This window comes from Mirounga angustirostris, unplaced genomic scaffold (genome assembly GCF_029215605.1).
Source record: "Mirounga angustirostris isolate CCGP_5_RB_7025 unplaced genomic scaffold, mMirAng1.0.hap1 SCAF_11, whole genome shotgun sequence".
NCBI classification, from domain to species: Eukaryota; Metazoa; Chordata; class Mammalia; order Carnivora; family Phocidae; genus Mirounga; species Mirounga angustirostris.
The window spans coordinates 65,838,664-65,982,842 of record NW_026991719.1 but is presented as its reverse complement, the minus strand read 5'-3'; the positions used below and the strand labels follow the sequence as shown (position 1 = coordinate 65,982,842).

The 144,179-nt window shown below is 36.9% G+C and overlaps 1 protein-coding gene across 2 annotated transcripts; it reads right to left on the bottom strand.

The window, feature by feature from the left end:
• Positions 1 to 29,825: 29,825 nt before the first annotated feature.
• On the bottom strand, positions 29,826 to 123,410 carry SH3BGRL (SH3 domain binding glutamate rich protein like). 2 transcript variants are annotated; one of them, XM_045879904.3, is made up of 4 exons: positions 123,138 to 123,405; positions 48,378 to 48,563; positions 43,352 to 43,432; positions 29,826 to 31,463 (listed from the first exon to the last, which is right to left on the bottom strand). In XM_045879904.3, the coding sequence occupies exons 1-4, from the start codon at positions 123,180 to 123,182 to the stop codon at positions 31,431 to 31,433; spliced, it is 345 nt and encodes a 114-aa protein (XP_045735860.1). In that variant the 5' UTR covers positions 123,183 to 123,405; the 3' UTR covers positions 29,826 to 31,430. The 2 variants fall into 2 exon arrangements, with proteins under 2 accessions (XP_045735860.1, XP_045735868.1); XM_045879912.3 differs by lacking the exon at positions 29,826 to 31,463 and adding an exon at positions 40,254 to 40,565 and having other exon boundaries at positions 123,138 to 123,410.
• Positions 123,411 to 144,179: the final 20,769 nt, after the last annotated feature.

The window sequence follows — 144,179 nt, the reverse complement described above, 5'->3', positions numbered from 1 at the left end:
CATCCCGGGGATAAATCCCACTTGGTCGTGGTGGATGATCCTTTTATTGTATTGTTGGATGCTATTTGCTAGGATTTTGTTGAGGATTTTGGAATCCATATTCATCAGGGATATTGGTCTGGAATTCTTTTTGATGGGGTCTTTGCCTGGTTTGGGGATTAAGGTAATGCTGGCCTCATAGAATGTGTTTGGAACTTTCCCTTCTGTTTCTATTTTTTGAAAAAGCTTCAGGAGAATAGGTATTATTTCTTCTGTGAATGTTTGGTAGAATTCCCCAGGGAATCCATCAGGCCCTGGACTCTTGTTTTTTGGGAGGTTTTTGATCAGTGCTTCAATCTCGTTACTGGTTATTGGCCTATTCAGGTTGTCAATTTCTTCCTCTTTCAGTCTTGGCAGCTTATAGGTTTCCAGGAAAGCTTCCATTTCATCCAGATTGCTCAGTTTATTGGCATATAGTTGCTGATAATAATTTCTAATAATTGTTTCTATTTCCTTGGTGTTAGTCATGATCTCACCCCTTTCATTCATAATTTTATTAATTTGGGTCCTTTCTCTTTTCTTTTGGTTAAGTCTGGCCAGTGGTTTATCGATTTTATTAATTCTTTCAAAGAACCAACTTCTAGTTTCGTTGATCTGATCTACTGTGCTTCTGGTTTCTAATTCATTCATCTCTGCTCTAATCTTAATATTTCTCTTCTAATGTGTGGCTTAGGCATCGTTTGCTGCTTTTTCTCTAGTTCTTTAAGGTGTAGAGTTAGTTGGTGAATTTGGGATTTTTCTATTTTTCTGAGTGAGGCATGGATGGCTATGTATTTCCCCCTTAGGACCGCCTTTGCAGTATCCCATAGGTTTTGGACCGATGTGTTTTTGTTCTCTTTGATTTCCATGAATTTTTTAAGTCCTTCTTTGATTTCCTGGTTGACCCAAACATTCTAGAGCAGAATGGTCTTTAGCTTCCAGGTGTTTGAATTTCTGTCAATTTTTTTCTTGTGATTGAGTTCCAATTTTAAAGCATTGTGGTCTGAGAATATGCAGGGAATAATCTCAATCTTCTGGTATCAGTTGAGACGTGATTTGTGACCTAGTATGTGGTCTATTCTGGAGAGAGTTCCATGTGCGCTCGAGAAGAATGGGTAGTCTCTTGTTTTAGGGTAGAATGTTCTGTATATATCTATAAGGTCCTTCTGGTCCAGTGTATCATTCAAAGCTCTTGTTTCCTTGTTGATTTTCTGATCTGTCCATTGTTGAGAGTGGAGTATTGAGGTCTCCTACAATTAATGTACTGTTATCAACATGACTCTTTATTTTGGTTAACAGTTGGCTTATGTAGATGGTTGCTCCCATGCTGGCGGCATAGATATTTACAATTGTTAGATCTTCTTGTTGGAAAGACCCTTTAAGAATGATATAGTGTTCTGCTGTGTCTCTAACTACAGACTTTAGTTTAAAATCTATTTTTTCTGATATAAGAATTGCTACCCCAGCTTTCTTTTGAGGTCTGCTGGCATGGAAGATGGATCTCTATTCCTTCACTTTCAGTCTGGATGTATCTTTAGGCTCAAAATGATTCTCTTGTAGACAGCATATGGATGGGTCCTGTCTTTTTATCCAATCTGCAACCCTGTGCTCTTTTATGGGAGCATTCAGGCCATTCACGGTGAGAGTGATTATTGAAAGATACGAATTAATTTTCATCATGTTGCCTGTGAAGACATTGTTTTTATAGATTGTCCCTGTAAATTTCTGTTCTATATCACTCTTACGGTCTTTCCCCTTTTATATGGCCCCCTCTTAGTATTTCTTGCAGGGCAGGCTTAGTGGTCACATATTCTTTCAGTTTCTTTCAGTCTTGGAAGCTCTGCATCTCTCCATCCATTCTAAATGACAGCCTTGCCAGATAAAGTATTCTTGGCTGCATATTCTTCTCTTTTAGGACCCTGAATATGTCTTGCCAGGACTTTCTGGCTTGCCAGGTCTCTGTGGATAGGTCTGACGTTATTCTGATGTTCCTCCCTCTGTATATAAGGAATCTCTTCCCCCTAACTGCCCTTAAGATGGTTTCCTTGGTTCTAAGATTTGCAAGTTTTACTATTACATGCTGGGGTGTTGGCCTGTTTTCCTTGATCTTGGGATGGGTCCTCTTTGCCTCTAGGACATAAATGTTTGTTTCATTCAAACATGAGAAGTTCTGGGGCGCCTGGGTGGCTCAGTTGGTTGGGCGACTGCCTTCGGCTCAGGTCATGATCCTGGAGTCCCAGGATCGAGTCCCGCATCGGGCTCCCTGCTCGGTGGGGAGCCTGCTTCTGGCTCTGACCCTCTCCCCTCTCATGTGCTCTCTCCCTCTCATTCTCTCTGTCTCATATAAATAAATAAAATCTTAAAAAAAAATCATCAAACATGAGAAGTTCTCATGTTATGATTAGAGAAGTTCCAGATTAGAGACGTTCTCAGTTACGATTTGCTCAAATAAATCTTCTAGTCCTCTCTTTCTCTCCACTCCCTCCAGGATTTCAATAATGCTGACATTGGAACACTTCATGCTGTTACTTATTTCTCTGATTCTATTTTCATGGATTCTGAGTTGTTTTTCCCTGGCCTCTTCTTTTCCCTTTTTATATATTAAATTGTCTTCCAGGTCACTTTTTCATTCTTCTGTCTGTTAGATTATCTAGCTGTTAGATTATCTAGATTAGATTGGATCTCATTGATAGCATTTTTAAGTTCTGCCAATTCAGCTTTCATTTCTGCCCTTAGAGACTCTATGTTGCCATTAATTAATTTCTCTATTTTAGCTATTGTCTTCACAATTGCTAGCCTGAATTCCATCTCCGACATCTCAGTTATATCTGCATCCATTTGTAGATCTGCTGCATAAGTCATAATCTCTGAGTTTTCTATTTTGGGGGCTCCTCCTCCTAGTCATTCTGTTGATGGGTGTTTGAGGGAATGTATAGAGTCCAAATTATTGACCAGAACCCAAGCAAGATGCACCTGTTTTCTAGGGACCTTAGGATTGCTGGCCTCTTATTTTCCCAGCCTGTCTTCTGGGAGAGGGGTCTGCTGTGCTGTTCCTCAGGCAACCGTATTTGGGCAAAGTTGCCCTGCCCCCTGTGGTGGGGGATGGGCTCAGTGAGAACCAGTTTTTGGGGGCTTTTGTTTTCTGGCAGCTTTCCCTGGCAGCTTTCCGTGTCTCTTCCGAGAGTCAGAGCAGAAGAGACTGTTTCCAACTCTGCCTCAGAGCAGAGAGATTGCAGTCTGTTCTTCATTGAGCTCTCCAGACCACACTATCTCCATTTCTGTCTGTGCTGCTATAAAGTTCAGCATCCTGGGTTGTGTACCCCTCTGCAGTGCTCCCAGTCCTGCCTCCAGTTCGGGGCATGTCTCTGCCCTTTGTGCTTCTATAACTGTCAGCTGCTCTCATTTCACACATGCGACCCTGGCCCTCTGGGTTTCCATTCCAGGGGCTGCCCTAATGTCCTTTCCCCGCCACTACCAGTCTGTGATTCTGTTCCCCATCCCCAGTGCGCTTAGCTGTCTCTCACCTGTGGTGTAGGAACCCCACGGCCAGGCTCCCTTCCACTGCCATTTATTCTCTGATATCTGCCCATGGAATCATGGCTCCCTGCTTCATACCTCCAAATCAACCACCCATGATATTTTGTTTGTAGTGATCCAGATCTATTTTCTTACATCTCAGGCTGATTTCATGGGTACTCAGAGTGGTCTGGTAGATATCCAGCTCAATTTTGGGGACCAGTTGGAATAGGGTCCCCTACTCCTCCGCCATCTTTTCTCTTCATGCTAACTTTTAAGGTGAAGAAATGAGAAGCATAAATACAGATTTTGGAGTTACTAGGACTAAGGAAACTGCTATTTCTCAGTTGTGTGTCCCTGGGCAAGTTATATAACTTCATTTTTTTTCCATGAAAAATATGGAGATAATAATACCTATTGCAATAATTAGGGTTCTCAGAGAAACAATACCAATAATACCAACAATATATATATATATATGTATATATATATACCAACAATATATGTATATATATGTATATATATATACATCTCTTATTGGTATATATATATATATATAGAGAGAGAGAGAGAGAGAGAGAGAGAGAGAGAATTGGTTTAAGTGATAGTGCAGGTTGGGAAGTCTGAAATTTGCAGAGCAGGTTAGCAGGCTGGAAATTCCAGTAACAATTGATTTTGCAGTCTTGAGTCCTGAGGCACTCTGGAGGCAGAATTCCTTCTTCCTCAAGGGACCTAGGTCTTTTTCTCTTAAGGCCTTTACTGATTGGATGAGGTCTCCCCACATTATGGAGAGTGTTCTGCTTTACTCAAAGTCTACTGAATTAAATGTTAATCATATCTAAAAAATACCTCCACGAGAATATCTAAACTGGTTCTTGAACAAACATCTAGGCATTAGAGCCTAGCCAAGCTGACACATAAATTTAACCATTACACCTACTTCTCACGGCTGTTGTGAAGATTAACTGAAATTATGTGGGCAGGGGACCTACAGAGTGCTGAGAGTATGTGCACAGCCTCCACCATGCCTAGTCACAATCTAATAATTGAGATTTGAATGAAGAAAAAGAGTGAAGAAAGAAAGGTGCTCTATATGCTCTGGAGTTATTTTTGCTGTACCTAAAAGTGGGGGAATGGAAGTAAAGTTACTAAAAAAGATGCTCATTACTGTCTCTCTGCTTCTTCCCCTACATTAACCCAGTACTAATGCAAATTAATTATTCCAATGGTAATGTAAATTAATAACTCAAGGTCTTTAAGATTCTCAGTCAGTTAAATGGTTTGACCAATTTCTGAAATTGAGGCCTTTTCTTAATCCTTGCATTTTTAATTTGGGTCATTAGGTTAACCTTCCCAAAATGTGGACATTTTAAGAAACCTGGGAGGATCACCTACTTTTAAGGTTATGCTATTTTGATGAAGTTTTGGGGAAATCTATTTTTTCCCATAAATACCATAGTATGATAGGTTGGAAGAATTAAAGGCTTTGTCCTTAGGGCATACAGCTATACTGGAATGAGAAATGTCACCAGATGGTAACTTAATTCCATAGGAAGAGGTTAAGAGAACCAAAATGGTAAATAAGTTAATATGCACATAAAAGTCCTCTATATTTGTGCTGTTCTCCTTTCTCAGACTCTTTTAAAGACATAAGATTAAATAAAGTAATAATTAAAACAATATATTGGTGAATTTGTATATTATAAAATATACAATAAAATATAGTAAAATAAGCATAATAATAACAGCACAAAAGGGGAAGAGAGAATAGAATTATATAGGAGTAAATTTTCTATATCTCACTGGAATTAGGTCAGTATGAATCTGAGGATGATTTTGACTAAAATGCATATTGTGGGCTCTAGACAAACATTAAAAAGTGAAAATATATTTCAGAAATTATCAAAGAAATTAAAAGATTATAAGAAAATAATTCAAAAGAAGGCAACATGAAAGGAAGAGAGGAACAAAAAAGACATGAGGCATAGAAAACAAAAAGCAAGATGACAGATGTCAATCCATCTAAGTCAATAATAACACATGCAAATGGATTACAAAATCTGATCTAAAAGTAGAGTATATCATATTGGATTAAAAAAGTAAGTTCTAACATTAAATTGCCTGTGGGGTACACACTTTGGATGCAAAGACAATAACTGGGTGAAACGAAAATATAAGCAAAAGATATAGTATGAAAACAACCACCAAAAGAGAGATAAATTGATAATACTAATATACAAAATAGAACTTCAAACGACAAAAATGTCATTAGAGAAAAAGAGAGACATTTTATAATGATTTAAAAAATCAATCCATGAAGAAAATAAAACAATTCTGAAACTACATACACCTAATAAAAGATCTCTAAAATAAAGAAAGCAAAAACTTGCAGAATTGAAGTGAAAAGTAGCCAACTGAGCAAAAATAGTTGGAGAGCTTAAATACCCTGCTTTCAATAATGGATAGAATAATTAGGCAGAAAATCAACAAAAAAATTAAAGAAAAATATAAACCAATAAGTCCTAATAATCATCTTTAGAACACCCCAGTGAACAACATTAGAATACTTGCCCTTCTAAAGTATACATAAAATATTCTCCAGAGATCATATGTTAAGCAATAAAACAAGGCTTAATAAATTTAAAAGGATTGGAATATATGAAGTATGTTATCTAAACACAATAAACTTAAATTAGAAATTAATAACAGGAGGAAATTTGGGAAACTCACAAAAGGTAGAAATTAACAACAACAACAACAACACTCCTAAGTAACCAATGAGTCAAAGAAGAAATCACCAAAAAATTAGAAAATACCCTGATACACTTACTTGGTAAAAGAGATACCATAATCAAGAAAATGCCTTGATATAAGTTAAAACAAAATCATAACATCCCAAAACTTATGGGATACAGCTAAAGAAATCCTTAGAGGAAAATTTATAACTAATATTTTAAAATAAGAAATATCTCAAATCAATACATTAACCTTCAGCTTTAAAAAGCTAAAATAAGATAAGCAAGCTAAACTCAAGAAAGCTGAAGATTAGTATAGGAATTAGTAAAAAGGGAATAAAAAATAAAGTAAAAAAGAAATCCACAAAAGTTGGTTCCTTGAACGATCAACAAAATTTACAATTATTTAGCTAGACTGACCAACAACAAAGAGCATGGACTCAGGAAAGAAAAAAAAGGACATCACTATCAACTACACAGAAATAAATAGGATTATATGAGAACAGAATGAACAACTGTATGTCAACAAATAAGGTAATAGATAAAAATGGACAATTTCCTAGAAATTAAAAATATATATATATATATAACTAAGAAGTAGAATATCAGAACAGATTTGTAACAAGTGAAGATATTTAATTAATAATACAAAGAATGTCCATATAAAAAGGCCTTGGATCAGGTGGTTTTACTGGTAATTTCTGCAAAACATTTAAAGAAAAATTAGCACCAATCCTTGCAAAAAAAATTGAAGAGGAAGATGAACTTCACAATTAATGACTTCACTATGAAGCCAGTATTACTGTGATACTGAAAGTAGACAAAGTCATCACAAGGAAAAAAAAAAGGCAGAACAATATTCCTTATGAATATAGATGCAACATGGCTCAAAAAACACTAGCAAACCCAATCCAGAAATATCTAAAAGAGATTATGCATCATGGACAAGAGGACTTATCCCAGGAATTCAGTCGGTACAACATATTAAAATCAACTAATATCCAGAGCTAATATCACCCTCAGTGGGAGAAAAACAGAACTTTCCCTCTATGGTCAAGAACAAGACAAGGATTCTACTACCCAAAGCAATCTACACAATTAATGCAATCCCTATCAAATACCCATAGCATTTTTCACAGAGCTAGAACACACAATCCTAAAATTTGTATGGAAATACAAAAGACTCTGAATGGGAGTGCATACATAGCTCAGTTGGTTAGCAGCTGACTCTTGATTTTGGCTCAGGTCATGGTCTCAGGATCATGGGATTAAGCCCTGCATCAGGCTCCTCACTCAGCAAGCAGTCTGCTGGAGAGTCTCTCTCTCTCCCTCTGCCTCTTCCCTCTGCTCTCTCTCTCAAATAAATAAATAAATCTTAAAAAAAGACTCTGAACAGTGAAAGCAACCATGAAAAAGAAATGCAAAACTGCAGGCATCACAATTCTGGATTTCAAGTTATATTACAAAGGTGTAGTGACCAAGACAGTATAGTACTGGCACAAAATGGACACATAAACCAATAGAATAGAAAAACCAGAAATGAACCCACAAACATGTGGTCAATTAATCTTTGACAAAGCAGGAAAGAATATTCAATGGGAAGAAGACAGTCTTTTCAACAAATGGTGTTGGGAAAACTGGATAGCTACATGCAAATGAAGGAAACTTGACCACTTTCTTACATCATATGCAAAAGTAAATTCAAAATGGGTGAAAGACCTAAATGTGAGACAGGAAACCATCAAATGCTAGAGGAGAACACAGGCAGTAACCTCTTTGGCACTGGCCATCACAACTTCTTACTAGATATGTCTCTTGAGGCAAGGGAAAGAAAAGCAAAAAGAAGCTATTAGACTTCATTAAAAAAAGCTTCTGCACAATGAAGAAATAATCAACAAAACTGAAAGGCAATCTATGGAATGGGAGGAGATATTTGCAAATGACATATCTGATAAAGGGTTAATATCCAAAATTTATAAAGAACTTATCAAGATCAACCCCCAAAATGAATGATCCAATTAAAAAATGGGTAGAAGACAGGAATAGACATTTTTCCAAAGAAGACATACAAAGAGCTAACAGACACATGAAAAGATGCCCAACATCACTCATCATCAGATATACAAATCAAAACTACAATGAGACATCACCTCATACCAGTCAGAATGGCTAAAATCAGCAACACAAGAAACAACAAGTGTTAGTGAGGATGTGTAGAAAGGGGGAACCCTCTTACAATGGTGGTGGGAATGCAAACTGGTGGAGCCATTCTGGAAAACACTATGGATGTTCCTCAAAAAGTTAAAAGTAGAATGATCCTATGACCAGCAACTGAACTAGTAGGTATTCACCCAAGGAATTAAAAAAAATATGAATTCAAAGGGATGCATGCAACCCAATGTTTATAGCAGCATTATCTACAATAGCCAAATCATGGAAACAACCCAAAGTCTATTGATAAATGAATGGATAAAGAAGATGTCATATATATATATACACATGCAATATTACTTAGCCATCAAAAAGAATGAAATTTCACCATTTACAGTGACATGGTTGGAGCTACTAAGTATAACGCTGAGTGAAATAGTCAGACAAAGACAAATATCCACTCATATGTGGAATTTTGCCAACAAAACAAACAAGCAAAGGGAGAGAAAAGAGAGAGAGTCAAACCAAGAAACAGACTTTTAACTATAAAGAACAAATTGATGGTTACCAGAGGGGAGGTGAGTGGGGGGGTGGGTAGGTTAAATAGGTAATGGGGATTAAGAGGTGCACTTGTGATGAGCACCAGGTATTGTATGGAAGTGTGGAATCACTATATTTTACACCTGAAACAAATATTACACTATATGTTAACTAACTGGAATTTAAATAAATACTTAAAATCAATTAATGTAATATAACATATTAATAAAAGGAAATTAACAAGTTAATAAAGGGAAAAACATTATTATCTCAATAAATACAGAAAAAGAATTTAACAAAATTCAAGACTCTTGCATAATAAATACACTACAAACTATAAATAGAAGGGAACTTACTCAACCTGATAAAGAGCTTCTGTGAAAAACCTGAAACACCTTACACATTGGCAAAGACTGAATGCTCTTCCTAAATCAAATTATAAATCATAGAAATACCATACGATTCCTATATATATAGCCAAGAGAGCTGAAAATAGGTGCTCAATTAAAACCACTGTACACAAATATTCTTAGCAGCATTATGCATAATAGCCAAAAAGTGGAAACATTCTATCAACTGATTAATGGATAAACAATATAGTTATATCCATACAATGGAATATTATTTGACAATAAAAAAAATGAAGTACTAATGCAAACAGCAACATGGATGAATCTCAAAAACGTGGTACTTGGATGAAGCCAGTCACAAAAGACCACATATATTGTGATTCCATTTATATGAAATGTTCAAAATAATTAAATCCATAGAGACAGGAAATGGATTAGTTGTTGCATAAAGTTGAGGGAGTGTGAGATGGGCAGTGACTGCTAATGGGTACAAAGTTTATTTGTTGGGTGATAAAATGTTCTAAACTTAAATCGTGGTGACAGTTGTGCAACTCTAAGAACACACTATAAACCATTTAATTGTACACTTTAAATGGGTGAATTTTATGGTATGTGAATTACAAATCAATGAAGATGTTTAAAGGCAATTACGCTAAAAAAATACTTATATTAATAGCATAGCTAATATTCAGGTAGGAATTCAAAATTTTGTTTCCTAAATAAGAGAGAGATAACTGATAATATTTAGGGACAGGGTGGAGGTGGTGGGGGCCAAAGACCAGAAGGCTCCAAGTAATCAAATGTGAAAGACTCTTAATCAGTTCTACTGGAATTCTTCAAAAGAAAAGAAATATTTATTTTACAGAGAAAAAAATAGTTCAATGTCAACCTTTCTATATTTTCACCATCCATATCAGGACAACAAAATCCATGTGAACCTTCTTTTTTCCTTTGCTGCATAAATGAAATATGTGAGATTAAACCTGACTCTACAAAATTCTCTGTATTTACACTTTCCTGAGCAAGTAAATGATAACCTGTTTTAAAATTCTGTTCCCATATAGGACCAGATAGACATTACAGATATATACAGAACATTCTATCCCAACACAACAAAATAAACATTCTTTTCAAGTGTACATGGAACATTTTTTTCAGAATAGATCACATATTAGGCCATAAAACAAGCCTCAATAAATTTAAGAAAATTGAAATCATACCATGCATCTTTTCTGACCACAATTGTAGGAAGCTAAAAGTAAATCACAAGAAAAAAAATTTAAAAACAAAGACAAGTAGAAACTAAACATTATACTAAACAACCAATGGGTCTATGAAGCAATCAAAGAATAAATAAAAAAATACACAAAACAAATGAAAATGAAAGCACAATGGTCCAAAATCTGTGGGACACAGCAAAAACAGTTCTAAGAGGGAAGTATATAGAAACACAGGTACCTCAAGAAACAAGAAAAACTCAAACAATGTGAACTTAAGCCTACAGGGGGAAAAAAATAAGAACAAACAAAGCCCAAGGTGAATAGAAGAAAGGAAATAATACAGATCAAAGCAGAACTATATGTCAAAGAGAATTTAAAAAAAGAGAAAAAAAATCAATGAAACCAAGATCTGGTTCCTTTAAAAAATAAACAAAATTGAAAAACTCTTAGCCAGACTTACTAAGAAAAAAAGAGAAAGGACCCAAATAAATAAAATCCCAAAAGAGAGAAAAGAATAACAATTTACACAACAGAAATATGAATGATTATAAGAGAATACTATGAAAAGTTTTATGCCAACAAACTGGACAACCTATAAGAAATGAATAAATTGTTAGAAGTATCCAATTTTCCAAAACTGAACTAGGACAAAATAGAAAATCTGAACAGACTGATTACAAATAATGAAATTGAATTGGTAAATCAAAAACCTACCAAAAAATAAAAGTCCAGGACCACATGGATTCACAAATGAATTCTACCAGACATTTATTTTTTTTTTAAGTTCAATTAGCCAAAATATACTACATCATTAATCTCACATGTAGTGTTCAACAATTTTTCAGTTGTGTCTAACACCCCGTGCTCATCACATCACGTGCCCTCCTTAATGCCCATCAACCAATTCCCCCATACCCTCACCCACCTTCCCTCCAGCAATCCTCAGTTTGTTTTGTATAGTTAAAAGTCTCATGGTTTTTCTCCCTCTTTGATGACTTCCCATTCAGTTTTCCCTCCCTTCCCCTATGATCCTCTGTGCTGTTTCCTATATTCCAGATATGAGTAAAACCACATGATAATTGTCTTTCTCTGAATGACTTATTTTGCTCAGCATAATACTCTCCAGTTCCATCCACGTCGATAAAAATGGTAAATATTCATCTTTTCTGATGCCTAAGTAATATTCCATTTTATAAATATACCACATCTTCTTTATCCATTCATCTGTCCATGGACACCTTGGCTTTCCACAGTTTGTTACTGTGGACATTGCTGCTATGAATATTGGGGTCCAGGTGCTCCCTCAGATCACTACTTTTGTATCTTTGGGGTAAATACCCAGTAATGCAATTGCTGGGTCATAGGGTAGCTCTATTTTCAATTTTTTTAGGAACTTCCATACTGTTTTCCAGTGTGGCTATAACAGCTTGCATTCCCACCAACAGTGTAAGAGAGATACCCTTTCTCCCCATCCTCACTAACATTTATTGTTCTTGTCTTAATTTTAGCCATTCTGACTGGTGTGAGGTGCTATCTCATTGTGGTTTTTGGTTTGTATTTGCCTGATGGCTAGTAATGTTGAAATTTTTTCATGTGTCTGTTAGCCATTTGTATGTCTTCTTTGGAGAAGTGTCTATTCATGTCTTCTGACCATTTCTTGACTGGATTATTTGTTCTTTGGGTGTTGAGTTTGATAAGTTTTTTTATTGATCTTGGACACTAACCCTTTATGTGATATGTCATTTGCAAATATCTTGTCCTATTATGTAGGCTGCCTTTTAGTTTCATTGTTTCCTTCACTGTGCAGAAGCTTTTTATCTTGATGAAGTCCCAATTGTTCATTTTTACTTTTGTTTCCCTTGCCTTTAGAGACATGTCTAGTGAGAAGTTGCTATGGCCGATGCCAAAGAGGTTGCTGCCTGTGTTCTCCTCTAGATTTTGATGGATTCCTATCTCACATTTAGGTCATTTCTCCATTTTGAGTTTATCTTTGTGTATGATGTAAGAAAATTGTCCAGTTTCATTCTTCTACATGTGGCTGTCCAATTTTCCCAGCACAATTTATTGAAGAGACTGTCCTTTTCCATTGGATGCTCTTTTCTGCTTTGTCGAAGTTTAGTTGACCATAGAGTTGAAGGTCCATTTCTGGGTTCTCCATTCTCTTCCATTGATCCATGCATCTGTTTTTGTGCCAGTACCATACTGTCTTGATGATTACACCTTTGTAATATACCTTGAAGTCTGGAATTGTGATGCCAGCAGATTTGGTTTTCTTTTTCAACATTCCTCTGGCAATTCAGAGTCTTTTGTGGTTCCATACAAATTTTAGGATTGTTTGTTCCAGCTCATGGAAAAATATCTAAGGTATTTTGATAGGGATTGAATTGAATGTGTAGGTTGCTCTGGGTAGCATAGACATTTTCACAATATTTATTCTTCCAATCCATGAGCATGGAATGTTTTTGCATTTTTTGTGTCTTCCTCAATTTCTTTCATAAGTGTTCTATAGTTTTTAGAGTACAGATCCTTTACCTTTTTGGTTAGGTTTATTCCTATGTATCTTATGAGTTTTGGTGTAATTGTAAATGGGATCGATTCCTTAATTTCTCTTTCTTCAATATCATTTGAGTGTATAGAAGCACAACTGATTTTGGTGCATTGATTTTATATCCTGCCACGTTGTTGAATTCCTGTATGAGTTCTAGCAATTTTTGGGTGGAGTCTTTTGGATTTGTCACATAAAGTATGTTATCTGTGAAGAGTGAGAGTTTGGCTTCTTCTTTGCCAAATTGAATGCTTTTTTTTGGTCTCATAGCTGAGGCTAGGACTTCTAGTACTATGTTAAACAACAGCGGTGAGAATGGGCATCCCTGTCTTGTTCCTGATCTTACGGGAAAAGCTCTCAGTTTTTTTTTTCCCATTGAGAATGATATTCACTGTGGGCTTTTCATAGATGGCTTTTATGATATTAAGGTATGTTCCCTCTATCTCTACACTGTGGAGAGTTTTAATCGAGAAACAATGCTATATTTTGTCAAACGCTTTTTCTGCATCAATTGAGAGGATCATATGGTTCTTGTTCCTTTCTTTTTAATATGATGCATCACATTGATTGATTTGCAATATTGAATCACACTTGCAGCCCAGGAATAAATCTCACTTGGTCGTGGTGAATAATTCTTTCAATGTACTGTTGGATCCTATTGGCTAGTATCTTGGTGAGAATTTTGGCATCATATTCATCAGAACTAGGGGTCTGTAATTCTCCTTGTTGATGAGGTCTTTCTCTGGTTTGCGAACAAGGTAATGCTGGCCTCCAAACAAGTTTGGAAGTTTTCCTTCCCTTTCTATTTTTTGAAATAGCTTCAGAAGAATAGGTACTAGTTATTTTAAAAATGTTTGGTAGAATTCCCCTGGCAAGCCATCTGGCCCTGGACTTGTTTGTTGGGAGATTTTTGATTACTGCTTCAACTTCCTTGCTGGTTATGGGTCTGTTCTGGCTTTCTATTTCTTCCTGTTTCAGTTTTAGTGGTTTATATATTTCCATTTCTTCCAGATTGCCTAATTTGTTGGCATATATTTGCTCAAAAAAATGTTCTTAAAATTGTTTGTATTTCTTTGGTGTTGGTCGTGATCTGTCCTCTTTCATTCATGATTTTATTAATTTGGGTCCTTTCTCTTTTCTTTTGGATAAGTCTGGCTAAGGGTTTATTGATCTTATTAATTCTTTCAAAAGAATCATCTTCCAGTTTTGTTGATCTGTTCTAATGTTCTTCTGGTTTCTATTTCATTGATTTCTGCTCTAATCTTTATAATTTCTCTTCTCCTGCTTGGTTTAGGCTTTATTTCCCTTTCTTTCTCCAGCTCCTTTAGATGTAAGGTTAGCTTGTGTATTTGAGACTTACCTAATTTTTTGAGAGAGACTTGTATTGCTCTGTTCCTCCCTCTTAGGACCGCCTTTGCTGCATCCCAAAGGTATTAAACAGTTGTGTTTTCATTCAATCATTAAATTCAATTTAATTTTTAAATTCTTCTGTGATTTCCTGGTTGACCCATTCATTCATTAGTAGAATGCTTTTTAACCTCCCAGTGTTTGAGTTCCTCCCAAATTTCCTCTTGTGATTGAGTTCAAGTTTCAAAGCATTGTAGTCTGAAAATATGCAGGGAATAATCTTTTGGTATCCATTGAGACCTGATTTGTGACCCAGTATATGATCTATTCTGGAGAATGTCCCATGTGTACTCGAGAAAAATTTGTGTTCTGTTGCTTTAGGATGGAATGCTCTGTATATATCAGTGAAGTCCATCTGGTCTGGTGTGTCATTCAAAACCCTTGTTTCCTTGTTGATTTTCTGCTTAGATGATCTGTCCATTGCTGTGAGTGGGATTTTAATGTCCCCTACTATTATTGTACTACTATCAATGTCTTTATTTTTTGTTATTAAGGCTTATACAATTGGTTGCTCCCATGTTAGGTACATATTTACAATTGTTATATCTTCTTGTTGGATAGACCCTTTAATTATGATATAGTGTCCCTCTTCATCCCTTACTACAGTCTTTGGTTTAAAATCTAATGTGTCTGATATGAGGATTCCTACCCCAGCTTTCTTTTGAGATCCATTAGCATGATAAATTTTTCTCCACCTCCTCATTTTCAATCTGGAGGTGTCTTTAGTTCTAAAATGAGTCTCTTGTAGACAGCATATGGATGGGTCTTTCTTTTTCATCCAATCTGATAACTGTGCCTTTTGATTGGAGCATTTAGCCCATTTACATTCAGAGTAAGTATTGAAAGATATGAATTTGGTTCCTTTGTATTACCTGTAAAGTCCCTGTTTCTGTAGAATTTCTCTGTTTCTTTCTGATCTATGTTAGTTTTGGGGTCTCTCTTTGCTTAGACTATCCCCTTTAATATTTCTTGCATGGCTGGTTACATGGTCACATATTCTTTTAGTTTCTGTTTCTCCTGGAAGCTCTTTATCTCTCCTTCCATTCTGAATGACAGCCTTGCTAGATAAAGTATTCTTGGCTGCATGAATTTCTCATTTAGTACACTGAATAGATCATGTTAGCCCTTTCTGGCCTACCAGGTCTCCGTGAATAGGTCTGCTGCCAGTCTAATATTCCTACCCCTGTATGTTAAGAACCTCTTGTCTGGAGCTGCTTTCAGGATTTTCTCTTTATCTCTGAAATTTGCAAGCTTCTCTATTATATGTTGATCTATTTTTTGTTTGTTTGTTTGTTTGTTTGTTTTCAGATTAGTCCTCTCTACCTCTTGGACTTGAATGCCTTTTTCCTTCCCCAAATTACAGTTCTCAGCTCTTGTTTGCTCAAATATACTTTCTGTCCCTCTCTCTTTCTTCTTTCTCTGGGACCCCAATAATTCTAATATTGTTTCATTGTATGGTATTGCTGATTTCTCAAAGCCTCCACTTATGGTCCATTAGTTGTTTTTCTCTCTTTTCTTCAACTTCCTTCCTTTCCACCAACTTGTCTTTTATGTCACTTACTCTCTCTTCTGCCTCATTTTTCCTAGCTCTTAGAGCTTCCAATTTAGACATTTCAGTTAGAGCATTTTTAGTTTTGGCCTGATTGGATTTCATTTATATACTAAGAGATTCTCTAGTGTCTTTATTTTTTTTTTCAAGTCCAGCTAGTAACTTTGTAATTGTTATTCTGAACTGCAGCTCCAACATTTTACTTATATCCATGTTGATTAGATCTGTGGCAGAGGGTATTACCTCTGTTTTTTTCTTTTGTTGTGAATTCCTCCTTCTAGTCATTTTGCCCAGAGAAGAATGGATGAACTAGAGAACAAAATAAAAAATATCACCCACAATCCAAGCAAAATACACACTAGATAAATCTGAAGAGGTCAGAAACAATAACAACAATAACAACGAACAAGCAAAAAAAAAAAAAAGTTAGAGGTGGAAAGAAAGAATATAATCTCCCAGGTGGACAAAACAGGGAAGCCCACTTGGACCTGGGAGTATTTTGTTCTGTTTGTTAGAAGACACTAAATCCCAAAATTGTAAAGAAAGCAAAATTTGTATACATACAAAAATTAAAATTGAATATAGTGAAAGGAAGCCAAAAATGAAGAATATATCTATAAATGCAAATGTAAAAAATGAAAGTTAAAAAATACTTAAAAACAAAAAGTTGATAAAATAAGATACTGGTTGAAAAGGAAAAATATAAGAAAAGGAAAATTTTAAACTGAAAGATAAATCAAATCATGAGGAAAACAACATTGAATTCTATACAGTATTTTCCCCTAGCCCTTGAGTTTTGCAGTCCTGTGTGTTCTGTAAACTTTGTGTCCACCTGTTGTTTCTGCTGGTCTTCTGAGGGAGGGACCTGCTGTGCTGATTCTCAGGTGTCTTTGCTTGGACAGAGTTGCATTGTCCCTTGCCAGGAGGCCGGGCTCAGTGTGAGCTGCTACAGATTGTTCAATGTGGGTTTTGTTCCCTGCAGGCCTTCAGTGCATCTCTAGAGGATGGAAACAAAAATGGCCTCATCCCATCTTGAGCCCCTCAGAGCCAAGAGACCACTGTCCCCTTCAGCAAACCCTCAGGGACAAGGGTCTTCACTTTTGTGTGTCCCAAACTCTGCAGACTCCTGTGGTGTGCACCCACATGGATCCTCCCATGGGAAACTAGAGGTTCCCTGCATTTCTGTCCTTTGTAGCCCCCCTGCCCCTGCACAGAGAGTGGTCACCTGTTTGGGCATGTTTCCATGCCTCCCCTCCCGGGGGAAGGCAGAGGGCCACTGCTTTTCTGTCCTTTGCAGTACACCCACACTCTGAATGGTTTCCCGCCATGCACATTCTCCTGCCGCTTCTCCTGGGGGAAAGGTGGAGGGCCTAGCTTTTCTGCCTTTGCAGGGCCCTTCCAAGAAAACTGTTACCTGATTGTGTTGTAGTTCATGTTTTATGGTGAGCTGAGCTGAGAGCCCCCTCCCAGGATCTGTGACCCTCTCTGGTTTCCCCACTCCAATGTTTGGGAACTCTGCTGGCTCAGACACCCTGTCTTTCTGTGACCCAGGGATCCTGAGACCACAGTTTCCTACCTAGGATTCTGCCCTGCTTCACCAACTGAGCATGTTTCAGGCAGGTACATCTCTCCCTGGAGCAGATTTCTAAAGGTTCCCATATTTAGCTCTGGGGCTATATCACTTTCTGTAGCTGGCTTACAAAGGCTTCCTCCCCTGCCAATTATCTTCCAATATATCCCCTCAGGTTCACTTCTCCACACCTCATACCTTGCAAAAAGTGGTCGCTTTTCTATTTGTAAAATTCCAGCAATTCTTTTCTTACATCTCAGTTTGAATTCATAGGTGTTCAAAATGATTTGATGATTATCTATCTAAATTCATGTGTCCAGATTAAATCATGCCCCCTACTCTTCCACCATCTTGCCTCCCTCCTCTCTACCAGACATTTTAAGAAGAATTAATACCTATTCTCAAACTATTCCAAAAATACAACAGGAAGGAATGCATCCAAATACATTTTACAAGGCTAGAATTACTCTGATACCAAAACCAGATAAGGAGACTACAAAAAAAGAAAACTACAGGCCAATATTTCTGATGGACATAGATGCAAATTCCTCAACAAGATATTAGCAAACCAGAAACAACAATACATTAAAAAGATCATTCACCATGATTAAGTGGGATTTATTCCTGGGATGCAAGGATGGTTCAGTATTTGCAAATCAATCAACATCATATAATACATCAACAAAATGAAGGATAATAATCATATGGTCATCTCAATAATTTCAGAGAAAACATTTGGCAAGATTTTTTTTTTAAAGATTTTATTTATTTGACAGAGAGAGACACAGTGAGAGAGGGAATATAAGCAGGAGGGGTGGGAGAGGGAGAAGCAGGCCTCCCACCAAGCAGGGAGCCCGATATGGGACTCGATCCCAGGACTCTGAGATCATGACCTGAGCCGAAGGCAGATGCTTAACGACTGAGCCACCCAGGCGCCCAACATTTGACAAGATTTGACATCCATTCATGATAAAAACTCTCAACAAAATGGCGTTAGAAGTAATATATCTCAACATAATAAAAGCCATATATGAAAAACCCACAAATAACCTCATCTTCAATGGTGAAAAACTGAGAACTTTCCATCTAAGGTCAGGAACAAGACAAGAATGTCCACTCTTGCCACTTTTATTCAACATGGTATCGGAAATCCTAGTCACAGCAATCAGACAAGAAAAATAAACTAGAGACATCCACATTGGCAAATAAGAAGTTAAACTATCACTATTTGCAGATGACATGATACTATACATAGAAAATTCTAAGGACTCCACTAGAAAACTACTAAAAGTAATAAATGAATAAACTAATAAATAAATTCAGTAAAGTTGCAGGATACAAATTAATACCCAGAAATCAGGAGTGTTTCTACACACTAACAACAAAGTCACAGAAAGAGAAATTAAAAACAAAACAAAACAAAACAAAAACACCACTTATAAGTGAACCAAAAGAATAAAATACCCAGGAATAAACTTAAGCAAAGAAGTGAAAGATCTGTATTCTGAAAACTATAAAATGCTGATGAAAGTAATTGATGATGACACAAACAAATGGAAAGATATTCCATGCTCATGGATTGGAAGTATTAATATTGTTCAAAATGTCCATATTACCCATGCAATCTACAATTCAAGGCAAGCCCTATCAAAATACCAACAGCATTTTTCATAAAAGTAGAAAAAAATGCTAAAATATGTGTGGAACCACAGAAGACCCTGAATAGCTAAAGCAACCAAGTTGGAGGTATCACAATTCAAGATTTAAAGATATACTACAAATTTTTAGTAATCAAAACAGTATGTTACTGACACAAAAATAGACACATTGATCAATAAGGATCCAAAAATTAAACCTACATTTATATGGTCAGTTAATCTATGACAAAGGAAGCAAGAATATACAATGGGGAAATCACAGTCTTTTCAAAAAATAGTGCTGGGAAAATAGGACAGCTACATGTGAAAGAATCAAACTGGACTACTTTTGAACATCATACACAAAAATAAACTCAAAATGGGTTAAAGACCTAAATGTGAGCCTGGAAATCATAAAAATCTTAGAAGAGGACACAGGCAGTAATTTCTCTGACATTAACCATAGCAGCATTTTTCTAGATATGTCCCTTAAGGTAAGGGAAACAAAGATGAAAATAAATTATTGGGACTACATCAAAATAAAAAGCTTTGTACAATGGAGGAAACCAACAAGAGAACAAAAAGACAACCTACTTTGACATAGGAGAAATAGGAGAAGATATTTGCAATGATATAGTTGTTAAGGTGTTAATATCCAAAATATATAGAGAACTTACACAACAAAACACCTAAAAAGCAAACAATCCAATTAAAAATAGGCAGAGAACCTGAATAGACATTTTTCCCAAAAGACATACAGATGGGCAACAGACACATGAAAAGAGCTCAACCTCACAAATTATCAGGGATAAACACATCAAAACTGCAATGAGATATCACCTCACATTTGTCAGAACAGCTAAAACCAAAAAGACAAGAAACAAGTTTTGGTGTTGGTGTGGAAAAAAGAAACCTTTCTGTGTTGTTGGTATTGCCACTGTGGAAAACAGTATGGGGGTTCCTCAAAATATTAAAAATAGAAATACCATATGATCCAACAATTCTGCTACTGGGATTTACCCAGAGACAAAAAAACCACTAACTTAAAAAGATATGTTCACCCTAATGTTTACTGCATCATTTTTTATAATAGCCAAGACATGGAAGCAATCTAAGTGTTCACCACTAGACAAATAAATAAGGAAAGTGTGGTCTATATACAAAATATTACACACCCATAAAAAAGGATGTGATTGTGCCATTTGAGACAATATGGATGGACCCAGAGGCTATTATGCTAAATGAAATAAGTCTGATGAGAAAGACAAATACCATATGATTCCACTCACAAATGAAATCTAAAGAAAACAAAAACAAATAAACAAACAAAAAGCAGAATCAGAACTATAAGTACAGGGGCACCTGAGTGGCTCAGGCAGTTAAGCAGTTGCCTTTGGCTCAGGTCATAATCCCAGGGTCCTGGGATTGAGCCCCATGTCGGATTCTCTGCTCAGCAGGGACTCTTCTTCTTCTCCCTCTCCCTCTGCCTGCCACTCCCCCTGCTTGTGGTCTCTCTGTCAAATAAATTTTAAAAATCTTAAAAAAAAAGAACTATAAATACAGAGAAAAGACTGATGGTTGCTAGAGGGGAAGGAGGTGGGGTGTTGGGCAAAATGGGTAAAGAAAAGAGGCCTCTAGTGATAGAATGAGTCAGTCTTGGGAATACAAATCAGAACACAGGTAATACAGTCAATGATATTGCAATAGTGATGGCACAGACTGTAGCTATACTTGTGGTGAACATAGCATAATGCATAAATGTGTCAAATCACTAAGTTGTACAAGTGAAACTAATGTAATATTGTGTGTCTACTCAAATTAAAACCAAGAAAAAGAAAATCATAAAGAAGAGAAAAAAGTTTTTAAATTCCGTTTCCCCCTACACTAAGATTCCCTAAGAAATGTTGACATTGAACAATATAATCAAGAACCAATTTGCATTGTTTGGTGAAAAATGGAAATCTTCATGAAGGTTATATATTCCTAAGGGTAAATCAGCTCTAAAATGGAAATAAATTAGCAGGTATAATTCACAAACAAAAAGATACCAAAATAGGGGCGCCTGGGTGGCTCAGTTGGTTGGGCGACTGCCTTCGGCTCAGGTCATGATCCCGGAGTCCTGGGATCGAGTCCCACATCGGGCTCCCGGCTCAGTGGGGAGCCTGCTTCTCCCTCTGACCCTATCCCCTCTCATGCTGTTTCTCTCTCTCTCTCTCAAATAAATAAATAAATAAAATATTTAAAAAAAAAAAGATACCAAAATAATGTAACAAGTAGCAAGGATTATATTTTCCAGGCAGATTTCATGGAAACTCTTTATAAAGCTCGCCTTAGTATTCAGACCTTTACTTGCTTTTCTTATATCTACAGGCATATAGTGCTAAACTGACAAAATTAAAGATTTCAATTTAGGAAGATTTAATCCAACATTTTACTTTAAATATATATACATTTATAATTTATAATTTTATATATTTATATTATATAAATATATATAATTATATATATAAAATGTTTTATATTGTGTAATATAGCTAATATTTCATAGTATATATATAAAATATATATTTATTATAAGGTAGTCTAGTAGATATAAACACCTCAAAAATATCATTTACTTTTTTTCAATTTTTTATTTTCTAGTTAGTTAACATATAGTGTGATAGTGGTTTCAGGAGTAGAATTTAGTGATTCATCACTTACATATAACACCCAGTGTTCATCATAACAAGTGCCCTCCTCAATGCCCATCATCCATTTAGCCAATCCCCCACCCACCTTCCTCCAGCAACCATCAATTTGTTCTCTATCTTTACAAATCTCATGGTTTGAAACTTGGTTGATGAAGTCTGTAGAACATGCAACTCTTGATCTTGGGGTTGTGAGTTCGAGCCCCATGTTGGGTGTAGAGAGAATTTAAAAATAAAATATTCTAAAAAAAAAAAGAGTCTCATGATTTGCTTCCCTTTCTCCTTCATTTTTCCTTTCCATATGTTCATCTGTTCTATTTCTTAAATTCCATATATGAGTGTAATTATATGATACTTGTATTTCTCTAAATTAATTATTTTGCTTAGCATAATACATTCTAACCATATTCATGTCATTGCAAATGGCAAGATTTCATTCATTTTGATGGCTGAGTAATATTCCATTATATATATAACACATCTGCTCTACCCATTCATCACTCAATGGACATTGGGGCCCTTTCCATAGTTTGGCTACTGTTGATAATACTGCTTTAACATTGGAGTGCCTGTACCCCTTTGAATCTGTATTTTTGTATCCTTTGGATAAACACCTAGTAGTGCAATTGCTGGGTCATAGGGTAGTTCTATTTGTAACTTTTTGAAGAACTTTCATACTTTCCAGAGTGGCTGTACCAGTTTGCATTCCCACCAACAGTGTAAGAGGGCTCCCTGTTCTTGGCATCCTTGCCAAAATCTGTTGTTTCCTGTGTTGTTAATTTTGGCCATTCTCAATGGTGTGAGGTGGTAACTTACTATGGTTTTGATTTCCCTGATGATGAGTGATGTCGAGCATCTCTTCATGTTTCTGCCAGCCATCTGTATGTCTTCACTGGAAAAATGTCTGTTCATGTCTTCTACCCATTTTTTAACTGGATTACTTGTTTTTTGGGTGTTGAGTTTGGTAAGTTCTTTATAGATTTTGGATACCAACCCTTTATCAAATTTGTCATTTGCAACTATCTTTTCCCATTCTGTAGGCTGCCTTTTAGTTTTGTTGACTGTTTCTTTCATTGTGCAGAAGGTTTTTTATCTTGATGAAGTCCCAACTGTTCATTTTTCCTTTCATTTTCTTTGCCTCTGGCATTGTGTATAGTAAGAAGTTGCTGTGGCCGTGGTCAAAGAGGTTGCTGCCTGTGATCTCCTCTAGGATTTTGATGGGTTCCTAACACACATAGGTCTTTCACCCATTTCAAATTTATTTTTGTGTATGGTATAAGATAGTGGTCCAGTTTCATTCTTCTTCATATTGCTGTCCAGTTTTCCCAACAGTATTTGTTGAAGAGACTGTCTTTTTCCCACTGGATATTCATTCCTGCTTTGTTGAAGATTACTTGACCATATAGCTGTGAGTTTATTTCTGGGTTTTCTACACTGTTCCATTGATCCATGTGTCTGTTTTTGTGCCAATACCATACTGTCTTGTTGACTACAGTTTTGTAATATAGCTTGAAGTCCAGAATCGTGATGCCTTCAGGTTTGCTTTTCTTTTCCAGGAATGCTTTGACTATTTGGAGTCTTTTGTGGTCTCATACAAATATTAGGATTGTTTGCTAAAGCTCTGAGAAAAATGCTGTTGATATTTTGATAGGGATTGCTTTGAGTGTGTAGATTGTTTTAGGTAGCATAGACATTTTAACAATGTTTGTTCTTCCAACGCATGAGCATGGAATCCTTTTCCATTTCGTTGTGTCCTCTTCAATTTCTTTTGTGTTCTATAGTTTTCAGATTACACATCTTTTACTTGTTTGGTTAGATTTATTCCTAGGGATCTTATGGTTTTTGGTGCAACTCTAAATGGGATCAATTCCCTGATTTCTTCTTTCTTTCTTTCTTTCTTTTTTTTGCTTCTTCGTTATTGGTGTATAAAAATACAAGAAATTTCTGTACATCGATTTTATATCCTGCAACTTTGCTGAATGCATACATTAGTTCTCATAATTTTGGGGTGGAGTCTTTCAGGTTTTCTACACAGAGTATCATGTTGTCTGCAATGTATGAACATTTGACTTCTTCCTTGCTGGTTTGGATACCTTTCATTTCATTTTGTTGTCTGATTGTTGAGGCTAAGACTTCTAGTACTATGTTAAAGAGTAATAGTGAGAGTGGACACCTCTGTCTTGTTCCTGACTGTAGATGAAAAACTCTATTTTTCCCCATCGAGAATGATATTAGCTGTGGGGCTTTTGTATATGGCCTTTATGATGTTGAGGTATGTTCCATGTATCCCTACTTTCTTACAGGTTTTTATCAAGAATGGACACTATATGTTGTTAAATGCTTTTTCTGCTTCTATTAAGAAGATCATATGGTTCTTATCCTTTTATTAATTTGATGTATCACATTGATTGATTTTTGAATATTGAACCACCCCTCCAGTCCAATCCAGGAAGAAATCCCACTTGATTGTGGTATATAATAATTTTAATGTAATTTGAATTCAATTCACTAATATTTTATTGAGAATTTTTGCATCCATATTCTTCAGGGATGTTGGCCTGTAATTTTTCTTTTCAGTGGGGTCTTTGTCTGGTTTTGGAATCAAGGTCATGCTGGCCTCTTAGAAGTTTGGAATTTTCCTTCCCTATCAATATTTTGGAACACTTTGAGAAGAATAGGTATTGACTCTTTTTTAATTGTCTGGAAGAATTCTCTTGGGGAGCCTGATATCTGGCCCTGGACTTCTGTTTGTTGGGAGATTTTTGATTACTGTTTCACTTTCTTTGCTGGTTGTAGGTCTGTTCAAATTTTCTACTTCTTCCTGTTTCACTGTCAGTAGTTTGTATGTTTTCAGGTATTTATGCATTTCTTCCACATTTCCCAAATTGTTGGCATATAATTTCTTATAATATTCTCTTATAATTGCTTGTATTTCTGTGGTGTTGGTTGTGATCTGTCCTTTTTCATTCGTGATTTCATTGATTTAGGTCCTTTCTCTTTCTCTTTTCTTTTTGGTAAGTCTGGCTAAGGATTTATCAATTTTATTAATTCTTTCAAAGAACCAGCTCTTAGTTTTGTTGATCTGTTCCACTGCTTTTTTTTTTTCTGTATCATTTATTTTTGCTCTAATCTTTATTATTTCCCTTCTGCTGGCTTTAGGCTTTATTTGTTGTTCCTTTTCTAGTTCCTTTAGGTGTAAGGTTAGGTTGTGTGTTTGAGACTTTTCTAGCTTCTTGAAGCAAGCCTGTATTGATATATACCTCCCTCTTAGGATCTCCTTTTATGCATCCCAAAGGTTTTGGACCATGGTGTTTTCATTTTCATTTGCTTCCATGTATTTATATTATTATTATTATTATTATTATTATTATTATTATTTCTTCTTTAATATCCTAGTTAACACATTCATTCTTTGTTAGAATGCCCTTCAACTTCCATGTATTTATGGTCTTTCCAAATTTTTTCTTATGGTTGACTTCAACTTTCATAGCATTGTGGTCTGATAATATGCATGGTATTATTTTGATCTTTTTGTAATTGTTGAGGGTTGATTTGTGGCCCAGTATGTGATCATTCTGGGGAATGATCCATGTGCACTTGAAAAGAATTTTGTTTTCTGCTGCTTTAGGATAAAGTGTTTTAAATATATCTGTTAGTTCATCTGGTCTAGTTTGTAATTCAAATCCATTGTTTCCTTGTTGATTTTCTGCTTAGATGGTCTGTTCATTGCTGTGAGTGGGGTGTTAAAGTCCCCTACTACTATTGCACTATTGTAAATGAGTTTCCTTATGTTTATTTTAATTGATTTATATATATTTGTGTGCTCCCAAATTGGGGGCATAACTGTTTACAATTGTTAGATCTTCTTGATGGATAGATCCCTTAATTTTGATATAGTGCCCTTCTTCATCTTTTGTTACAGACTTTGTTTTGAAATCTAGTTTGTCTGATATAAGTATGGCTACTCCATCTTTCTTTTGATGTCCTTTAGCATGATAGATGGTTTTCTATCCCCTCACTTTCAAGATGCAGATATATTTAGGTCTGAAATGAGTCTCTTGTAGGCAGTATATAGATGGGTCCTGTGTGTGTGTGTGTGTGTGTGTGTGTGTGTGTGTGTGTTTTATCCATTCTGTTACCATATGTCTTTTGATTGGAACATTTAGTCTACTTACATTCAGAGTGATTATTGATATATATGAATTTAGTACCATTGTATTACCTGTAAATTTGGTGCTTCCGGTGATGTTCTCTGTTACTTTCAAGTCTTTGTTGCTTTTGGTCTTCTTTCCCACTCAAAATGTCCCCTTTGATATTTCTTGGAAGACTGGTTTAGTGGTCACAAATTCCTTTAGTTTTTGTTTGTCTGGAAAACTCTTTATCTCTCATCTATTCTGAACCTCAGCCTTGTTGGGTAAAGTATTCTTGATTGCATTTTTTCCCCATTCAGCACATTTAATATATTATGCCACTGTCTTCTGGCCTGCCACGTGTCTGTGGAAAGATCTGCTGTTATCCTTATTTATCCTCCCTTGTAGGATAAGGACTTTTTTTCCCTGCTGCTTTCAGGATGCTTTCTTTGCCTTTGTACTTTGTGAATTTGACTAGGCTATGTCTTGGTGTGTGCTTCCTTTTGTTGAATGTGATGTGAATTCTTTGTGCCTCTTGGGTTTTGATGTCTATTTCCTTTCCCAGATTCAAGAAGTTTTCAGCTATAATTTGTTCAAATAAACCTTGTGCTCTTTTTTTTCCCCTCTTCTTCTGGGATTCCTATGATATGAATATTATTACATTTTAATATATTGCTGAGTTCCCAAGTCTACCTTCATGGTCCATTACCTTTCTGTCCCTCTTCCTTTCAGTTTCATTATTTTACATAATTTTATCTTCTATATCACTTATTTGCTCCTCTACTTTGTCCATCCTCATTGTGTTTGCATCCAGTCAGCTTTGCATCTCAGTTATAGCATTTTTAATTTCAGCCTGACTAGGTTTTAGTTCTTTTATCTCTGCAGTAAGGGATTCTTTAGCATGTTCTAAGCTGTTCTGAAGCCCAGCTAGTGTCCTTATGATTGTTATTTTAAATTCTGGTTCCAGCATCTTACTTATATGTTTTTTCTAAGTCCCTGGTCATTACTTCTTACCATTCTTTTTTTGGGGATGAATTCCTCCATCTTGTCATTTTGTATGAATCACTGTGTGTGTGTGTGTGTGTGTGTGTATGTTAGAAAAGCCTGTTATATGCCTGCTTCTGAGAGTAATGGCTATATTTAGAAGAGGTCCTATACTGTCTTGGGCCTGCTGCTTGATGAAGTGTTTCAGACCATGCACTCTGCTTTTGTGTTTTGGTTACTTCTTCCCTCAGGTCAATCCTGCTTCTCCCTCTCCCTCTGCCTGCTGCTCCTCCTGCTTGTGCTCTGTTTCTCTCTGTTAAATAAATAAATAAATAAATACAGAAATAACTAACTAACTAAATAAAATCTTTAAAAAGCATTTTTTAAAAAGAAGCTTGATCTTATTTCCCCTAGAGCTGAAGCTTTGCAGCACTCTACCATCCATAGATTTGGTGTGTGCAAGGGGTTTGTGCTGGTGTTCTGGCGAAGGGTCCTGCTGTTTTGGTTTCTCAGGTTGACTTGCTCTAGTGGAGATACACCTGCAGGGCACAGGGTGGGTGGTTTGTGTAAGCAGCTCTAGCCTCCACTGGGGGCTCTGTGCTGCTCACTGAAGTTGGTTGGTGCTGATGGGGGAGATGCAATGTCTTGTTCTCTCAGTCTCATAGTGGGGAGTTCACTCCTGCCCCTCTTCATGAAACCCTCACAGAAGAACAAACTATCTCCCCTCTAGTGTCCCTAGCTTCCATCAGATCCCTACCTTCACCCTGTGTCCAAGCTCACTGTCTTCTAGGCAGCACAGTACCCCTGTGTTTTATCTCAGGTCCATGGCTTCAAAACTCCAAATTTTAAGGACCTGCATGACACAGACTCACAATGATCCTCTAGGAGAAGGTCTCACCACACTGTGTCTGGTGCTGGTCTGTCCCAGAAAAGCAGTCACATGACCATGCAGTGGTTCAGAATTTATGGTACATTGCAGCAAAAAATGCTGGCACCAAGATTTGCTGCTATTAGTAGGTGTCTCTGTTCCTATGGTAGTGAGTAGGGCGGTACATGGGCTCCTGCCAGCTCTTTTGTCCCCAGAGAGACCATGCCACCACTCCCAAATGCACTGCAAGAAGGGGGACTGTTCCTCCTTGTGGGACCCAGAGGATCCTCAGATGACATTGTCTGCTCCTGGGCCTCAGCCCTCCTTCCCCCTTAGCAGGTGTACTGCTAAGCCCACCAGGCACAACCTTGGCAATGGTGTAGACTTCTAAAACTTCAGACTTTGAGCTCTGTTGGGTTATAAACTTGCAGTAAGTAGTCAGCCACTCTCTTTTTCCCAGTCAATGGTTTTGGGGAAGAGTTTTTCTTGAGCAATCCCCTGTATGCTTTCACTTTCTCTCTCTCTCTCTTTTTCACTCTTCTCTCTGTGATTAGGACTCCCTCTTCTCTGCAGCACCCACAATTATTTTCTCCCCCAAATGAACTCTGCACAGCTCCTACCTTTCACAATGTGACCATTTTTCCACCTCTAGATATGCAGTTTGTTCTGTCAGTCCTCAGATGGATTTCTTGAGTGTTCAGAATAATTTGATATTTATCTAGCTGTGTTTGAGGGATGAAGCAACCTTATGGTCCCCCTACTCCTCCACCATCTTAACTCTGAAGCCAAAAATGTCATTTACTTTGGACAGATTCTGTTTTTGACATTGTTAACTTATTTGATAGTAAAAAAAAAATCCAGTGTAGTTAACATCGTGTTGTATTGGTTTTAGGTGTACAATGTATCAATTCAACAATTTCATATATTTCTCAATGCTCATCAAGATAAGTATGAAAGATGCTTTTTAACACTATAATTCATAGGTCTGTATATATAGTATGTAGATCCTTATATTTTGAAACTATTTATATAGAACAGAAAATGTTTTGATTTTTCAAAATTTCATAGTAGCAATATTATGAGATTTATTTCTCATATGAGAAAACACACCAATGAAAGTATAATTCCAAAGACATTATAGTATCTTATTTCATCTTGTGAAAATTTGGATTGAATTGGAAAATAGATTATTAAAGACAAACTATAGAATGCTTCACCGGAAGGGAACCTGGGTGGCCCACTCAGTTAACTGTCTACCTTCAGCTCAGGCCATGATCCCAGGGCCCTGGGATTGAGCCTGGCATCTGGCTCCCTGCTCAGCAGGAAGTCTGCTTCTCCTTCTCCCTCTGCAGCTCCCCCGGCTTCTGCTCTCTCTCTCTTTCTGTCTCTCAAATAAATAAATAAATAAATAAATAAATAAATAAATAAATAAAAACTTAAAAAAAATGTTTCCTTGGAGACAAGGTAAACTTGAAGGATGAAAAGTGGGTTGACATTGTTTTCAATAATCCACAGTCATTATTCTGAGCATGTAATAAAACTATAATATTGTATTAAACAACTGGATTAAATGTTAATTTCTTTCTCTTGTTGCATGTCCATGTCATGAATAGCAATGTTTTCAAAAATTATAAGGGAGGTATTTATAAGACTATGAACTGCTGGAAGAATGATTCACTTTTCATGTTGGTAGTATTATGTCTCACACTCCCATTTATAATATCAAAATAATTCACTATGATTAATGTTAGGATAGTGAGCCAACAAAAGCAATAGTGATTTGCCACTTATTATTTGTTTTTATCATTTAAGAACATTGCAATTTAGTACTATTACTTTTCTCACAATTTAAATGAACTGAAATATAATTTTTGGATGAGTAAGTATAAAAAAAATCCACATAGAATTTTGCAAGTAGCATCATCAGCATTTAATAAAGCTCAGGAAAAGATATTGACCAATTTTTTTTTTTCGCATTTTCCAGAATCTATTACAAGGCATCCTGTTTTCTCTAGAGTGCCCCACGGCCTATTTTTGTAGACAAAACAACAGAATAGGTCTTTGTGCTATTCTAGTGTGTGTAACAAAATTTAGAATCCTAAAAAGGAAATTTAGAAATTGCATTCAAATTATTTTCTCTGTTATTTTTTCTTTTCTCCTTTCACACCTTCTAAAACTTGTAGTATTCATTTAAAATTACTATTATACCATTTAGATACTCTAGGAACACATAAATTATGTTTCTAAAAGGACTGAATTTATTTTAAAGCATTGCATCAAGTTTGACTCTCAGTAAACAAAGCCATGTTCATTATATGTTGATTTTGGCAAAGAGCACAGACTTGCATATATGAAATGATATGATAAAGTAATTTAAATTAAAACTTTTTTTAAGTTTTAGTGTGGCATTAAAGTACAATATGTATATCTTCTGGGTAAGGAATTTAGGCCATAATGTTTCTTGTTTTCTTAGAAGTTTTCATAATTAAAATTTTAAAAATGGACCTTTTATCTGATACTTGTGCTATTCACTGGAATAGAAGCATAGAAAAGATTCTCTCTGCTTAGATTAATGAAGTCACACAATATATGATTAAACTGAAATGAACATATCAAATATCTAAGAGGTAGTGACATTCATGATCACAAGTTGTATTAAAAGGGGGAACTGCTAAGATTTTTTTAGCAAAGACCCTACAAAAATCAGTCTTGGGCACTGAGTGCTGACCTATCTTATAGCAGTTAGTTAAAAGTCTGAGCTCTTTGCAAAAGGATGCCATTTTAAACTTACATGCTAGCCTACATTCATAACATATATATGCATGTTTCACTGGGGCAAGCAACTTAGAAACATGATTGCATCATAGCTGTGTAGTTAAGCAAGGAAGTTGTCAACTGAATGCATCTACTTTTTGTAGGAGGTCATCTGTTCTGATCACTGAAATGTATAATGAAAGGCTACATTTAGAAGCCTAGAAAACCTATGGTTTACTACATAGAAGTTTCAATTACAAAATAATGGGAATGTTATAATTACCATAAGAAATTACAGTGTCTAACATATCATAATCTTTACCTGCAGCTACTTTTTAATCACAATAACATCACATCAAAAGGGTACATATTTTTGTTAATTAAAATTAATGAGGCAATTTAGGACAAGAGATAGATTCTTTCACTCTGTGTTTTAAATTCTTCAACATAAAGCTACAGATATATTTACGTTGTGATAATAATACCAAAAAAGGGACAGATCTTTGCTTTCTAAAATCACTGAAGTACATAAAATGCCTTGGAAGATAAAAATACCATTCCATGACATCTAAAAATTTTATGTGCACCTCCCATTCTCCTCATTGTAATATTCATACTTTAATTATGTATTCATTTTGATTGTTTGCATGTGAAAAACCAACTAGTCTATTATTTCAACATTAAGCTGATTTCTCTTGAAATCAAGATAATTTTAAAAGCAATAGAGATTCCTTTTTCGGGATGCTTAAGGCAGAATGCTTAAGGTTCATGCTTGCTGCTTTGCCTGAGCTTCTGCTTCCTGAAATGAAAAACAAACAAAACAGATATATTTACATATCATGAAGTGGACATCTATGTACATTTTGGATAAACTATATTCAAATTATTAAGAATATTCAAAAGCAAGGGTGCCTGGGTGGCTCAGTCTGTTTAGCGTCTGACTCTTGACTTCCACTCAGGTCATAGTCTCAGGGTCCTGGGATCTAGTAAATCCTGTGGCTGGCTCTGTGCTCAGAGGGGGAGACAGCTTCTCTCCCTCTCTCTCCCTTTTCCTCTGCCCCTCCCACCACTCATGTGTTCTCTCTCTCTCTTTAACATAAATAAATCTTTAAAAAAATAATATTCAAAGACCTGGCAGGCCAAAAAGGACTGGCATGATATATTCAGAGCACTAAATGAGAAAAATATGCAGCCAAGAATACTCTATCCAGCTAGGCTGTCATTGAAAATTGAAGGAGAGGTAAAAAGCTTCCAGGACAAACAAAAACTAAAGGAATTTGCAAACATGAAACAAGCCCTACAAGAAATATTGAAAGGGGTCCTCTAAGCAAAGAGTGAGCCTAAAAGCAACCTAGATCAGAAAGGAACACAGACAATATACAGTAACAGTCACCTTACAGGCAATACAATGACACTAAATTCCTATCTTTCAATAGCTACCCTGAATGTAAATGGGTTAAATGCCCCAATCAAAAGACACAGGATACCAGATTGGATAAAAAAAAACAAGACCCATCAATATGCTGTCTGTAAGAGACTCATTTTAGACGCAAAGACACCCCCAGATTGAAAATGAAGGGGTGGAAAACCATTTACCATGCTAATGGACACCAAAAGAAAGCTGGGGTGGCAATCCTTATATCAGACGAATTAGATTTTAAACCAAAGACTGTATTAAGAGATGAGGAAGAACACTATATCTACTTAAAAGGGTCTATCCAACAAGAAGATCTAACAATTGTAAATATCTATGCCCCTAACATGGGAGCAGCCAATTATATAAGGCAATAACAAAAGCAAAGAAACACATCAACAACAATACAATAATAGTGGGGGACTTTAACACCCCCTTCACTGAAATGGACAGATCATCTAAGCAAAAGATCAACAAGGAAATAAAGACTTTAAATGACACACTGGACCAAATGGACTTCACAGATCTATTCAGAACATTCCATCCCCAAGCAACGGAATACACATTCTTCTCTAGTGCCCATGGAACATTCTCTAGAATAGATCACATCCTAGGTCACAAATCAGATCTCAACCAGTACCAAAATATTGGGATCATTCCCTGCATATTTTCAGACCACAATGTTTTGAAACTAGAATTCAATCACAGGGGTAAAGTCAGAAAGAACTCAAATACATGGAAGCTAAAGAGCATCCTACTAAAGAATGAATGGGTCAACCAGGAAATTAAAGAAGAATTAAAAAAATACATGGAAACCAATGAAAATGAAAACACAACTGTTCAAAATCTTTGGGATGCAGCAAAGGCAGTCCTAAGAGGAAAGTATATAGCAATACAAGCCTTTCTCAAGAAACAAGAAAGGTCTCAAGTACACAACCTAACCCTACACCTAAAGGAGCTGGAGAAAGAACAGCAAATAAAGCCTAAACCCAGCAGGAGAAGAGAAATAATCAAGATCAGAGCAGAAACCAATGAAATAGAAACCAAAATAACAGTAGAACAGATCAATGAAACTAGGAGCTGGTCTTTGAAAGAATTAACAAGATTGATAAACCCCTGGCCAGACTTATCAAAAAGAGAAGAGACATGACCCAAATCAACAAAATCATGAATGAAAGAGGAGAGATCACAACCAACACCAAAGAAAGACAAACAATTAAAAGAACATATTATGAGCAAATACATGCTAGCAAATTAGATAATCTGGAAGCAATGGATGCATTCCTAGAGATGTATCAGCTACCAAAACTGAACCAGGAAGAAATAGAAAACCTGGACAGACCTATAACCACTAAGGAAATTGAAGTAGTAATCAAAAATCTCCCAACAAAAAAAGCCCAGGGCCAGATGGCTTCCCAGGGGAATTCTACCAAACATTTCAAGAAGAATTAATACCTATTCTTCTGAAACTGTTCCAAAAAATAGAAATGGAACAAAACTTCCAAACTCGTTTTATGAGGCCACCATTACCTTGATCCCCAAACCAGACAAAGACCCCATCAAAACGGAGAATTACAGACCAATATCCTTGATGAACATGGATGCAAAAGTTCTCACCAAAATACTAGCCAATAGGATCCAACAGTACATTAAAAGGATTATTCACCACGACCAAGTGGGATTTATCCCTGGGCTGCAAGGTTGGTTCAACATCCACAAATCAATCAATGTGATACAATACATTAATGAAAGAAAAAGCAAGAACCATATGATCCTCTCAATAGATACAGAAAAAGCATTTGACAAAGTACAGCATCCTTACTTGATCAAAACTCTTCAGAGTATAGGGATAGAGGGTACATACGTCAATATCATAAAAGCCATCTATGGAAAACCTACAGCGAATATAATTCTCAATGGGGAAAAACAGAAAGCTTTCCCCCTAAGGTCAGGAACATGGCAGGGATGTCCACTATCACCACTGCTATTCAAAATAGTATTAGAAGTCCTAGCCACAGCTATCAGACAACAAAAAGAAATAAAAGGCATCCAAATCGGCAAAGAAGAACTCAAACTCTCACTCTTTGCAGATGATACGAAACTTTATGTGGAAAACCCAAAAGACTCCACCCCAAAACTGCTAGAACTCATACAGGAATTCAGTAAAGTGGCAGGATATAAAATCAATGCACAGGGGCGCCTGGGTGGCTCAGTTGGTTAAGCTACTGCCTTCGGCTCAGGTCATGATCCTGGAGTCCCTGGATCGAGTCCCGCATCGGGCTCCCTACTCAGCGGGGAGCCCGCTTCTCCCTCTGACCCTACCCCCTCTCATGTGCTCTCTCTCTCTCAAATAAATAAAATCTTTAAAAAAAAAATCAATGCACAGAAATCAGTGGCATTCCTATACACCAACAACAAGACAGAAGAAAGAGCATTTAAGGAATCGATCCGATTTACGATTGCACCCCAAACCATAAGATACCTAGGAATAAATCTAACCAAAGAGGCAAAGAATCTGTACTCAGAAAACTATAAAATACTCATGAAAGAAACTGAGGAAGACACCAAGAAATGGAAAAACATTCCATGCTCATGGATTGGAAGAACAAATATTGTGAAGATGTCAATGCTACCTAGAGCAATCTACACATTCAATGCAATCCCCATCAAAATACCATCCACTTTTCTCAAAGAAATGGAACAAAACATCCTAAAATTTGTATGGAACCAGAAAAGACCCCGAATAGCCAGAGGAATGCTGAAAAAGAAAAGCAAAGCTGGGGGCACCTGGGTGGCTCAGTCGTTAAGCGTCTGCCTTCGGCTCAGGTCGTGATCCTGGGGTCCTGGGTTCGAGCCCCGCATCGGGCTCCCTGCTCCGCGGGAAGCCTGCTTCTCCCTCTCTCACTTCCCCTGCTTGTGTTCCCTCTCTCACTGTGTCTCTCTCTGTCAAATAAAATCTTAAAAAAACAAAAAAAAAAAGAAAAGCAAAGCTGGCGGCATCACAATTCCGGACTTCCAGCTCTATTATAAAGCTGTGATCATCAAGACAGTATGGTACTGGCACAAAATCAGACACATCGTTCAATGGAACAGAATAGAGAGCCCAGAAATGGACCCTCAACTCTATGGTCAACTCATCTTCGACAAAGCAGGAAAGAATGTCCAATGGAAAAAAGACAGTCTCTTCAACAAATGGTGTTGGGAAAATTGGATAGCTACATGCAGAAGAATGAAAGTGGACCATTTCCTTACACCACACACAAAAATAGACTCCAAATGGTTGAAAGACCTAAATGTGAGACAGGAGTCCATTAAAATCCTAAAGGAGAATACAGGCAGCAACCTCTTCGACCTCAGCCACAGCAACTTCTTCCTAGAAACATCGCCAAAGGCAAGGGCAAAAATGAACTATTGGAACCTCATCAAGATAAAATCTTTTGCACAGAAAAGGAAACAGTTAACAAAACCAAAAGACAACAGACAGAATGGGGGAAGATATTTGCAAATGACATATCAGATAAAGGGCTAGTATCCAAAATCTATAAAGAACTTATCAAACTCAACACCCAAAGAACAAATAATCCAATCAAGAAATGGGCAGAAGACATGAACAGACGTTTTTCTAAAGAAGACATCCAAATGGCCAACAGACACATGAAAAAGTGCTCAACATCACTTGGCATCAGGGAAATCCAAATCAAAACCTCAATGAGATACCACCTCACACCAGTCAGAATGGCTAAAATTAACAAGTCAGGAAACGACAGATGTTGGCGGGGATGCGGAAAAAGGGGAACCCTCCTACACTGTTGGTGGGAATGCAAGCTGGTGCAGCCACTCTGGAAAACAGTATGGAGGTTCTTCAAAAAGTTGAAAATAGAGCTACCATATGATCTAGCAATTGCACTACTTGGTATTTACCCCAAAGATACAAATGTAGGGATCCGAATGGGTATGTGCACCCCAATGTTTATAGCAGCAATGTCCACAATAGCCAAACTGTGGAAAGAGCCCAGATGTCCATCGACAGATGAATGGATAAAGAAGATGTGGTGTATATATATACAATGCAATATATGCAGCCATTCAAAGGAATGAAATCTTGCCATTTGCAATGACGTGAGTGGAACTGGAGAGTGTTATGCTGAGTGAAATAAGTCAATCAGAGAAAGACATGTATCATATGACCTCTCTGATATGAGGAATTCGTAATCTCAGGAAACAAACTGAGGGTTGCTGGAGTGGTGGGGGATGGGTGGGATGGGGTGGCTGGGTGATAGACATTAGGGAGTGTATGTGCTATGGTGAGCACTGTGAATTGTGCAAGACTGTTGAATCACAGATCTGTACCTCTGAAACAAATGATATATTATATGTTAAAAAAAAGAGAAGAAGAAGAAGATAGCAGGAAGGGAAGAATGAAGGGGGGCGAAATATGAGGGGGAGATGAGCCAGGAGAGACGATGGACTCTGAAAAACAAACTGAGGCTTCTAGAGGGGAGGCAGGTGGGAGGATGGGTTAGCCTGGTGATGGGTATTAAAGAGGGCACGTTCTGCATGGAGCACTGGGTGTTGTATGTGAATAATGAATCATGGAACACTGCATCAAAAACTAATGATGTAATGTATGGTGATATAACATAATAATAAAAACATTAAAAAAATTGTAATAAAATAAAAAATGACTTAAAGAAAAAAAGAAGAAAATTCTGATATTATAACCAATCCCTGTGAAAAATAAACCATCAGTGCTTTCTCACTATATAAGGCTGCTTTATAACTATAGACCCCTGAGCCTCATTCTATGCTTCAGTTTGAGCGCTCCCAGTTTGCAAACCGTCTTTTTGGTGTATGCACAATAAACTTTGACTGATTAAAAAAAAAAAAAAAAGAATATTCAAAAACAAGCAAACAAAATGGCTCCCAGAGAAGACTGTTTAAAAATTCTTAATAGAAAAACTATAGGGGCGCCTGGGTGGCTCAGTCGTTAGGCGTCTGCCTTCGGCTCAGGTCATGATCCCAGGGTCCTGGGATCGAGCCCCGCATCGGGCTCCCTGTTTCACGGGAAGCCTGCTTCTCCCTCTCCCACTCCCGCTGCTTGTGTTCCCTCTCTCTGTATCTCTCTCTCTGTCAAATAAATAAAATCTTTAAAAAAAAAAAAAAGAAAAAAAGAAAAGCTATAAAGTGTACCTGGGTGGCTCAGTCAGTTAAGGTCCCGTGATTGAGCCCTGCATCAGGTTCCTTGCTCAGTGGGGAATCTGCTTCTCTCTCTCACTCTCCCTCTGGGTTTATGCCCTCTCTCTCTCTCTCTAGCTCTCACGCTCTCTCAAATAAATAAATAAAATCTTAAAAAAAGAAAAAACTATAAAGTAGAAACTTATATTTAGAAGCAGATACAATAAAAGGCTGACTAATCATTACTGTTTGAAAGAATTCCATAAAAGCAAGTGATTTACAAGTATATTTCATATTTTATTTAAAAGTAAATGATTTCCTTTCTGTGTGATTTTTCACCAAAATTGAGTGTTCAAAAATATTGTCACCTAAAGTTAATTGTTTTGTTTAATTAAATTTGAAATTACTTGGAAAATGTACTATTTGTTAAAATATCATTGCTTTTAAATTTTACAACATTAGGCAGGAAAAGAGATCAAGGTGTTTTTCTTCTCCTCTGGGCAATGAGTATCTCTAGCATAGGAACTCTGACCTATTGATGTGCTCTGGCACCTACCAAACATAGTATTTGACATAAAATACACTTCAAGGAAAGTTTGTGGAACTAAAGATGGGTGGTAAAAGTGACTTTGGTGAAAGAAATTTCAGCGTTAGATTGTAGAATTCATGTATATTAGACAATATCATTCTAAACATGTGTCATAAGTTGAATACTTGATAGTCTCAGGACGTGTGTGAACAGTTGAATACTCCAAAATGAGCCTCTGATACTATGCCCCAAAAAAGGGGGAAAAGCAAAAAAAAAAAAAAAAAAAAAGATGTTAGATTTTTACAAGACAAAAAGGGTAGAAATGAAAGAAAGAAGGTCACTGAAATTCATTTTTAATACATTTTTAATAAAACAGATGTAAAATACTATTGACTTACCTTCTAAAAACCTTCAGAAAAGAAAAAAAAAAAAGACCCTAAGCTCTTTTAAAACTTGAAACTTAGTGTTTGACTGTCAAAATGAATATATCTTAGACCCACATTAGACATTTTCTTTCATTTTATGAAACAAGATTCCAAGAATTTCCTCACACAGAGAATGAATTTTACACTAAGACTCCTCAAAGGTCTAGCACATATAGTTGGGGAAGTAGTTATATAAAAATGTGAATATGCCCTAATGTGAAGTCCTTTTTCTTATGCACATCTAATGCCTCTGAGTAACTAGTATTTTGGAGACAGCCTAATTCCCTAAAGTCACATCCTATCAATCTTTGCTGTAATTAGTCATAAACCTTTAGTTCTCAGTTATCCCTTTTACTAGAAGAAATTATTAGCACAGACATCCAAAACAAAAAGGCAATTCAAAATTCTTTATGATTTATCTTTATAATACATATTTAAAGTAAATTATTTACTTTTCTAATTACATTTTATCCATCAAATATGTAAATTGTGCTAAAATATTTGTCACTACACAGATGTAAGTAGCCAATATTTATAGTTCATGGATTATCTAACCAACCAGAGAGATTTGGAAACATGCATATGAGGTATCCTCCCCCTCTATTCCTAATATAAACATCATTCTATAAATACACTGATTTTGAGTCAGATAATCCTGGGTTCAAATTCCAGCTCTGCTACTCAATTATTATGTAACCTTGGAAAAATTACTTAAAATATCTGAGCATCAGTTTCCTCCTCTGTAAAATGCCATTGAGGACACCTAGCTCATAAAGATGGTATAAGGATAAAATGAGATGTATGTGAAGTGTCTAGCTCAGTGCTTGGCTCATTGCAGGCATCCATCTTCCTTTCCTGCTTTTCTCCTCTCCACTGTTTGCCTAATACCTAGGACCAACACCACAGCTAAGTGATATTAATATAAAATTTCTGTTGGAGATGTAGTAAAATAGGATGGGCTTAGTGGAAATAAGAATGCTTCAAATCTCACAGCAGAGGCAGATTTCATTGCTCCTCCCTAAAGCAGGGTGGTTCAACCAAAACATATGAGGACATTTCTCTAACCAGCATTCTCTACTCCCTCAACATACTAGTGAATACGGATTAATGATTTTTCTCTCAACATGAACATCACCAGATTTTTACTTTTTAGTATAAATACATTATTTTCTTTCATATCTGAAAATTGTCACCTCCACTATAAAGAAATGCTAGTGCTAAGGAATGACCTTTTGTATTAATAAGAGAGTAATTAGTAAATAAAAATATGCCCTATTTTCAATTCATCCAATATACAAAATAATATAAAAATTGTCTTCCACAGAAGGATTCCTTGTTTTATGGAAATATTTGTTATAAGGTACTTTTAAATATCAAGTTCTCCACTGTACTGGTTTCGAATAATTTTTAAATGTAAAGAGAATGTATGCTAATTATTTGGAAAGTGAAGAAAGGAGAAAAATATTCACGTTTAGCTATGGTTAAGCTCAGTCTCCTAACATAATTAGAATATTAATTATACAGTAAAAACAACCATGTACCTCATTATAATGTATCTTTATACCAACTCATTTTTTATTTTTTGAAAATTTCTTTAAAAAATGTATTCATTTATTTGACAGAGAGAGAGAGAGCGCACAAGTAGGGAGAGCTGCAGGCAGACGGAGAGGGGGAAGCAGGCTCTCCGCTGAGCAAGGAGCCTGATGTGGGGCTCAATCCCAGGACCCTGGGATCATGACCTGAGCTGGAGGCAGATGCTTAACCGAATGAGCAACCCAGGCACCCTTACAAACTCATTTTTGAATGAAAGCACTAGTTCATTCAGTGAATAAACCATTTTTTTTTGACCCTATGGACGTTTAACTTGTTTTCAAAGTTTCAAGATTATATAACACACTGAAACATACTTTTATCCATAAAGTTCATTCAGTATTGAATTATTTTAGTTGACCATACTGTTAGACATTTAACTTGCTTCTAAAGTTTTAGGATTGCAAATAATATTTTGATATATGTTTTTATCCATAAAGCTTTTTCCATGCATAGAATTGTTTCATTAGACTACAATACCCAATGTAAAATTACTGGGTGAAGGTCCTTGATACCTATTTGCCATTTCGGTTTTCAAAAGGGAACACTAACTCATACTACCACCAGTACTATGTGAGAGCATCTATTTCGATGCATCCTTCTTAGCATTGAGTATTATTATCTTGTTTTATCTTTGCTAATTTCACAGATGAAAATTGAATCTCATTTTATCACATGTCCTTATTTTCAGTGCATTTTTCCAATGTGGGTTAACTAGTTGCATTTCTTATTTTGTATTCACCAGTTCTTCCTGGAAAGCTTATTGTCCTGTTAAAGGGGAAAAAAAAAAAAAAAAAAAAACCCTCTGAAAGCTTAGCTGAAGAATAGAAAAATCATTCTGTTATCAAATTTATCACTTTTCATCTTGGAAAAAACCTATTAAGTACTAACATTCAAAATCTCCTTATCACCAAATAAAAGGCACAGCATAGGGAATATAGTCAGTGATATTGTAATAGTGTTGCATGGTGACAGATGATAGCTACACTTGTGAGCTTAACATAACTTATAGAGAAGTTGAATCACTATATTGTATACCTGAAACTAATGTAACATTGCGTGTCAACTATGCTCAAGTAAAATAAATGAGACAAAACAATATGAAACCTCCCTATCACCAATCTACCCTTCAACTCCACTGTCAATTCCAAATCTCTTATTATCCCAGTCTATCCACTCTCTCTTTGATAACATCTATTGTTCTTTTACTTTATTCCTACTCCTAGGCTTAAACAAGGACGGGAAAAAAAAACAAAACAAAAAAAACCCACTATAACCAGTCTGACTGGCTCCACTATGAACTCATCAACTCTAACTTTAGCTGGACCTTCTATTTTGCCCATACTTCCATTCTCATTCTTAACCTACTGTTTAGCATATTTTCAACAACTGAATCCATTCAATTTCCTCAAAGTTCTAATATCTTAAATTTCCCATCACTCCTAGCATATGACCTTACACTAAAGATATGGCATTTTCAAATGTGACCTTCTCTAACCTCCCCACATATTAAAATTTCTGTTTTTATCCTTCACTCCTCATTCTCTCCAGTCTCAGAAAAACCTGCATGTCTTCTTCTTTCCAAGACTAATTCCTCCCTTCAATCACTCACTTTTTTTTCCTCCATGGCATTTGTTTTATTTCACAGTCACACAGGTTAGGAGCCCTAGAGAAGCTTCACTTCTTCCCAGTTCTTTACGTCCACAAACATCTCATAAGTTGCTATGTCTTATCATACATGAGTTTTCTAGATCTCCTAAATTCATCTTTTCCTTTCCATGGTTGCTGTCCCACTTTAGGCCCTCTCCATTACTTTTCTGGACTCTTAAGTTACCCTCTAATGGGTTGGCTTATCTCTAATATCTCATTTCTCCAGGGTTTTACAATCCATACTACTGCCAATTTTCTTAAGACATAGATCAAACCACATCTTAAAAATGCAGAGATAATCTTATAATTATATTCCCCCATTTCCTATCGTGGCTTTTGGATACCTAGAGGATAAAGCTGAAAGTACCTAACACAGCATTCATAATTTAGTCCAAACTTACCTAGCCAATCTCACATCCTCTATTTAATATACCCTATTCTGGAGACATGCTGCACTACATTCTGCTCTCTGAACATACCATCATGTGAAGCTACATCCCAATGCAGTGGTTTCTGTTGCTGCCTCTGTGAAAGACATCTTAGTGTCATTTCAGTATTTTTGAATCCCTAACAGCTCAAATGTCATTTCCTCTGTGAAACTTTTCCCAAATTCCTTAGTAATAATTTATTATTATTTCCTTTGGACACCTACAGCACTTTATTCAGGACATACAGAATTTACCATAATATGTGTTGGATTATAATTATTTGTAGACATATTTGAGGTAGAATTATTGTATACTTTTTCTTCACTAGGTTAAAAACACTTTGAAGGTAGTGACTATGCTTCATTCTCTGTATTTGTCCCACCATTAATGTCAAGTTAGTGCTTGACAATCAATACTTGCTGAATGAATAAGTGAATGAATAACTCCTAATTTTAACTGAAGGAGAGGGAGTAATCAGTCACAGAAAATAGATTATCCTTCCTTTCATACTTCCTCTTATATGCACTGAAATCAATGACTTAACTTGGGTTTTCCTAACTTGATTAAACAAAAATGTTTTACCTAACATATCTTATAACTTAAATTATACAAAGCCTAAAATAAGACATTTTATCCATGGGAAAAGAAATTCCAGCAAGGAAGCAGAATTACACAGTGACTCAGAAAACAATGCTAATAAATGTTCTCTGCTGAAAACATGAGCAATAACAGACTCTCAAAATTGGAAAAGGAGCTGGAGTTCAAAGAATCTTTTTAACATAAAATTAGTTGCTAAGAGCAAAAGATAAAATGATAGAACAGGGATATACATTCTGATAAGCCAGCTTGTGTAGAAAAGATCTATGGTAAAAGGCAAAGATATATTTAATGCCCACAGCTTTGAGATATTTCATTAAATAGGCAATTTAATTTTTGATTCTTTTCTTTATATGGTCTCCCCTGGAAACACTTCCACTTGAAAAATTAATTTGTTATTGGCAGGGAGAAAGCCCCAAATTTAGCCAGCAATTTAGTGACCAATTTTGAAACTCAAATGCTTTTAGTTAAAGCATTTGCTTTCACACAAGGACAATAGACGCTGCCAAGAAGATTACTATGAACTAAGATGAGTTCTGTTGATGTAAAACCATGCATGACAGCTGAAATAATGGAGTCTTTAAAATTGGTAATCACTTATTTATGAATGGGTCAATGAGAAATTTGCTGCTTTGGGTAACTTGATGGGAAAGTCACTCCACCTACCTCCTACTCACATACTTTATGTATTTGATTATGCACATCTGTCTGCCCTACCTGGGATTAATGCATGCAGAGAAGGAGGATTTCCTTTCAGCTATATTACACTGCCTCTAGCTTAACCTGAATACTTAATAAATGTAGAAATCTCACTGACTAAAAAAACCCAGCGCAATAAAATGGCTTGTAAAGCAGGAAAAAAAAAAAAAAGAACCATACCTTTGAACCAGGTGGGGCTGTCAAGCCTAAAAAGGCATAAACTGCATTATTCTCTCTGGCTTCAAAGAAGGCATCATAGTCCTTAATGAAAAGAAGGCAAGAAGAATTAGCAATATGCAAACAGCAAAGGAAATAAAAGAGTACATTTATTCAAAATGAACTCATTGGTCAACTTTTTTGGGGTTATACAGGCTATCTAACTTCCAAAATGCTAGAAATTTGGAAAGAGTAGTAAAGAGGCAAGACATATTAGATCCCATTTAATGCGGGTAAGAATATATGCTGTTCTGTGAGGCAGAAACTGCAAAATGACTTATTCCATATCACATAGCATTTAAATCTGTCTGAGGCCAAGTAGCTTTCTCCACAGCCCAAAGCAGCCAACTATTTGCCAATAAGAGGTTGGTTATTTTTGGTAGGAGGTTGTTGTTCCTGTTTCCCATTATTTCTCTTTCATTATTGATTAAGGTAGAGATAGTCTCAGAACCTACAGTACACCAGATATTAGCTAGGCCATGAGAGTAATAAATCTGTACTGTTTTTGGAGGAAGGGAATGAGATTTTCATGAAATATGACCAGAAGAACAAACAAACCACTAAGATGTTTCAATTCAGGGATCCAAGAAAAACCTCACACGACTAAATTTGGTTAGGCTTCCCACTGTCATCCTCTTAAGTCACCAAGCATACTTTAGAAGTAACAAATAGAATTGCTTAAATTTAACTATGACATATAATCAATAGCAAATCTACTTAGAAAACACAGCCATTCGCCTGGGTGCTCAGTTGGTTAAGCATCTGCCTTCAGCTCAGGTCATGATCCCAGGGTCCTGGGATCGAGCCCCATGTTGGGCTCCTAGCTCGGTGGGGAGCCTGCTTCTCCCTCTCCCTCTGCCTGCTGCTCTGCCTACTTGTGCTCTCTATCTCTCTGTCAAATAAATAAATAAAATCTAAAAAAAAAGAAAAGAAAAGAAAAGAAAACATAGCCATTGCCTATACTTTGTTTAATTTAAAACACACAGAAACAAGTTTGGCATTTTGGCTGATTTACTGGAGGTGAAAAGCACTCATAATTTGCTGGTTTCTCTAGAGATCGTCTCACCAATAGATTTTTATCAATTATAGGGTTAAGTCCTGGCACTTGGAGGATCTAGAAATATAAAGTTTAGGTATATGTATGATTTCTGGTACTTGGAGGATTTCTCAAGCCATTGATGACCCTAAATTGGAACCTCACCCCAAGAAACATCAGTTTCTCTTTTATTTAGGGATTCTTTTAGCACAATCAGAATTGTTTGGCACCACTTGAATCTCCCCAAGGATTGACTCAAAGCATCTTAGTGTGTTCCCTACATGTTGGCAAAGGAATAAACCCTAGATTGCAGGCATTTATGATCAGCCTTCTATGAGCTTATTCCAAAAACTAATCGGATCTTGATAACAATTTCATACCGAGACACATGAGACCTATAAACTACTCAAAGTAAACAAACAATATACATCATTTATACACTCAACCACTTGGAAGTAATCTCAAAATGCTAGTTGAAAGAGTTCAACAGTCACAGAAGAGGTATTTCTTACCTCTTGTTCAAAGTAACAAAAATAACTCTTTAAATTCATGTGAAAGAAAGCAGGTTTCAACTACATTGAAATCTGATCATAAAATGCTACTCTACTGATCATAAAATGTAACTCTAGTTGTCTATTTCAAATGTTTTGGGATCAAAGTATATTATCACTTTTTGGCCCTGGGCTTAGAAAATACAAACAGGTTTGTAACTCTGAGACAAAAGAACATCATCAGTTTCTTAATTAAGCCAGATTAATTAATTTAATCAGCAAATATGTATTGAGCACCTACTACATACCAATCTTTTTTGGTGCTAAGAATACAAGAGTAGGGGCGCCTGGGTGGCTCAGTTGGTTAAGCGACTGCCTTCGGCTCAGGTCATGATCCTGGAGTCCCGGGATCGAGTCCCGCATCGGACTCCCTGCTCAACAGGGAGTCTGCTTCTCCCTCTGATCCTCCCCCCTCTCATGCTCTCTCTCTGTCTCATTCTCTCTCTCAAATAAATAAATAAAATCTTTAAAGAAAAAGAATACAAGTGTAAACAAAACATTAAAATCTTCATATCTATACATGGCTCAATCCTAGGGAATGCAAATTTAAAATATTTACAAAGAGTAAACAAAATAGGTTGTGACATAGTCTGCTTCTTCTATAGGAATTCACTTGAGGAAAAAATAAAGATATTTTGTTTACACCTCTGGGATTCCAATAACATCAATCCAGAATGTATTCTACCATATATTGGTATCATATTAATTATTAATTCATGAAAATGCTCTAGTTCTTCATATATATAGCATAAGCTCTTTCGGAACCAAGATTATCCTTATAAATGTTGTATCTACTGTAACAGAGCCTCATCTATGTAGTGGTCACATTCCAGTCTAGAAATAAGGACCTAAGTCATAATTCAGTGGTTCTCAACAGGATGTAATTCCCCACCCTATCCCCTGGGACATCTGGCAAAGTCTGGAGATATTTTTGGTTTTTCACAATTGGGAGGGTGCTACTGGCGCTCACAGACAGAAGCCAGGGATGCTGCTAAATATCCTACAATGCACAGGGCAGCCCCCAACAACAAAGAATTGTCCAACCCAATATGTCAGTTGTGCCAAGATTGAGAAACTTTGAGATATTTTAAACAAGAGAATTTAATATGAAGAATTTATTTACAAAGGAATTGATGAAAGGCAAACAGGAAATGGCAAGGCAACCCAAAGATTAGCAACAGCAAGGAGCTGCTACCACAGCTATAGGGCTAAAGGAAAAAGTGCAGAAGATGATATCACAGAACCCAGGAGCTGGGATACTTGGTACCACAAAAGAGAGACAGCCACTGTCATGGACACCTCCAGAAGCAGGAAGGAGGAGAATACCTTGGCTTTTCCTCTCCTCTATCCTCCACTCTTCCAACCAGTTCTATTATTGGTCAAACCTAATAGGTAGCCAGTAGGCAATAGAGACTGGGAAATGTAATTTACTGAGGTCAGCCCCAACCCCTGCCAAAATACAGAATGTAGGAAGAAAAGAATATGATGGGATCTTTGTATAAATAGGAAAATGAAATATGTGGTGGTTTAATAGAAAAAGTAAGAGCTTTAGAATAAAACAGATTTAGCAAGTCAGTTAACCTTTTTCTAGGCCTCAATTTCTTCATCCATAATACAGGAATAACAATACTTACCTCATGGGATTAGTATGAGAACTAACTAATATAATACACATAAAACATGTAGTACAATAATTGACATATCACATGTTTTCTATGAATGTTTACTATATACCCTTCTCCCTAAGAGTCTGTATAGGAACAAATCTTAATTTTTATTGTTATTAAACTCCTAACTTAGTGCTTGGTACACAGCAGGTATTCAATAAAAATTGGATTCTTTTTCCATTAACAAATATTTGTTTAGTTAATTCTCACCTCCTGCCCCTTCCTTTCCAGGTCCCTATTTCTCAGTGAGACCTGATTTCTAGAACTTCTTCCATTCCCTTACAGTGTGTCTTCTGAAGGAGAAATAAACCAGGTCAATGGGGTTTCTGAAATGTTACCCTTATAACCTAAAATGTGTTTGTTTTTAAAGCCAAATGAATCAAAATTTCTGCTTCAAAAGAAAGTTAAGACAATATATGTTGGCTTATATTGGGCTGGATGGCCTCTGAGGCTTCTTCCAGCTCCTGGGATACAGAATTTGCAGAAATTTCAATTACAGAGGCATTGAGGTTTCATCATCTAAATGAATAGCCTAACTGTCTTTTCCTTATCTGCAGAGTACGTCATTACACATTGGTCCTGTTAGCAACAACAGATGAAATCTTCAGGACCCTCCTCAGAACTGAAAAATTCAGTTCACAGAGAAAATACTTTGTGCCAATAAAATTCTCAATTTTTCCATGCTCCCTCCCCTAAATTTTCAGAATTGGCACACAAAAAAAGATTTCCACCAAAACGTGTCCTCTTACTTCCATATAAACCTATGAACTAGAAGATTTGGATTGCTGGCTCTAATATATTTGTTCCTCAGTCATGCTAATTCTGAGGACATAGCAGTGCAAACAGTTCTTTACTGGAAATTCATATAACCCTCACATATGCTTTCTGTATTGTCTCAGCACGTAGATATGGATTCATAATCACACTCTAATAGTTTCATGTGTCTGTGATTCTTTCCACACCTCATTCCCAACCAGCTCCTTAAGAGAAAAAAACTTTTATTTATACTTGTACTTGCCATGGTATCTAGAAAGGCCATAGGCTGCAAATGTTAAATATACAGTGACAGAAGATTAAAGGAAACTACCCTATGGTTTAAATAAAGACTAAAGATGGCATATTTGAAAGCACCGGTCACAAAGCAAAAGCCCATTTTTGTTTCCCTTGTTGCTTACACGAGTTCAATTAGCTAACTTAACATTTTCTAAAAATTCATTAATAATGCCAAAATAAATGTATTACTGGTTTCAAGTAGGAAATAAGATATTACTCTTTTTAACTATTTTTAATACAAATAAGCAGTTGACCTCTCAGAAGCTTCTTCATGGACATAGCAAAAACATCACAATTGCTCTAGATAGAATTAAGATGAAGAAATGGAAAGGCAGGGTGCCTGGCTGGCTTAGTTGATAAAGGATGCAACTCTTGATCTTGGGGTTGTGAATTCGATTCACAGACTGGGTGTAGACATTACTTAAAAATAAAATCATAAAAAAAAAAAAAAGAAATGGAAAGGTAGCTATCTGTTCAAGGTCTGTATTTATGCATTTACAGGAAGTTTGGCGGGGGAATGACTCATCCATTTGCTTTCTAGTAGAAATATCCCAGCTGCCTAGGATGGATGAAGAGATGAATAGGAGAAATGACTGTATGCAAATTTGGGGGTGGGGTGAAAGGGATAGGATGGATTTGAGGTGATCCATTTGATAAAACAAGAGTTTAAATTGGTTTCTTACCCCACGATACTGGCTTTCATTGAAAATCTGAGGTGGCAGCGGGTATCCTGTGGCTGGTCGATTGTTTTCAGGTACATTTTCTCTCATCCACTTCCGATTCTCTTCATTGGCTGCAATGTCTTTTTCTTCAAATCCTATTTTGTTAGCTTCTAAAAAACCAAGCACGTCTTGCTGTTTCTTCTTAATCTAGAACCCAAAGGACAAAGAAACTATGTTGTTGAACAAACAGATTTTGTTGTTTTTATTTTTCAAATGAAACTAAAGTCAGTGTTTGTGAACTAGCAGAAATGAATTCAGACAGGGATCAAGAGTTGTGGTTTCACAGAAGATATGTAGTTTTTCCACTTTATTATTTTGCTGTTAATGATGTCTCATAAGTAGATTGAATAGCTCTCAGTCTACAGATCCTTTTATCAACCTGACTACTTTTTTCTTTTTCCTTGAAAACTCCATATCTAATGATATAGAAGTAAGGCTAGCTAATGCATATCAATAACCTAAAAGACAGTTAAATCAAAACTGAGTAGTGGGAAGCTGTGTTTTCTGATGATCTATATGCCTCTCTTAGTTTCAGCCCTTGTAGAAAATCTTTCCAAATGATTCAAGTCTGTAAGGTATTTTTATTTATTTTTTTGCCTTAAATTGTATCCTTCATTTTTTTTATTTTTACATTTTTTTAAATTTTATTTTATTATGTTAATCACCATACATTACATCATTAGTTTTTGATGTCGTGTTCCATGATTCATTGTTTGCGTATAACACCAGTGCTCCATGCAGTACATGCCCTCTTTAATACCCATCACCAGGCTAACCCATCCCCCCCCTCCCCTCTAGAACCCTCAGTTTTTTTTCTCAGAGTCCATAGTCTCTCAGAGTCCAGTCTCATAGTCCAATTGTCTCCCCCTCCAATTTCCCCCCCTTCATTTATCCCTTCCTGCTATCTTCTTCTTCTTCTTTTTTTTAACACATAATGTATTATTTGTTTCAGAGGTACAGGTCTGTGATTCAATTTAAAAACTTCATAATTATTATAGCTTCTAAGTGCTTTTAGATCTACCTCATAGCAGAATAATTCTTAAGAAACATACCTATCATTTCTTCCAGTCCTTTTTTTATTTAACTTATTTTACTCCCAGTGTATTTAACATACAGTGTTATATTAGTTTTAGATGTAAAATATAGTGATTCAACAGTTCCTCATAGCACCCAGTGCTCATCACAAGTTCACTCTTTAATCCCCATCACCTATTTCACCCATCCCCCCACCCACCTCCCATATGGTAACCATCAGTTCTCTCTCTATAGTCAAGAGTCTGTTTCTTAGTTTGTCTCTCTTCCTTTTTCATTTGCTCAATTGTTTTGTTTATTAAATTCCACATATGATTGAAATCATATGGTATTTGTCTTTCTCTGACATATTTTGCTTAACATAATACTTTCTAGCTTCATCCACGTCCTTGCAAATGGCAAGGATTTTGTTCTTTTTTAAAGCTGAATAATTTTCAATTTCGTATATATATCATATCTTATTTATCCTTTTATCTATCAATGCACACTTGGGCTGCTTCCATAATTTGGCTATTGTATGAAATGCTGCAATAAACATGGGGGGGTGCGTGTATCCCTTTGAATTAGTGTTTTTTTTTTTTATTTTTGGAGTAAATACTCAGTAGTGCAATTACTGGATCATAAGGTAGTTCTATTTATAAATTTTTGAGGAAACTCCATACTGTTTTCTGCAGTGGGTGCACAAATTTGCATTTCCACCAATATTACAAGAAGGTTTCCTTTTCTTCACATCCTTACCAACAGTCGTTTCTTGTGTTTTTCATTTTAGACAATCTGATAGGTGTGAGGTGATTTCTCAATGTGGTTTTAAATTGCATTTCTCGGGGTTTCTGGGTGACTCAGTCAGTTAAAACTCTGTCTTTAGCTTGGGTCATGATCTTGGGGTCCTGGGATCAAGCCCCTCATCTGGCTCCCTGCTCAGCAGGGAGCTGCTTCTCCTTCTCCCTCTACCCCTCTCCCCTACTTATGCACTCTTCTCTCTCTCTTTCTTTGTCGCTCGCTCTCTCAAATAAATAAATAATTTTAAAAAATAAAATAAATTTCATTTTTCTGATGATGAGTAATGTGGAGCATTTTCTCATGGGTCTGTTGGCCATCTATATACCTTTTATTTTCTTTTATTTCAAATTTTAATTTAATTCTAGTTAGTTAACATAGTGTAACGTTGCTTTCAGGAGTAGAATTTAGTGATTCAACACTTACATATAACACCCAGTGCTTATTATAACAAGTGCCATCCTTAATACCCATCACCCATTTAGCCCATCCCCCACCCACCTCCCTTCATCAACCATCAACAGTTCATTCTCTATCGTTTAGAGTCTCTTATGGTTTGCTTCCTTCTCTCTTTTTTCCCCCCTTCACACATATCATTGAAATCATAATTGTCTTTCTCTGACTGACTTATTTTGCTTAGCATGGTACAATCTAGATCAATCCACATCATTGCAAATGGCATGATCTCATTCCTTTTGATGGCTGAGTAAGATTCCATATATATACACACACACACATATACATATATATCACATCTTCCTTACCTATTCATCAGTTGATGGACACTAGGGCTTTTTCCATATTTCAGCTAATATTGATAATGCTGCTATAAACATCAGGGTGCATGTACCCCTTCAAATCTGTATTTTTGTATCCTTTGGGTAAACACCTAGTAGTGCAATTGCTGGATCATAGGGTACTTCTATTTTTAACTTTTTGAGGAACCTCCATAATATTTACAAAATAACTGCACCAGTTTGCATTCCACCAACAGTGAAAGAGGGTTCCCCTTCCTCTGCATCCTCACCAACAGCTGTTGTTTCCTGTATTATTTACTTTAGCCATTCTGACAGAAGCGAGGTGATATCTCATCATAGTTTTGATTTGTATTTCCCTGATGATGAGTGGTGTTGAGCATCATTTCATGTGTCTGTTAGCCATCTGGATGTTTTCATTGGAAAAATGACTATTCATGTCTTCTGCCCATTTTTAAAATAGATTACTTATTTTTTGGGTGTTGAGTTTGATAAGTTCTTTATAGATTTTGGATACTAACCCTTTATCAGATATGTCAATTGTAAATATCTTCTCCCATTTGGTAAGCTGCCTTTTAGTTTTTTTTTTTGTTTTTTTTTTAAGATTTTATTTATTTATTTGAGAGAGAATGAGAGAGAGCACATGAGAGGGGGGAGGGTCAGAGGGAGAAGCAGACTCCCTGCCGAGCAGGGAGCCTGATGCGGGACTCGATCCAGGGACTCTAGGATCATGACCTGAGCCGAAGGCAGTTGCTTAACCAACTGAGCCACCCAGGAGCCCTGCCTTTTAGTTTTGATTGTTTCCTTCATTGTGTAGAAGCTTTTTATCTTGATGAAGTCCCAAGAGTTCATTTTTGCTTTTGTTTCCCTTGCCTCCAGTGACATGTCTAGTAAGAAGTTGCTATGGCCAATGTCAAAGAAGATACTGCTTGTGTTCTCCTTTAGGATTTTGATGGTTTCCCATCTTTCATTTAGGTCTATCATTCTTTTTTTTTTTTTTTTTCCTTTCAAGATTCTGTTTAAATTCAAGTTAGTTTAGGGGCACCTGGGTGGTGCAGTTGGTTAAGATCTGACTCTTGGTTTCAGCTCAGGTCATGATCTCAGGGTCATGACATCAAGCCCTGCATCAGGCTCTGCACTCAGCACAAAGTCTGCTTAAGACTCTCCCTCTCCCTTTGTCCTTCCCTACTGTGCACTCTCTATCTCACTCTCTGTAAGATAAATAAATCTTTAAAAAAATGAATACAAGTTAGTTCACATATAGTGTAGTATTAGTTTGAGGCGTAGAATTTAATGATTGATCAGTTGCATATAATACCAAGTGCTCATTACATCAAGCACCCTCCTCAATGCCCATTACCCAATTACCCCATCGCCCCACCAACCTCCCCTCCAGCAACCCTCAGTTTGTTCCCTATATTTAACAGTCTCTTATGTTTTGCTTCCCTCTGTCTTTATCTTATTTTCTTTTCCTTCCTTTTCCCTATATTTATCTGTTTTGTTTCTTAAATTCCACATATGGGTGAAATCATATGGTATTTGTCTCTCTGACTGATTTATTTCACTTAGCATAATATGCTTTAGTTCCATCCATGTCATTGCAAATGGCAAGATTTCATTCTTTCTGATGGCTGAGTAATATTCCATTGTGTGTGTGTGTGTGTGTGTGTGTGTTTACCAGTTATTTATGCATTCATCAGTTGATGGACATCTGGGCATTTTCCATGTTTTGGCTATTGCAGATAGTGCTGCTATAAACATTGGGCTGCATGTGCCCCTTCAAATCACTATTTTTGTATTCTTTGGATAAATACCTAGTAGTTCAATTGCTGGGTCATAGGGTAGTTCTATTTTTTAACTTTTTAAGGAACATCCATACTGTTTACCAGAGTGGCTGCACCCAGTTTGCCTTCCCACCAACAGTATAAGAGGGTTCCTTTCGGGTGCCTGGGTGGCTCAGTTGGTTAAGCAGCTGCCTCGGCTCAGGTCATGATCCTGGGGTCCTGGGATCGAGCCCCACATTGGGCTCCCTGCTCCGCAGGAAGCCTGCTTCTCCCTCTCCCTCTGCCTGCCTCTTTGCCTACTTGTGCTCTCTCTCTCTATCTCTCTGTCAAATAAATAAATAAAATCTTTAAAAAAAAAAAAGGGTCCCTTTCTCCACATACTTGCCAACATCTGTTGTTTCCCGAGTTGTTAATTTTAGTCATTCTGACCAGTATGAGTGGTATCTCATTGTGATTTTGATTTGTATTTCTCTGATGATAAGTGATAATGAGCATTTTTTCGTCTGTCTGTTAGCCATTTGTATTTCTTCTTTGGAGAAACGTCTGTTCATATCTTTGGTCCATTTCTTAACTAATTTTTTTTTTTTGGGGGGGGTATTGAGTTTGTTAAGTTCTTTATGGATACTAGCCCTTCATCTGATATGTTATTTGCAAATATCTTCTCCCATTCCGTGTGTTGCCTTTTAGTTATCTTGATTGTTTCCTTTCCTGAAAAGCAGTTTTCCATTTTGAATTTATTTTTGCGTATGGTGTAACAAAGTAGTACAGTTTCATTCTTCTGCATGTTGCTGTCCAGTTTTCCCAACACCATTTGTTGAAGAGACTGTCTTCTTTCCATTGGATATTCTTTTCTGCTCTGTTGAAGATTAGTTGACCATATAGTTGTGGATCCATTTCTGGGTTTTTTACACTGTTCCATTGGTCTATGTGTCTGTTTTTGTGCCAGTACCATAATGCCTTGATGACTACAGCTTTGTAATATAGCTTAAAGTCCAGAATAATGATCCTTCCAGCTTTGCTTTTCTTCTCCAGGATCGCTTTGACTATTCAGTGTCTTTTGTGGTTCCATACAAATATTAAGATTGTTGTTCTAGCTCTGTGAAAAATGTTGGTATTTTGATAGGGATAGCATTAAATGTGTAGATTGCTTTGGGTAAAGTAAACATTTTAACAATATTCTCTCAATCCAAGAGCTTGGAATATTTTTCCATTTCTTTGTGTCTTTCTCATTTTCTTTTATAAATGTACTATAGTTTTAATATTACACATCTTTTACCTCTTTGGTTAGGCTTATTCCTAGGTATCTTATTATTTTTGACCCAATTATAAATGGGATCAATTTCTTTTTCTGCTGTTTTGTTGTTGGTATATAGAAATGCAACAGATTTCTGTACATTGATTTTTTTATGCCACAACTTTACTGAATTCCTGTGTCTTTTCTAGAAAGTTTTTGGTAGAGTCATTTGGGTTTTCTACAGAGAGTATCACGTCTTCTGTAAAAAGTGAAAGTTTGGCTTCATTCTTGCTGATTTGGATGCCATTTTCTTTTTATTGTCTGATTGCTGAAACTAAGACTTCCAGTACTATGTTAAATAGTAATGGTGAGAATGGACATCCCTATATCGTTTCTGACCAGAGGAAAATCTCTCAGTTTTCCCCCATGGAGGATGATATTAGCTGTGGGTCTTTTGTATATGGCCTTTATGATGTTGAGAAATGTTCCATCTATAACTACTTTTTTGAGGGTTTTTATCAAGATTGGATGCTGTATGTTGCCAAGTGTTTTTTCTGCATCTATTGAGAAGATCATATGGTTCTTATCCTTTATTTTATTAATGTGGTGTATCATATTGATTAATTTGCAAATATTGAACCATCCTTGCAGCCCAGTAATAAATCTGACTTGATTATGGTGAATAATTCTTTTCATGTACTGTTAGATTCCATCTGCTCATATCGTAAGAACTTTTTGCATCCATGTTCATCAGGGGTATTGGTCTATAATACTCCTTTTTAATGGGGTCTTTGGTTTTGGAACCAAGGTATTGCTGGTTTTGTAGAATGAGTTTGGAAGTTTTCTATTTTTTGGAATAGTTTGAGAAGAATAGGTATTAATTCTTTTTTAAAATGTCTGGTAGAATCGGGCGCCTGGGTGGCTCAGTTGGTTAAGCGACTGCCTTCGGCTCAGGTCATGATCCTGGAGTCCCGGGATCGAGTCCCGCATCGGGCTCCCTGCTCAGCAGGGAGTCTGCTTCTCCCTCTCCCGCTACCCCCTCTTGTGCTCTTTCTCTCTCTCACTCTCTCTCTCAAATAAATAAAATCTTTAAAAAAAAATAAAATAAAATGTCTGGTAGAATTCCCCTGGAAAGCCATCTGACACTGGACTTTTGTTTGCTGGGAGATTTTTGATTACTGATTCAATTTCTTTGCTGGATATGGCTCTCTTCTAATTTTCTATTTCTTCCTGTTTCAGTTTTGGTAGTTTGTAGGTTTGTAGGAATTTGTCCATTTCTTCCAGGTTGCCCAGTTTGTTGGCATATAATTTTTCATAATATTCTAATTGTTTGTGTTTCTGTGGCTTTTGTTGACATCTCTCCTCTTTCATTCATGATATTTATTTGGGTCCTTTCTATTTTCTTTTTGGTAAATCTGGCTAGGGGTTTATCAATTTTGTTAATTCTTTCAAAGAACCATCTCTTGGTTCATTTGTTCTGTTCTACTGTTTTTTTGTTTTTTTGTTTTTAGTTTTACCATGTTATTTTAAACACCATACATTACATCATTAGTTTTTGATGTAGTGCTCCATGATTCATTGTTTGCATATAACACCCAGTGCTCCATTCAGTACGTGAGGGGAGGGGGGTGGGGGGATGGGTTAGCCCGGTGATGGGTGTTCTACTTTTTTTTGTTTGTTTGTTTCTATATTGTTTATTTCTGCTCTAATCTTTATTTCCCTTCTTCTGTTGGCTTTCAGCTTTATTTGCTGTTCCTTTTCCAGATCCTTTAGGTGTAAGTTTAGGTTGTGTATTTGAGACTTGTTTGCTTCTTGAGGTAGGCCTGTAATGTAATATACTTCCCTCTTAGTACCACCTTTGCTGTATCCCAAAGGTTTTGGACTGTCATATTTTCATTTTCACTTGCTTTCAAGTTGTTTGTTTTTTTTTGTTTTGTTTTTGTTTTTTTAATTTCTTCTTTAAGCTCCTGGTTAACCCATTCATTCTTTAGTAGGATGTTCTTTAATCCCAATGTATTTGTGGTCTTTCCAATTTTTTTTTTTTTTTTTTTTTTTTTTTTTGTGGTTGACTTCAACTTTCACTGTATTGTTGTCTGAAAATATGAATGGTATGACCTCACTCTTTTCGTATTGGTTGAGGGCTGATTTCTGACCCACTATGTGATCTATTCTGGAAAATGTTCCATGTGCATTTGAAAAGAATGTGTAACCTCCTGCTTTAGGATGAAATGTTTTGAAAATATCTGTTATGTTCATCTGGTCTAAAATCAGAGAGGGAGACAAACCATAAGAGACTCTTAAATAAAGGAAACAAATTGAGGTTTGCTGGAGGGGAGGTGGGTGGGGGGATGTGGTAACTGGGTGATGGGCATTAAAGAGGGCACTTGATATAATGAGCATTGGGTGTTATATGCAACTGATAAATCACTAAACTTTACCTCTGAAAGTAATAATATGCTATATGTTAATTAATGGAATTTAAATTTAAAAATAAAGTAAAATAAAAATAAATAAAAAGGAAAAAAGTTCATCTGGTCTAGTTTGTCATTCAAATCTATTGTTTCCTTTATGATTTTTTGCTTAGATGATCTATTGATGTAAGTGGATGTTAAAGTCCCCCTACTATTACTGCATTATTATCAATGAGTTTTTTTATGTTTATTATTTATTTATTTATATATTTATGTGCTCCTGAGTTGGGGGCATAAATATTTACAGTTGTTAGATCATCTAGTTGGATAGTCCCCATTATTATGATAAAGTACCCTTCTTCATCTCTTGTTACAGGCTTTGCTTTAAAAACTAGTTTGTCTAAGTATGGGTACTCCAGCTTTCTTCTGGCATCCATTAGCATGACTGATCATTCTTCATCCCCTCACTTTCAATTTGCAGGCATCTTTACGTCTAAAATGAATCTCTTGTAGGCAGCATATAGATGGGTCTTTTTTAAAATCCATTCTTATACCCTATGTCTTTTGATTGGAGCATTTAGTCCACTTATATTCAGAGTGATTATTGATATATATGAATTTAATGCCATTGTGTTACCTGTAAAGTTGGTATTTCTGGTGATGTTCTCTGTTCTTTTCTAGTCTTTGTTGCCTATCATCTTTTCTCACCTTTCACAGAGTCTCCTTCAATATTTCTTGCAGGATTGGTTTAGTGGTCATGAACTCCTTTAATTTTTGTTTGGGAAACTTTTTATCTCTCCTCTTCTGAAGGACAGCCTTGCTGGATAAAGTATTCTTGGCTGCATGTTTTTCCCGTTCAGCACATTGAATGTATCATGCCATTCTCTTCTGGCCTGCCAAGTTTCTGGGGACAGATATGTTTTTAACTTTGTCTTCCCTTGTAGGTTAAGGACTTTCTTTTCCTTGATGTTTCCAGGATTCTTTCTTTGTCTGTGTATTTTGTGATTTTGACTATGATATTTCTTGGTGATGGCCATTTTTTATTGAATTATTGAATTTGATGGGAGTTCTCTGTGGTTCTTGGATTTGAGGTCTGTGTCCTTCTCCAGACTATAACTTTTCAGCTATAATTTGCTCAAAAAAACCTTCTGCTCCTTTTTTTTTTTTTTTTTGGCCTCTGGGACTCCTATAATATGAATGTCTTTATTACACTTTAAGGAGTCATTGAATTCCTTTAGTCTACACTCATGATCCAATATCTTTCTTTCCTTCTTGTTTTTAGCTTTATTATTTTCCATAATTTTTATCTTCTCTATCACTGATTTGTTCCTCTGCTTCATCCATTCTCATTGCCATTACATCCATTCAGTTTTGCATCTCGGTTATAGCAGGTTTTTTTTTTTCTTTTTTTTTTTTTCCCAGCCTAACTAGTTCTTAGTAGAAAGGGATTTTCTAGTGTCTTTTATGCTTTTCTCAAGCCCAGCTAATTTCCTTATGATTATTGTTTTAAAATCTGGTTCAGATTTCTTGTATCTGTATTGATTAAATCCCAGCTATGACTTTTTCCTGTTCTTTCTTTGGGGCGAACTTTTCATCTTGTCATTTTGTCTGGATCACTGTATTTTTGTATGTGATTGTTGGAAAGCTTGAGGTATTCCTGCTATTGAGAGTAATGGTTATATTAAGAAGAGATTTAAAAAAAAAAAAAAAGGAAGCTAGATCCTATTTCCTCTAGAGCTGAAACTTTGCAGTCCTCTATGATCAGTAGACTTGTGTGTGAGGGGTTTGTGAAGGTCTTCTGGGGGAGGGGCCTGCTGTGCTGATTCTCAGGTGGACTTGCCTTAGTGGAGAGGCACCTGCGGGACACTTGGGGGCGGGGCTTAGTGTAAGTGACTGCAGCCTCCACTGGGTGATGCTGTTTTGCTCACTGAGGTGGGTCAGGGATGATGGCGGGTGTGGGAACATGGTGTTGCCCCTCTCTCTCCCTGGAGTGGGAAAGTAGTGCTCATCACTCTTCAGGAAGCCCTCACAGAAGAACAAAGAATCACCCCATCTGTGACCCTGGCTTCCATCAGATTCCTGCCTTCACCCTGCCTACCTCCAATCTATCTGCTTGCCAGGCCACGTGGTAATCCTTTGTTTCATTTCAGGCACACAGCTGGGCTTCAAAACTCCAAATTTTAGAGAACTCCCGGGTGCCGACTGGCACTGATCCTCTGGGGGAGGGCATTGCAGCACTGTGTCTGGTGTCGGTTTGTCCTGGAAATTGGTCACACAATCATGCAGTGGTTTGGAGTTTATGGTAAAGCACAGCCAGAACCCAGCACCAAGATTTGCTGCCCTCAGCTGGTGTCTCTGTTCCTTTGTCAGTGAATAGGGTAGCATGTTGGTGTCTGCTGGTTTTTTTGCCCCTGGAGAGGCTGTGCTACTTCTCCCAAATGCACTCCAAACAGGGGAACTGTTTCTCCCAGTGCAGCCCAGCAGATCATCAGACCACATTGCCCACTCCTGGGTCTCTGCCCTCCTTCCCCACCGGAGCACTGCCAAGCCTGCCAGGTACCACCCTGGCAATGGCACCGACCTCTAAAGTTTCAGACTTTGCACTCTGTTGCTTATAAAAACTTGCAATGGCCAGCCCCTCTTATTTCCCAGTCAGTGCTTTTGGGGAAGAGTTCTTCCTGTGTAATCCCCTGCACATGCTTTCAAACTCTCTCTCTCTCTCTCTTTTTCTTCTCTCTTCTCTCTGTGATCAGGGATCCCTCCCCTTTGCAGCACCTGCAGTTCTTTTCTGTCCCAAATCAACACCCCACAGCTCCTAACTTCCATGATGTGGCTGTTTTTCTACCTCCAGCTTTGCAGTTTTGCTCTCTCAGTCCCCAGATTTCTTATTGTGTGTTCAAAAATAATTTGATATTCATTTAGCTGTGTTCAAGGGACAATGCAAGCTCAGGGTCCCCCTACTCCTCCACCATCCTCCATCTATATGTCTTCTTCGTAGAAATGTCTGTTCATGTCTTCTGCCCATGTTTTAGTTGGATTATTTGTTTTTTGGGGGTATTGAATTGCATTAGTCTTTTATATATCTTAGATACTAACCCTTTATCAGATATGTCATTTGTAAATATCTGCTCCAATTCAGTAGGATGTCTTTTGGTTTTCTTGATTGTTCCCTTCACTGTGTAGAAGCTTTTATTTTGATGTAGTCCCAATAGTCCATTTTTGCCTCAGAACATATATCCAGAAAAATGTTGTTATGTCTGAGGTCGAAGACAGTAGTCTGTGCTCTCTTTTAGGATTTTTATGGTTTCAGGTCTCACATTTAAGTCTTTAATCCATTTTGAATTTATTATTGTGTATGGTGTAAGAAAGTGGTCCAGTTTCACTATTTTGCATGTAGCTGACCAGTTTTCACAATACCATTTGTTGAGGAGACTCTCTTTATTCATGGGATACTCTTTCCTACTTTGTCAAAGATTAATTGCCCGTATAATTGTGGGTTCATTTTTAGGTTTTTTATTCTGTTCTATGGATCTACATGTCTATTTTTGTGGCAGTACCATACTGTGATGGTCACTACACTTTTGTTAACATAACTTGAAACCCAGCATTGTGATGCCTCCAGCTTTGCATTTCTTTTTCAAGATTGCATTGGCTATTCAGGATCTTTTGGGTTCCATACAAGTTTTGGATTGTTTCTTTCTAGTTCTGTGAAACATGTTGTTGGCATTTTGATAGGGATTGCATTAAATGTGTAGGTTGCTTTGGGTAGTATAGACATTTTCACAATATTTGCTCTTCTAATCCATGAGCATGGAATGTCTTTCCATTTCCTTGTGTCTTCTTTAATTTTTCACTAATGTTTTATAGTTTTCAGAACACAGATTTTTTCACCTCTTTGGTTAAGTTTATTCCTATGTATTTTATTGTTTTTGGTGCAATTGTAATTGGGACTGATTCCTTAATTTCACTTTCTGCTTCTTCATTATTAGTGTATAGAAATGCAACAGATTTCTGTATGTTGATTTTGTACCCTGTGACTACTGAATTGATTTAGGAGTTCTAATAATCATTTTGGTGGAGTCTTTAGGGTTTTCTATATATAGTATGTCATCTGAAAATAGTGAAAGTTTTATATCTTCCTTGCCGATTTGGACTCCTTTTATTTTTCTTTGTTATGTGATTGTTGTGGCTTGGACTTCCAGTACTATGTTGGATAAAAGTGGTGAGAGTGGACATCCTTGTTCTGTTCCTGACCTTAGAGGAAAAGCTTTCAGTTTTTCACCATTGAGTATGATATTCACCATGGGTTTTTCATTTATGGACTTTAGTATGTTGAGGTATGTTCCCTCTCAACCTAGTGTGTTGAGGGCTTTTATCATGAATGCATGTTGTTCTTTGACAAATGTTTTTTCTGTATCTATTGAAATGGTCATATGGTTTTCATATTTTCTCTTATTGATGTGATGTATCACATTGATTGATTTATGAATATTGAACAACCATTGCATCCTCGGAAAAAGTACCCAGTTGATTGTGGTGAGCAGATACTTAACTGACCAAGCCCCTCAGGCACCCTGGTTTTAGGTTTTGTTTTTTTTCTTCTTTTTCTAGCTCCTTTAGTTGTAAGGTTAGGTTGTTTGAGATTTTTCTTGCTTCTTGAGGTAAGCTTATATTGGTATAAACCTTTGCTGCATACCAATGGTTTGGATTATTGTGTTTATTTTCATTTTCATTTTTTCCACATAATTTTTTGTTTCTTCTTTGATTTCTGGGTTGACCCATTTATTATTTAATAGCATTTTATTTAACCTCCATGTATTTGTGGTCTTTTCAGATTTTTCCTTGTGATCAATTTCTAGTTTCATAGTTTTGTGGTCAGAAAGGGTGCATGGTATGACTTCAATCTTTTTTTAATTTTTTGAGACCTGACCTATGGCTAATATGTAGTCTATTATTATCTATATTCTAGAGAATGTTCCATATGCACTTGAATAGAATGTGTATTTTACTGTTTTAGAATGCAATGTTCTTTTTTTAAAGATTTTATTTTATTTATTTGACAGAAAGAGAGAATGCGAGTGGGAGTGGGAGAGGGGGAAACAGGCTTCCCGCTGAGCAGGCAGTGCGATGTGGGGCTTGATCCCAGGACCCTGGGATCATGACCTGAGTTGAAGGCAGAGGCTTAATGACTGAGCCACCCAGGCGCCCCAGAATGCAATGTTCTGAATATATCTGTTAAATCCATCTGGTCCAGTGTGTCATACAAAGCCACTGTTTCCTTGTTGATTTTCCATTTGGTTGATTTACCCATTTATGTAAATGGGGCGTTGAAGTCCCCTACTAATTTGTATTACTTCAATTATCTCCTTTCTGTTTGTTATTCACTGTTTTATGTATTTGGGTGCTCCCATGTTGGGTGCATACATATTTACAATCGTTATATCTTCTTGTTGGATTGTCCCCTTTATAGTGACTTTCTTTCTCTCTCGTTACAGTCTTTGTTTTAAAGTCTATTTTTTCCAATATAAGTATTGTTGTCCTGGCTCTCTTTTGACATCCATTTGCATAATAGATGTTTCTCCATCCTCTTACTTTCTTTTTTTTTTTTTAAGATTTTATTTATTTATTTGAGAGAGAGAGAGACAGAGACAGAGATAGAGAGAACACAAACATGGAGGAGAGGGAAGAGCAAGCTTCCTGCTGAGCAGGGAGCCTGATGCGGGGCTCGATCCCAGGACTCTGGGATCATGACCTGAGCTGAAGGCAGATACTTAACCAACTGAGTCACCCAGGCATCCCTTCATCCCCTCACTTTCAATCTGCAAGTGTCTTTAGGTCTGAAACAAGTCTCTTATAGACAGCATATAGATAGATCTTGTTTTTTTTTATTTTGTTTTGTTTTTTGTTTTGTTTTCTTTTTGATGAGCTTTTTTTTTTATTATTCATTCTGTCACCCTACATCTTTTGATTGGAGTGTTTAGCCCACTTACATTTAAAGTAATCACTGATAGATATGTATTTATTACCATTTTGTTATTGTTTTGTGATTTTTTCTATTGTTTTCTCTGATCCTTTCTTCTCTTGGTCTCTTTCATTGTTTGATGGTTTTCTTTGATTTCTTTCTCTTTATACTTCCTGTCCTAATAAGCATCCTAAAACAAACAGAAATGAATCTTTCCTTGACCATGTTACAAGTCAGAGTTACTCTGCATTCAATTTTCATTGTTTAGAACAGAAATTGGATAAGAATATATGAACTAAGCCTGCCTGTATATGAGGTTTGTATTATACCTGTACAGCTCATGAGCCATTAACATGTGCTGCTAAGGTTATGTTTCATTTGTTTGTGCTACTTCTTTGATATAAGATTTGAAATCCTTACCTTCCCACCCTGTGACACTGGAAAAAGTTTGGTCATGTTTCAATCACATTTTCTTTCCTCAAACTATTTCTTATTATTAAAGATTGTATTTGTCAGAGAACAAGAGCGAGCACAAGTAGGGCGAGTAGCAGACAGAGGGAGAAGCAGGCTCCCCACTGAGCAGAGAGCCCCATGTGGGGCTCGATCCCAGGATCCTGGGGTCATGACCTGAGCCGAAGGCAGCTTGCCCAACTGACTGAGCCATCCAGGCATCCCTGTCCTCAAACTATTTCTTATTCTTTCTTTTCCAACACTGGTCAAACATAATACTGATGAAACTAATAAGAAAATGCCAGCATTTCTACCTGATGTTTTAACAATATTTGGGGGGTTGTAGATTAACCCATTAAAATACAAAGTTTACATTTGATTTTTATGTTACTTCTTTAGATTGCCAAGTAAAGATAATACACTTATTTTGTCTCCTAATCATACCTAGGAGAGAGCTTTAAAATAGTAAAATTAAGATTTTTTAGTTAAGCTTTTTCTCCACTGATTTTTTTTTTTTTGGAACTTTAATTCACACATCTATGGTAATTTGCCTAAATTTAAAAGTATTACTTAACATTTTTGAGCTGCAGAGCCCAATCAATAAAAGTTTCTTAGTGGAATCCCACTGAAAATTCACATGGAGCAGAAGTATCAGAAATATAAAATCAACAGAAGCACTTATTCCAAAGGATATAATAATGCAAAACAAAAACAAAAACACAACAAACTTCTCTACAGTCAAGGCCTCTCTGGATTTGTACCCCACATACACATACATGCATACATACTCATACATGCATACATAGACAGAGGTTGTATTTTTGTCCTTCTAACATGCTTGTGACTGTGAGTAAACAACTTTCTCTTTCATCACATAACCTCAGGAAAAATAATTCTCTTCTTTAAAGATGCATTACAATCCAACAAAATTTGCAACAAGATACTTTTTATCAGGAATTCTATTTGCTTATTAGCTTATAATGTCAAACTTTTACTCCTAAATGTAACATATAGGCTTTTATGAATTTTGAGGAAAATCAATGTAAAAATCAGTAAATAGTCAGGAATGAGTATCTAGTGGACTAATGCATTTAATGGAAGATTCAATTAAATCAGTGGTGTTCAGTTAGTGTGAAGTGTGTAAAGTAATTTGTCAATCATGTGCATAAGTTTTATATAAAGATGATACATAAATATGGTACTTTCAGGAACTTATGTTAACAGATATCTTTTTTTAAAGATTTAATTATTTTATTTTAGAGAGAGAGAGCGTGTGTGCATGAGCACATGAGTGTTGGAGGGGTATAAGAAGAGGGAGAGAGAGAATCTTAAGCAGACTCCCCACTGAGCACAGAGCTGAACATGGGACTCAATCCCAGGACTCTGAGACCATGACCTGAGCTGAAATCAAGAGTCAGACACTTAAACAACTGAGCCAACCAGGCACTCCTAACAGATATTTCTGAGTAAATGAAGAGTTAATGTTATAGCTCACATGCTAAGTATTACACATGGCCCTGGGTAAATGTCATTTGTTATGTCTGTGTGAGAGACAAAAGGCACAGAATCTGTAAGATGAATCTTTGAGGCCTTTCCCTCTTTACTGAATGTTATGCTGAGAACACTGTACACTGTGCTAAGATGGTGGTTAAGCCTAGTATCACTGGGCATTATAGCATATGTTCACTGATATCTTTATCCTTCAACCATTACCTGCAGACTGAAAATATTTCTCCCATGCTCTGGAACTACCTGACAATGAGTATACAAGCTTCCCAGAGTGTTTACATCACTATAAGTCTGAACAGAATGGGCCATAATAACACTTTAAGTAGGTTTTGCCCTGTCAAATGCTAAGCTTTGAATCTTTAGGGTATGTAAAAATCTCCCCTAATTTAATCATATATGTGAGTCTAAATTTTCACATACCAAGTTTATTTCCAACTTCATTAGGTTCTCTAAAACATCTAAAGAAAGGTAGCAGATTCCCTTCCAAGATTACAGTCTAATGGAAAGGATTAAATATACTAAAAAGTATACAACATGGTACTTAAATATGAAGTTAAGACAACCAAACGTGCAATGTGGTGAGAGGGGCCAAGTCAATGAGTGCAAGGAACTCAGAAGAGAGAGCAAGTGCTTATGGCTATTACTGATGTCACTTAGACTAACCTTAATAATAGCACAAATGCTATATACTACATCTATCTATATTGCATGCAATCTATAATTTCAGTGAAAAGATGCTGTACTTAGTAAAGTTTAATATAACCAGCCTGCTGTGAAAACTAAGCTTACAAATGTTATAGCATATTGCACTAGAACAAAAAAGGTATTGCAAAATTAACTTAGAAACTTTCTAAAAGGATGTTTCACAATTTCTATGACTAAATGTTTATGCATAATTAAACTCTATAAATGAAAAAAAATTGTGTGGGTGTGTATTTTGTCTTTTTTAAACAGGTTAAAATTTGTGACCCAATCAACTTCTGCAAAGAGGAATACACAGATTCCCTCCAATTGTTTCTGTTGATTTTAAATGCTGCCCTAAGAAGGACCACTCTACTTTGTAGAAAAATAGTAAGACTGTATTTGCCTAGCCTGTGCCTAAAGATTTAACAGTGGAGTGAAGAAGGAGTGAACAAATAACATTTAAATCTGCCAATCTACTTACAAAATACATCCAAAAAGAAAATCAAATCTGAATTACCAATTAGTTTGTTTGACGCTGGACCACTGCCATGTTACCACTGTGTAGTTGTTCAGTAACCAGAGATCTGTGTGCATTTTAAATGAATACTGTCATAAGTCCTTAAGCCACTCTTTCTATCCCTTAATATAATGATACAACCACAGCAAGACACTTATTTACATCTTGTCTGTTTTGCGATAATTTCAAAAATGCTTTGGTCACAATCAGCCGTGTAAAATTTGTAATCCATGTCTCTTTGCCAACAAATCCACAACAAGTCTGGATTAATATGACTGTTAAGAGTTTTCTTGCTGATCTCCCCGCTCCACCCCTAACTCCCTGGAATTCTGAAAGATGTCCTAAGATGTGGTAACATAAAAGCACAATCTAAGGTTTGTTATTTTACTGCTACCAAAAGAAAAAAAAAATTACTGTTATTATTTTCCTTCTTAGTTGTACTTCTACCACATCATGTCTACACAGATATTAAGGCCCAAGTAGTATTAAAAATAAGACCTAGTGTGAAAAGAAGAAAGTAGATATTTAAGGTAGTTTCTCAGAAACAGCTATTTCTCAAGGTGGTCACAGTAAGGAAAGTAGAGTCACTGGCACTTTTTTCTGTCTTTTTTTTCCCCAGAATCAGAAGGATTAAGCTTATCAGCTTCACAATATTTAGAGTATGTGGGCTCACAGAAGCTATGGGTTCAGCTAGCATAGAGGGGCATTTTGAGGTATTAGAAGGTGTTTAGTAATTATTCCCAAATTCACAGGAATTTCAAGTTGTGGTTGTGTTCAGACAAGACTGGGAGACAGATATTGTCTTCTTATTATTTATACCAATCAATCACAACTACCATTCATAGAAGGCCAATTAAGTGACAGCAGCCAAGATAAGTGTTTTTTATATGCTATTTCATTTAATACTTATAATAGCCCTATAAGGTAGATATTATTACCTCCATTTTACAAATTAGAATACTGAAGCTAAAAGAGGTTAAGTAAATTTACCCAAAGTCACAAAGCTTGTAGGTGGCAGGGCTGGCATTCAAACCTAGGTATCTCTAACTCCAAAGCTTAAATTTGTTCCACTACATTTCCCTGTCCAGCTTCATGATTAACTTATATAGATTTTTTAATTATATAAGATTGACAATCTCTAACAAAGAGCAATAACACTTTTTGATGTGTTCTTATTATATAATTTAATGCTAAATTCTACTTACCAGACTATAATTTTGCTTCCATTATCATCCAAATGAGTGTGTACACAATTTAATCAGTCTCACATCATTATGAACAAAAAGCAACTAGAATACACAATTCCAACTCTAGGATCCTTTACTGCTAGAAAAAGATTAGTGCTGGACTCCTGCCTAGGTAATATTAGGGGCTACCATTCAATCAAGAATGATAGCTACACTTGTGGTGAGGGTAGCATAATGTATAGAGAAGTTGAACCACTATGTTGTACACCTGAAAATAATGTAATACTCTGTGTCAACTATAATCAAATAAAAATATAAAAATAGAGGGGCGGAGCAAGATGGCGGAGGAGTAGGAGACCTGGATTTTGTCTCCTCTCAGGAATTCAGCTGGAGAGGGATCAAACCATTCTGAACACCTACAAACTCAACAGGAGATCGACGAAAAGAAGAGCAACAACTCTCTCATCAGAAAAGCAACCACTTTCTGGAAGGTAGGACGTGCGGAGAAGTAAACCGAGGTGATATTCGCGAGGATAGACGGTGGGGGAGGGGCCTCCGTCCACCGCTTCTGGCAAGTGATAGAGCCACGGAGCACAAAATCGGAACTTTTAAAAGTCTGCTCCACCGAGGAATGTCACTCTGGTGGCTAAGCGGGGGGGTGGAACCCTCCGGGACAGTGTGGTCTCAGGACCCTGGGGGTCACAGAAAGACCGGGGGTGCCTGAGTGTGGCAGAGCTCCCAGGTAACGGAGCAGGGAAGCCAGCTGCAGAGGCGGAGCCCAGGCGCGGGCTCTCAGCTCGGGGTTGCCATAAACCATGATCCGCGGCACAGTCGGGCCCCTGCTCCTCCAGCAGGGACCCAACAAGCGGCAGATCCGGGGAGACTCACCTTCCTCCCCTGGGAGGAGCCGCGCGGGAGTGCACCACAGGGATCTGCTGGGTTTGGAGACAACACCCGGGGTCGGGTGCCAGAGACAGAAACGCGCGGTCACAAGCCGGGTGAGCACGGAGTGCGGCCAGAGACCAGGAAGACGGGAGTGACTGACGGCTTTTCTCTGGGGGCTCACTGAGGAGCGGGGCCCCGAGTTCTCGGCTCCTCCGGGGCGGAGATTGGGAGGCCGCCATTTTCACTCTCCGCCTCCAAAGCTGTTCGGAAAGCTCGCGGGGAACAAAAGCCCCGGAGAGCAAACCCGAGCAGATTACTTAGCCGGGAGGGGGCAAGGGCGGGGCAATTCCACCTCCGGCAGAGACATTTGGAAACCACGGCAACAGGCCCCTCCCCAGAAGATCAGCGAGAACAGCCAGCCAAGACCAAGTTTACCGATCAATGAGAACGGCAGAACTCCAGCGCTAGGGGAATACTGCACATAGAATTCATGGCTTTTTTACCATGATTCTTTAGTCTTTCAAAGTTAATTCTTTTTTAATTGTCTTTTTTTTTTTTGAGTTTTTCTTTTTCCCTTTTTCAACCAACATCTTATCAATCGCTTTTTCTAAAAAAACATTTTTATTTTTCATTTTTAGAGTCATATTCTATCCCTTCATAGTAGTTACCCGTATTTTTGGCATATATATATATAAGTTGTTCTCTCTTTAAAATGTTGAGATAGTTATCTTCTAACAGAATAAAATATACCCTAAATCTTTAGTATATGGTTTTTTCTACTCCCCTGCCTGATCACATTCTCTCCCTTTTTTTTTCTCGTTTCTTTTTTTAAATCCTCTTCTTTCTTTTTTCAAACAACTTCTTATCAATTCCTTTTATAAAATTTTTTATAATTTCCATCTTTACAATCATATTCCATCCCTTCATCATATCAACCCTTATTTTTGTACATATATAAGTTTTTCTTTCTTTAAAATTTTGGGAGGCACTTTCTTCTAAAAGACCAAAATACACCACAAATCTAGTGTATGGCTCTGATCTATATACCAGCCTGATCATATTTGATCACATTCTGGGTTTTTTTGTTGTTGTTGTTCTGTTTTGTTTGTTTTTGTTTCTTTTTATCTTTATCTTTTTCTTTTTTTTCTTTTTCTTTTTTCTCTCTTTCCGTTTCTTTTTCCACTGCTTCAGGTCTTTTCTGATCTGTTTAGATTATATTTTCTGGGGACGTTGTTACTCTGATAGCAATTTGTTCTCTCATTAATCTATTCTCCTCTACACAAATGACAAGACGGAAATAATCACCTCAACAAAAAGAACAAGAGGTAGTACCGACTGCCAGGGACCTACTCAATACGGACATTAGTACGATGTCAGATCTAGAGTTCAGAATCATCACTTTAAAGATACTAGCTGGGCTTGAAAAAAATATGGAAGTTATTAGAGAAACCCTTTCTGGAGAAGTAAAAGAACTAAAATCTAACCAAGTAGAAATCAAAAAGGCTATTAATGAGGTGCAATCAAAAATGGGGGCGCTAACTGCTAGGATAAATGAGGCAGAAGAGAGAATCAGTAATATAGAAGACCAAATGATGGAAAATAAAGAAGCTGTGAAAAAGAGAGATAAACGACTACTGGATCACGAGGGCAGAATTCGAGAGATAAGCGATAACATAAGACGAAACAACATTAGAATAATTGGGATCCCAGAAGAAGAAGAAAGAGAGAGGGGTCAGAAGATATAATGGAGCAAATTATAGCAGAGAACTTCCCTAATTTGGGGAAAGAAACAGGCATCAAAATCCAGGAAGCACAGAGAACCCCTCCCAAATCAATAAAAATAGGTCAACACCCCGACATCTAATAGTAAAACTTACGAGTCTCATAGACAAAGAGAAAATCCTGAAAGCAGCTCGGGAGAAGAGATATGTAACCTACAATGGTAGAAACATTACACTGGCAACAAACCTATTCACAGAGACCTGGCAGGCCAGAAAGGACTGGCAGGATATATTCAGAGCACTAAATGAGAAAAATATGCAGCCAAGAATACTCTATCCAGCTAGGCTGTCATTGAAAATTGAAGGAGAGATAAAAAGCTTCCAGGACAAACAAAAACTAAAGGAATTTGCAAATACAAAACCAGCCCTACAGGAAATCTTGAAAGGGGTCCTCTAAGCAAAGAGAGACCCTAAAAGCAACATTGACCAAAAAGGAACACAGACAATATACGGTAACAGTCACCTTACAGGCAATACAATGGCACTAAATTCCTATCTTTCAATAGTTACCCTGAATGTAAATGGGTTAAATGCCCCAACAAAAGACACAAGCTATCAGACTGGATTAAAAAACAAGATCCATCGATGTGCTGTCTGCAAGAGTTGCATTTTAGACCCAAAGACACCCCCAGATTGAAAGTGAGGGGGTGGAAAACCATTTACCATGCTAATGGACACCAAAAGAAAGCTGGGGTGGCAATCCTTATATCTGACAAATTAGATTTTAAACCAAAGACTGTAATAAGAGATGAGGAAGGACATTATATCCTACTTAAAGGGTCTATCCAACAAGACGATCTAACAATTGTAAATATCTATGCCCCTAACATGGGAGCAGCCAATTATATAAGGCAATTAATAACAAAAGCAAAGAAACACATCGACAACAATACAATAATAGTGGGGGACTTTAACACCCCCCTCACTGAAATGGACAGATCGTCTAAGCAAAAGATCAACAAGGAAATAAAGACTTTAAATGACACACTGGACCAAATGGACTTCACAGACCTATTCAGAACATTCCATCCCAAAGCAACAGAATACACATTCTTCTGTAGTGCCCATGGAACATTCTCCAGAATAGATCACATCCTAGGTCATAAATCAGGTCTCAACCGGTACCAAAAGATTGGGATCATTCCCTGCCTATTTTCAGACCACAATGCTTTGAAACTAGAACTCAATCACAAGAGGAAAGTCGGAAAGAACTCAAATACATGGAGGCTAAAGAGCATCCTACTGAAGAATGAATGGGTCAACCAGGAAATTAAAGAAAAATTTAAAAAATACATGGAAACCAATGAAAATGAAAACACAACTATTCAAAATCTTTGGGATGCAGCAAAGGCAGTCCTAAGAGGAAAGTATATAGCAATACAAGCTTTTCTCAAGAAACAAGAAAGGTCTCAAGTACACAACCTAACCCTCCACCTAAAGGAGCTGGAGAAAGAACAGCAAATAAAGCCTAAACCCAGCAGGAGAAGAGAAATAATAAAGATCAGAGCAGAAATCAATGAAATAGAAACTAAAAGAACAGTAGAACAGATCAACGAAACTAGGAGATGGTTCTTTGAAAGAATTAACAAGATTGATAAACCCCTGGCCAGACTTATCAAAAAGAGAAGAGACATGACCCAAATCAACAAAATCATGAATGAAAGAGGAGAGATCACAACCAACACCAAAGAAATGCAAACAATTATAAGAACATATTATGAGCAACTCTATGCCAGCAAATTAGATAACCTGGAAGAAATGGATGCATTCCTAGAGATGTATCAACTACGAAAACTGAACCAGGAAGAAATAGAAAACCTGAACAGACCTATAACCACTAAGGAAATTGAAGCAGTCATCAAAAATCTCCCAAAAAACAAAAGCCCAGGGCCAGATGGCTTCCCAGGGGAATTCTACCAAACATTCCAAGAAGAATTAATACCTATTCTTCTGAAACTGTTCCAAAAAATAGAAATGGAAGGAAAACTTCCAAACTCATTTTATGAGGCCAGCATTTCCTTGATCCCAAAACCAGACAAAGACCCCATCAAAAAGGAGAATTACAGACCAATATCCCTGATGAACATGGATGCAAAAATTCTCACCAAAATACTAGCCAGTAGGATCCAACAGTACATTAAAAGGATTATTCACCACGACTAAGTGGGATTTATCCCTGGGCTGCAAGGTTGGTTCAACATCTGCAAATCAATCAACGTGATACAATACATTAGCAAAAGAAAGAACAAGAATCATATGATACGCTCATTAGATGCAGAAAAAGCTTTTGACAAAGTACAGCATCCTTTCTTGATCAAAAGTCTTCAGAGTATAGGCATAGAGGGTACATACCTCAATATCATAAAAGCCATCTATGAAAAACCTACAGCAAATATCATTCTCAATGGGGAAAAACTGAGAGCTTTCCCCTTAAGGTCAGGAACGCGGCAGGGATGTCCACTATCACCACTGCTATTCAACATAGTACTAGAAGTCCTAGCCACAGCAATCAGACAACAAAAAGAAATCAAAGGCATCCAAATTGGCAAAGAAGAAGTCAAACTCTCACTCTTTGCAGAGGATATGATACTTTATGTGGAAAACCCAAAAGACTCCACCCCAAAATTGCTAGAACTCATACAGGAATTCAGTGAAGTGGCAGGATATAAAATCAATGCACAGAAATCAGTGGCATTCCTATACACCAACAACAAGACAGAAGAAAGAGAAATTAAGGAGTCGATCCCATTTACAATTGCACCCAAAACCATAAGATACCTAGGAATAAATCTAACCAAAGAGACAAAGGATCTGTACTCAGAAAACTATAAAATACTCATGAAAGAAATTGAGGCAGACACAAAGAAATGGAAAAACGTTCCATGCTCATGGATTGGAAGAACAAATAATGTGAAGATGTCAATGCTACGTAGAGCAATCTACACATTCAATGCAATCCCCATCAAAATACCATCCACTTTTTTCAAGAAATGGAACAAATCATCCTACAATTTGTATGGAACCAGAAAAGACCCCGCATAGCCAAAGAAATGTTGAAAAAGAAAAGCAAAGCTGGCGGCATCACAATTCCGGACTTCCAGCTCTATTACAAAGCTGTCATCATCAAGATAGCATGGTACTGGCACAAAAACAGACACATAGATCAATGGAACAGAATAGAGAGCCCAGAAATGGACCCTCAACTCTATGGTCAACTCATCTTTGACAAAGCAGGAAAAATGTCCAATGGAAAAAAGACAGTCTCTTCAACAAATGGTGTTGGGAAAATTGGATAGCTACATGCAGAAGAATGAAACTTTACCATTTCCTTACACTACACACAAAAATAGACTCCAAATGGTTGAAAGACCTCAATGTGAGACAGGAGACCATCAACATCCTAAAGGAGAACACAGGCAGCAACCTCTTTGACCTCAGCCGAAGCAACTTCTTCCTAGAAACATCGCCAAAGGCAAGGGAAGCAAGGTCAAAAATGAACTATTGGGACGTCATCAAGATAAAAAGCTTTTGCAAAGCAAAGGAAACAGTCAACAAAACCAAAAGACAACTGACAGAATGGGAGAAGATATTTGCAAATGACATATCAGATAAAGGGCTAGTATCCAAAATTTAAAAGAACTCATCAAACTCAACACCCAAAGAACAAAGAATCCAATCAAGAAATGGGCAGAAGACATGAACAGACATTTTTCCAAAGAAGACATCCAAATGGCCAACAGACACATGAAAAAGTGCTCAATATCGCTCGGCATTATGGAAATCCAAATCAAAACCTCAATGAGATACCACCTCACACCAGTCAGAATGGCTAAAATTAACAAGTCAGGGAAGGACAGATGTTGGCGGGGATGCGGAGAAAGGGGAACCCTCCTACACTGTTGGTGGGAATGCAAGCTGGTGCAGCCACTCTGGAAAACAGTATGGAGGTTCCTCAAAAAGTTGAAAATAGATCCAGCAATTGCACTACTGGGTATTTACCCCAGAGATACAAAAGTAGGGATCTGAAAGGGTACATGCACCCCGATGTTTATAGCAACAATGTCCACAATAGCCAAACTGTGGAAAGAGCCCAGATGTCCATCGACAGCTGAATGGATAAAGAAGATGTGGTATATATACACAATAGAATATTATGCAGCCATCAAAAGGAATGAGATCTTGCCATTTGCAACAACTTGGATGGAACTGGAGGGTATTATGTTGAGCGAAATAAGTCAAACAGAGAAAGACATGTATCATATGATGTCACTGATATGAGGAATTCTTAATATCAGGAAACAAACTGAGGGTTGCTGGAGTGGGGGGTGGGGTGGGAGGGATGGGGTGACTGGGTCATAGACACTGGGGAGGGTATGTGCTCTGGTAAGCGCTGTGAATTGTGCAAGACTGTTGAGTCTCAGATCTGTACCTCTGAAACAAATAATGTAATATATGTTAAGAAAAAAAAAAAGAAGAAGAAGAAGGTAGCAGGAGGGGAAGAATGAAGTGGGGGAAATCGGAGGCGTAGATGAACCATGAGAGATGATGGACTCTGAAAAACAAACTGAGGGTTCTAGAGGGGAGGAGGGTGGGAGGAAGGGTTAACCTGGTGGTGGGTATTGAGGAGGGCACATTCTGCATGGAGCACTGGGTGTTATGCACAAACAATGAATCATGGAACACTACATCTAAAACTAATGATGTAATGTATGGGGATTAACATAAGAATAAAAAAATATATTATAAAAATAATATAGTTTCTAAGTACACACTGGGCCTCCAGGCCATTATTCTTGCCCTGATACAAGTAAAAATAAAATAAAATAGATATTATTTATGGTCTCAAGGAATTTATAATTTATAATTATAGGATTATAAATTCCATACTAGCAGATAATTTAAGCAATGGAATCTAGGCAGCCCTTAATCAAAGTCTGGCCTCTTTCTGCTGCATGGAAGTGGGTGGATTAGGACTGAGGTAATAAGGAGAAACAAAAGAACACAGACTCCACATTGGGATACGCTAACAATGTGCTGTAGAATTTTATATGTACCAGGTCCCCGTCTGCATTGCAGCAAATGTAATCTAACTCTAAAGTTTAATATAGTAATTATTATTTATTAAGGTTTTTTTTAATGGGCCAGGCATTATACTAAGCCCTTTACATGCTTATCTTTTCCCCCCACATACTTATCTTATCAGGTTTCCACAACAGTGTTATGAGGCAGCTGCTATTATTTTCATTCCAGATTCATAGATGAAGAAACTAATGCTCAAATGAATTAGAAACTTCCTTCAAAGCACACACTTGCTCAAGATCTGTCAGAGTGAAAAGCACCACTTAAACACTAAGCATAATGAATAATGGAATAATGCACTACTATGCTTGTTATCTCATGGTAAATTGCACTGTCAACTTAATGACGGCTCTTTGAGTGCAGATATGGTTCATAATTCTTTTGTATCATTCTTAATTGCAAACCTTGGCTTAAAGTAAGAGCAAGAAAACCCATTAATTGTTTTAAAGGTTTTATACACAGGGTAGATTTTTCTAGATAACCCCTTTAGTCCTTTCCCACTCTGAAGTTCTATGATAATGAAACAGACATATCACAAGTAATAAAGGCCTTCTGGCACTTTAAGACTTGGTAAGAAAAAAGTTACAGTGAAGAAGCAGTCGTTCATATGAATATCACTGCCTTTATATATTTTTAAAAGTCTCCATTTAAAACTGTCATATATTTGGACAAATAAAGTGTGAAGTTAAGAACATTTCTAAGTGCCTCCACAAAAGTGTTAGTCACTTGTGGCCATAGGTGGCTACAGGAAATTAGTGCTAACAGAGAAACAGGGCAACAAGTATTTTTGGCTGTTCTGGCTGCTTTGGGAATGCCCTTAAAACAAAAACTTTCCTTGAAACAAATCATGCTGTTACAAATATCAAAGCTAAATATTTGTGACAAGTGCTAGTTTAACATATATGTGGATCTTATGTTGCAGAAAAATTCAGGCTAAGTTTGCACTAAGAATTTAAAAATAAACAAACCAATTTATTCCAGGCTTCACCTCCCTGCTCTAACCACTTAAATCATTATCAACTCACTACAATGAGTTTCTATACAGATTTCAATCTTTAGGAGAACTTTCTTGTAATAGAATAAAGGAAATTTTGTATATGAAGAGGTATAAAAGGCTGGTGATTTTATAGTTAGCAAAGATGTTCTCCAATTCAGTATCTCTTTATGAAACAAATTCTGGCAGTATAGAAACTTACAAACTGAGGCTTCTTCCTAAAACCACACTTCCTGCAAATGCTGTGGGTTTCTAATTCTGGTCAGACAGATTCTCCAGGCAGCCTTCCCATATAAGGATAAGCAAAAACACAGGAATCCTCCAACAGGCTAATGTAAGGTCACAGGGCAGGCATATGAAAACCAAATATGGTAGCTAAATTCTCCAGCTCACAACAGATACTCAAAAAAAGGGCGGGGGGGGGGACTGTAACCACGGACTCCAAACTATCAGTTCTTGAATCATAAGAAAAGTAAGCAACAATCTGTTCTTATTAGTGTTAACCAGATGACAAATACGAGCCAATCTACCATGTATTAAATTAGCTCTGCCTTTTTCTTCTTTTCCTTTTCAACTCTGATAAACGCTACCATGAAACGTGCTGCTAACATAGACACATTCAACAACAGGTACTGCATTTGAAGAAATAAATTAGTCAAATCTGCCCCTATACCGAAGAAAACATAGATTTCTCAAGTATCTCATGTGAATAATTTCTGCTCCATTGTAGGGAAGGCACTGTCTTACACTAATGACCAAGAAAAATATGAGTTTAAGTACCATCCTTTGGTATTAAGAATAAGATCTGAGGGAATCCTTTTCCTCACCTGAACTCCAGGATAGAACAACATCCCGAGATCTGGTCCATGCCCATAAAGATAAGATAATTTCCCCTACTTCTCACTATCCAAACCCCATAATTAAGAACAGTTAAGTTACTGTCTTTCTTTCCTGGGATCATAAAGTTTCAATTAGCATTATAATATGCCTTTGTAATTTTGAAGCCTGGTTAATTCAGTCAAAGTCCAATAAAATTAGAAGCATTTTGAGAGTGTGCATGAAGAGCCATGGAAACATTCAAGTTCCTTGATCCAGTAATTTCACTTCTAGATTCCTAGTTTAAGTAAATAATCCAAAAGAGGCCTAAAGACGTTATGCAATATATTGGTGTGTTTTTATTGTTGTTGTCATTTATTTGTTTAGTCTTCTAGCAGTGGAGGACTGAAAGTTGCTTGTATCCAACCATTTGGACTTGGTCAAGTAAACAGTGGTGTGGTCATTCAAAAGATTGCTGAGTACAATTGAAACTGACAACTGTATGATTATGTGGCAACAAGAAAACTTTTATGGTAAAAAGAGTGAAAAAGAAAGTCTAGAGAATCATGTATTTGCTATGAATTCAACTTATGAAAAGGAAAAAAAAAACTTTAAAAATCAGACAGAAATTCAAACACAATTATTATGAGTGCTTATATAGATAGCAGGAGTGTTATCTCTTAGCATCTCGCTCAGGAGACTGAGCAGTGTTGGGATCATGAGACTATGGGGATTCCCCCCCAACCTTTTTTTTTTTTAAGAGAGAGAGAGCTTGCACATGTAATGGGGGGCGGGGCAGAGGGAGACGGAGAGAGAGAATCTTAAGCAGGCTTCACTCCCAGCATGGAGCGCAAGACAGAATTTGATCTCACAACCCTGAGATCATGACCTAAAGTGGAAATCAAAAGTCGATGTTTAACCGAAGAGCCACCCAGGTGCCCCCTCACCAAACTTCTTTAGTAGTATTATATTGCTTTACACAATTTTTAAGAATATTTCAAAAATCAATTTATGTATATTGAGCTCTTAATAGAATCAGCTTAGTATAGTGCAAAGACCATAGATTATGGAACCTGTGGCAAACATATTGTCATGGAGCGCCCCCATGATCCTCACCTCCTGGTATTCATGCCCTTCTATAATGCCTTCCCCTGGAGTGTGGAAATAACCTGTTATTTGTTTCCAAGTAATATAATATGGCAAAGGTGATGGGATACATCTATAGTGATAATGTTGTAAGGCTTTATCTTTCTAGCTGATCCACACTAGAGTTTCTCTCTCCTTTGTTGGAAATGATAAAGCAAACTGCCATGAGTACTACAGCCTGAAGGAGATGAATTCTGCCAACAACCACATAAGCTTGAAAATGGATTCTTCCATTTGGATCCTCTAAATGACAAGCTAGTCTTGGTTGACACTATGATTACAGCCTTGTAGGGAACCCAGCTAATCTATGCCAGATTTCTTGACCCACCGACACTGTGATATAATAAATGTATATTGTTTTAAGCCACAAAATTTATAGTATTTTGTTACACAACATAGAAAATTAATACAGAACACGACTGACTTGGGTTTGAATTTATATCCTCCACTTATTATCTGTGTGACTGAGCAAATTAATTAACTATGCTGAGTCTCAAATTCCTCATTTATTAGTTGGAGTAATAGCACTCACCTCCCAGAATGATTACAGAGAAAATTATAGATAAGAGAAGCAATGTACCTCTCACATTGCCTGCCACAAAGCAGGCTAGATTGTAAATTATAAGCTCTTTCATGGCTGGAACCTTGTTTATCTTGCTCATGATTTTATCCAGTGCCCATTATCATATCTTGCCCATAGCAGGTGTTCTTTTTTTTTTTTTTTAAGATTGTATTTATTTATTTGAGGGGGGGAAGGAGAGAGAGAGAGAGGGGGAAAGAGTGCACACAAGTGGGGGGAGGGGCAGAAAGAGGGAGAAGCTGACTCCCCACTGAGCAGGGAGCTCAATGCAGGGCTCAATCCCAGGACCTCAGGATCATGGCCTGAGGCAAAAGCAAATGTTTAATGGACTGAGCCACCCATGCGTCCCTGTTGAATACTTTTTGCAATTTAAAAAGTGATCTGTTTTGAAGGTGAAAGTCATAAATCTTGAAATTAAAAAGGCAAAATGCATAGAGGAGGTCTAACCGACTGAGCCACCCAGGTGCCCCATATAGCAGGTGTTCTATAAATAAATGAAAATAAGCTCTCAAGGAATAGTAGCTACTATTTTAAATATGCATAAAGAACCCCTATTCTCAAGTTATAAAAACAATGAATTACACCATAGAGCATCAATCATAATACAGGAGAGTCTTTCCAGAGCAGTATGATAGTGAGGGTAGGCAGATGAAGGACCAGACTCTGGAATCAAACTTAAAAATATTGTATCTGCACAATTCAATGTAAGTTTTTGATAAGCAGCCATCAATATCAATAGAAATTGCACATGAGGATGATAAAGAGACATTTAAAGCAAGCAGTGTAGTCCCTAGGTAGTCACGATAGGGCAAGTCATTTGTAAAGTATTGGGCTGATGCCTAAACATTCAAAAAGTCTGTGACTTTCCTCACTCACTTCCTGGGGCTCTGAGAAACAAGATGGGCTGTCAGGCACACCAAGCAAATGTTTGAAGGACCACTCAGAGACTGTAAAATTCTTCCTAAGAAACCTTAAAAAGATGAAACTGTTTACTGCATTACAGTAAGATTCCAAAAGTGTTGTGCTTAGAAAAAGTGTTGATCAAAGTAAGAAATTTTATCCTGATACTAGTCTATAAAAAGGTGCTTCTAATGTAAGAGAATCTAATAGAAAGTTGGCTGGCAGTTAGGTATTGCCAAATAATACATTTCTTGAGCCCTAGAGTCAATTTCCATTAAAAACATACTGCCAAGGGGGCACCTGGGTGACTCAGTCAGTTAAACCTCCAACTCTTGGTCATGATCTCAGGGTCATGGGATTAAGCCCCACTTTGGGCTCTGTGCTCAACACAGAGTCTGCTTGTCCCTCTCTCCCCCCCCACCCCCCTCTCTCTCTCAAATGAATGAATGAATGAATGAATGAATGAATGAATGAATAAATAAATAAATAAATCTTTTAAAAATATATTTTTTAAAAAACATACTGCCAAGAGTATGTTGGCTGGCTCAGTTGGTAGAGCATGCAACTCCTGATCTTGGGGTCATGAGTTCAAGCCCCACATTGGGCATAGAGCTTACTTAAAAAAAGTACTGTCAAATCATAAAATTGCTCTTTTTCATAGATTGGTTACTTTATCTGGCATCTATTAAACTGCTCCAAATGCAAAATAATTACCACTCTCAACTGAGATAAATCTGAAGCAGTAGAAAAAAATTCCAAAGTTAACAAACTCTATACTCACAACACTTAGCTAGTGTTCACTGTAAAAATCCACTAACATTTGTCACTGTTAAAAGGGTAAGACCAAAAACATTGTGAAACAATGAGTAGGGAAGTCATTGACTTAATCTCTGAAAGTCCCCCAAATCATTCTATGAAGAAGACCAATAATACTCTCAAAAAGACACATACACATTCTCAGAAATGCAATTCCTAATAACTGTAGGTTGAAAGAAAATGACTTCTCCACTTCCTTTTACTTTTTCAAAGGGAAAGGAAAATGTTTTTGCGTATGTCCTACTACCTTTTTAACCCAGTAAAACATCTTTTTGCTATAACCAAATTCTGTCTCAGTACAATAAAAATATTTTAAGGCAGTGGCTTTTTCAATTAAGAGTGGTATTGTGGTAGCAACAGAAAGAAGGAGAATGAAACAGAATTATTCAGGAAGGTTTGACCTATTGCTAATGACATTAGTCAAATAGGGAGAGAATCTCCATTGCCCACAATGAAGCAAAACATCAAATGCAAGAAAAAACCATAATCCTTTCGCATGTTGATCAAATCCATGGAAACGGCACAAAATACCCCAATTCAACTTACTCAAATTCATTTTATTTACCCTTAAAAATTACCATTCTATCAAATACTTAACAAGAGGTATCAAATTTTTGTACACATTGTCTAACTGGATAACTTCCACAAATAATTCTGCCAGATTTTTAGATCACAGGGTCAGCTTTCCAAACAATAAAAACCTTGTCTAACTAAATAGCATGGTTTATTAATGTAAATATAATGAGAGAATTAGGCATGAATTTTTTACACACTGAAATCGAACAGCCACCCAATTTAAAGAAAACCCTCAGTCTATTCAAGGTAAAGGATTTCAAGTGGCCTTACACAAACATATAATGATTTCAACTTTTTTTTTTCTTTTTAAAGGAACTTTTAAGAATCTCTGCAAAGAAATGCAAATTACTAAATGCTGTTTAACAATCTATAAGTTGTTTGTATGAATATTTATTTAAGGTGTACAGGCTCAGGTGTAGACAATTCTTTGTCCGATTACCTTCAAACACACATAAAAAGCATGTCTCTTCCTGATCACCCTCTCTAGACCCTCCTGGGAAAATAACTGCTAACCATATCCAGCTGATGTGGGTCCATAGCATAATCTTGACACTTAAAGTGCTGCCTATGACTTCAGAAACCAAACACAAAAAAGTAAACACTACCCTTTCAGACCACCTAGCTGAAGTGCTAATTTCGTCCTCCATGATTGGTGAAGTGATAACATTACAAATGAAATTAAATACTTTCCTTTCAAGGGAGCATGGCAACATAGAGAATTCTGTATCCTGGACAAAACTAATTTATTTGTCATAGGAAAAATAACTAGTCTGAAGCCTTAGCTGACCAGTGTGTCCCACGTGAACATTCCAGAGAACACTATGAATGTATTCCCAGATTCAAGCCAATATAAAGCGTGTTCCAAACTGACCAGCTGAGAATAACTATATGTTACCTAATTAGTTAAGTAAGACCAGGATCAAATGGTCCAAGAAGTTAACCAGCTAGTAAACTAAACAAAAGAGGCCTGGATCATGCCATTCTGTGGGCTCATCAGTGAGTTTCTGTGCAATTTAATTGTTACCATTTTTATTTGGACTATGACCATCAAGAACAACAGCATGAACATCAGTAAGAATTACTGTCAAGAATTGTGAAAGATCTGATATTCTTACCCTACTTGCAAACTAACAAGTAAACCTGACAGAGTTTTAAGAATGGTGGCAGAAAGCATGAGACTTCTAAATCACAACAACAGTAGTATCCAGATTATCAGCATTTTCTTGTACCTTTTCCCTGTTTCTCAATTCCTTTATGGTGACACAGGAAGCCAGGTTAGGGAACCCAGATATTTTATACTGAACCATACAAAAATCTTCCCTTCACTTTAGAGAGAGACACTGTCTCCTATTTCAAGGCTGGCTGCATCCTTGAAAAGATAATACAGAACAAAGGTACTCAGTGCCTTTGCTCACAAGATGTGCACAAATGCAAGAGGGAGAACTGTTTGCCAACATCTACTATTTACAACTTATTTGGCTATTATAAGGTTCTCAAGTCTTCTAGGTTTCTGAAGAGGAAGCTAGTCTGAACATCAGATGTAGTTTTGGGTGATGAAATCCTATAATTTCACCACCTGGTTGAACAGAAAATTGTGGGACTTTGGTTGTACAGAAATGATGATTCTTGAAGAACTCATCAACCCAGACTGAACTCTTATTCCTCCAGGGATAACACATTTATTCATCATTCCCTCATAAGTTAGGTTGTTTATTTGTAAAATCAATTCGTGTGACCAATGTTACATCTTTAACTTTTATCACTCAAAAACCAAATATCTATATGTGTGCCAAAAGACAAAAAGTGAATCATGACCTCATTTTGAAGTCTAGACGAGCTGCACAGCATTTATTCTCTGTAAACATGAGTTTGCCTTAAGGATTTTGATCCTGATTCAGGAAATGATTTTTTGAAATAAATCTAATACTAGTCAAGTTTAAAAAAGAAAAACAAAAAAAACAACAACCCTGGTAGTTATCACTACAAAATTCTTATTGAAAGTAAATTCTAGGGTGCCTGGGTGGCTCAGTTGGTTAAGTGACTGCCTTCAGCTCAGGTCATGATCCTAGAGTCCCGGGATCGAGTCCCACATCGGGCTCCCTGCTCAGCGGGGAGTCTGCTTCTCCCTCTGACCCTCCCCCCTCTCGTGTGCTCTCTCTCTCTCATTCTCTCTCTCAAATAAATAAATAAAATCTTTTAAAAAAAAGAAAGTAAATTCTATGAAAAAAGGACTGTAATGTCAATGTTACTATTAAAATGTTATATAAACAGCATTGCTTTTATAGTTTGTTTTGATTTTAATCAATATTAGAAGTAAGCATACACTATGGGGAATAAAATTACAAAAATTAAAATACTAATTTTACCTTATGATTTTTAGAAGTGTTTCACTGTTACAGCAAATGTAGCCAAAACCTGTGAAGAATCCAAGGATAGTTCAAATACTGAAAACTCAGGGTCAATTATAGACCAGTTTCCATGGTGAGCCAGTAAGATACATTCTCTGCGTTAAGATTCATATGCACAAGGGGAATAAATTGTTCTAGGTCATCATCTAGTGACTGGACAGTAGATAATTTTTGGAAATATATCTAAATGCCCTGAGCATCTGATTCACTCAGATTATAGCAAAGAATCATAAGATAATTAACAGAAAACAGTTATCAAATCCATGCCTATCATGGCCTTTATAAAATTTGAAGGTTACTGATTAACTGTGCAATCTACCAAAGCAGTAACATCTCATAATATCTGTTTGTTGGTTGGTAAATATGCAGTTTCCTTAAACATTTATGGAACTTTTAAAAGATCTACATGATACATATTTGTTAATGATTCTTCATTATAGAATCCTGCCACTTTTTAACATTAGGCTTGAGACTCACAAACATTTCAGTGACTAGTTTTGTAGGGCAACACGGAATAATTACTAAATATTCCCAGCCTTCCAGAATGTGTGGAATTCTATTTTGGGGGCATAAAAACAAGTAAAATGGTGAAAAATAAAGAGATTCATTGTTATACTGTACTTAATTAAAAGATTTTTTTAATTAACTTTTTTTCTACTTTCTTCAATCCATGCTTACACCTTGGTAAAGAAATCCACCCTCCCCCCCAATCCTGTAGATTAATTCTTGTTCTACAGTCTAGCTCTTCAGGGAGCATAAAAGGACAAAACACTATTTCTAATCTACAAAAGTTTAAAATTAAGGATGCTAAATTCAATTTTCCAAACTTCAGCAAAATACTTATGATAGTTATATATTTTAAATACTTATGTCATGTGCTAAATAACACAATAAGCATTTTACATGCATTATCTCATTTTAATAGGTCAGAAAACAGTTCTTAGAGCAGTTAACCTTGTCCAAGAAGACACAGCTAGGAAACAGTGGAACAGAGAATCAAAGTAAGCAGCCTTTAATTTTTTTTTTCTAGTTCCAAGTTTTTATTTAAACTCCAGTTAGTTGGGGGTGCCTGAGTGACTCAGTTGGTTAAGCATCTGCCCTTGGCTCAGGTCATGATCTCAGGGTCCTGGGATGGAGCCCCATGTTGGGCTCCCTGCTCAGCAGGGAGTCTCCTTCTCCCTCTCCCTCTGCACCTTCCTTAGCTTGTGCTCTTTCTTTCCTTCTCTCTCTCTCAAATAAATAAATAAAATCTTTAAAAAAAAATTCCAGATAGTTGGGATGCCTGGGTGGTTAAGCATCTGCCTTCAACTCAGGTCATGATCTCAGGGTCCTGGGATCAAGTCCCGCATTGGGCTCCTTGCTGAGAGGGGAGCCTGCTTCTCCCTCTCCCTCTGCTGCTCCCCCTGCTTGTGCTCTCATTCTCTCGCTCTCTCTGACACATAAATAAATAAAACCTTTAAAAAATTAAAAATGAATAAATTCCAGTTAACATACAGTGTAATAGTTTCAGGAGTAGAATTTAGTGATTCATCACTTATATTCAACACCCAGTGTAAGCAGCTTTTAATTATTTTTTTAATGGAGACATAGTTGACATAATATTACATTAGTTTCTGGTGTACAATATAGTGATTTGCCATTTATTTTTTTAAGAATTTTTTTATTTATTTGAGAGAGAGTGCACAAGCAGGGAGAGGGGCAGAGAGAGAAGCAGACTCCCTGTTGAGCAGGAAGCCCAACAACGAAGGGCTTGATCCCAGGACCCTGGGATCATGACCTGAGCTGAAGGCCGATGCTTAATGACTGAGCCACCCAGGTGTCCCATAATTTGACATTTATGTACATTACAAAATGCTCACCAGGATAAGTGTGGTTATCATCTGTCACCACACAAAATTATCACAATATTATTGACCATAATCCTTATGCTGTACTTTTCATCCCCATGATTTACCTATTTTATTAGTGGAAATTTGTACTCTTAATCCCCTTCACCTATATTACCTATTCCCCCACCTCCCTCACCTCTGGCAACCAGCTTGACTTCAGCTGCATGAATCCATGATCTTCTCCGCCACATTATACAAATAGAAGTTAAGTAATTAAATAAGCTATAAGGAAATAATACCAGTAATTTATTTAAAAGTTTGGAATTTTTTTGTTCTAAAAATTGAAAAGGGGCTAACCAGTCAAGCTAATGAAAAGACCAATGTATTTTAATTAATAAAAGGAAAACTACTAGAATAAAATATAAAATTATTTTAAGACTTTAAAAAACATACTTTAAGGAGTTATTTCCATTTAAATACATACTTTTTTCCAATACATTTTCCTAGTATTCATTACTTTTCAAGTGTAAAACTGAAGTTAAAAATGGATTTAAAATGCTATTGCATAAAATCCATTAAAAAGCAAGCAATGATCATACAGTTTATTAGATTGTCCAACTTAGTTTATGATTATTAAGAGAAAGCTGTGCTTTTGCTTTGGGAAATTTCTTTAATTATGTAGTGTCTGTTTAAAACTGCAGGTTTTTTTTTTTTAATATCAGATATTTAGATTGGGATCTATGGTATAAGTTAAAATTGTATTTTTCCTACTCTTTACCAGATGATATGTTATCAAATATATTTTCCTTGAGGCTATACTAAATACAGTTGTTTCCTCAGTAAACACAGTGGTTGAATAGTTCACAGAACGAGTCTTGTCACAAATTCTGGTCAATATAATCTGTCTGGTTCATCTACATGAAAGTGTGATTGGTGAAAGACTGGAAATTCTGGTCTTTTTTTCTTTTATCATACCACTGTGTAGTCAGTTTGACTAAAAGTTAAGACTGGAATATTTCTTGTAACTACCACATGTGCAGACACAGAATGTAAAAATTTCCCATTGAAAGGATAGTTGCAATTATTTTGACCTTTTCTATCAAGATATCTGGTATATCAGAGTAATTTTCCCTTCTAGCCTTGCACAGAGTAGAAGCCTCACCAAATCCTCCCTGGCAGCTGAGAACTTATTTCCATGGAATGATCTGGTCTGGAAAGGAGATGCCCATAATTTCTGTTTACTTGGCAGGGCAACAGAACTCAGAATGAAGGTCTCTAGCTCCTCCATCCAGCAGAGGATACATTCAGATATATTCAATACACACTTAATTCTCATAAACTTACTAGTACAATTGAACAAAATGCCTTATGCCTGTTTTTTGAACACCATTTAGGGAGGGAAAAAAAAAGTTTAAACTAAGGTCTAAATCTGGCCTTTTTTAAAGTACATATAGCTCCTCCTATAGAACCAGAATGTGGCCCTGAAAATTTGTTTTCTTATTTTTTATTTTTCGGGGTTTTAGAGAGAGAGAGAGGGAGAGGGACAAAGAGTGCATGTGTGCAGGGTGGGAGGGGCAGAGGGAGAGGGAGAGAGAGAATCTTAAGCAGTCTCCATGTTCAGCATGGAGCTCAATGAGGAGCTCAACCCCATAATCCTGAGATCATGACCTGAGCTGAAATCAAGAGTTGGACACTTAACAGACTGAGCCACCCAGGAGCAGGGAAAATTTGTTCTTTAAATGAGAAAAAAAATAGTTGAAAAAAAGAAAAAATAGTCGAAGTTGGTAGACTTTACATAAATTAAATTAAGCTATTGCATACCAATGAATGTATATTTTCACCAACCATACTAATTTATTTTAAAGAAAGAGAGAAAAAGAGAAGTACAACACCAAACTTGAATTATAGAAGGTATTATGCCTTAGATTAAGAAAGAAAATAATCACAATTCCATAATTCTAAAACACAGAGGCCAGACACCACTTAGTAGATAGAGTAAAAAAAAAAAGTTGAAATCTTCACTATATTAAGAATATTTTAGGGGTGCCTGGCTGGCTCAGTTGGTGGAGTATGCAACTCTTGATCTTGGGGTTCTGAGTTCAAGCCCCATGTTGAGTGTAAGGATTATTTAAAAATTAAAAAATAAACTTTAAGGGCACCTGGGTGGCTCAGTTGGTTAAGCGACTGCCTTCGGCTCAGGTCATGATCCTGGAGTCCCGGGATCGAGTCCCGCATCGGGCTCCCTGCTCAGCAGGGAGTCTGCTTCTCCCTCTGACCTTCCTCCTTCTCATGTTCTCTGTCTCTCATTCTCTCTCTCTCAAGTAAATAAATAAAAAAAAAATCTTTTAAAAAAATAAACTTTAAAAATTATTTTAAATTTATTTTTATACACTGTGAAATTTACTCTTTGGGTATACAATTCTATGAATTCTGAAACATGCATAAAGTCATGTAACCACCACCACAATCAAAATAGTTCTCTTACTCCCCCCAAAATTTTCTGGTTCTGTCTCCTTGTAGCATTAGTTTTTATAACTAAAATTTCAGTTCACAGATATTCTTCTTAACTATTATTGCATAGTTACTTGCTGGTTTCTTTCAACCTTTGGCTGAATAAGAATTTAGTATTTTTTTCACAGAAACACAAATGGATAAGGGGCTGTATGTCAGGTCAGAAATACCTGTTCTGAGGGGCTCCTGGGTGGCTCAGTCGTTAAGTGTCTGCCTTCGGCTCAGGTCATGATCCCAGGGTCCTGGAATCAAGCCCCACATCAGGCTCTCTGCTCAGCAGGAAGCCTGCTCCTCCCTCTCTCACTCCCCCTGCTTGTGTTCCCTCTCTCGCTGTGTCTCTCTCTGTCAAATAAATAAATAAAATCTTAAAAAAAAAAAAGAAAAAAGAAATACCTGTTCTGAGCTCAGCATTGCACTAAATATTCTGGGGACTAAAGTAAGAGAAGATAAAAATAGTACATAGGAAGGGAGGTCACAGGCATGTGAAACTTTATAACAATATGATACTTTATATAATGAAATGTTTAATTGTGATTCACATTATGAAAGGGATTCTTTCTCTAAAATGTGTATGTGTATATCTTTGAGAGGAGGCTCCAGTGTTTTCATCAGGTTATCAAGATGATTAAAGTGGAAGGTCCATAGGTGTTTTATAAAGGAAGTAAGAACAGAGAGATAGGGTGTAAATAATTGCTGGTAAATCTTATAATCCAATAAGCAACAGAAAGACCTAACCTTCACACAGCACTTTAAGCTTTCATATTCATTTCTTTCATTTAGACCAAGAAGCATTTAGGGAAGATTCTTAAGTAATGAAATAAAAGATACTGTGAGGAAAATTAGTACAGCAGTAATATGCAGAATGGGTTGAAAAAAAGACTTAAGGTTTAGGTCTAAAGGGACAAGGGATCAATTGGAAGGTGTGAGCTATAGAAGTGTGGAGGGAGTAGAAAATCTAAGAAACATTACTAAATGAAAAACTGATAGGATTTGTTGGGAAATATTAGGATTAGGATTTTTAAAATCAATCACTCATTTATTTATTTATTTTTAAGATTTTATTTTTATTTATTTTTTAGAGAGAGAGAGTGTGTGTGAGCCAGGGGAGGGAGAGAGACAAGTAGACTCCACGCTGAGCATGGAGCCTGATGTGGGCTCCATCCCAGGACCCCAAGTCCATGACCTGAGCCAAAACCAAGAGTTGGGCACTCAACCGACTGAGCCACCCAGGTGCCCCTAAAATCAATCACTCATTTAATAAGTATTTACTGAGCTGAACCTATTAGGTTCTTGGCACTTGTAAGGAACAGAGATAAGAGCAATAAACAAGACAGACAAGGAAGGTCCCTGCCTCTACAGAGTTTATAATCTAATGAGGAGAAGCAGACAATAAATAGGAAAATAAATTAACAAATAGATGAAATAATTTCAGATATTAATTAATTGATACATGTTAGTGATACATGTTACATGAGAAGTGAACAAAAAATACTTGTTAGCTAGAACACTGTAAAACACTAGAACACAGTAAGGAGTGATAACACCGCAGTGGTCTCAGGGGAAAAGATGGCTAGTTACACAACTACCTAAATGAGTTTATGCAGTTGGGATTGGCTATATAGTAACAAGGAGGAAATAAGGGAGGGAGGGAGATAACAGCAGAGTTGGCAGTGACACATGAGAAGAGTAGAAGCCTTGAGTATATTTAATAAGTGGCAAAATAGGGATTTTAACCCAGATCAACCTAATTTCACTATACTAGTGGATTTTCAGAACTTAGTGTGACTTGGAATATAGTTCAGGAAGTCTAGACATGGGCTCAGAAATCTGCATTAAAAAAAAAAAACCCTCAAGGTGCAGGTGGGCAGTATGTAGATCATACGTGAGAAACAGCGAACTATAGCTTTTCAGTTTGCTTGAGGCACTATTTCTCTCCCTCTCCTTATATCCATGTTGGCCTTTCAGGCTAGCAAGCCCAAGCATTAAAAAGATAAGTTCACTGAACTCTTTCCTCTTTTCCCCATCTTTGTAAGGCCTGGGTTCTTAAAATTAGACTTCTTTAAACTTTCCAAAATATAAGGACAACTACCTTTCTGAGACAGCCTGGTAGTGGTATCTGCCAGACATATTAGATCCTGAACCCTTAAGCTCATAAATGCATGTTTTCTTTGTTAAAATTAAATATCATCATCATCATCATCATCACCAACATCATCATAATGATACCTTACATTTTGTCAAGTACCCACTATGTGCTAGGCACAATGTAAAGCATATCACATTCTCTCTTAATCTTTAAAAGAAAACTGTAAGGTTGATAGTATTATTTTTATTTGACAGAAACAGAAATAGAGCCTTTGAGAGGGAAAAGTTAAGTAACCTACTCCGGATAACCAACAGTAAATGGTGGTTTAAACCACTACATGGAATTTGAACCCATACAGTCTGAATCTAAACCCTGTGCTCTTAATTGATCAACTCTATAGCCTGTGGAAACTCAGATATTTCATGACTACTTACCAGCTCATAATTATCTGCACTAACTACTGGCACAAGTCAAAGACACTGCCACAAAATTTTTAAAGGAAAAACAAAAGGACTTAGTCCAAAGCCCAGAATTATAATCCTTCATGATATTAGAACATGCCTGGTAAACCCCTATTACCAAGCTCATACAGTCATTATCAAGTATTTGTGTGCCTCAAGCTCCAGAGAGGTTTAATGATTTTAGAGAGAGACAGAATTGGGGAAAAAAAAAAAAGATGAGTAACTCCAGTTAAGCTGCATCTAAGAACTTTTAATTTCCATAATGTTTAATGTTATGTCAAATATCACACATCTTCTCACAACAGAAGAAAGTTTTTTCCACGTTATAGGAAAAATACTCAATGGAGAACATTTTGTTGTAACATAGGTCATAAAACAGTGTAATCAACAAGCACATCTACTGGCTGTCTTTGGACACAAAATAATCAACAATATTGGAAGAAAAGAATCATTAAAATTTTTAAAAGGAAAAGTTGCATTGAACTGTTCATAAATGCACTTTATAAATTCATCAAAGACAACTAAAGAGAAAGTGAAGAAAACTATTTCCTCATGCATAATTCAGAATTGATTTTATAATGTTCACTCTATTATTTTCAGCAAGTGAGCAAGTGAAGGGTATTTCTACTTTGGTGCAACCTATTTATAATAGGAACCTACTTCTTCACATGCAATTTGAGGAATTTAGAAAGGGCCAATCAAGTGACCACCTGTGTTTTTGTGACCTGTTTCAAATGGCCTATGAAAAATAGATTATTCTGGATCATGGAAAGAGTCTAGGCAGTAGAGTTAAACATTAATAGTAAAGTCAATCAAAGATGAAATAATCTCTTCAATGATGGTCTAGAAACAGCATAAGCTTTCTCAACAGGATATTCAAAACATATTGGGGTAATTAAGATGGGCCTGCTAAATGAGGAAGTGCAAAAGCAAAGCACTGCTATAATTTCTGTGGAGTCCAAGTTTAAAATTTCAAATTCACTTTCTTTACCAACATTAACAGTAGCTGGCTTTTGTACTTCTTATTAGAATAATGCTAAGGTAAAATCCAGGGTATGGATACTGGCTATGCAAATTTACTGGCTGTAAGACCTCAGCCAAATTACTAAATACATTGAAACTTCGTTTTCTTATGTGTAAAATGGATATAATACACCTTCTTCACAGGGATGTTAGGAGTAAATGAAAGGATGAATATAAGGTGCCTGGCTTTGAGCCTGGCACCCCCAAAACACTCAATAAATAGAAAGTCTTTCCACATCCTTCTCCTCCTTTTCTTTTCTTTTTTCTTTCAAGATTTTATTTAAATTCAAGTTAGTTAAAATATGGGGCAGTATTAATTTTAGGGGTAGAATTCAGTGATTCATCACTTGCATATAAACACCCAGTGCTTACTACAAGTGCCCTCCTTAATGCCCATCACCCAGTCACCCCATCCCCCCACCCACCTCCACTCCAGCAACCCTCAGTTTGTTCCCTATGGTTAAAAGTCTCTTATGATTTGCCTCCCTGTTTTTATCTTATTTTATTTTTTTCCCTTCTCCTATGTTCATCTGTTTGTTTCTTAAATTCCAGATTTGAATAAAATCATATAGTATTTGTCTTTCTCTAACTTATTTCACTTAGCATAATACACTCTAGTTCCATCCACATGATTGCAAATAGCAAGATTTCATTCTTCTTGATGGCTAATATTTCATCATATATATATACCATCTCTTCTTTATCCACTCATTAGTTGATGGACATTTGGGCTCCTTCCATATTTTGGCTATTATGGATAGTGCTGCTATAAACACTGGGGTGCATGTGCCCCTTAGACACTATTTTTGTATCCATTGGATAAATACTTAGTAGTGCAATTTCTGGATCATAGGGTACTTCTAGTTTTAACTTTTAAAGGAATATCCATACTGTTTTCCAGAGTGGCTGCTTCAGTTTACATTCCCACCAACAGTGCAAAGGGTTCCCCTTTCTCCACATCCTTGTCAATATTTGTTGTTTCCTGAGCTGTTAATTTTAGTGATTCTGATCATTGTGAGGTTTATCTCATTGTGGTTTTGATTTGTATTTCCCTGATGCCGAGTGATGTTGAGCATTTTTTCATGTGTCTGTTGGCCATTTGGATGTCTTCTTTGGAGAAATGTCTGTTCATGTCTTCTGCCCACTTCTGAACTGGATTTAAAAAAAAAAAATTGGGGTGTTGAGTTTGATAAGTTCTTTATATATTTTGGATACTAGCCTTTTACCTGATATATCATTTGCAAATATCTTCTCCCATTCTGTCGGTTGTATTTTGGTTTTGTTGACTGTTTCCTTTGCTGTGCAAAAGCTTTTTATCTTGATGAAGTCCCAATAGTTCTTTTTGCTTTTGTTTCCCTTGCCTCTGGAGACGTGCCTAGCAAGAAGTTGCTGCAGCTGAGGTGGAAGAGGTTGCTGCCTCTGTTCTTCTCCAGGATTTTGATGGATTCCTGTCTCACATTTAGGTCTTTCATCCATTTTGAATTTATCTTTGTGTATGGTGTAAGAAAGTGGTTCAGATTCATTCTTCTGCATGTTCTTGTCCAATTTCCCCAACACCATTTTTTGAAGACACTGTCTTTTTTTCCATTTGATATTCTTTCCTGCTTTGTCGAAGATTAGTTGACCATATAGTTGTGGGTCAATTTGGGGGTTCTCTATTCTGTTCCATTCATCTATGTGTCTGTTTTTGTGCCAGAAACATACAGTCTTGATGATTACAGTTTTCTAATACTGCTTGAAGTCTGGACTTGGAATGCCTTCAGCTTTGGTTTTCTTTTTCAACATTCCTTTGGCTATTTGGGGTCTTTTCTGGTTCCATACAAATTTGAGAATTATTTGTTCTAGCTCTGTTTAAAATGCTGGGGATATTTTGATAGGGATTGCATGGAATGTGTAAATTGCTTTGGGTAGTATAGACATTTTAACAATATTTGGTCTCAACCCATGAGCATGGAATGTTTTTCCATTTCTTTGTGTCTTTCTCAATTTCTTTCATAAGTGTTCTATACTTTTCAGATTACACATCTTTTACCTCTTTGGTTAGGTTTTCCTAGGTATCATTGTTTTGGTGCAATTGTAAATGGGATTGATTCCTTGATTTCTCTTTCTGCTGCTTCATTATTGGTGAATAGAAATGCAATAGATTTCTGTTGATTTTATATCTTGAGACTTTGCTCTATTCCTGTATTAGTTCTAATATTTTTTGGTGGAGTTGTTTGGTTTTTATACATTGGGTATCATCTCATCTGCAAAGGGTGAAAGTTTGACTTCTTCCTTGTTGATTTGGATGCTTTTTATTTCTTTTTGTTGTTTCATCCTGAGGCTAGGTCGTCCAGTACTATATTGAACAACAGTGGTGAGAATGGACATCCCTGTTGTGTTTCTGACTTTAGGGGAAAAGCTCTCAGTTTTTCCCCATTGAGGATATTAGCTGTGGGTCTTTCGTATATGGCCTTTATGATATTGAGGTATGTTCCACCGATCTTTACTTTCTTTTTTATTTTTAAAAGACCTAATTTATTTATTTGTCAGATAGAGAGAGAGCACAAGCAGGGGCAGCAGCAGGCAGAGGGAGAAGCAAGCTCCCCACCGAGCAAGGAGTCCGATGCCGAACTCAATCCCAAGACCCTGGGATCATGACCTGAATTGAAGGCAAACCCTTAGCCAACTGAGCCACCCAAGTGCCACTTCACTAGGATGTTCTTAAACCTCCATGTATTTGCGCTTTTTCCATTTTTTTTTTCTTATGGTTGACTTCAAATTTCATAGGTTTTGGTTACTCCTTCCATCACATCAATCCTCTGCACAGTTTCTCCTTGCCTGCAGTGGAGAGTGTTCGGACCTTTTCCACTGTCTGGCAAGTTTTACCTAGGTGTGTTTTGGTCTGCTTGTTAAAAGAAGCTTGATCCTGGGCCCCTGATGGCATCCCTATCCCTATCTTCTTGAGGGTTTTTATCAAGAAAGATGCTGTATTTTGTTAAATGCTTTTTCTGCATCTATTGAGAGGATCATATGGTTCTTATCCTTTCTTTTATTTATTTTTTAAAGATTTTATTTATTATTTTGACACAGAGAGAGAGACAGTGAGAGAGGGAACACAAGCAGTGGGAGTGGGAACAGAAAGCCCGACGTGGGGCTTGATCCCAGGACCCTGGGATCATGACCTGAGCTGAAGGCAGATGCTTAACGGCTGAGCCACCCAGGCACTCCTATCCTTTCTTTTATTAATGTGATGCGTCATATTGATTTATTTGCACATATTAAGCCACCCCTACAGCCCAGGAATAAATCCCACTAGGTCGTGGTGTATAATCCTTTCAATGTACTGTTGGATTCAATTAGCTAGTATCTTGTTGAGAATTTTTCATCCATGTTCATCAGGGATATTGGTCTATAATTCTCCTTTTTATTGGGGCCTTTGTCTGGTTTTCGAATCAAGGTAATGCTGGCCTCATAGAATGAGTTTGGAAGTTTTCCTTCCATTCCAATTTTTTGGAACAGTTTCAGAAGAGCAAGTATAAATTATTCTTTAAATGTTAGGTAAAATTCCCCTGGGCAGCCATCTGGCCCTGGACTTTTGTTCATTGGGAAACTTTTGATTATTGATTCCATTTTTTTGCTGGTTATGGATCTGTTCAGATTTTTTATTTCTTCCTGATTCAGTTTTGGTCATTTATATGTTTCTAGGAATTTATCCATTTCTTCCAGATTGCCTAATTTGTTGATGTATAATTACTTCTAATATTCTCTTAAAATTGTATTCCTGTGGTGTTGGTTGTAACCTCTCCTCTTTCATTCATGGTTTTATTTATTTGGGTCCTTTCTCTTTTCTTTTTAATAAGTCTGTTTGGGGTTTATCAAATTTGTTAATTACTTGAAAGAACTGGCTGCTAGTTTTTTTGATCTGTTCTGTTTTTTGTTTTGTTTTGTTTCATTTCTATTTCATTGACTTCTGCTCTAATCTTTATTATTTCCCTTCTCCTGCTGGACTTAGGCTTCATTTTCTGTTCTTTTCCCAGCTCCTACAGGTGTAAGATTAGGTTGTGTGTTTGAGACTTTTCTTGCTTCTTGGGGAAGGTTTGTATTACTATATACTTCCCTCTCAGGACCCCCTTTGCCACATCCCAAAGGTTTTGGACTGTTGTGTTTTCATTTTCATTTGCTCGCATGTATGTTTTGATTTCTTCTTTAATTTCCTGAATAACCAATTTATTTTTTAGTAGGATGTTCTTAACCTCCATGTATTTGTGTTATTTCCAAAATTTTTCTTGTGGTTGACTTCAAGTTTCATAGCATTATGGTCTGAAAATATGCATGGTATGATCTCAATCTTTTTGTATTGGTTGAGTCCTGGTTTGTGACCCAGTATGTGATCTATTCTGGAGAATATTCCATGTGCACTCAAAAAGAATGTGTATTCTCCTGCTTTAGGATGAAATGTTCTCAATATATCTATTAAGTCTATCTGGTCCAGTGTGTCATTTAAAGCCATTGTTTCCTTGTTGACCTTCTGCTTAAATGATCTGTCCATTGCTGTGAGTAGGGTGTTAAAGTCCTCTACTGTTATTGTATTATTATCAATGAATTTCTGTATGTTTGTTATTAATTGATTTATATATTTGGCTGCTCCCAAGTTAAGGGCATAAATATTTACAATTGTTAGATCTTGTTGTTTGATAGATCCCTTTATTATGATATAGTTCCTGTGGTGCAGAGAGGTTTTCATCTTGTGTGAACCCAATGCTGCACTCTCTTGACTCCTCTTTCTCTCCCTTTTCTCTCTCTGTGGAAAGGTTTCCTCTCCTCAGTGGTGCCACAGTATTTCTCTCTCCCAGTTCACTTCCACGCACCTTGCATCTGCCACACTGTCTCCCTCCAACTGTGGAGATCCTTCTCCCAGTCCTCAGATCGATTTCCTGGGTGTTCCATGTGATCTGACTTCAATACAGCTGTGTTTGAGGGACGAGGAAAACCCAAGGTCCCCCTTTTTCTCTGCCATCCTAACTCCTCCACCACCTCCTCCTTTTCTTCTACTCATTCTTCAAACTCAGGCCAAAGTTCTACCTTTCCTAGAATATATTTTAGGCACACTGATTTTCCTTATTTAATATGAATTCTTATAGCAGTGGTTTCTGATCTGTGGTCAAGAGATCACTGTGAGGAGGGAAGCACAGAGTTATTACTGTAAATGACTTACAAAGCTCTAAGTACAGGAAGTATTTTCTAGAGATTGAAAGAATAAGTCTTGCATTGAAACATATGACTGTGTTTTCCAATATGTATAGAAACTCTTGTGTAAATTAAAATACAAATTCATTTCAAAGTGTTACCAAATTCATGGTAGCTTTTGTTATTACTTATTTTCTTAATCAATGGATAGTAAAAATTCAAATGCTATTAGGATGTATTTCCATATTTATATTCTGAAAAGCTGTATCCCAATATCACAAGTGGCTCTCTAGTTGTATGATGTTCTTCAGTTGTTTAGAGCAGACCTGGACTAGGATGAATGAAGTGAGGCACTCACCTAGAGTAAAAATTTAAGGGGCTCCAAAAAGCTCAGTAATCAAGATAAATAATATTTTAAAGAAATTTTTAAAATAAAAATTAACGCAAAACATATATGATGAACAAAATATCAAAATTTTAAATGAAGACATGATCCGACAAGGCCAAATTTATGGTAATGTGAGTTAGGTCAATCAGACAAGTGCAGGGTCAGATGCTAGTTCAGAAACAGAGAATTTGACCCTGTATGTCTAAAGAAAAAGGAAATACTCGATCATTATTTCACAATATGAAAACTGTTTTATAAAGTATTCAGCTAGATCTCTGAAAGGGTAAGCTAATCTATGCCATGAGTGCTTTCCCAAAACAGCTACCTTTAGCATGCAAAAACCAGATCAATCATAGGATAAAGAATGAGAGGAGAAAGAGATAGGTATGCATTTGAAAGTCTGAATTTAGTAATAGGAAAAACAGTTCTGGGTCAGTATCAATTAAGCAGTAAAAGTCTTTCTGTTCAAAAGGGCTGACAGTTAGTCTACACTTATTTTCCACGGGGCAGGCAAATCATTTTCTTTATCATTATTATCATCATCACTACTATTTATTGAATACTTACTGTATGGCAAGCATTACATTGAGAGCTTCACCTTGTTTAGTCATCACAATGATTCTGTGATGTTTATGCAGTCCTATTACCCCCATTTTATAAAATGAGTTTCAGAGGGGATTAAATGACTTGTATACAATGTTGTACCTAGTAAAGGATTTTATGGACAATATGAATTTATCCAATTATATGTGTAATAATAATAATAATTAATAATAACAAAAGCAACAATATTATCAAATGACATTGAATAATTACTGCTTTAAGCACTGTACTAAATATATATTATCTCATTTAAACTTTATAACAGCCAAGTAAGGTAGGTATTATTATCTCTGTCTTACTGAGGCTTAGAGGTGCATGTACATGTGTGTGTGCATGTGTGTGTGTGTGTGTATTTATTTGTAATAAATTTCTAAGCACAAGATGGAGCCACTCCTAATTGGGGTGCCATGTTAGGACACTAAAATTTAGATATTTTTATGTTCCTATAATGTTGCACTTGGTCAGAAACACAGTATATCCAGTCAGCCAATCTCAAAATACCAGGCCAACTCTGGGCCTTCTCACCCCAAACAAGTTTTACTATGTGGCCCCAACCAACTAGGTATTTTCTATTTTTCTCTTCCTTGTTCTTTTTTCTATAAAAGCTTCCTGCCTTCCACCCCATTTTGTAGTTCTCTAAATGAAGACTGCCTGCTTCATGACATGTTAAAAGAAGTTTGCTTGTATTACCTAAATTGTTTAATCATTTTTTTAAATACGCACATATATACATATATGGACATACATATATAGTTAGCATTTACTATGTGCCAGGTGTTATGCTAAATACCATACACATTATCTTAGTTAATTTAATTTGCTAGTGCCTAGAGAATATTGCTACTGTAGCCTGTACCCAAAGCTGCCACTTTTACAACTGGGGTTTTCTAATAGCTTGGCATTAGTGTTTATGTGGCTGAGTTTCATATACTATAAGCCTTTGAAAGGTTCTTCTGGAGACATTACTGTTATCACTTATGAAAGCTAATAAATGTTACAAAACAAGAACCAAAGAAGACTATTGGAATTTAAATGTAAAATATTCACATTTTAATCTCAAAACAAACTGGCATGCTTATGTGGTTTTTCTGACAACCATGTGCTATTTTTCTACATTAATAATCAATTTTCCAATTCTCTGATGCCAAGTGAGTGTCTAACAATACAATTCTGACACTATCTGCAGTTAGATAAGATCCCACAAATTAGAGGGCTTAGTCCTAGGGCTGCCCTCAATTCAGATGCCAGCCACAAGTGGGGATCCCAGGATCCCTGGAAGCCCACACTTCTACTTACAAATTCAAGGGTTTCCACAACCGACCCCCCTCAAAATCACTAGAACAACTCACAGAACTTAGGAAAGTTCTAGAAAAAAAGAACAACTTACTATTAGTTTATTGTGAAGGACAGAAATGAGCAGCCAGATAAAAAGTTACATAGAGTGAGGTTTGGAAGAATCCCAAGTGCAAGAACTTTTGTCTTTGTTGAATCAGGGTACACCATTTTCCTGGAACGTGGATATATTCACCAACTTGGAAGTTCCCCAAACCCTGTCATTTTGGGGTTTTTATGAAGATTTCATTATGTAGGGAAGATTGATTAAAACACTAGTCACTAGTGATTGAACTCAATCTTCAGCCCTTCTCCATTCCCTAGGGGTGGGGATGAAAGTCCCAACCCTCTAATCATTTGATTGTTTTTCCTGGAGATCAGCTCTCATTCTGAAGCTATTTAGATGCCACTAAATCAAGTGTGGTCATTATGTATAACAAAAAGCACTCCTATCATTCAGGAAACTCCAAGGGTTTAAAAGTTCTGTACCAGGAACCAGACAAAGACCAAATATAATATATATATATATATATATATATATATATATATATATATATATATAAAATACATAATTATATGTATAATTAAAACACATATATATTTTAATTAATTAATTTTAATTAATTTATTTATTATACCACAATGGTATTCTAAAACTTAAATGACAAATCATTATGAAAACTGTCAACACATTAATTTTGCACAAATTGAAATTGAATATTCTGTTTTGAACTTAACTAAACTTTTCAGCAAAAATTTGACAAGTTCATCACAAAATTGATTATAGAATCACCATTTAACAGAAAGCAATTCAGTTAAATTAGTAACTGCTAGCAGTTGGTAAGAGTTAGGAATCCCCCTTCCAGTCAGCTATAGCCACAAGTCAACTGCTTTCTAGCACAGGACAAAATCCCATAGAACAGTTTAGCACTTTATTTAGATCCCTAGTTTCACATGGAAATGATTAAAAAAAGAAAGTGTCCAAAACTATAACCTAATTTGTCTATTCTAAAAATGACAAACAATGAAGACTGATATCTTCAAAGGCCAATAATATGTACAAAATGAAATTCAGTTTTCTTCTTTAAAAAAGCCTAATGTCACGGAGTTAGGAGTAATGAGTATTCACTTGACCTCAAAGGTACAAACAGAACTTCATCTGCAAGTGCATTTTTTTTAGGTATATGACTGGTGAAATGTGTCATTCTCTTGGGCAGAAAACTATTTTCCTGAAAGAATAAGAGTGAACAATGCTTGTATTCACAGGCTTCTTACTAAAATTATATTTAAACTTATTTCTACATGAAAAATTTTCAAGAGCAATCCAGCACGGCTTCTCTCCCTATAGAGCCACAGACTACCAACTAGTGAATGCATTTGCCTTCAATGTATCAGCATACAGTTCTCAAGAGCCCTGACCTGGAAGTCAGGTAACCTGGAGTTTAGTTCCTGAGCTGTAGCGCTCTCTCTCTCGCTCTCTCTCTCATATATATATAATTTTTATATTATATACATATATATTATATATATATATATAATATATATATATATATATAAAATCAGGGATTTAAAATAGCTAATTTCTAAGGAAGTTTCCTCCTCCGCTATACTGTTGTTTCAAGTCTTCCACTTTGACAGATAACCCAGGTATAAATAAGTGATGTCCAATTCTCCCTGAATCTTTATCTCCTCTAGAAACTAGTTGGAAAAATGAGTCCTTACTTTTCCTAAAGAGTGTTAAATAAAGAAGTATGCCTTCTAGTGACCACTCTCTCAGTAAAATAGTTCTCTACTTAGTTTACAGGGATGAAATTGTTGGCGTTAGAAGTGCAAACAGCTAAAATTCCTCAACCTACTGTGACCTAATTAGGAACTCCAAGAGACCAATAATTTCATTTGGGGGAAAGTAACTATAGAAGACACCTAGCATACTTTTGATCTTAAGGCAAATGAGGGAAACCCAGCTTTCATCCCATTTGGCTCAGAGTCAAAGCTGAAATACAGAAATCCACAGGCTTGTCCACTTAGGTTAGGGCCACACATTACAGGGATGAAAGGACTCGGGGTTGTTATGTTGAAAATAGTAGTGCCAATAATATTATCACCAATTTAAACTTATAGAGGATTTTAGAGTTTATAAAGTTTACCATCATGTTCTCAAGGCTCTATTTAATGTATCTTCTGACTTCTATCTCAATTTTATCTCAGAATATCTCAGAAAGTTACTATTATTCCTCCTGAAATGTTCTTTTTCTTGCATGTCATCTAACTTGTTCTTCCTTCTTTCCTTTAGAACTAAACTTAATTATCACCTCCACAGTGGGACCTTCCCTGACCACACTACCTGAAGTAAGTCTCTTGCTATGCTCTCATACTAAACCCTAACCTCTTCCTTCATGGCACTTATCACAAGTTGCAATCACACATTTACGTGTTTACTTTCTTAGTATCTGCATTTTCCATTATAATGTAAGCTTAATGAAAGCAAGGGCTTTGTCAATCTTGTTCATTGCTGAATCCCCAGGGCCTAGCACAGAGCCAAGCAACATAGAAAATGCTCCAAATGCACTTGATGTACTTGATGAATGAATAAATAAATTAATATATATTCACTCATTCTTTACAACAACCTCATGGAATAGGTAGAGCAAGTACTAGTATACTCATTTTCTAGCTGAGGTCACTGAGGTTCACAGAAACTAAATGACCTATAACACAGCTATGAATGGTGGAACTAAAACTCAACCTCTGAATTTCCTACTCCAAATCCAATGTACTTTTCACTATACCCCATGTCTAGTAAATCCCTAATTACTAGTAATACCATTTCATTTAATCATTGACACCTCCTCCATAGCCTCTGGAAATGAATTCTAGGCACCAGAGATGAATATGCATCACAGAATTCCTTAAAAAAGAGTTACCCAGGGGCGCCTGGGTGGCTCAGTCAGTTAAGCGTCTGCCTTCATCTCAGGTCGTGACCCCAGGGTCCTGGGATTGAACACCGCTTCAGACTCCCTGCTCAGCGGGGAGTCTGCTTCTCCCTCTCCATCTGTCCACCCCCAGTCGTGCTCTCTCTCCGTCAAATAAATAAATAAAACCTTTAAAAAAAATAAGAGTTACCAAATTATATATGTTCTTTTCAAAAGCAGACCTCCCTTTCATCCAGGACACTCAGAATTCCCAAACTTCAATAATAGTGAATCTCAAAACCTCTAAGTCCTATATGTAATTTACAAGCTATAGCTCATGTGTCACACTATGTCATTTTGTTAGATAAAAGAATTTAGAGTTATATATCCAAAAAATATGAACAAAGTAAAGTGGATTAACTATATATTATAGTTTAAAATGGACTGTTCTCCTTGTAAACATATATTTTTTTAAGATTTTATTTATTTGCAAGAGAGACAATGAGAGACAGAGAGCATGAGAGGGAGGAGGGTCAGAGGGAGAAGCAGACTCCCCACTGAGCAGGGAGCCCGATGTGGGACTCGATCCTGGGACTCCAGGATCATGACCTGAGCCGAAGGCAGTCGCTTAACCAACTGAGCTTGTAAACATATTAATAATAACTACCACTAGGAAAGTCAATATGTATTCATGGGCAATCACTGTAACCATATTTTCTAGAGCCCTAGTATGTAAAATTGCTTGCTTGATAAAATATATAAAAGAATGAAGCTACATGGCCACAGTTTATTTTGTAATAATTTCTGTAAATTAGAGAGTGAAGAAAATCAAGAAATTAGTGAAGTATGTTATCATGTGAGTTAACATTCCAGACATTAGTTCATGATTTATTGTAGTCAGCCTACTCTTGGTTTAGGCTATGAAACAACATGCCCGCTTACAAGAACTGGAAAAAAAAAAAAAGACAATTTATTTTTAATTCCATGATTTAAAGAGTATTTGTAATTAAAAGGTTATTATTACTTTAAAAAATGGTTATTACTTTTAAAAAGCAAATGAAGTTACTGTGCCTTTAAGACTTAACTACGACAGCAAGTAAAAACTAAGTCCTTTGTAAAGCAAAAGTAAAAATTGGTTTCATTTTTGCTAGAAAGCTGTAAACAGTTCCATCTGATAGTTTGTTCAAGAATTTTGGGGACTCAAGTCCCAAAGGTTTTGCAAGCAATGAGGCAGGTTCTCCGTGTTCTGAAATAAATCTAGCAGACTAAGGGCATATGGTGGTGGGAAATGTACAGAAGAAAACATTTTGGTTGTTTTTAGGTAGAAAAATAAAATGGAACTCTTAAATGAGAGACTAATTAATTGCTTTAGCAATGTCTCTAGCGATCTCCTTCAGATCAGAATAAAATGTGGCAGTTTTAAATCCACGAAGTACCTAAAAAATTTGCACCACATTTTTAATTGGTTTGGGAGTCTAACAAGCAATTATTCAACATTTGGCTTTTGGCCCTCCATTTTTCACAACGATATCATTGTAGTGAAAAGCCCAAAGCATTTATTTCAGGTACTTTACAAATTTCCTCATGACAGGCTTGAGAGATCTGTAATACAGGCTATGTTAAACCCAACATTACCTAAAAAGAACAAAAGTAGTGACAGAAATAAATGAATTGGCCAAGAATACATGATTTAACAAAGGCAGAGCAGGGAATTCTATTTGTTTCCTATTGTCACAATAAGAAATTATTACAAATTTAGTGGCTTCAATCAACACAAATTTATTCACTTACAACTCTGGAGGTCAGAGTTTGAAATTAGCCTAATGAGGCTAAAATTAAGATGGTGGTAAGGCTGGTTCCTTCTAATGGCTCTAGGCAGAATTCCATTTTCCTAGCCTCTTCTAGTTTCTAGAGGGTACCTGCACTTCTTGGCTTGTGACCCCTTCCTTGCCTCAATCTAACCTCTTATATCCATCATTATATCTCCTATTTCCCCTTCTGTCATCAAATCTTCCTTTGCTTTCTTCTTTTTTTTTCTTTTATTATGTTATGTTAGTCACCATATGGTACATCATTAGTTTTTGATGTAGGGTTCCATGATTCATTGTTTGTGTATAACACCCAGTGCTCCATGCAATATGTGCCCTCCTTAATACCCATCACCTGGCTAACCCATCCCCCCTCTGAAACCCTCAGTTTGTTTCCTGGAGTCCATAGTCTTTCATGGTTCATCTCCCCCTCTGATTTCCCCCTCTTCATTTTTCCCTTCCTTCTCCTAATGTCCTCCATGCTATCCCTTATGTTCCACATATGAGTGGAACCATATGATAATTGTCTTTCTCTGCTTGACTTATTTAACTTAACATAATCCCTTCCAGTTCCATCCATGTCGATGCAAATGTTGGGTAGTCATCCTTTCTGACGGCTGAGTAATATTTCATTGTATATATGCTTCCTTCTTATAAGGACCCTTGCAATTACACTTAGGGCCCACCTAGATAATCTCCTCATTTCAAGATCATTAATTTAATTATACCAGCAAAGTCCCTTTTGCCATATAAGGTAATATTAACAGGTTCCAGAGATTAGGACCTGAATATCTTTGGGGGCTAGATTCAGCCTACCTTAGGAATAAAATCGAATCCAAACACATTCAAGTTTCATCCACTAAACCAAGGATGACTTGCTCATGGCAATATGGCCACCATGAGTTGTTACTGGTTTTCTGTGTGATCCTGGGATTCTGGCAAAAGAAATAACTCATTCTCTCTCTTCTCTCTCTCTCTCTCATATTTATACATTGTTAAAACAGATTATCAATGTAATTTAAAATAAAATTTTTTAGGGACGCCCGGGTGGCTCAGTCGGTTAAGTGTCTGCCTTCGGCTCAGGTCATGATCTCAGGGTCGTGGGATCGAGTCCCACATCGGGCTGCCTGCTCAGCGAGGAGCCTGCTTCTCCCTCTGCCTGCCACTCCCCCTGCTTGTGCTTCCTCTCTCTCTCCCTACTAAATAAAGATAAAATCTTTAAAAAAATAATATAAAATAAAATAAAATTTTTAACAAACATACAACAATAATATAAAGAAATATTTGAGTTGAATATTTTCAACAAAGCAAAACATTTTCATAGTAAAAACAAAAACAAAAACAAATTGTTAAATTCTAGCTTTAAGACTGTCAACAGTAGACCAAGATGTAGAGTAAAAGCCTATATACCAACATTTGAAAAAGATGGCTGGTAATTATCTAGTGAGTTCAAGTATTGCAAATGAAAAAACCATAGATAAACTAGATAATTCCTATCCCTCCCTCACCCCATCCCACCCCCAAAATATTTTTACCTCTATAGATAAAAAAAAAAAATTCCTGTATATTACATCTGAATTATGAAGATTAATTTTGACATCAGCAATTTATATAAAACCACATGTGTTCTCCCAGTGAACTCACTGGTGAGCTGTGTGACCTTGATCAAATCTTTTCATCCTTCTGAAACTCAGTTTTATGTGTGAAATAAGTTTAAACAGGATGAAATTAAAATTTCCTTTTAGATCAAAAGTTATTACCATGAATGACATAAATCACCAACTAGAATGGATGTCCTTATTATAGTGAAATACAGAGCAATCTAAAAATACTAATTGAAACCAATAAAATCCTAATCCTCACTCTGCTACCACTTCTTTAAGAATTCCAAGACTAGTCATTTAATATTATCATACCTTAGGTTTCTGCCATTCACTAATGCTTAGCAACTTTCATATAAATTAAAGATTCTATTGTTTGTTATTTTCACAAAACTTTGAGAAGAACTAATAAGAATTATGTTGCATGGGCGCCTGGGTGGCTCAGATGGTTAAGTATCTGCCTTCGGCTCAGGTCATGATCTCAGGGTCCTGGGATCGAGTCCTGCATCAGGCTCCCTGCTCCTTGGGAGCCTGCTTCTCCCTCTGCCTCTCTCACTGTGTGTCTCCAATGAATAAATAAATAAAATCTTAAAAAAAAAGAATTATGTTGCATGTTAACTGTCTTTAATATAAGAGATACGACCCATTTGTTTAGTCATAAAGATCTTAGGCATATAAAAGCAGGGAAACTTGCTTAAAATCTCTCTTGAGGAAGAAAAATTGGGTGATTAGACATTAAAATAGGCCTGTGTTTTGCTCCTTCTGCCAGGCTCTCTCCATAACTCTCTAGATTATATAGTCAGAAAGTGTTCATAAGGAGATTAAATTATATTGACAATCTATAACATACTGACTCTGCTCACAGTAATATGTCTTTCTTAACAAAACAGGCAGGCAGGCACAATTCTTGTGGTGCCAGATTAGACAGTTCAAGGGCTCTGATCATAGTTCCATACAGACAATTATGAAATGACCAGATCACTGGAAAAATGCTCAATTGTTCCGTACAGAAATCTCACCCTACTCCTTCATTACTGACAATATTCTGGAACCTCCTATTTTCAATTCTCTATACTATGTCAAGGGAAACTGGGACCATTTAATTTAAACACTGGTTTATTCACTTCTGTAACAAATTACCACAAATTTAATGGCTTAAACTAACACATACTTATTATCTTAAATTTCTGGAGGTCAGAAATCCAACATGTCTCAATGGGCTAAAATCAAGGTGTTGGGAAGGCTGCATTCTCTTCTGGAGACTCTAGGAGAGAATCCATTTTGTTGCTCTTTCCAGCTTCTAGAGGCTGCATTCTTTGGCTCATGGCCCATTCCTCCATCTTCAATCCAGAAATGCCTGTCAAATTGTTCTCATGACCTCAGTCTGACACTGACTGTCCTGTCCCATCTTTCACTTATAACAAACCTTGTGATGACATTAGTCCCTTCTGGATAATCCAAGATAATCTCCCATCTCAAAATCTTTAATCACATCTGCAAAGTCCCTTTTGCCATGTAATCACAGGTTCCAAAGATTAGGATGTGGATATCTTTGGGAGGCCATTACTCTGCCTACCACAACTGGTCCTAACACTAATAATTAATCCACTGTGATTGTATGCAGGCATTCATCTATGTAAATTCACCCAATGAATTCACCCAATAAATATAGCCAGAGTAGTCCAGCGATCATAAAAATGGCGCTCTTCAATTTGCCCTAATAGAAAAGACGAGATTTGAAAATTACTTTTCCACTTAACTATAAAACATAAGCACAGTTCTTATCTCTATCACATTTATTCCAAGTGTTGTTGCCATCAGAGTCTCTCTCAGTCACAAGGACAACCTGAACACATCATTCATCTTAATATGCTTTTATTAAAATGTATTAAATTTCTCAGAAATATAACTATATAGATAGATAGATAGATAGATAGATAGATAGATAGATAGATAGATATATCTCCAAAACTACATTGAATACTTACACCAAGTTTTCAAGATTAAAAACTTTAAAGATAATTAGCAAGACTTAAATTAGAAAGTGGCAGCCAGGATGGTAAAAATATAAAATACATACATTATATGGAATACATGAAAGAACTAAGAATGCTCAGTCTGGAGACAGATATTCAAAAACTGTTTTCAAAAAACTACAAGAAGTCATGATGTGGGTCTTACCTTAGGTGAAGGGCTCTAATATCAAAGACAGGATTTAGTTCCAAATTAAAAAAAAAAAAATCAGACCACCAGGTTGAAGTTATAATGTACCATATTTTGGCTTATTTTAAAATTACTTTTTAAAAAAATTTATTTGAGAGAGAGAGAGAATGAGTGGGGGGAGGAGCAGAGGGAGAGGCAGGCTCCCCACTGAGGGGGATGCCTGATGCAGGGCTCAATTCCAGGACTCTGGGATCATGACCCCAGCCAAAAGCAGATGCTTAAACAACTGAGCCACCCAGGTGCCCCTAAAATTACTTTTGATAACTGGAACTGTCGAATAATGAGACCACCTATTTGGGTTTTTTTAAGATTTTGTATTTATTCATTTGAGAGAGACAGAGCGAGCAAGAGCAAGGGGGAGGGTCAGAGGGAGAGGCAGACTCTTTGCTGAGCAGAGTGCCCAATGTGGGGCTCGATCCCAGGACCCTAGGATCATGACCTGAGCCGAAGGCAGATGCTTAACCAAATGAGCCACCCAGGCACCCCTGAAACAACCTATTTGAATAGTTAGTAGAAGTTGTATTTATTATTTTAGAAGTTAATAGTAGTAGATATGAATAGTTACTAGTTGTAGTAGAAGTTAACCAGAGTTGTTTAACAATGAAACAATCTGAAGAATTACTAGAAGTATCAATGGAGAAGGAAATACATTAAAAGGCTATAGGGGCGCCTGAGTGGTTCAGTTGGTTAAGCGTCTGTCTCTGGCTCAGGTCATGATCCCAGGGTCCTGGCATCAAGCCCCGCATCAGGCTCCCTGCTCAGCAGGGATCCTGCTTCTTCCTCCCCCTCTGCCTGCTGCTCCCCCTGCTTGTGCGTGCACTCTCTCTCTCTCTGTCAAATAAATAAATAATTTTTAAATAAAAAAATAAAAAGGCTGTAAAAAAAAGATGTTTGCATTAAATAAAATGTTAGACAGATTGAGCTGTAGGTCCAGTTTACCTAAAAGATTCTATGAGTCTAGAATTAGGCTTTGCCAATAGATACAATTTCTTCCACATAAAATCTTATGCTAATGTTGCTTACTTTATTAAGGTAGCAACATTATTAATAAAAGTAAAGCAACTAATCAACAAGCATTTACTGAATATATCCTATGGTCTAGGGATTGAAGACATATATGACACAGTCCTTATCCTCAGAGAGTTTAATGGAGTGATCAGATCATAGCCATAAAAAGGCAATAGACAATATGATGAGCATCCTCGTGAAACACATAGACAATAAATGCTAAAGGAGTTTAGATGTAGAGAGAACTACCTTACTTTAAATATACAGGAAAGACTTCATTTGTGAAAAGGGGTAATGAATGGGTAAGACCAAAGCCTGTGAAATGAGTGGAGAAAGATAATTCAGGTGGAGGGAACATGGGGAGCAAAGTCACAGAAGTGAGAATATATCTGGCACATTCAGGAAGTAGTAAATCCAGTTGTCTGGCCCAAAGAATGTCACTAGTACAGTGCTTTCTACTGATTGCACACAAGATGATTTTTAATACATGAATGGAAATGTTTATTTAATCGCATGTATTTATACTAATGTGTAATAGAAAAAATAGATAATTAGCATATTAAATCCATGATTCCACAGATACTATTGTTTGGGATAAATTAAGTGTTTTATTCATGCATGCATTCATTCATACATCCATTGATTCCATAAGCAAGTATTCATTACATACTTTCTGGTGACTGGGCCCTGTGATATAGTCTGAGAACACAACAGAGATAAACAAAGCAAAGTCCTTGAGCCCAAGGAGTTCACAGTCTTGTAAGGAAGATAAATATAAGTGGGAAATTATAATACAATATGCAATGATATAAAAATATGCACAAGGTGTTACTGGAAATGTATAAACTTTTAATGGATGTGGAGATTCCTAAGTCATGACCTATTTCTCATGTTAAACATTATCAACATAACCACATTCATGGGATGCCTGGGTGGCTCAGTCGGTTAAGCGTCTGCCTTCAGCTCAGGCCATGATCCCATGGTGCTGGGATCAAGTTCCGCACTGGGCTCCTTTCTTAGCGGGGAGCCTGCTTTTCCCTCTGCCTGCTTCTCCCCCTGCTTGTGTTCTCTCTCTCTCTCTCTGACAAATAAATAAATAAATAAAATCTTCAAAAAAAACATAGCTCCATTCATAATGAAAAAAAAAAAAAAAGCTTTCATAGGAGCAAAAGTTCAGCTAATGTTTGGAAATCCAAAGGATTCACCGAAGAATATCCAAAAGAACCTTGGGCTGAATTTAGTTGTCTAAAAATCTGACAAAATCCTAATTAAAAGAAAAAAAAACTTTCGTTTTTTTCAGAAAAAAAATAATTCACTACCCACACTTAGGTTAAGGCACAGCATTTCTTTTTCTGAGGACTTGAATTTATTTACAGTATAATTTGTAGTGACCCATAACTCTGGCTAACAGTCCAACTCGGATTGGATTATTGTATTTCCTTAGTCTTAATCATATAAAATTAGGATCACTGTACTTCCTTAGTCTTAGTCATATAAAATTGGTATTGGGGAGTTATAGAACATAGCCCAGGCTCAAAAGGCTTGAAAAAAGGCCTGGGTGTTGAGTGAAATATAGTCTTTACTTGTACAGGGCTTTTATGAGGAAGTCAGCTTTACTTAGTTCTGCATACCATTTATCAGGTCATTATGTGATCCACTGTCTTATTTAGAAAAGACTGAAGTTGAGTCAACCTTAAAACAGCAATCTCTAAGAAGAAACTGTAATAACACCTCTCACATGGTTTCTCTAATTACATAGAAAAACAAAATCTGTTTTTAATCCCAGAGTTGAAGAAAAAGAAATAAAAAAGACAAATGACAAAAAAAAAAAAAAAAGACTGAACAAAGAGTAATTAGTGGTCCTTTTATTATACTATGTAAAAAAAATGGAGTTTAAGGAAAATAGAGTGGGATCATAAGGTAGATTCAAAATAAGCCTTTTGGGGGTGCCTGGATGGTTCAGTTGGTTAAGTGTCTGCCTTGGGCTCAGGTCATGATCCCAGAGTCCCTAGATGGAGCCCAGCATCAGGCTCTCTGCTCAGCGGGGAGTCTGCTTCTCCCTCTCCCACTCCCCCTGCCCATGCTCTCTCTCTCTCAAATAAATAAAATCTTTAAAAAACTAAGCCTTTTGTATAAAATGAAGTTAATAAATATATAACATCTTAATCTCAGATTGTCACAGATTAATTATGACCTGAAATAATGTCTTCTAATATCTATTCTTGATTAACTCTCAGTCTTGCCTCCATCTATGTGGTTTTGGTTTAAGCACATAACCTGTGCTTTAGTTCATCTTCCTGAATCATAAATGCTTTTTTTAAAGAAGTCTTATTTGGGGTATATATGTTAGGGATTCACGAAATTTGTTTATAATTTAGGATGGTCTTGAGACTGGAACCTACTGCAAATTTGACTGAAATAGATGAAAAATACTCAGACCAGATTTTTAATATTTTACACTTAAGTATAAGAGGTGCTAAGAGATTCAGAAGAAACTGAGGGTGGGGAGGAAATTATCCAAAAAAAGAAAGATTATTAATGAGAAGAATGTGATAATTTTCAGTAGCATGGGATTCTCTTTCCAGAACACAATAATAAATATACAAAAGTATATGTGACAACTTTAATTTGGAAATGTGAAAGTAACAAGCAGCATTATTAGCCTATTTCCTAGAGTTGAAGGTCTTGTATGAACTTTTCTTAGTACCCTTTTCCTTGCTTAAAATACAACTTCTTTGGGACACAACTTTGTTATTAAAAACATGCTAAACAAACTGCAAATCACTGTGCATTCTTATGAGGGCATAGAAAAGAACCAGAAAGAGAGAGAGAGGAAAAGAGGGAGGGAGAAAGAGAAAGGAGAGAAATTGAGAGGACAGAAAAGTCAAAATATTTCTTCTTAAAAGAAGAGTTCATTTTTCAATGGAAAAAGAATAAGAGGTAGGATTGTCTTCTGTGCCAATATTAGGATTTCAAAATAAAACAAGGAGCTAACATTTTCTTGAAACCTAATTTTGAACTAGTAAAAACAAACATACAATTCTAAGTTATAAAAGAAAAAATAGAAAGGCCATTCTGCCTTAACAGTTTTAACAAATTATTTTGGGCTGCTAATGAAAAATTATTTTCTTTCAAAGGAACTCAGAGTACTTGCTTTTACTCACATTTTTTAAAAAATCTAACTAACATTCATGGGAAGTAGGGATAAGGTAATTTCTTCTATTTTACAGTGGGGGTAAATCAGAGATTAACAAAATATTCCTTTTTTTTAAATTTTTTAATTTATTTGACAGAGAGAGAGACAGCGAGAGAGGGAACACAAACAGGGGGAGTGGGAGAGGGAGAAGCAGGCTTCCCGCAGAGCAGGCAGCCCGATGCAGGGCTCGATCCCAGGACCCTGGGATCATGGCCTGAGCTGAAGGCAGATGCTCAACGACTGAGCCACCCAGGCGCCCCTGGATTTGTCTTGATAAAAAACATTCATTGGACATTTCAACAAATAATATAAAAATGTTTATTTGGTTTCATTGTTTTCTAATTACAAATATTCATCTTTCTCTGTCATTTCTAAAATTCTAATTCTTGAATATTTCAGCCACTAACAATTGAGTTAGTTTAAAGTTGATTCTACAATGAAATAAAAAAACCCAACAATGTTCTTATAAATATAGGCTGGGAAAACTGACAAATAGGACTTTTCAGGCAAAATTCCAGTTCACTTAGTTTTGTTCTATTTTAATAGCTCTAAAATAATGTTATTTTTATTCTTTTCAACTATCTTTTTTCCTTTTATCAAACTACTCAAATAGTCTACCTACTCACCTCTTCCTCATTATATAATGCATTTCTTTACACTTTCTAAACAGGTTTCTGTCCTCACCATTCCACTGAAACTGCTATTGCCAAAATCATTAATGATTTCCTTATTTTGAATTCAATAACCTTTTTAATCGGTACTCCAGTTTCTACTAAAGGACGCCACTCTGATCTCTCTTAATGAATCTTCCTGTTTCCTGTTGCACCTGCTTCCCTTCACACCATCCTAAATGTGAATATCCACTAATATACTGTCCATGTTCTCAGCCCTCTTCTCATTTCACTCTATAATTCCTCCCTTCAAGTGAGCTCATTCTTTCCTATGGCTTCAAGTGCTTCTTTCTGAATGAGTCCAAAATCTATTCTCCAGCCACCATCTTTCTCAAGTTCTAGTCACACATTTCCCACTATTAACTGCAGATCTCCATTTGAATGACATGTTTGAACATGAATTTAAACATGTCATCCATTCATACATCAACAAATATTTATTTGGAAATTTACCGTGTATGAGCATATTCTGGACAGTAAGAAGCTCATGATCTGGTGGAGAAAGTAGGTAAGTTGTTATCTCCATTGAATTTTCCATAATTTAGCTAGCACAGATATTGCTGCTGTAAACACTGGGGTACATGTATCCCTTTGAATTAGTATTTTTATATTCTTTGGGTAAATACCTAGTAGTGCAATTGCTGCATCATAGGATAGCTATATTTTTAACTTTTGAGGAACCTCCATACTGTTTTCCAGAGTGGCTGTACCAGCTTGCATTCCCACCAACAGTGTAAGAGGATTCACCGTTCAGTGCATCCTGTTTTCCTAATAGGCCCATCATTCTGAGAGGAGGAAAGCTAAGACATAAACTGTAAAAACACTGACTTGGCCTCAAAATCTGTTCTTTTATGTACAGAAACCCACCTTGTATGACTTAAAACAATTACTGTGGTAGAGACAATCTTTATAGATTGAGAAAAATGTTTAGAAAAGAAGTTTAATCCTATTTTATACAACAACATGCCATCTGTCATTTTTATCATATGCTTTTAAACAGAATAAGGGCTCATTGTTAATCATATGAAATGAAGGTTGCCAAATAATCCTAAAATTTGTATGGAACCAGAAAAGACCCCAAATAGCCAGAAGAATGTTGAAAAAGAAAACCAAAGCTGGTGGCATCACAATACTGGACTTCAAGCTATATTACAAAGCTGTGATCACCAAGACAACATGGTACTGGCACAAAAACAGACATATAGACCAATGGAACAGAACAGAGAACCCAGATATGGACCCTCAACTCTATGGTCAACTAATCTTTGACAAAGGAGGAAAGAATATCCAATGGAAAAAAGACAGTCACTTCAACAAATGGTTTTGGGAAAACTGGACGGCCCATGTAGAAGAATGAAACTGGTCCATTTTCTCACACCACATGCAAAGATAAACTCAAAATAGATAGGACCTAAATGTGAGACAGGAATCTATCAAAATCTTACAGGAGAACACAGACAGCAACCTGTTCCACTTCAGCCACAGCAACTTCTTGTTAGACACATCTCCAGAGGCAAGGGAAACAAAAGTAAAATGACCTATTGGGATTTCATCAAGAAAAAGCTTCTGAACAGCAAAGGAAACAGTCAACAAATCTAAGAGGCAACCTAAGGAATGGGAGAAGATGTTTGCAAATGGCATATCAGATAAAGGGCTAGTATCCAAGATCTATAAAGAAAGACATACAAATGGCCAACGGACACATGAAAAAATGCTCCATATCCCTTGGCATCAGTGAAATACAGATCAAAACCACAATGAGATACTACATCACAGCAGTCAGAATGGCTAAAATTAACAAGTCAGGAAACAACAAATGTTGGCAAAGATGCAGAGAAAGAGGAACCCTCTTACACTGTTGGTGGGAATGCAAGCTCATACAGCCACTCTGGAAAACAGTATGGAGGTTTCTCAGGAAGTTAAAAATGGAGCTACCCAGGACCCAGCAATTGCACTAGTAGGTATTTACCTCAAAGATACAAATGTAGTGATCCAAAGGGGCACCTATACCCCAATGTTTATAGCAGCAATGTCCACAATAGCTAATCTGTGGAAAGAGCCCAATGTCCATCGATAAATGAATGAAAAAAGAAGATGTGGTATATATATACAATGGAATATTACTCAGCCATCAGAAAGGATGAATACCCACCATTTGCACTGACATGGATGGAACTGGAGGGGATTATGCTGAGCGAAATAAGTCAATCAGAGAAAGAAAATTATCATATGACTTCACTCATATGTAAAATACAAGAAACAGCGCAGAAGATCATAGGGTAAGAGAGGGAAAACTATACGGGAAGTCATCAGAGAGGGAGAAAAACCATGAGAGACTCTTAACTGTAGGAAACAAACTGACGGTTGCTGGAGGGGAGGTGGGTGGGGGATGGGTAATTGGGTGATGGGCATTAAGGAGGGCATGTAATGTTATGAGCAATGGGTGTTATACACAACTGATGAATTACTGAACTCCACATCTTGAAACTAATGATGTACTATATGTTGGATAATTGAATTTAAACTTTAAAAAAAGTTGCTATACATTTTTACAAAAACAAAAGCAAAATAGGCACATAAATTAATGCCTACCCTTCCAACTTCAAATATTTTCAAGAAATCTTCTAATGGTATCAAATGACAGTCCTTTTTGCAAGTGTGGGTATAGAATTAAGTCATAATTTCTCACTCATTAAGAGACAGTCTACCTACTTTTCCTTATGATTGTTTGTTGGAGCAATTCATGTTTTGACAACCCAAGAATTCAGATCTTGCCTTTTTCTTCCCCCAGAATCTCTTAACATGAGCTACTGCACAATAAGGTATCTAATCGTTGTATCAGTAGCCCCTTTTTAAATGTTCTCTATATATTCCAAGCAATAATATACTTATGTACTGTTTCCCTAGTTTTACACATTATCCTAAAAGTATAATTCTAATATTTCTTTATCAAACCCCATTATGTATTAAAAAAATCAAATCCATCCTTATAAATGAGTGATTTTCAAAAAGTAATTTGATATTAATTTATAAAAAATCTACTTGGTCATCTAGACATAAATTATTTAGATAAGATTGTGTTAGATGTTTTGTGTTTTAAAGCATCGTATAGTGCATTACTTCTCATGAAATCTAGAGTCACTGACTTTCAAAAGTACACACATACTGTGTGGCTGGTGGGATCTCTCCGGAACAGTCCCTGACATTTGGGCAGTATAAGATTTCCCTGGGTTGTATAGTTTTAGTTGTTGAGGTCAACATTTTGGTAGAGTCAGATTGAATTCCAAGTGAGATATATAAACTCTCTTAAAGCCCCCATGCAGAGTCTGATCATAACCATACCATTTTTAAGGGGATATAAAACACATACCAAACAAATATTATTATTTAATTTAAACTTCAAAATGTAATCATAAGTCCTAATGCAACTGGACAATAAGTCGATGTTTAGTCACAGTTTCCTTATAATATTTTTGTTTTTGCCTTTCAACAAGCTTTTCTTTCAAAAAATTCACATAAATTCCAACTCTGGTATAGAATTGGCCTTATTCTGGATCTTGATACACTTCCTACTTATTTCCTTTAAAATTTACCAGGTCTTTGTCTTGTCACCTGTCCGACTCTCTATATTACCACCACCACCCCTGACTGTCCTCTCAACATTTCTTAGAAGATTTAAATTTAATATTCCTAAATTTTTAAGTAGAAATTTACTGAAAAAGCCTTACCCCAACCACTGCATATTTTCAGTTCAAAATAGCTGATTCACAAGACCAATTATGTTTAGGTTTCTGGAAGCGTGAAATCAAATTCTGTAATTTTCAGTAATAGATTCCCAAAACAACACTTATAGAAGCTTTCTTCCATGATACTCTCATTTTATGTCATTTATATTCCATTTGTGAGGGTTATGAGAAACATAGAAAGGTTTAGTGACCTAAAGATCACATAGGCAACAAGCAATTACACATGCCACACCTTAAGGTTACATGCTGTAGCTAAAAGCTTAAAACACCTTCTAAAAACAGTTTGTCTCATCTACTATTAGTTAGACTGCCTTATGCAAGTATTTTTCTTATATTGGGATAAAAGCACATATTCTGCATTCTAAGTAATAGTATATATTGAGCTATTATGACTTTGATTGTCTGCTCTGAAGAACTTTTTTTTTTTAGATAGGGAGAGAGGTGGGGGGTGGGCAGAGGAAGAGGGAGAGAGAGACACTTAAGCAGGCTCCACATCCAGTGCAGAGTCGGATGCAGGGCTCAATCTCACAACTCTGAGATCATGACCTGAGCCAAAATCAAGAGTCAAACACTTAACTGACTAAGCCACCCAGGTGCCCCTGAAGAGTTCTAAGTTCTCTACATGATATACTAGGCCACTGGAATTATTCCTGTTAACAGTTATAAAACAATTAAGAAGTACTTTTCATGATTTTCCAAGTTTATCAGAAAAGCAATTTTGCAATGACTTTTAAATTAGTTTCAGAGCCACATTCACAAGTGGATAATCAAGAAATATTGGGGCACCTGGGTGGCTCAGTCGTTAAATGTCTGCCTTCGGCTCAGGTCATGATCCCAGGGTCCTGGGATCGAGCCCCGCATCAGGCTCCCTGCTCGGCGGGAAGCCTGCTTCTCCCTCTCCTGCTCCCCCTGCTTCTGTTCCCTCTCTCACTGTGTCTCTCTCTGTCAAATAAATAAATAAAATCTTTTTTTTAAAAAAAGAAATATCAACCAGAAGGTCAAATAGCATAATTGTTAAGGCTCTGGCATCAGACAAACCTGGGGGGGGGTGCTTTGTTAGCTCTCTGAGTCTGTTTCCTCTTCTTAAAAATGGACAGAGCAAGATTACTGAATTCATTCACAAGAATTCAGTGATATATGTAAAGTTCTTACCACTATCCCTGCTCACTGACAAAATATTTGCCTGAGAAATTAAAGTGAGATGATTTATCATATTTTTAATATATTATGTAATTGTCTATGCTCATCTTCCTTCTAAATCAACTTTGAAATATCACGCTGCACAGAATGGTTTGTAATATCATGCAGCTACTATTTTTTCATGCAACTACTATTAAGTATGTATTTACTTTTAATTGTAACATCGAGAAATATGCTGCACTTGATGAAAATAATTGGCTAAGTGGTAGTGGTAAAATAGACAAAATTTTCTCATATTATAACTGTTAACTGAAATAAATATTCTCTGGTATTTAAAAGGTAAAGTACTATTTGTCTTGACTCACTGTTGGAAATCCCCGAAGCAAAAATGTATGGCTTTAATTCCAACTCTGATAAGGTCTCATTTCCAGAAAGGACTAAGCCAAAGGGACAGAACTCAAAGACTAGAATCCAAGTCATAGCAGCACTGCCTTACTGATGAATTTAGAAGATTTACAGAATCATAAAAAGCCACCTTTGAATTGTGTGGGCCTATAGAGCAACATCAAAATACTTTTCAGGGAAGCGAATCAAAGTCATAAGAGTTCAATATATAGCACACATGCTATTTAAAAATCTGCCCTTGGTTAGGCAATTTTATTAACAAAAAAAGAACTAAAATATATCTGAAATTGATGCTACTAACCACCCCACTTACTTTCCCCAGTCCCACCTAACTCTCATGTACAGATTATGGATGAAGACACATTTGCCTGGTTAGGTATCATCTAGTCTTTTTCTTTCTTTTCAGGTATCATCCAGTTTTAAATGGCAATTATAGTTTCATAGTCACATGACAATATTTTAATGTACTACTGACATAATTCTTGTTTAATACCTATACACTATGCAGATGTGTAAATAACACAGTTTAGGAGTGGGCTCTGGAGTCAGAACAACTTGGGTTCTTTCTTTCTTTTTTCTTTTTAAGCAGGCTCCACACTCCACATGGAGCCCAACATGGAGCTTGAACTCACGACCCTGAGATCAAAACCTGAGCTGAGATCAAGAACTGAGCCATCCAGGTGCCCCCAGAACAACTTGGGTTCTAATCCCAGTACTGTCATTTGTAACTCTTTGATCTTAAGCAGTAATGTTTCTGGGTCTAGAGATACTCCCTCCAATTTAATGAAATAGATCTAATAATAGTACTTATATCGCAGTGTTAATATAAAGATTAAGCTAATTAAGATAATGTACATAAAGCACTGGGCACAGTGCCTGGTATACATATGATGCTTAAATAAATGTTAGCTTTTACTATTAGTGGAGTCAAATCTTCATTAATCATGTTAATGAAGGAGTAATAAAACAAAAAATTAACAACACTGACACTAAATACTTTTAAATATACAATCTTTGAATTTGTCATGATATTTTTAAACTTATATTTAACCTTTGCCTTATGTTCTGGCATCTGCAAAACTTAAAACAACCTGATAAAGCCAAAATGTGAGGGACTGGGCTAGCAAATAATCCCTTTGCTTAGAATTTTGCTAAACTGTCCAAGTGTAAAATGTCAGCTTTGCCTCTCATATTAATAAAAAAAGTCATCATAAATGAACCACCCCTTCTCTCTAATTATACATTTGTTTAATCTTGGTCTGGATTGGAGGAAGTCATTAAGTACTAGGTTTAAAAGGCCTTCCAGTGGACTACAAAGCAGAACTGAAAGCAAACAGATGGTCATAGTAACCGACAGATTCTCAATATGTTTATCAGTAAGGAATGAAATATTACATTCACCCTTGATAATTCGGTTAATTAGCAGAAAATATTTCTCTAAAAGATATATGTTTGTGCAATGTGTATTTTAGAGAATTTATTTTTTTTATTTTTTTAAAAATTTATTTATTTATTTATTTGACAGAGACACAGCAAGAGAGGAAACACAAACAGGGGGAGTGGGAGAGGGAGAAGCAGGCTTCCCGCTGCGCAGGAAGCCCAATGCAGGGCTTGATCCCAGGACCCTGGGATCATGACCTGAGCCGAAGGCAGACACTTAACGACTGAGCCACCCAGGCACCCCTAGAGAAGAATTTAGAGATTAACTACAGAGAATTAGAACATTTGACCTAAATGTGTCTGGGGCTTCAATTTATTTATTTTTTTCCCAGGCCAATCCAGGGGAGAACTGACCTATGGTGTATTGATCAAAACTCCTCCTCAATAGAGAAACTAGTCTTTGAGCTAGAGATAAATCCATCTTATCTTTCTCTTCTACCAGATCATAAATCTAAATTTATACTAAATTTCCAAAACACATTCTTCCCTAAAATCATTTGACTTTTATTTATTTATTTATTTTTAAAAAAGATTTTATTTATTTGACAGAGAGAGACAGAGTGAGAGAGGGAACACAAGCAGGGGGAGTGGGAGAGGGAGAAGCAGGCTTCCCGCTGAGCAGGGAGCCCGATATGGGGCTCGATCCCAGAACTCTGGGATCATGACCTGAGTCGAAGGCAGACACTTAACGACTGAGCCACCCAGTTGCCCCAACCATTTGACTTTTAAATGCTCAAGAATCATCATTGCTGATAATTGTGTTTTCCAAGCCTCTTTAAGTTGGGCCAAATTATTCCAAAAACTTTGCCATTGTTGCTGTGAAATTTAGGAAGTCAGTCATCAAATATAAGGCAGCAAGTTGAAAGCACTGATATTGAGTTCCTGCATTTGCCAAGTGAATGCTGTCATTTTCCACTGTTTAGAGCATAAAAAAGTATGTCCAAACATTCATATGATGAACAGTTTCTGATTTTGTTCTTTTAAGTAGTTTATGAATACCTTTAAACAGCATCCGAACAAACCTTGACAGCTATAACAAAGACCATAGCATACATCAAATCAATGTTCAATTTATAAATGCAGAGTAGGAGCAGCAAAATACTCTGTCACCTAAAAACAATGACTTGAGAATCTTATATGAAGAACTGTAGTTTATTATCCCACATCTATATTATCCAAATGAAAAAAAAATACTGACTAGTGACTCATGCTTTGACAATCACAAGCATTTATTTACTTGTTTTTATAACTTGTGTAGTGAATACAGCCATAAAGAAAAATTATATATATTTCATTTCTTACATGGATAATAATTTATGTTTTAGCAGTCATAAAAGAGATCATTTTTAAAAAATCACTTCATAAGTAAAACCCTCAGAAACCATCTATCCACCACATTCTTAACATTTCTACACCAAGCATACCTAGAATACATAGAGACCATAAAATGGAGATTGTTATGGGTCCAGGGTAAAGAAGTATGAGAAAAAATCCTCCCAAACCAGTCAAAATTTTCCAAGCAATCATCACTCTAGCAATTCTCATCAAAGGCCAATGCTGATTTTTGTTAAAAGTTATTGAAATTTATTAAGTTACACAGGGTCTGTGTTTACTATTCCTTTTCCATTAAATATAAATTTATAGGGCATTACAATCTCGACCAAAAAAAGTGTATACTTCTGTGTTACAGTCGGTCAAGACATGCACAAACAGTTCTGAACAGGCAGAAGTCATCTCCTTTAGACAGACAACTTTGGAATTGCATTCCTGCTAAATGGTTTCCATAAAAAGAAACAGTATTAAGGCCTGAATTTCTATACCTTGACCTATAAAAAACAGTTCCAAATGGGCATGTCTCTATCTCATTCTCTATCTCACTGGCCTTGAGTGAACAGTCATTTACCCCAATTACTGACATTCAACTTTAGACATACTATCCCTCTTCGACATAAACTCCTCATTTTTCTAATCCCTGTATATATATATGCTCAGGCAATTCTTCCACATACAGGGCATAGTCATTTCTGTACCTCTCACCTCATGTTCACATTTATCTTCTCATGCCTCCTCTACCTGAATCACTGGGACAATGTATTTCTTGGTGGTTAAATACATGTTATTGTATTCAAACAGCTTGTGTTGGGTTCTAGTTCTGTGGCTTCCAAGTTATGTGACCTTGAGAAAGTTGTTTAACCTTTCTGAACTTGTATTTCCTTATCTTAAAAACAGAGATAATCATAAAACTTAATTCACAGGACTAGAAACTGTCAAGAAAAAAATGAGATAGTACCTGATACACTTAAGTGTCCCTATTATTATTATTATTATTATTATTATTATTATTATGGCTTTCAATAAATCCATTGCAAAAACCAACCTACTTGCTTTCATTTCTAAACTTTTGAGAAGAAAGGGCTACCTGTATTGCGGCAGAGTTGAGTAAACACTTGAAAACTTCTTTTTTTTTTTTTTAAATCAGGCTATGAGGGAAAAGGAGTCTTGAAATAAAAACAGAGTAAGTTAATATTGTTTTGGACTTATCATAGATTCTCCTCTGCCTGATAAAACATCTAATATTGGTTATTTTTATAACAACCATTAGAAGGGGTCAGAAAACAGTGAGAGATTAAAAATCCAAAACCAAAAGCTTTCTTTTAAATGCTCTTCAGAGAACTGCACTTAGTAACTTATAAGACTATCTCACTTTGAGCAATTGTTGGGTTCCCATTAAGATTTTTGCCCCCAAATTTCTAAATCCTGTGTTAAAAACTATATGGTAGCAATCTTAATGAAAAAAATTTAGGATTGCAACCTGAATAGTCCTTATTTATGTTATAAATGAAGTATATTCACTTTATACTGTTTTAGTACTATTCAAAAGTACCCACGCTTTTTTTAAAAAAAATAAGTATTTTGGCAATATGTATAATTTTGATAACATACTTATAAAAACTATAATTACTGAAACAACACACAAATCTCTAATTACTCATAAGAAAAATTGAAATAAAACAAAAATAGCATAAATATTCCCTATTTGTATAGTCTTCAGCAATCCAGTCCAACAACGTACAAAATAAGAGACAGCAGTCATTTTTTTAAGGCTCTTAGAAACTTAAGTCTTAACAAAGAGAGAGGTACAATTGTTCATTAATAGAAATTCTGAAAGGAGTTTCTTTTTTAATCTGCTTTTGGGGGAGGGGTGGGAGAGCAAGAAAGCAAAGAATAAATAGCAGTATCGGAATTGCATATCACCCAAAATGAAACTAACTTCCTGATCTGTTCAGTCTAATTAGGAATTTAACTAAAGTTATTAAGCTGGTCTTTAAAATTTTACAATTATTGTGTTGGACTTGAGACTCTGAGCAACTCAAATATTACTTTGAAATATCAGAATTAATACATGTGGATAATAATAAGGCAAGTAGCTCATGAAGTAAGGTTCAAAGGCAATATGAAAAGATTTATGTTTTCAAACTAAACTTGCTCAAAAAATATAAAGTATTCTGTAGGAAACTGTTTAAATACAACCACACATGGTGTCCAGAGAAGACAAAATTCAAAGTTCAAGGTCCTTGTGATTTCACATAACCTTCAGTTTTATCCCAAACCCACTTAAGGGGTAAATAAAACAAAACAAACAGTAAAAACATGGACTAGCTGCTGCTCTAAAGCTCAGAAGATGAGGCGGTTACTATGTCCTACATCCGGAAGTCACATATTCTACTCCTGCTACTGTTAGCTTTTCTCTTGAGTTGTGAAAAACAGGCACTTTCATTTATCATGGATATACACTCAGGTTTCACCCCACTTTATCCTATTGCCTCCCACAGCTGCTGAAGAATTGTTACTTTAAATTAAAAGCACATGAATCCAGAGGGGAACTGTCCTATCATTTGAAGAAGCAGCAACTGGAGTTTGCCACTACACAAGAAGCCATTTACTTGTTAGTTGCCTTTTTAGTTCTCAATATATCTTAAGCAGTTAGAAACTGTTAGAAGGAGGGCGCCTGGGTGGCTCAGTCGTTAAGCATCTGCCTTTGGCTCAGGTCATGATCCCAGGGTCCTGGGATCGAGTCCCACATCGGGCTCCCTGCTCCGCGGGAAGCCTGCTTCTCCCTCTCCCACTCCCCCTGCTTGTGTTCTGCTCTCGCTATGTCTCTCTCTGTCAAATAAATAAATAAAATCTTAAAAAAAAAACTGTTAGAAGGAAAATCTTTAGGAAAAAAAAGAAAAAGTCAAAATAAGGGACACTATGGAAAGAAAAAACAGGTCCCTTGTCACGTTTTTAAAAAACCCCACAACTTTGCATCATTGTTCCCCAGTTCCCCTCCCATTCAGTCTAGTTCTAACACTCTTTAGGCTGAATTTGAACACCCTCTCCTACACACTGGCAAAATAACTCTAATTAAAGGGGGACTCACTTCAAAAATAATCACAATGCCTAGTAAGCCTCCACTCAATTGTCATCAGTTAGCACATGTTTTACATCCTTACAGAAGTGCACGCCTGCCCTTCGTCTCATACCTAGAGCACAAATGTCAAATTTTCCACTCCTGAAACTCACCAGTGTGTGATTTTACTTGACTTCTTCCACAACCTTAAAGACCTATTACCACCATCTCCCATCTACCAAAACTCAGTAGCTTTTTTTCTCCTTCCGAGTAGAAATGTGATCTTAACATCATAAGGCAAACAAAAGGCTAAACTCCATGGGAAAATGAAATCGAAGCAACAAAGGAAAGAAAGAGAAGGGGAGGACGGATGGAAGACGCATGTGCCTTCTGAAGTAGCTGCTGCCCAGATGAACTTCTGCAATTTAACGGTTCTGGGGCAGCAGGAGATTGGTGTGTAGGAAAACAAAGGTGGTCTCCCCACCCTCCTTACCGCTGTAGAACCAGAGGAAGATGCAATATACACACGGATCACCATCCTGGGAACAAAGGCCGCTGTTGTTTGGGTCCTGCAAAGGGCTAGAGGCTAGAGAGCAGCTGCAGCAAAGGCTGAAATCCAGCTAGAGGTGGAAGAGAGGTGGGAAGAGAAGGGTGGGGGAAGGTGGAAGGGGAACTCGCCGGAGTCCCGCCTCCTCCCCTGACTGCTTTCACTGAGCTCAGAACACTGCAGTCCCAGCTCCAAAGCCTGGAAAATACAGGCTGCTTTGCATCATTTCTATTTTTTTAAATAGGGAATCTCGAATAGCACCGCGAGATCTGTTGAAACATTTATTTTTGACTATTCTCTCCCCAAGAAGAGGTAGAGGAGAAAGAAAAAGCAAAAGGGAGCACTGAATTAAATTATATTAGAATGAAGGACATATTCCCACAGAAACTGAAAGTTCTGCGCATAACTTCCTGCTCAGAAATGTATGCAAATAAGAAGGCAGATCTTCCTTGAAAGAAGACTATGGTGAATCCAAACACTAATAAGAAAGCCCATGCCTTCAAAGCCTTATGCATTTTAAGACTCCTATTATGTAATGATTATTCTGATGTTAGTTGGTAGCAGAAATTAGGCACTGAAGAAGTGAGCAATGCCACAGAAGATTTAAGTAAATTTTTAGGTCTCCCTAAGCCCATAAACGGCAGGACTGGTTTTCTTTTTGAGTTTTACTTTTTGTTATGATAGGGAATCCTGTCTCTGTGAAAATTTTCAGGAGACCTGACTGGCAAACTCAATAATGGAGGAAGAAATTGCAAACAATAAAAAATTGAAAATACAGTATAGAAAGTGAATGATTTTTGTTTTGTTTTGTTTTTTAACTGACTGAAGAAAGGGAGTTTGAATAATACGTTGCAGGGATGTTGAAATGATGAACAGATCCTATACTTCAGAGTGTAATTTCATTTTCCCAGATTATGTCAAATGAACAGAAATAAGAAACTTTCAGGATGAATGAGAGTGAAGTTATGGAGTCAGTCACCTGTCCTACTTCTTTACTTTTACTTTGCAGTTTTCCCTCCCTCTCCATTCTTGTGGTGTAATCACCTTTGTCTAGGTTCAATAATTGTAATACCTTCTTGACTGTTCTCTGTTCACAGGTTCTCCCTTCTTCAATCTATGTGATTCATACAACAACCTTGAGAGATGTATGTTATTACAACAATTTTACAGATGAAGAAACTGAGATTCAGGAAAATAAGTAATTTTCCCAATGTCTTATAGCTGGTAAATTCCAGAGTCAGGACTCTACCTCAAGTCCAACCAACTTCAAAGGCTACCCTCTTAACCTTCACTGTTTCACATTGCCTGGAACAGGGAAAGTACTCAATAATTGTTAGCTATTTTTCCTCATAGAACATTACTTTCTTATATCATTAAAGACAGTGTAGTCTGAAATACTTTGGATAACTCTTCATTGACTATAAAACCAAACCAAAATTATGATTCTAAGGATCTCCTTCCATGATTCTAACCTACACTATCCATAGTCTTACCCATTGATCCTCCAAGCTAACTTCCCTGCATAATCATTATTGACTCTCCATTGCAATCACCATATTTATTCTCATTTTCATGCCTTTGCTCTTTCTGTCTCATTCTTCACTTTCCCCCCACATCCTTATACCCTAGGCACTCTTATTTTGGAAACACCACTACAGTGTATCAAAATTAAAAAAAAATTCAAATGTACCTATCCTCTTACTTATGAATGTTAAATAAAATATTATTAATATTTTATAACTTTTTTTAAAGTTCAAAATTACTTAGCACCAAGTAATTCATTAAATCATGCTTGATAGTGATTTCTCTGCAACCATTATATATATTTGGGAATTCTGCTACTGTAGAAGAAAAGTCTAAATTCCAAATTGTTTTCAAGTGAACCCCCAGTGAGTATAGTAAAAAGGATTGAGTGAAAGGAAATATGGAGATTGAAAGTGAGGTAGAATTTCTGATTGGGAGATGTCTTCTAGCCCTTATCCTATGCAATATGTATGACCCATATCTACCGGAAATTATTAGACTCTTGTTATGGAACTCTTCCATGTGACAGATAGACTCAATTCTGTCTTATTCTATCTGTTCACCTGTTCCTACACCATATACCCCAATTCTACCACTGTATGTACAGCTCAGTGAAACTGTCTTATACCCTCCAGCTCAGAAGTTGGCCTAAAAATTTAAAACAGGGAACCAAGATGTATATTTTAAGTAGAGCTGTACTTATTCTGACACCATTATCAGTATGAGTACCTGGCCCAGCAAAGGGTATATGGGAGAGAGAAGCATTTTTAAGGACTTACCTGCCATATCAGAAAAGTGCTAAACATTAGGGACTTATATCAGGAAAATCAGTGAGGGACAAGAGGGGAGTAAAACCTGCTAAGAACTGTCCTTAGACTCCATTATCTACAAACATTATCATAAAAATCTCCACTCATACCTCCATAGCCCCATTCTTGTGATTGGGGTAACATCAGATAGTTCCTCAAGGAAATCAACATGCCTTTCCAGTCTAGACCAGGGCAATGCTGGGCTCAAATTATAACATTGTGACAATAGGTTGGAGTGCCTATCGGAATTTTTTCTGAAAAAAATTATTAGAGATGTGGGCAAAAATGTATTGATAAACATACATTGTAGTGTTAACTACAATATAAAATAAGTTAAAAAAAAAAGCAACATGGCCAATAATGCAGAACTGGTTAAATAACTTTTGGAATGTCTATAAAATGGAATCATCTAAACCCATTGAAAATCATATAGAATAACATTTCCTGACATGGGATAATTTTTAAAATATATTCTAAGTGAAAAACAGTCATTTACAAAATAGTATGTATCTTATGATAAATTTTTAAAATATATTTACGTTTTTCCTCCCTGTCACTTCTCTCAACCCTTCATACCCACTCTCATCTATCTCTGACTAGGTTTAGAAGGGGTTATATCAATGTATTAAAAGTGGTATCTTTGAATCATTTATTCTTTACAATGTTTGCTAAGTTTTCTGAACACAGCATGCATTTATTTTATAATATTTGAAAAATTTTAACATTTGGTTAATAAATAAGTAGATTTCCTATGGCAATATGTCACAAATACGATCTGAAAATTCTTTGATCCATCTGCTTTAATCAGGCCTTAATCTTTCGAGTCAAATTATATTAAAAAATGATTTTAGGAACTGCTTTATATAAGATTAAAATGAAGCAAAAAATGACTATTCTAGAATACACATTGCAGGGATGGTTGAATATAGTAAGGAGCAAGTTTCATATAATCTATAATATTAATTTCTAGGATAAAAATACTGGTAAAGTTGGCTCCCTCATATATACAAAATGTTGTCAATAAGGGCCAAGAGATTTTGTTTATACATAAATTGACTGGGGAAATTTTCACTTAGAGTAATACCTCTGAATTAAAATAAATACCAAGAATAATCTTCTCATTCCTGAGAGTTTCAGATAAGGTCCATTGAACTTATTACTTATTCTGCCATCCAGTTAACTACAGATGTAAATTCTATTGTATGGGAATATAGAATAAATAAAGAGTTTTTCTTTTTTCCACTTTATTTATTTATTTTTTTCAATTTAAAAGAGGACATGGGTCCAAATAGAATGTGTTGACCACTAAGAGGCAGGAGGATTGGCTGTATATGTATTTGGCAAATTATGCCCATTTTGCCAAATCAAAACCTGAAGGAAGATTTTCCTGTCCTGTGGACTGGGAACCACAGTAACATTCACCCTGAAATTAACAATGATGAAGGTAGCTTATCATCCTGACTTATTTCTGCCTGATCATTTGTATAATGATCCTAAGTTGTACCTAGAAAATGTAAGAGACCAACTTCTGAGCTGGAGGGTATAAGACAGTTTCATTGAGCTGTACATACAGTGGTAGAATTGGGGTATATGGTGTAGGAACAGGTGAACAGATAGAATAAGACAGAATTGAGTCTATCTGTCACATGGAAGAGTTCCATAACAAGAGTCTAATAATTTCTGGTAGATATGGGTCATACATATTGCATAGGATAAGGGCTAGAAGACATCTCCCAATCAGAAATTCTACCTCACTTTCAATCTCCATATTTCCTTCCACCCAATCCTTTTTTACTATACTCACTGGGGGTTCTGTTTATGATGAGAAAAATCTCCTGTATCTTCAATCTTCTCTCTGTTCTTTCTACCTCCTTGCCTTAACTGATACTTGTTTCTTCAGAACAGCACTTTCCCCTCTCAAGTGGAGACTGCTTATGCTCTCACACCCCACTCAGAGTTAGGAGTCTCCAGGTGGGTTATCTTCAAAAGAGAAGGTCTGCCTAGAAGCTTCATTTTCTTGCTCAGCAAATGGCCCCTGGACAAAAGCAGTACTAATTTACCACTGAGTCTTAGGGAGTTGTAATCCATCCCCATTTCTTACCCTGGTAATTCCTTACTTTCTTGCCTAGGTCTTTGATATTTTCTAAAATTTTAAATTGCCTTTAGCAAAAAGGTTGTTCCAGATCACCCAGTCCATTATTGCTAGAAGCAGAAATATTTCCTATTTTTAAACTGTGAGAAATTAAAAGTATTATTTACCCCATAATAGAAAAAGAAGACTACAAAATGACAATTAAGAAATACTTAATTAGAGGTTGAGGAAAGATGGTGGAGGAGTAGGGGACCCTATTTCAACTGGTCCCCGGAATTGAGCTGGATACCTACCACACCACTCTGAGCACCGATGAAATCAGCCTGAGATGTAAGAAGATCTGGATCTCTACAAACAGAATATCGCAGGTGGTTGGTTTCGAGGTAGGAAGCAGGGAGCCATGATTCTGCGGGCAGATATCGGAGGATAAACAGCAGCAGGAGGGAGCCTGTCCATGGGGATCCTACAGTGCCGGTGAGCGACAGCCTTGCTCACTGGGGACGGGGCACAAACTTGCAGACCGGTAGCGGTGGGGAAAGGACATTAGGACAGCCTCCGGGGTGGAAACCCAGAGCAGCAGGGTCACCCGTGCGAACTGGGAGTGGCTGGTGGTTTTAGAAGCACAAAGGGCAGAGACATGACCCAACCTGGAGGCAGGACTGGGAGTGCTGCGGAGGGGTGCACAACCCAGGATGCTGCAGTTTATTGCAGCACGGAAAGAAACGGAGACAGTGTGGCCTGGAGCACTCACTGAAGAACAGATTGTGATCTCTCTGCTCTGAAGCAGAGGGTTGGAAATGGTCTCTTCTGCTCTGACTCACAGAAGAGACACGGAAAGCCACGAGGGAAAGCCACCAGAGAACAAAAACCACAAAAACTGATTCCTGCTGAGCCCATCCGCCACCACACGGGGGCAGGGCAACTCTGCCCAAACAGGATTGCCTGAGTTAATAGCATGGCAGGCCCCTCCCCCAGAAGTCAAGCTGGGAAAATAAGAGGCCAGCAACCCTAAGGTCCCTAGAAAACAGGTGCATCTTGCTTGGGTTCTGGTGAATAATTTGGACTCTATACAATCCCTCAACCAACCATCAACAGAATGACTAGGAGGAGGAACCCCCAAAATAGAAAAGACTCAGAGATTATGACTTATGTAGCAGATTTATAAATGGATGCAGATATAACCAAGATATCGGAGATAGAATTCAAGCTAGCAATTGTGAAGACAATAGCTAGAATGGAGAAATCAATTAATGGCAACATAGAGTCTCTAAGGGCAGAAATGAAAGCTGAATTGGCAGAACTTAAAAATGCTATCAATGAGATCCAATCCAATCTAGATAATATAACAGCTAGGGTAATTGAGGCAGAAGAACGAATAAGCGACCTGGAAGACAATATAATCGATAAAAAGGGAAAAGAGGACGCCAGGGAAAAACAACTCAGAATCCATGAAAATAGGATCAGAGAAATAAGTGACACCACGAAGCGTTCCAATGTCAGAATAATTGGAATCCCGGAGGGAGTGGAGAGAGAGAGAGGACTAGAAGATGTATTTGAGCAAATCGTAGCTGAGAACTTCCCTAATCTGGGGAATGAAAGAAACATTCATGTCCTAGAGGCAGAGAGGACCCCTCCCAAAATCAAGGAAAACAGGCCAACACCCCGGCATGTAATAGTAAAATTTGCAAATCTTAGAACGAAGGAAACCATCTTAAGGGCAATTAGGGGGAAGAGATTCCTTCTGTACAGAGGGAGGGACATCAAAATAACACCAGACCTATCCACAGAGACCTGACAAGCCAGAAAGGCCTGGCAAGACATAGTCAGGGTACTAAATGAGAAGAACATGCAGCCAAGAATACTTTATCTGGCAAGGCTGTCATTTAGAATGGATGGAGAGATGCAGAGCTTCCAAGACCAGCAGAAAATGAAAGAATATGTAACCACTAAGCCGGCCCTGCAAGAAATATTAGAGGGGGTTCTATAAAAGGAGAAAGACCCCAAGAGTGATATACAACAGAAATTTACAGGGACAATCTATAAAAACAAGGTCTTCACAGGCAACATGATGACAATTAATTCATATCTTTCAATAATCACTCTCAATGTGAATGGCCTAAATGCTTCCATAAAATGGCACAGGGTTGCAGATTGGATAAAAAGACAGGACCCATCCATATGCTGCCTACAAGAGAATCATTTTGAACCTAAAGATACATCCAGACTGAAAGTGAAGGGATGGAGATCCATCTTCCATGCCAGCAGACCTCAAAGAAAGCTGGTGTAACAATTCTTATATCAGAAAAATTAGATTTTAAAATAAGTCTGTAATTAGAGACACAGAAGGACACTATATCATTCTTAAAGGGTCTATCCAGCAAGAAGATTTAAGAATTGTAAATATCTATGCCCCCAACATGGGAGCAGCCATCTACATAAGCCAACTGTTTTGTTTTTTTTTTTTCCATAAGCCAACTGTTAACCAAAATAAAGAGTCATATTGATAACAATACGTTAATTGTAGGAGACCTCAATACTCCACTCTCAGCAATGGACAGATCATCTAAGCAGAAAATCAACAAGAAAACAAAAGCTTTGAATGATACATGGGACCAGATGGACCTCATAGATATATACAGAACATTCCACCCTAAAACAACAGAATACTCATTCTTCTCGAGCGCACATGGAACTTTCTCCAGATTAGACCATATACTGGGTCACAAATCAGGTCTCAACTGATACCAAAAGATTGACATTATTTTCTGTATATTCTCAGACTACAGTGCTTTAAAACTGGAACTCAATCACAAGAAAAAATTTGGCAGAAATTCAGACACTTGGAAGCTAAAGGCCACTCTGCTCAAGAATGTTTGGGTCAACCAGGAAATCAAAGAAGAACTTAAACAATTCATTGAAATCAATGAGAACGAAAACACATCGGTCCAAAACCTATGGGATACTGCAAAGGCAGTCCTAAGGGGGAAATACGTAGCCATCCAAGCCTTGCTCAAAAAAATACAAAAATCCCAAATTCACCAACTAACTCTACACCTTAAAGAACTAGAAAAAAAGCAACAAACAATGTCTACGCCACATATTAGAACAGAAATAATTAAAATTAGAGCAGAGATCAATGAATTAGAAACCAGAAACACAGTAGATCAGATCAATGAAACTAGAAGTTGGTTCTCTGAAAGAATTAATAAGATCAATAAACCACTGGCCAGACTTATACCAAAGAAAAGAGAAAGGACCCAAATTAATAAAATTATGAATGAGAGAGGAGAGATCATGACTAACACCAAGGAAATAGAAACAATTATTAGAAATTATTATCAACAACTATATGCCAATAAACTGAGCAATCTGGGTGAAATGGAGGCCTTCCTGGAAACCTATAAGCTGCCAAGACTGAAAGAGGAAGAAATTGACAACCTGAATAGGCCGATAACCAGTAACGAGATTGAAGCAGTGATCAAAAACCTCCCAAAAAACAAGAGTCCAGGGCCTGATGGATTCCCTGGGGAATTCTACCAAACATTCAAAGAAGAAATAGTACCTATTCTCCTGAAGCTGTTTCAAAAAGGAGAAACAGAAGGAAAACTTCCAAACTCATTCTATGAGGCCAGCATTATCTTAATCCCCAAGCCAGGCAAAGACCCCTTCGAAAAGGAGAATTTCAGACCGATATCCCTGATGAATATGGATTCCAAAATCCTCAACAAAATCCTAGCTAATAGGATCCAACAATACATTAAAAGGATCATCCACCACGACCAAGTGGGATTTATCCCCGGGATGCAAGGGTGGTTCAACATTCACAAATCAATCAATGTGATAGAACACATTAATAAGAGGAGGGAGAAGAACCATATGGTCCTCTCAATTGATGCAGAAAAAGCATTTGACAAAATACAACATCCCTTCCTGATTAAAACTCTTCAGAATATAGGGATAGAGGGAACATTCCTCAAGTTCATAAAATCCATCTATGAAAATCCCACAGTGAATATCATCCTCAGTGGGGAAATCCGAGAGCCTTTCCCTTAAGATCAGGAAAACATCAAGGATGCCCACTCTCGCCACTATTGTTCAGCATAGTACTAGAAGTCCTAGCAACAGCAATCAGACAACAAAAAGAAATAAAAGGTATTCAAATTGGCAAAGAAGTCAAACTCTCTCTTTTTGCAGACGACATGACACTTTATGTGGAAAACCCAAAAGACTCCACCCCCAAATTACTAGAACTCATCCAGCAATTCAGTAATGTGGCAGGATACAAAATCAATGCACAGAAATCAGTTGCTTTTTATACACTAACAACACAACTGTAGAAAGAGAAATTAGGGAAATGATTCCATTTACAATAGCACCAAAAACCATAAGATACCTTGGAATAAACCTAACCAAAGAGGTAAAGGATCTATACTCTAGGAACTACACAACACTCATGAAAGAAATTGAAGAAAATACAAAAAGATGGAAAAATATTCTATGCTCATGGTTCGGAAGAATAAACATTGTTAAAATGTCTATGCTACCCAATCTATACCTTCAATGCCATCCCAATCAAAATTCCAATGACATTTTTCAAAGTGCTGGAACAAACAATCCTAAAATTGGTATGGAATCAGAAAAGACCCCGAATCGCCAAGGAAATGTTGAAAAAGAAAAACAAAGCTGGGGGCATCACGTTGCCCGATTTCAAACTATATTACAAAGCTGTGATCACCAAGACAGCACAGTACTGGCACAAAAGCAGACATATAGACCAATGGAACAGAATAGAGAACCCAGATACGGACCCTCAACTCTATGGTCAAATAATCTTTGACAAAGCAGGAAAAAACATGCAGTGGAAAAAAGACAGTTTTTTCCATAAATGGTGCTGGGAAAACTGGACAGCCACATGCAGAAGAATGAAACTCGACCATTCTCTAACACCATACACGAAGATAAACTCAAAATGGATGAAATACCTCAATGTGAGACAGGAATCCATCAAAATCCTAGAGGAGAACATAGGCAGTAACCTCTTAGACATCGCCCATAGCCACTTCTTTCAAAATACATCTCCAAAAGCTAGTGAAACAAAAGCAAAAATGAACTCTTGGGACTTCATCAAGATAAAAAGCTTCTGCACAGCAAAGGAAACAGTCAACAAAACAAAGAGGCTACCCACAGAATGGGAGAAGATATTTGCAAATGACACTACAGATAAAGGGCTGGTATCCAAGATCTATAAAGAATTTCTCAAACTGAATACCCAAAAAACAAATAATCAAGTCAAAAAATGGGCAGAAGATATGAAAAGACACTTCTTTAAAGAAGACATACAAATGGCTAACAGACACATGAAAAAATGTTTATCAGCATTAGCCATCAGGGAAATCAAATCAAAACTACATTGAGATACCACCTTACACCAGTTAGAATGGCAAAAATGGACAGGGAAAGAAACAACAAATGTTGGAGAGGTTGTGGAGAAAGGGGAACCCTCTTACACTGTTGGTGGAAATGAAAGTTGGTACAGCCTCTTTGGAAAACAGTGTGGAGCTTCCTCAAAAAATTAAAAATAGAGGTACCCTATGACCCAGCAATTGCACTCCTGGGTATTTACCCCAAAGACATAAGTGTAGTGAAAAGAAGGGCCTTATGCACCCCAATGTTCATAGCAGCAATGTCTGCAATAGCCAAACTCTAGAAAGAGCCGAGATGCCCTTCAACAAATGAATGGATAAAGAAGATGTGGTCCATATATACAATGGAATATGACTCAGCTATCAGAAAGGATGAATACCCTACTTTTGCATCAACATGGATGGGACTGGAGGAGATTATGTTAAGTGAAATAAGTCAAGCAGAGAAAGTCAATTATCATATGGTTTCACTTATTTGTGGAACATAAGGAATAGCATGGAGAACACTAGGAGAAGGAAGGGAAAAATGAAGCGGGGGAATTGGAGGGAGAGATGAACCATGAGAGACTATGGACTCTGAGAAACAAACAGGATTTTAGAGGGGATGGGGGAAGGGGCATTGGTTAGCCCGGTGATGGGTATTAAGGAGGGCACGTACTGCATGGAGCACTGGGTGTTATACAAAAACAATGGAACGTGGATCACCACATCAAAAACTAATGATGTATTGTATGGTGACTAAAATAACATAAAAAAAAAAAGAAATGCTGGGGTGTCTGGGTGGCTCAGTTGGTTAGGCGACTGCCTTCGGCTCAGGTCATGATCCTGGAATCCCAGGATCGAGTCCCACATCAGGCTCCCTGCTCAGCAGGGAGTCTGCTTCTCCCTCTGACCCTCCTCCCTCTCATGCTCTCTGTCTCTCATTCTCTCTCTCGCAAATAAATAAAATCTTAAAAAAAAAAAGAAATGCTTAATTAAATATATACAAAACATGACCATGTCAACTTCTTTAAATATTAAATTTAGTATTCATCAATATTTCATTTCAATTAAAACAATTTGCAATTTAGATTTTTCTCCTACAGTAACAGAAGTCCCAATGTATATATTTATTGGGTTATATATATAAAAGTGGCTACATATATTTATATATATATATAACCAATATGTATGTATAACCAATATATATTATATACATAATGGTTGCAGAGAAATCACTGTCAAGTATGATTTAGTGATTTACTTGGTTCTAATTTTGAATTTAAAAACAAAGTTTTAAAATATTAATAATATTATATTTAACATTTATATTTAAGTAAGAGGATAGGTACATTTGAATTTTTTAAAAATTTTGATACAGTGTGTAGTGGTGTTTCCAAAATAAGATTGCCTATATTTTTAGTGGTGTTCAAAGAGCCTTGATTGTTGGATGAAACCACCAGCAATGTTATTCAGTGATGCTCTGGTATCCACATTTCTGTCTGCACTGGCAGATGAAAGACTAAGAACATAATATCTTTTCTCTATTAATAGACAACACATTAACACATATGTATCTAAATAAAAAAATACTGTACTTTGGAAGGCTTACTGTTGTTCTCTCCAAGTGTCACCATCAATGGCAGTATCTGCAGTGGAAACAGAGTAGGTTAAACAACAGAGCATTGTGCTTAGGAGATCTAAGCCTGTCTCAGTCACCGGGTACATAGTGATGTGCATCAGCAAGAAGCAACTTTAGGACTTGCTGCCAGAAGGTGTCTTGGAGGTGCTGGGTCCAGAGTTTTGATCTCATCCAAGATGTTATGTCCATAATTGCAGCAGCTACAAGGTGCACACACCCATGGGAGATAAATGTTCTGTGCTTGAAAAAGCAACACTTAAAGATAAAATTTTTTATTAGCTCTGTATAGAATTCCAGCCAAGAAGTAGAACATTATTCTATTCATTGTCCCTAAGCAGTAACACAAAAAAGTCTCAGGGAACTGAACAGGACTCCAGGCAAGAACGACTATTTCTAAAACCTGCTGATACTTGCAATAAGGGCTACTGGCCCATTAATCTTTCACTGGGTGTCACTGATTCCAGAAGAGTATGAGTCAACCTGTGGAGATAACTCAGTTATTATCAGAAAGAGGTGTAATGGGCTAGGTTGGAGGGTGATTTTCCAGGTATTAGTTCTTCCGAAACGAGGCCCGCTTTCAGACCCCTTTCTTACACACACACACACACACACACACACACACACACACACACACCACAATTCCACAATTTAAGGAGTCATAGGTCTGAAAAGGACCTTAGAAGTCATTCTAATCCCCTAGCTTCCTCCAAACCCTAACAATAACACCACAAGTGGTCCTCCAGGCCATTACTTGTGAACAGCTTCAGTTACAGTGAACTCACAATTCCTGCGGCATCCCTATACTGTTTTTGTTCAGCATAAAATTTTAGAATATTTTTTGAGGTTGAGCTGAGCACTGTTTCTTTTTATGTTTCTTTGATACTAATAATTCATATTCATAAACTCATTTCTGTTTTTGTGAAGCATTTGCGATAGGAAACCTTCTCTCCTCCAAGTTTATATTTCCAGTTTCTCTAACCAGTCTTTAAAAAAAAAACAAAACACAAAAAAAACCCCACTAGTCTTAATAAGCTGTAATGTCCAGAGGTCTCTCCTCTAAATATGTTCCAGTTTGTCAATTTCTCTCTCCTGCAGAGGGTGGTCCCCAGAACTGAATGTCATGCTCCAAGTATTATATGACTAGCATCATGTAGAGTATTGCAGGATCCTCATTATGGACCATGTATTTCTCTTTTAGCTCTCCTACATGGTGAGGAATAGTTTTTCTCATTTTGGTTTTAATTTGCATTTCTCTGCTTACTAAGAAGTTATACACATTTTGATATATCAATTGCTTTTCTGAATGTTTCATTTGGGGGAATATCTGTGCAAAACTTTTGCCCCATTTAAAAAAATTTCTTTATCTTGTCTCTATTCCAAATACCAGCCTTGTGACACATAATTTTTTAAGTTTTAATTTAAATTCCACTGAGTTAACATACAGTATAATATAGTTTCAGGTGTACAATAGAGTGATTCAACACTTCCATAAAACACCCTGCACTCATCGCAAGTGCCATTTTTAATACCCATCACCTATTTAACCTATATCCATCAACCTCCCCTCTGGTAACCATCAGTTTGTTCTCTATAGTTAAAATTCTGTGTCTTGGTTTGCACCCCCCATTTTTTTTAATCCCTTTGCTCATTTGTTTTGTTTCTCAAATTCCACATATGAGTGAAAACATATGGTATTTGTCTTTCTCTGACTGACATATTTTGCTTAGTTCCATCCATGTCATTGCAAATGGCAAGTTTTCATTCTATTCTATGCTGAGTAATAGTCTATGGTATATATATATATACCACATCTTCTTTATCCATTCATCTATGTATTGACACTTGGGCTATTTCAATAATTTGACTCTTGTAGATAATGCTGCTATAAATATTGGGGTATATGTATCCCTGCAAATTAGTATTTTTGTATTCTTTGAGTAAATACCTAGTAGTGCAATTACTGGATCATAGGGTAGTTTTATTTTTAACTTTTTGAGGAAACTCCATACTGTTTTCCAGACTGGCTATACCACTTTGCTGTCCCACCAATGGTGCGAGAGAGTTCCTCATTCTCCAAACCTTTACCAACACCTTTTATTTTTTGTGTTTTTGATTTTAGCCAGTCTGACAGGTGTGAAATGATATCTCATTGTAGTTTTAGATTTTCTTTCCCAGATGATCATTGACGATGAATATCTTTTCATGTGTCTGCTGGTCATCTGTATGCCTTGGGATAATGTCTATTCCTGTCTTCTGCCCATATTTTAATTAGATTATTTGTTTTATTTCCTGTTGAGTGTTGTAAGTTCTTTATATATTTTGGTTACTAACTATTTATCAGATATGTCATTTGCAAATGCCTTCTCCCATTCTGTAGGTTGCCTTTTAGTTTTATTGATTGTTTTCTTTGCTGTGCAGAAGTTTTTATTTTGATCAAGTCCCACTAGTTTATTTTCCCTTGCCTCAGGAGACATATCTAGTAAGAAGTTGCTATGGCCCATGTCAAAGAGGTTACTGATTGTGTACTTCTCTGGGATTTTAATGGTTTCTCGTCTCACATTTAAGTCTTTCATCCATTTTGAATGCATTTTTTTGTATGGTGTAAGAAAGTGGTCTAATTTCATTCTTTTTTTTTTTTATTATTCTTATGTTAATCCCCATACATTACATCATTAGTTTTAGATGTCGTGTTCCATGATTCATTGTTTGTGCATAACACCCAGTGCTCCATGCAGAATGTGCCCTCCTCAATACCCATTGCCAGGCTAACCCATCCTCCCACCCCCCTCCCCTCTAGAACCCTCAGTTTGTTTTTCAGAGTCCATCGTCTCTCATGGTTCGTCTACCCCTCCGATTTCCCCTGCTTCATTCTTCCCCTCCTGCTACCTTCTTCTTCTTTTTTTTTTCTTAACATATGGTCTAATTTCATTCTTTTGCATGTTGCTGTCCAGTTTTCCCAACACCAGTTGTTGAAGAGACTGCCCCTCCCCCCCACTGGATATTCTTCCCTGCTTTGTCAAAGATTACCTGACCATATAATTGTGGGTCCATTTCTGGGTTTTCTATTCTGTTCCATTGACCCATGTGTCTGTTTCTCTGCCAGTACCATACTGTCTTGATGACTACACCTTTGTAATATAGCTTGAAATCTGGAATTGTAATGCCTCCAGGTTTGTTTTTCTTTTTTCTTTTTTTTTTAAAGATTTTATTTATTTATTTGAGACAGAGAGAATGAGAGAGACAGAGAGCACATGAGAGGGGGGAGGGTCAGAGGGAGAAGCAGACTCCCTGCTGAGCTGGGAGCCCGATGCAGGACTTGATCCCGGGACTCCAGGATCATGACCTGAGCCGAAGGCAGTCGCTTAACCAACTGAACCACCCAGGCGCCCAGGTTAGTTTTTCTTTTTCAGGTTTACTTTGGCTATTCAGGGTCATTTGTGGTTCCATACAAATTTTAGAATTGTTTTTTTCTAGCTCTGTGAAAAAATTGGTTGGTATTTTCATAGTGATTGCATTAAATGTGTAGCTTTGGGTAGTATAGCCATTGTAACAATATTTGTTCTTCCAATCCATGAGCATGGAATGTCTTTCCATTTCTTTGTGTCATCATCAATTACTTTCATCAGTGATTTATAGTTTTCAGAGTAGAGGATTTTCACCCCTTCTATTAGGTTTATTCCTAGGTATCTCATGGTTTTTGTGCAATTATAAGTGGGATTGATTCCTTGATTTATCGTTCCGCTGCTTTTTTATTGGTGTATAGAAATGAAAGATTTGTACATTGATTTTGTATCCTGTGATTTTACTGAATTCCATTATCAATTCTAACAGTTTTTTGGTGGGGTTTTTCAGGTTTTCTATATAGAGTATTATGTCATCTGCAAACAATGAAAGTTTTACTTCTTTCCTGCCAATTTGGATGCCTTTTATTTCTTTGTGTTGTCTGATTGCTGTGGTTAGAACTTTCAGTAATATGTTGAATAAAAGTGGTGAGAGTGGACATTCCTGTCTTGTTCCTGACCATAGAAGAAAAGCTCTCAGTTTTTACCTATTGAGGATATTAGCAGTGAGTTTTTCATGTATTGCCTTTATTATGTTGTGGAATGGTCTCTCTAACCTTACTTTGGTGAGGGTTTTTTTCTATCATGAATAGATGTTGTACTTTGTCAAATGTTATTTCTGCATCTACTGAAGTGATCATATGGTTCTTTTCTTTCATTAATGTGATGTATCACATTGATTGATTTGTGAATATTGATCCATATTTGCAACACAGGAGTAAATTCTGCTTGATCATGGTGAATGATTTTTGAGATACTGTCGGAGGAGATTATGCTAAGTGAAATAAGTCAAGCAGAGAAAGTCAATTATCATATGGCTTCATTTATTTGTGGAACATAAGGAATAGCATGGAGGACATTGGGAGAAGGAAGGGGAAAATGAAGAGGGGGAAATCGGAGGGAGAGATGAACCATGAGAGACTATGGACTCTGAGAAACCAACTGAGGGTTTTAGAGGGGAGGGGGGTGGGGGGATGGGTTAACCCAGTGATGGATATTAAGGAGGGCACGTACTGCATGGAGCACTGTGTGTTATACAAAAACAATAAATCATAGATCACTACATCAAAAACTAATGATGTATTGTATGGAGACTAACATAATAAAATAAAATTAAAAATAATATATATTGTTGGATTTAATTTGCTAGTATTTTGTTGAGAATTAGTTCTCTTTTTAAAGTGCTGCCCTTATCTGGTTTGGTATCAGGGGAATGCTTGTCTCATAAAATGAATTTGGAAGTTTTCCTTCCATTTCTATTTTTTGGAATAGTTTGAGAAAAATAGGTATTAATTCTTCTTTAAATGTTTGGTGGAATTCACCCGTGAACCTGTCTTGTCCTGGACTTTTGTTTGTTGGGAGATTTTTGATTACTGATTCAATTTCTTTGCTCGTTATTAGTCTTTCCCTTTCAATTTGGTTAGGTTGTATGTTTCTGGGAATTTATCCATTTCTTCCAGGTTGTCCAATTTGTTGTCATATTGTTTTTCATTATATTCTCTTATAATTGTTTTTCTGTAGTGTTGGTTGTGATCTCTCCTCTTTTATTTGTGATTTTATTTATTTGGGTCCATTCTCTTTTCTTTTTGATGAGTCTGGCTAGGGGTTTAACAATGTCATTAATTTTTTCAAAGAACCTGCTCCTGGACCCATGGATCTGTTCTATTGTATTTTTTAAAATTTTCTATATTATTTATTTCTGCTCTAATCTTTATCATTTCCTTCCTTCTGCTGTCCTTAATTAGTTGTTCTTTTTCTAGTTGCTTTAAGTGTAAGGCTAGTTTGTCTATTTGAAATTTTTCTTGCTTCCTTAGGTAGGTCTGTAATGCTATATACTTCCCTCTTTTGATGGCTTTTGCTCTATCCCAAAGGTTTTGGACTGTACTGTGTTCATTTTCATATGTTTCATGTACTTTTATATTTCTTTGATTTCTTGGTTGATCCATTCATTGTTTAGTAGCATGTTGTTTAACCTCCATGTATTTGTGGTCTTCCAGATTTTTTTTTTTTTAATTGTTGATTTCTAGCTTCATAGCATTGTGGTCAGAAAAGGTTCATGGTATGATTTCAATCTTTATGTATCTGTTGGGGCTTATTTTGTGACATAATATGTGATCTATTCTGGAGAATGTTCCATGTGCACTCTGCTTCTTCTGGGACTCCTGTAGTATGAAGGTTATTACTTTTGATGCAGCCACTGAGTTTCCTAACTCTATTCTCATTTTGCATAATTCTTTTTCTCTTTTGTTCAGCTTCATTGTTTCCTTTACTTGTCCAATCTAGGTCATTAATTCATTCATCTACTTCTTCTAGCCTGCTGTTCATTACATCATGTGTGTTTCTAATCTCATTTATTGCACTCTTCATTTCTGATTGATTCTTTTTTAACTCTTATCTCTGTGGTAAGGGTCTCACTGATGTTTTCTATTATTTTCTGAAGCCCAGGGAGTATCCTTAATGATTGCTGCTTTAAATTCTCCATCAGACACGTTACTTATATTTTTTTCACATAGATCTCTGACTGTGGTTTTCTCTTGTTCCTTCATTTGGGATAAATTTCTCTGTCTTCATATCTTGTCTAAGTCTCTGCTGCCTTCTTTGTGTTAGAAAAGCCAGTTATGTCTCCTGCTCCTGAAAATAATGGTGTTATGATGAAATGGTCATGTAGTGCCCAGGGCATGGTGCTTCAGGGAGTGTCTCTTCAGTGTGTGCTCTGTTGTTGTCATCTTCTGGCTGCTCTATCCTTTAGGCCAGTCATCTGCAGAGGCTCTCCTTGCCTGTGTTTGGAATGTAGCAAGTTTTTACTGGGTGTGTTCTGGTCTGCTTGTGAAATGAAACTTGTCAGCATCTCCACTGGAACTGAGGCCCTGAAAAACACTCTGGTACAGAGAAGTGGTGTGGTCAGGAGTTTGTGCTGGTCTCTTGGGGGAGGGACCCACAGCACTGGGACTGAGGTAAGCTTGACAGAGAAGGGCAGTTTTACTGGAGCTCAGGTGGGTGGGACTTGGTTTAAGCAAGTTAGGCAGCCAGCGTGGGCACTGCTGTGCTTCCTGCAGGTGGTTCTGTGTTTATGCTGAGGAACTAAGGAATGAAATAATGCCAGCCACCTTAGTTGTTCATGGAAATGTGTCTCCATGAAACCTGCTTCTCAGGGAGCATGCCAAGAATAGCAAATAATGTCCCCACTGTGTGCCCCAGGCACTCTTCAGATCACTGTTTCCATGATCTCTGCCCAGTGGTTGTTTGCCTGTTTTTTCTCCAAGAGCAGAAGAGTGCCCTCTGAGCTGTTTCCCAGTCAAGCCCACTGACATTTAAAACTCCAGGCTTTAAGCCCCACTGGTTGCAAGAACTCACAAAATTTCTTTTTTTCTTTTTTTTTTTTTAAGATTTTATTTATTTATTTGACAGAGAAAGACAGTGAGAGAGGGAACACAAGCAGGGGGAGTGGGAGAGGGAGAAGCAGGCTTCCCGCCGAGAAGGGAGCCCGATGCAGGGCTCAATCCCAGAACCCTGGGATCATGACCTGAGCCAAAGGCAGACGCTTAATGACTGAGCCACCCAGGCACCCCCAAAACTCACAAAATTTCTATCGCTCTCCTTTTCCAAGGCAATGGCTTTGGGGAAATGTTCTCTTTGTTCATTCCTCTATTTGTTCCTCTCTCTCTTGCCCTTCTCCATGACTACAGCTCCCTCCTTTCTGCAACACCTGCAATCTGTTTCTCCCTTAAACCACACCTCCACACTTCCTTCCTTCTTTGATGTTGCCTCTTCTCTCCCTATACTTGTGGAGTTTGTTCTGTCGATCTTCAGGTCAATTTCTGGGGTATTTATGATGATTTTAGTTATCTAGTCATGTTCATGGGATGAGGGAAGCCTAGGGTCCTCCTACTCCTCCATCTTCCTCCCCTTCCTTGTGACCATTATATTTATTATAAATATCTTCTTCCAGCCTGAGATGGGGCTTTTACTATTTTAACAGAGTCATTTTATGAACAGCAGTTCTTATTTGTAGATTGTTTAAATATATCAATCATTTTCTTTCTAGTTAGTTTTATGTAAAACCTTTAAGAAATCTTCCCAGACCCTGCAGACATGAAGATGTTCTCTTATATTCATTTACAAAGCTTTATTATGATTGTTTTTACTTTTAGAAGCAGAATCCATCTGAGATTGATTCACATGAAAGATTGGAGATAAGGATCAAATTTAATTTTTCCACATAGATATCCAATTTTTATATCACTAGTAGTTGATAAAAACATCCATTTCCCAATGCTTTGCAATGTCACTTTTGTCAAAGATCAAGTGATTGTACATGCACAGATCTGTTTCTAGTACTTCTATTCCATTTGCCTGTCTACCCTTGCACCAATACCACACTATGTTAGTATCAACTTTAATATCTTGAAATCTGGTATAGCAAGTTCTCCTACTTTGGTTTTCTTCATTAAGACTTGACTATTTGTAGTCCTTTATATTTCCTCCTAAAAATTAGAATGGGGGAGGGGGACAAGATGGCAGCAGAGTAGGAGACCTCTTTCATTTGGTCCCTCAAATTTAGCTAGATATCTAGCAAACTATTCTGAATATACACGAATTCAACCTGAGATGTAAGAAGATTTATCTGGATTTCAACAAGCAGAAAAATGACTACTTTTTGCAAGGTAGGAGGTGCCTAACCTTGAATCTTCAGGGGAAATATCCGAAGATAAGTGGAAAGGGGAGGGAGCCTCCATTAGCTGGCTGCCAGAAAGTGATATAATACCAGAGCAAAAAAATTGGGACCCTTGGAAATCTATTCTAGTGAGAGACACCCTCTTCTGAAAAGGACACAGGGAGTGAGTAGGGCAGAATTCTAGGTGGATCACTGTGGTCTCAGGATTCCAGGAGACTCAGAAAGAATGGGGGAGTCTAAAACTGATAGAGTGCCCAAGCAGTGGAGCAGAGAGACTGGTTATGGTCAGTGAGCCCAGAAGGGACTTTCAGCTCCAGGCACCATAAATCACGAGCCAAGTGGGTAGGGAGACCGCCCTCTGCCTGACCACCCTGAAAAGGACTAGAAAGTGTGGGCTTTCATCTAACATCCTAGGGGAGATATAGAATGGCTTGCACCCACAACAGAGACAGCTCTCAGGGTGGTGTGGCCCACCAAGGGATGCTGGGGCAGCACCAGTATGACCTAAGAGCTGCAGAAGAGGGTGCACGAGCAAGCCCACAGCCGCTGGCAGTTACAGAGTCACAAAGCACAGAGACACTTGTGGGTCCCTATAAATCCCCTGGGAGAGGGGCAGCCAGCTGGAACGACAGGATTCAGCAGTTTGGCACAAAAAGAGCCTATGCCAACAACTGGGCAACAACTCTCAGGGCATTGTGACCCTCAAAAGACATTGGGGCAGCACCCAGAGTGGCTTGGGAGCTGCAGAAGAGGGTGCACACTGAGCCCATGATGGCTAGCAATTGCAAAGTCACAAAGCACAGAGAGGCTCGTGGGTCCCCATGACTCCCCCCAGGAGAGGTGCAGGGGGCATGAATTGCATGAATCTGTGGAGTTTGGTATGTGCAGAGGTGGAGACAGTTTGAACTGGAGGATTTGTGGGGAGGGGGGGAACCGCTATATTATGGCTCTGGGCCTGAGATACCCACACGGCCATGTTTGCTGACCCTCTAAAGAGAAGCTGAAAGACACCAGGGAACAAAAGCCACAGAGCCAACCAGCTGACATTAAGTCCATCCCCCTGACAAGTGATGGGGCAACTTCCCCCAAGCAAAGACACGTGAGAAGCCAAGCAGCAGGCCCTTCCCCGAGAAGACAGACTGGAAGAACAGGGGAATGACAGGCTTATTTCCCACAGGACTGTAAAACTCCAGCACCAGGGGAAAAGAATATAGGGAGTTCCAGGTGTTCCCTCAGGACTTGCTTATACGTCAGACTAAAATTTTGGATTTCTGTTTTAGTTTA

Excerpts from the sequence above, each read along its gene's own strand:
- SH3BGRL (XM_045879904.3), bottom strand. The coding sequence starts at position 123,182 with ATGGTGATCCGTGTGTATATTGCATCTTCCTCTGGTTCTACAGCG. Across the intron at positions 48,564-123,137 it reads CTTCCTCTGGTTCTACAGCG|ATTAAGAAGAAACAGCAAGA; the intron begins GTAAGGAGGGTG and ends TTTGGGTTCTAG. Across the intron at positions 43,433-48,377 it reads ATGAAAGCCAGTATCGTGGG|GACTATGATGCCTTCTTTGA; the intron begins GTAAGAAACCAA and ends CTTTTCATTAAG.